We start from the raw sequence: 144179 nt of genomic DNA, 5'->3' as shown, positions 1-144179 counted from the left end.
TACACCTCGGAAAACCACATTTAAACGCAGATTCCCCTAAGGTGTAAGTAAAACAAAGTCAACAGAGGAAACCTCTACAAACTTTCTGTCTAAAGCGTTGCGGGAAGAACCGCAATGTGTTGCTGCTGCGGCTTTTCCTGTAGTGCTTTTTTGCTGCGGGATGTTTGCTTCAACACTCCATTGTCGCAACATGGGACTTCAACTTATTATTATGTAGTTATTATTATTATAATATAGCGTTCCATCACATGGATATAAGTAATGAATACAACTAGTATACCAGATTCACCTACATAAGCTCCAACTACACCCAGTCTTGACTTTAAGGCTGTGGGCCCCATGTGATTTAAGCTCACTGTGGCAAAAACTGCAACGTTTCTCAAACAAATTCTATCCACACATTGCAGAAAGATACACACAGCAGAAACATTGCCGTTTTGGAAATTGTAGCATGTCAATTATTCCTACAGAAACACTGGTGGTTTCCCTATAGGCATAATGGAAGCAGAAAGTCCACAGAGGACGGTTGGGAGCACTGCAAGTGAAACCACAATGCGTGGGGCCTTAGCCTAAGATGAGGGAATCTTTCCTTCAGTACTGTTCTTAGTCACATGCCTCTTGTGCCCAAACAAAAATCTAGCCCAAATTGGACAGATGTTCTATCAATACATTAATTTAATGTACAGAACAGTTTAAAAAATTTATACATAGTATAGAAATTGAAAATAATGTAAAAAATTCCAAAAACTGAAGAATCGTTATCATTTAAATTATTGTCATTTCTTAATGTAATGTGGTTAAAAGTATTTAGTGTAAAATAATGAAACATAAACCTGAGCAGAAGATTTTTTCAATATGTGCCAGAAGCGTAGATTGTTAGAGTCGATCCCACGGGCAGTCACACAATGCATATTTAACCCCGAATTTTTCTAGGATGCTAAATGTTTAGCTGGAACTGTCAAGTCAGATAAGATTTTGAGGAAGCCCCTGGTCTGGCAGCTATAGAGGAATCCCTTTCTGACTGACGCTAAGCTTACATCCATGAAGTGATAAGGTTACTTTAATTAACTCTGACACAATATATTAAACCTTCATGTCTCCAAGGCTAGAAATCTGCCTTTACATTTTGCAAAAATGCCTCCACTTTTAAGCTTGACAAAGTGGGAAGACAACTATGTAAATGAAGTTCAAAGACAAATATGAAACTCTTTTATGGCCTACATTCCAATAAATTAACAATATGATAAAATGAATCATTTCATTCCTGCTGGAAGAGATAAGATCTGTTCTCTCAATTCTTCATCTCAAATAAAACCAGTTAGACATCTAGTCCTGGTTGATGCATTTCAGGCTTTTAAGGTCACTACATATTTACTTTTTATCTTTATATTCTTTATGTGTAAGACATGGAACCACAAAATTGTTTCATTTCCTTATATTTTGAGTATTGATTTGTCAATATGGGCATGAGTCTGTATCTCTATTTGTCTACCCTTAACTGCTCTAAGACCATCTGATCTTTTTTTGAAGACCATGGCACCTTGGATCATATGCTGTACTACGGAGATATTCTGTCATGTAACAGTTGATGCCAAGATAGAATACGTTGCTTCATGGAAACAGTACATGCAGTGGCGTAACTAGGAATGGCGGGACCCCGTGGCGAACTTTAGACATGGGCTCCCCCAACCGACGACCTCGACCGACCCCCTCCTCCGCACTCTATTATGTCTCTTAGTAAGCCCTGCACACAGTATTTTGTCCCTTAGTTGTCCCTGCACACAGTATTATCCCCCATAGTGTCCCCTGCACACAGTATTATCCCCCATAGTGACCCCAGAGTATAATAATCAGAGACCCGGGGGAATAAAAACATAAAAAAATTACTGTTTCTTACCTGTCCCCAGGCTCCTACGCTGTCTTCTCGGCTGCCGTCGATGTCACATGACCCGGGAAGCAGGCCGGGTTCATGTGACGTCAGACAACTAGGAAGGAGGCCTGGCAGGATCACGGAGAGGTAAGTAACAGTGTTTTTTTTACGTTCCCTTACCTCTCCCCGTCCGCCGATCATTATACTCGGGGGTCTGCAAAGACCCCCGAGTATAATGATAGTATTTGTGGGGCCCGCAGTATCACTTACCAATCCCGGCCCAGCCAGGATCGGCAAGTAAATAGGGCCCCTAACGGCCTATTAAACGGCCTATTAAAAAAAAAAAAAAAAAAAACCCACACACAGTGGTAGCGGCTGTCACCGGGCCCCCTAATGGTATGGAGTACATGGTATGTAATAGTCATGTAATCACAAGCTACTGTACACAGTACACAGTACACCGTGCTGGATGCATTGCTATATACATGAGGCTTGACCCTTAGGTAGAACACAAAAACGTATTAATAATGGTTATGTTACGTACAACTTCTTGATTTGAACGCTAGGTTCATACTTATGTCTGGTATCCGTCCACTTGCAAACTGTTTAAAAAAAAAACAAAAAAACAGTTTGATACAAAACGGTCTGTTTGTGTTCGTTTTTGACCAATCCATTTTTTTTTTGTCTTTTTTTTCGGTTTTCCCCTTTCTTCATTCTGAGCATGAGGGATAAACAGATTGCAAAATGGACACAAACGGATTACTATCCATTAACAAGCAGTATAGATAGAATCATTGTTATGATGCCACCTCTTTAAATTAGCCATCGCCCCCCTAAACCGCTTCAACGCCCCCCAATCTTCTCTGTGCCCTTTACTGCCCCCCTATAGGCCTCCAGCGCCCACAAGGGGGCGTTATCGCCCACTTTGAGAAAGACTGCTCTATACGTTATAACACACAAATGCACCAAATTTAAATCAGTTACTAATTGTGGATGATATATTGAGCACATTATGAGATCATCTAAGTTTACACCACCTATGAGTTGGCCTAAATTTCTGACAAAAAAAGTGGCAACATTTTGGTGCATGGTCTTGCCTCTTAAATCACACCCAATTCCAGACAATACATGCTGCTTTACTTGTCAAAGAAAGTTCAAAAACTGTCAGAAAGTGTTTAAGGCTAAGGTCCCATGTAGCGGGCCACAGCAAAAAAGCGCTGCAGGAAAATCCGAGGTAGTAACGCATTGCTGTTTTTCCTGCAGTGCTTTTCACTTGCAGGTGTGCTAACCTGCAGCCATGAATAAATGGCATGTGTGGCGCTAGGCAACACACGGATGTCACCCGTGTGCCGCCCGTGCACCGGCCGTGCACCAGTCGTTCTTCCAAGTCGTGCATTCAATGAATAGGAGTCGCGGAAGCAGGGTCATGTGTACGGGCCCATAGAAATGAATGGGTCAGTATGTTATCTAGGAAAAACCAAAATAGCATACTAACCAGTCATACAGTCCTCTGCAAGTGGACTTACTCAGTGTCCTAAGTGCAGACAGGAGAGTTGGACTGTCATGTCACCTCCACCTCAAAAACATCTCCAGAATACGCCCTTTCCTTACCAGAGATACACTAAAGACACTTATTGTCTCTCTGATTCATTCTCGCCTTGACTACTGTAATTCCTTACTAATCGGTCTTCCCCTCACTAAACTCTCCCCTCTACAATCTATTCTGAATGCAGCGGCCAGGCTCATCTATCAGGCTAGACGCTACAGCGATGCCTCCGGTCTGTGCCAGTCACTACATTGGCTGCCTATTCATTATAGAATAAAATATAAAGTTATTACTCTCATCCACAAGGCTCTCCATAATGCCGCACCTCCCTACATTTCTTCCCTCATCTCTGTCTACCGCCCAACCCGTGTTCTCCGCTCACTCAATGACCTAATACTTACATCCTCTATTATCAGAACCTCCCACGCTCGTAAACAAGACTTCTCCCGAGCTGCACCACTTCTCTGGAATGCTCTACCCCGGACAATAAGATTAACTCCCAACTTCTACAGTTTCAAACGCAAACTAAAGACGCATCTTTTCAGACAAGCCTATCACAATTCCTAATGCACAAAATTGTCTGAACACTGTATAAGCAATGCCGCCCCTGCTACCTCTTGTGTCACCCCCTCTACCTCATAGATTGTAAGCTCTTTTGAGCAGGGCCCTCAGTCCCATTGTGTGAAATGACGTTCTTTGTTATGTATGTCTGTATCTGAACCCTATAAATTGTACAGCGCTGCGGAATATGTTGGCGCTATATAAATAAAATGTATTATTACCGTAGGTCACAAAACACAGATAAAGATCAGAAGAGAGCAGAGCCCTATTTACATCCTGAGAAAGACATTTGCATATTCTTCCCATAATCCCCCACAGTGGAGCGAAAATGGCTTTATAAGACTCCACACACCTACATGGTGGTCTCTCCCTAAGGAGTGACAATATACCCATAATCTGATCTAGAAGTCTCTCACCTCTGCCAAGTCAGTTCTCCCTAGACTGTGTTGATGAGATCCAATCAGATTCAAATGGCGCTGTCCACAGTTGGGATGATACTAATTTGGCAAAATCCCGCATCATTGCAATAAAGGCTTGTTGGAAAGTCGAGGATGATGTTCAAGGGAGCTGCTTCCAATAGAGGGCAGCATACAGAGACAGTGTTCCCCTATTTACATCCTGGGAAACACATTTGCATATTCTTCCCATAATTAGACACTGGTAACGCTGGGTTCACACTAGCGCCTGGACTCCGTTTTCTGGTTTCTGTCTTCTGCATGCATACTCTATGTAGCCTGCAATAGAAGCCCCAGTGTTTCACAATGCATTGCAGTGCATTAGCATTGTAATGCATTGCATTAGTGATCAGACCCCCTGGGGTTCAAGACCCCCTAGGGGCTCTAATAAATGCATTATATATTAAAAATTCAAATCACCCTCCCTTCCCTAGAACACATATAAAAGTACTGGAATACTGTGAAACACATACATGTTAGGTATCCCTGTGTCTGACAACTCCAGTTCTACAAATCTATAAAAATATTTTTCACGTACGGTAAACGTCATAGCGGGAAAAAAATTAAAAGTGCCAAACTGTCGTTTTTTTCACTGTTTTGTCTCTGATAAAAATTTGAACAAACAGTCATCAAAGCAAAAGCAATTCCCCAAATTGGTATAACTGAAAAGTACACCCGGCCCCACAAAAAAAACCCCTATGTATCCCCGTAAACAGAAGTATAAAAAAGTTACGGGTGTCAGATTATGACAACTTTTAGAAGAAACATTTTTTGGCACAGTTTTGAATTTTTGTTAAGGGATTAAATTAAAATAGAAATAAAACCATATAGGTACCATTAGGTATCCCTAGAATCATATCGAAACATAGAATACAGGGAACATGTCATTTTGGCTGTACAGTGAAAGCCGTAAAAACGAAGCCCATAAGAAAATCGCACAACTGCACTTTTTCTTCAAATTCACCCCATTCTGAATTTTTTTCCAGCTTCCCAGTACATTGTACAGAATAATTAATGGTGGCATCATGAAGAAAATTTTGTCTAGCAAACATTAAGACCTCATATGGCTCTGGGAGCGGAGAAATAAAAAAATTATAGGGTTTGAAAGGGAGGGGGGAGGGTCAAAAATTAAAATAAAAAAATGCCATCGGTGGGAAGGGGTTAAAGGGATTGTCCAGGCTATAAATTTATTTTTTAATTAGGCTAGGGGAGGTGAAATTTTTTTTTTAAAAAAACAACAAAACACCTGTCTCTGGTACTCCAGTGTCTCCCATAATGGTCTCCCATAACGGTCTGGTCCAGCAGCTCCGCTGTTGCCTGCCAGAGGAAGTCCCTGCTACATGTGACAACTGAGGCTAATCAGCATCCTGAGGGAAAGGGACCCAGGATGTCACAGCTGAGGAATTCCAATGCAAGAACACAGCCAAGCAGCAGGACTGGAACATGCTGGGAGGACCCCAGAGCACCGAGGACAGGTTTGTATGTTTTACGTTTTTTGGGGGGATTTAATGTTTTAGCCTGGACAACCTCTTTAAGGTGCTATTACATGAGTGTTACCAGTAACACTTGTGATGTACCATAAACTGCGGGGCTGCACCTGGACTTGACATAGAAAATGACAATTCAGTTTTAGATGTGTAAAGAGACTGATAGCAAACACCGTCCAAAACGAAACCATTTACTTGTCCATTTAAATGCAGGTGGTGTTCTGCCTCGGTGACTCCACCCCAATGTCAACTTTAAATAACACATCAATAAAGAGTGGCAGTAATATTGGTCTTTTGTTGCCATAATTACCCTCAGAGGTCACTCAAGTGCTTGTTAAGTCCCAGTAGTAAGGTCATTTTAACATGACACATTTTGTTTTCATTGTGCATGAGTCTAGGGGTCTATTTTTGGTGCTGTCATCCTCACATGTCACACAAGGTTCAAATACCTTCAATAAAAGCACTTACAGATTTATTTTGCGCAACAGATAATTACAGTTTGTTGCGTTGATGTGTAATCATCTCAGTAGGACTTCATGCCTCAAGAAGTTTTTCCATTTCTATCACTACAAAAAGGATAAAAAGTTATTTTATTTTGCAAGTCTGTCAGCAGAATTCCAGATCTTTACACAGTGTGTACTTATTTTTGTGATTCTTGTATTAAAGGGGTTTTCCTGGACTACATGTTAATGTAATGCTCAGAGCGTTTGCTGATGTGACTTCTTATGAATGGAAGATCGTTGCCCTGTCTGGGGCAGTGGTCATATGACTGGAGTTAATGTCCCCACTTCCAACGATATACCAATGGTACTCCATTCCCTGATCTAGTCTTAATTTCCTTTAAAGCAGACATCAGTTATATCACTGCTTCAGGGGGCTGACCAGAGTCCTCTCGTTTGGAGGCTCCATGACATGAGGCTAGATGGGAGAAAACGAAGCAGAACATGGAGCGAAACTAAACGGGAAGGCAGGTTTTAGATATTTACTTTTAAGCCAGTACAAGTAAACATGGGAAATGTAGTCAAAGGATCCAGGACATGTCGAAGTGATCACCCCAAGGGATTAAGTGGCTTAAATTTTCTTTCAAGGGGACATAAGTACGGGAGTCTGTAAAACCCCTTTAATAACTGTATGACCACAAAAGATTTGTACGTTCTCATATAACTACGCCATATGCAATGTCACATTTCTTTTAGCTGCCACATTTCTTTTAATTTTCAAGCAGTTGATGCAAATCTTAGATTGCTGAGCATGAGATACAGTATAGTGGTGTGAAGGATGTTGACACTGTACTCTGCAGAAGGGGAAATGAGTGATAAATCATATTTCCTTATCTGACAGACTGATGGACAAGTCTGGGTTTAGGAAATTCATGGAAAATGTTGTCTACCTGGCTGCACTTTGCCAACTGTAAAATTTGATGGATGAGGACAGAGCTATGAGTTTGTTTTTCTAGTGTTGCCTAGACCCATTGGTTCTAGTAATAGAAAATCTTAAGTCTTCAACATACCAAGATATTCTGGACAAATGTATTCTTCCAACTTTATGGAAACAGTTAAGGGAAGGCCCTGTTCTGTAGGCCATGAAGCTTTCCCTGAGTAATGATCTAACTAAATCCATCTTCAGCATATGCTAAATAAGGTAAACATTACAAGCTACGTCTCAGCCTGCCTGTCCTTTACCTGATGCTGGTAGATAAAGTTATATAACCAGTGCCAGCGTTGGGGAGGGGGCAGATTGGGCAACTTCCCAGGACCTCCACACCCATAAGGACCCAAGCTTCCCCTACTACTTGGAATAATGATGGGGAGAAGAGGAAACCATTGGCAGCTGCATTGTCTGCCGTGGGCTGTTTGTTAGGATATGTTCACATAGTGGAAAATTAATATGAAAATAAAAGTAATATCAAGCAATAAACAAGCCAAGTGTCACAAATCCAACCAGGCATATCAGAGCAGAATCAGGCGGCAAATAGGGTATCCAAGGAGCAAGCCAAAAGTCAATCAGCAAACACATACACAAAATGGAGAGCCAAATTAGGAATAGAAAACTCATTAATCAGCACTTGTGTCAAGAGGGCGGGGTCTTATATAGACCTTCTCAGCTGCAGGTACTGCTCCGGAGGCCACAAGTAGGGAAAGAGGCTTTAACCTCAGGACACAGCAGGGAGAGTTGGAAGGTGAGTAAAAGGTTTATTATTTTTCTGAAAAATTAAAGGGGTTTATTACTAATAAAGAGGGCACATATTTACTAACAGGGATTAGTTTTAATACTTTCAGAGCAATTTATAAGGAGAGGGGGCTAGTTATCAGAGGATTTATTGTTAATAACACTTGGGGAAATATAATATAAGGATGGGGGGGGGGGGTAGTTCCCCCAGTTTTATTAACAATAGATTATCCTTCTAATCCTCCTTTTAATTATTATAAATAGCTCATATATATGTATATATAGAGACTATGTGTATGTAGAGACTATTATTAATAAGTCTAGAAGGGTTATATATAAAAAGGAACTATTCATAATAAATCCAGCAGGGGGAGGGAATTATAAATATATACAGATATATACTCGAGTATAAGCCGACCCGAATATAAGCCGAGGCCCCTAATTTTGCTACAAAAAACTGGGAAAACGTATTGACTCGAGTATAAGCCTAGGGGGGGGGGGGGGGATGCAGCAGCTACTTGAAAATTTGCCTTTGACACAGTTTGCCTTTGACACAGTTGACCACTCCCTTCTGTTAGAAATTGTCTCATCCCTTGGTATCTCAGACCTGGCCCATTCCTGGATCTCCTCATACCTCACCGACCGCACATTCAGCGTCTCCCACTCGCACACCACCTCCTCACCTCACCCTCTCTCTGTAGGTGTCCCCCAGGGCTCCGTCCTAGGACCCCTCCTGTTCTCCATCTACACCCTTGGCCTGGGCCAACTCATAGAATCTCATGGCTTTCAGTACCACAAATCTACATCTCTGGACCAGACATTACCTCCCTGCTGGCCAGAATTCCAGATTGTTTAGCGGCCGTAGCCTCCTTCCTCTCCTCCCGCTTTCTCAAACTCAACATGGAGAAAACAGAGTTTATCATCGTCAGCCCATCCTGTATGGCCCCTCCACCTGACCCATCTATCAAAGTTAATGGAACCACAATTACCCCTGTCCCACAGGCCCGATGCCTTGGGGTAACCCTGGACTCTGACCTATCCTTCAAGCCACATATTCAAGTCCTCAACACCTCCTGCCGCCTCCAGCTCAAGAACATCCACCAAATTTGCCCCTTCCTCACCCAGGAAACTACCAAGATGCTCGTCCAGGCCCTCATAATCTCCCGCCTAGACTACTGCAACACCCTTCTCCATGGACTCCCAGCTAACACCCTCGCCCCCCTCCAGTCCACCTTAAACTGCGCTGCTCGCTTAATCCACCTCACCCCCCGATCTTCATCGGCTGGTCCCCTCTGCCAGTCCCTCCACTGGCTACCTATAGCCCAGCGAATTGAGTTCAAGCTACTAACGCTAACATACAAGGCCATCCACAACCTGTCCCCTCCATATATCTCTGAGCTAATCTCCGGCTACCTGCCCACACGTAACCTCAGATACTCCAATGACCTCCTACTCTGCTCTGCTCTCATCTGCTCCTCACACAACCGTCTCCAAGATTTCTCCTGTGCATCCCCCATACTTTGGAACTCCTTACCAAGACACATAAGACTGACCCCCACAATCACAGGCTTCAAGAAGGCCCTGAAGACTCACCTATTCAGGAAGGCCTACAACCTCCAATAACACTATCACCGCACTGCCATCTGTACAGTCTCCCCCTCTCCTTCTGTCTCTACTCCCCTTCCCTCATAGATTGTAAGCCCTCGCGGGCAGGTCCCTCTACCCCACTGTGCCAGTCAGTCATTGTTAGTATTATATCTACCTGTATATTCTATGTATTGTATGTAACCCCCAAATTGTATGTAACCCCCAAATGTAAAGCACCATGGAATTAATGGTGCTATATAAAGAAATAATAATAATAATAATTAATAATAATAAATATTAATAAAAAATAAATTGGTCGGAGTTTTTGGGTGCAGTAGATGCTGGGTGCTGGGAAAGGGGAGGGGGTGTTTTGGTTGTCTGTCTGCCCCTTCCCTGAGCAGGAGAACTGTTATTTTTTCCCCCACTTGGAATTCAGCCTGGCTGAATATAGGGTATCTGCAGTGCTCCTATTAACCCCTCCCCGACGGAAGCTTCTTCTTTTTTCACTATCTTATGGGAGATTCCATACATTACTATTGCAGCTGGTCATAGATAATTTTTATTTTATTTTTTTCTGCTTGACTTGAGTATAAGCCGAGGGGGGCTTTTTCAACACAAACACTGTGCTGAAAAACTCGGCTTATACGTGAGTATATACAATATATATGAGAGAGTGAGATAGAGAGGAACTATTATTAATAAAGGGGCTATTTATAAGGAGGGTCTATTATTAATAAAACTATTACCGCCCCTCCCTTATTAATAATAGTTCCCCAGCCATATTAATAGGTACTCCCTATAAATAGCTCCCATTTTATATATATAAAACATTTACATTTATAAGGAGAATCTATTATTAATAATATGTTTGTTTGTTTTTTTCAAGGAACTATTATTAATAAAGGGGTCTTATATTAGTAAGGTTTTTGGAACTATTATTTATTAGGGGTAACTATTAATAATAAAGCCAGAGGGGATGATTAATTATTATAGGGAGATATATAAAAGGAGAGACTATTATTAATAAGGCTAGGGGAACTATTATATATATATATAAGGAACGGGGAGTATTTATAAGGAGGCACTATTAATAATTAGAGGTGAGAAAACAGTGAAATATTCAATATTCGTTTTGAATATCCCCTCAATATTCGACTAGTTGAACGAATATCGAATCCCATTATAGTCTATGGGGAAAAAATGCTCATTTCAGGGGAAACCACCATTCGACTCAGGAGGGTCACTAAGTCCACTATGACACCTCAGCAAATAATGACAACACCTCTGCAATGCAACTGGGACAGCAGGGGAAGCATGTCTGGGGGCATCTAACACGCCCAAGTCACAGTTTTACCCCACTATCACAGCCTATCAACTACACACTTTCCACACTCAAAAAAACCTCTATGAAAGTGGAAAAATACCTGGATACTTTCTTTCCTCCACAATTGTATGGACAGAAACCCAAATTTTAAGCTAAAGAAACATTACCAAGCACCCCTTTAAATCACGTTGCCCATGACAACCACAGATGGAATAGACAATGGGAAATCCAACAGCCCCCACCCTGAACTGTCATTGTGTATGTGTGTGATGTGGTAAGACCTTCAAAAATTCACTTTTCTGGCCCTTAACATGAGCCCTTCCAAATTAAGTTAGAGTCCCTTAAAGAGGACCTTTCACCATTTTGCCCACAGGCAGTTCTATATACTGCCGGAAAGCTGACAGTGCGCTGAGTTCAGCGCATTGTCGGCTTTCCCGATCTGGGCCCGGTGTGAAGAGCTTACGGTCCGGTACCGTAGCTCTTCTATGGTCAGAAGGGCGTTTCTGACAGTCAGTCAGAGACGTCCTTCATCACAGCACAGCCAATTGCGCTGTGCTGTGAGAGCCGGGAGGAACGCCCCCTCCCTCTGCTCACACAGCTTGTCCATAGACGAGCATTATCAGAGAGGGAGGGGGGAGTTCCTCCCGGCTCTCACAGCACAGCGCGATTGGCTGTGCTGTGATGAACAGTGCCGCACCTCCCATGAGGCGACCTGAAGCGAGCGCTTCAGGCGGCATTATGCCAAAGCCTCAGGGAGGGCGGCATTTTTGCTAGCCTAAGCCAGTCCAGGACAAGCTGTCCTGGACTGGCTTAGCACGGAGCGGTGGTTTGGGGAGGCCGCTGGAGCAGCGCTGCTCCAGCAGCCTCCCCTCATGCTCAGGCAGTCTCCGGGCCTGCTCTCTGCCGGCGAACGACACTAAGCCCCGCCCCTTTCGAGTCGTCACGCCCCTCCGCTAAGCCACGCCCCCACTCCGCCGGCTTTCTGTACTTCGCCTCGGGCGGCGAAAGGAGCAGGTTCACCCCTGGTGATGAAGGACGTCTCTGACTGAGTGTAAGAAACGCCCTTCTGACCATAGAAGAGCTACGGTACCGGACTGTAAGCTCTTCACACCGGGCCCAGATCGGGAAAGCCGACAATGCGCTGAACTCAGCACACTGTCAGCTTTCCGGCAGTATATAGAACTGCCTGTGGGCAAAATGGTGAAAGGTCCTCTTTAAACTGAGCTACCAACAGAGATTGAGGCGCTTGAGGTGACTTCAGCCTTTTACCAGCAGAGTTTTAGGCCCTTTAAGTTAGTTCTGCCTTGCACCAGCAGTGTTTTACTTTTTGGCCCTTGGGGTGAGTAGAGCCTTGCAACAGCAGCGTTTTACTTTTTGGCTCCTGGAGTGAGTAGAGCCTTTCAACAGCAGTGTTTTACTTTTTCACCCTTGGAGTGAGTAGGGCCTTGCACCAGCAGTGTTTTACTTTTTGGCCCTTGGGGTGAGTAGAGCCTTGCAACAGCAGTGTTTTACTTTTTGGCCCTTGGAGTGAGTAGAGCCTTGCACAAGCAGTGTTTTACTTTTTGGCCCTTGGAGCGAGTTGAGCCTTGCACCAGCGGTGTTTTATTTTTTGGCCCTTGGGATGAGTAGAGCCTTGCAACAGCAATGTTTTACTTTTGTCCCTTGGAGTGAGTAGAGCCTTGCACCAGCAGTGTTTTACTTTTTGGCCCTTGGGGTGAGTAGAGCCTTGCAACAGCAGTGTTTTACTTTTTGGCCCCTGGAGTGAGTAGGGCCTTTCAACAGCAGTGTTTTACTTTTTGACCCTTGGAGTGAGTAGAGCCTTGCACCAGCAGTGTTTTACTTTTTGGCCCTTGGAGTGAGTAGAGCCTTGCACAAGCAGTGTTTTACTTTTTGGCCCTTGGAGCGAGTTGAGCCTTGCACCAGCGTTGTTTTACTTTTTGGCCCTTCGAGTGAGTTGAGCCTTGCACCAGCAGTGTTTTATTTTTTGGCCCTTGGGATGAGTAAAGCCTTGCATCAGCAGCGTTTTATTTTTTGGCCCTTGGGATGAGTAGAGCCTTGCAACAGCAATGTTTTACTTTTTGTCCCTTGGAGTGAGAAGAGCCTTGCACCAGCAGTGTTTTACTTTTTGGCCCTTGGAATCAGTAAAGCCTTGCACCAGCAGTGTTTTACTTTTTGGCCCTTGGGGTGAGTAGAGCCTTGCAACAGCAGCATTTTACTTTTTGGCCCTTGGAGTGAGTAGAGCCTTGCTCCAGCAGTGTTTTACTTTTTGGTCCTTGGGGTGAGTAGAGCCTTGCACAAGCAGAGTTTTACTTTTTGGCCCTTGGAGCGAGTTGAGCCTTGCACCAGTGGTGTTTTACTTTTTGGTCCTTTGAGCGAGTTGAGCCTTGCACCAGCGGTGTTTTACTTTTTGGCCCTTGGGATCAGTAAAGCCTTGCACCAGCAGTGTTTTACTTTTTGGCCCTTGGGGTGAGTAGAGCCTTGCAACAGCAGCATTTTACTTTTTGGCCCTTGGGGTGAGTAGAGCCTTGCAACAGCAGCATTTTACTTTTTGGCCCTTGGAGTGAGTAGAGCCTTGCACAAGCAGAGTTTTACTTTTTGGCTCTTGGAGCGAGTTGAGCCTTGCACCAGTGGTGTTTTACTTTTTGGCCCTTCGAGTGAGTTGAGCCTTGCACCAGCGGTGTTTTATTTTTTGGCCCTTGGGATGAGTAAAGCCTTGCATCAGCAGCGTTTTATTTTTTGGCCCTTGGGATGAGTAGAGCCTTGCAACAGCAATGTTTTACTTTTTGTCCCTTGGAGTGAGTAGAGCCTTGCAACAGCAGTGTTTTACTTTTTGCCGTTGGGGTGAGTTGAGCCTTGTACCAACATTGTTTTACTTTTTGGTCCTTGGGGTGAGTAGAGCCTTGCACCAGCAGTGTTTTACTTTTTGGCCCTTGGGGTGAGTAGATCCTTGCACCAGCAAAATGGTAGGCCCTTATGGTGAATTGAGCCTTGTAGCAGCAGAGTGTTCGGCCCTTTGGGTGACCCCTAAAACATTGAATTGCAGGTCCTTGTGGGGGGCCCTAAAACACTGAATTGTAGGCCCTTGTGGGGGAGCCTAAAACATTGAATTGCAGGCCCTTGTGGGGGAGCCCTAAAACATTAAATTGCAGGCCCTTGTGGGGAAGCCCTAAAACACTGAATTGCAGGCCCTTGGGGGGCCCTAAAACATTGAATTGCAGGCCCTTGGGGGAGCCCTAAAAAATTGTATTGCAGGCCCTTGGGGGGGATCCCTAAAAAATTGTATTGCAGACCCTTGGGGGGAGCCCTAAAAAATTAATGAGGTAACCTCAGTGAGATTGTTACATTAGGGTGAAGGGGCTAGGGTTGGAGAAGGAGGATGATGATGAGTGAAGTGAGTGCTGGAAGCCCCTCTCCAGTACCTGGACTGTGGACTGGATACCCAGCTGGATATCCGCGTCCACGTCCTCGTCCCCTTCTGCTACTGACGAGGGCACTGCTGGCAGCCCCTCTCCAGTACCTGGACTGTGGACTGGATAACAAGAATTTTTTCCTGCCTAAACAATGCTAAAATCAGTATATCGCCCTGAAACCAAGCTCTCCCTATCTCTCCAAAACTAAAATGAGACGAACATGGCCGACAATATTCTTATGAATCAGAGGTCACCTGATTTAGGCAGCCAATGGCTATTTCCATTTTTTTTTTCAATGCTTACGTTGTTGTAGTTCCTGTCCCACCTCCCCTGTACAGTTATTGGTGAAAAAAGCGCCAGGGAAGGTGGGAGGGGATACGAATTTTTACTGCATTTGCGCGTGGAATTCGATTGGAATCGTACACCTCGAGCAGCCTCCCATTGATTTCAATGTGTAGCGCGTGTAAGCCAGCACCCATCAATGGGATCTGTTTTGAAGCACCTCGCTCTGACAGGTGTTTACGTGTCTAAATGAGCGGCGCGTTACTCCGTGGGAACGGAGCCTTTTTAATGCCGGTAGTCACAGTGTGGAGGTCGTGTCCTATCTGGGCCTTGTATAGAGGTGGTGTTGGTCTATACATGATGTGTATTGTTTGGTAATTGTCTGTATAGTAGTAATAATTCTCCCCAGTATAGCAGTACACACATAGCAGTTTCACAACTATATATATCTTTACAATTTTGTTTGTATTCCTTATCTTTTGAGACTATATCAATGCTGCTGAAAGTACTGCCCTGACTTCTGACATGACTGAATATGATGGTGTTGGTATGTGAGGATATGGGGGGCCCGCTTTTAGTTTTGCCCAGGGCCAGACTTTGTCTAAAACCACTGCCCTGGGTATGGGCAATATTAAAAAAAAAATATATATATATATATATATATATATATATATATATATATATATACACATATATCACACCTGAAACCAGATAAAAAGCAGAGAAGTTTACTCAAGTTGACTTCCTCATCCTCCACAGGTTTCCTCTGCAGAATTTCCGCTTCAATTATACCTATACAGAAAACCCCCATAGGTATAATTGACATGCTGTGATTTACAAAAACGCAATGGTTTTTTGAAATCGCAGCATGTCTGTTGCGGATATTTTTCTGCAATGTGAGGATGGGATTATCCAGAATCCCATCCACTTTGCAGGGACTAAAATACGCTGTGGCTTTTGCCGCAGTGTTTCTGCTACGTGTGGCCCAGGCCTCAATCACATTGTGAAGCGGTAACCCTTGGTTGCCTGAAGATAGTCGCTATCCCAGGGTTATGTGATGCCGGGTATGCCAGGAAAAATGCTGGCTTTCAGCATTTAGCTCTTTTTTTAATTTAAGCAGTTTAGCCCAAATCACTTGAGTGTAGCCAAGCTGGAATCCCAGACATAACCCATGGACACATGCTGTTTTTAGAAAGAAGCATCCATTTATTATCTGTTGTAACTGCTGGATATATTGTTGTGTTTTATGTTGTTTTAGGTTTTAACTCTTCCTTACCATTTTTAGGGTGTTTTAATAATAACTTTCATTACATAAATACAAAGTCATTGTTTAAATCAGTATTGGGAGGTTTTTTTTCAGACTATGTACTCGCAGTTATTATAAAATCTTTATGATGATAACCATGTACAATTTCACAAAATCCAGGAGAACCCTTGGAGTCACAGAACACAAGAGCTTAGAGGATGTTTGCCTTTGTATTTTCCAGCTAATCTGATGCAGTTTAGCCATGTGAAAATCGGAGTCTTCAGACAGCTGCACCATAGTGATAGGCTCCCTCCTTGAGCAAATCTTCTCCAGCTGGAAAAAATGACAAATTATGTTTCAGAGAGGGCAACTGCGTCAGTAAAGCTATAGAATGAATGTGTTTATTTCAATCACCCTGACAGTTCACTGATCCACTATAATTTAGTTCTGATTTATAACAGTGAACCAAAGAACACTTCAAAGGTAATTTCAGTTTTCTCCATTTATCACGTTCTTCATTTGTATTCAGTATAACGGGAAGTTGATTCTTCATGTCAAGCAAAGGTCTGACCTCCATTTACTCGAATTCATTGCACCTTATTGCGAATGTTGTACAGTGGACTTGGGGCATTTGCATTGCTGTAGAAGAAGCAGAGACATACAACCTGTATGGACAGCAGACTTCCATACACTATATTAAACACATCTCCACGGGAGACATTTTCATATAAAGTGAACGAGAGGCTTTATTATCAGCACTTGGACGAACAGTGGGAGCTTACAAGAGAACATTAAATTACAGGTTAACATGGGAAAAAATCAGACATCCATGTATACGACAGTGCTGCCTTCCCCTACATTTGTAGAGACCCTGGTAAATAATAAAATGAGAACCTGACATCTTTCTCTGAGCATCACTTACTCTTCGCAGATCACAATGTAGAATAATAGGTGATCACTTAAGACATTTCCAAGTTTTTAACACATTCAGTGTAATGGTATTCTGGCTGTCAGATGAGTAGTGTCATAAAGGTGATTTCACAGCGCTAGAAATTACTTCTTGCATCTACAGGAGCTTCTCGTTCAATAGCGCTAATGTAATATAAAGCTGTTAGTAAAACTGAACTTTAGGTGTGGGCGTCTTCCAATAACATAGGAAAGAAGCTGTGAAATCTATAGTAAATGTCGCTTGCTTCCTAAACATGGATGAATGGAAGTGAAGCTATTACGCTAAAACTGTGAACTTTGATCTGGCTTCTGCACACCAGGAAGGTTTGTAAGTGAAAGCAGACAACAGCAGATCATACAGACTACAAACCAAAGCACCCTGGTCTGTAAGTACTGCATGTCTGCAATATTCTAACGTCTGATGAATAAATAGAAAGAAATTAGGTTTGAGCTGGAAATCTTGTTATTTATGAGTGCTAGGATATGCTCCATTATATCCCAAACACAACTATAGGTCATGTTTGACTAGGGTTTAAGGCTGGGTTCAGACAGGCTTTTTTTGTACCGGATTGTGACGCAAAATCTGCCTCAGAATACGGTAAAAAAAAACGCCTCCCATTGACTTCAATGGGAGCCATTCCCTTTTTTTTTTTCCGCTAGAGGTTTTGTGACGCTTGTGGAAAAAAGAAGTGACCTGCCCTTTCGTGACGTGGATTCCGCTGCAGAATCCTCTGCAGCGTCTGCAGTGCGACACCTCCCTCCATTCATTTGGGCCTAATCCGAAGTGGAATGCCGTGCTTCTGCACCGGCATCCAGTGGTGGCAAGCCGTTTTTTGGATCAGATTCTGAGGCGGCCTCCATGTCAAAATTCGGTCCAAAAATCACCTTGTGAACCCAGCCTTAGGCTAAGACCCCACGGGCCGTAATTGCAGCGCTAATGCGCTGCGGAGAGAACCGCTGCATGATCTCATTGCAGTTCTTTCCGCAACGCTTTGAGGAGAAAATTCACAGAGTTTTCCTCTGCGGACTTTCTCTTCCCATTATATCTACGGGAAAGCCGCCGGCGTTTCCGTAGATATAATTGACATGCTGCCATTTGCAAAGCCGCACTGCATTTTTTTCTGCAAGTGGGCATGGGATTCGCATGAATCGTCTCTGCTGCGGACAAATCGCGGCGTTTACGTCCCGTGGGGCCCCGGCCTTAGGCTTACATTGCAGAAAAGCTGCTTTTTTGTTGCAGATTTTGCTCTGGTTTTTTTGAGGCAAGTAGTGCTTCAAAAAGAATGGAAAATATATAGGAAACACATACTTTTTCCTTCTGATAAATCCACTCCCGGCTTTGGCTCAAAAAATAAAACAGAGCAATATCTGCAACAAAAGAGCAGCTTTTCTGCAACTTGAGGCCTCAGCCTTAAACCCTAGTGAATGACTTCATGCATCTTTCCTGGAACATGTGGCCTCAGCCTCAAGGGGTTTCTCTTCACACAACCTCATTTACATATAAAGAAACATATTTTGTGAATATGGTTAATTATCTCCTCATGCAGGAACATAGAAACAATCAAGGATATTACATGCAAGGAAGTTATGGCAAGTGGCAGCAGTCCCTCTGTACACCTAGAGAAGCAAGGGAAAGAATAAAGAAGTGCAGGATTTCACAAAAAGATGCCGTAATGTCCTAGAGATCCATAGCAAAGTATAGAACTGGCCCCTAACAAGGGCCTGCTCAGTAAAAGAAATTTTAGTAATACAAATAGCAACATAACTACTTCTAGTTAACCCCATAGAGACACAGCCCAAAAGTGACTTAAGGACCAGGCCTCTTTTTTCAAAACTGACATGTGTCACTTTAAATGTCAATAACTTTGAGACGCTTTAACTTATACAAGTGATTCTGAGATTGTTTTTTCGTAACACATTGTACTTCATGTCAGTAGTAAATTTTCGACAATATGTTTTGTCTTTAATTATGAAAAAATAGGAAATTTGGTGAAAATTTTGAAAAAAATGCAGTTTTCAAACTTTGAAATTGCAAGCCTTTCAAATAGAAAGTCATACTACCCAAATTTTTTCATAAATATAATTAACTATGTCTCATATTTATGTGGCAATCAAATTTTAAGCACCCTTTCATTTTTTTCAGAAATTATAAGGCTTACAAGTCAAGCAGTAATTTTCCAAATTTTCAAGAAAATTTCCAAAACACATTTTTCAAGGGACTAGTTCAGTTCTGAAGGGAAATTGAAAGGCCTCTCTAATAAAACCCCCCAAAAGTCACCCCATTCTAAAAACTGCACTCCTGAAAGAATCCAAAACAGCAGTTAGAAAGTTTCTTAACCCTTTCAGCATTTCACAGCAATTACAACAAAATGGAGGTCAAATTTACATTTTTCAATTTCTGTCACTAATATATTCATTTAGCCCTAGAATTTACACATTTACTAAGGGTTAAAGGAGAAACTGCACCCCACATTTTGTTACACAATTTCTCCCGAACACGACAATACCCCATATGTGCTGGTACCCTAATGTACGGGCACACAATCGCTCTCAGAACGGATGGAGCGCTAATTGGATTTTGTAGGCCAGATTTTGCTAGAATACTTTTCAGGCACCATGTCCCATTTGCAGCGCCCCCAAGGTGCCAAAACAGGGGAAACCCCCAAAATGTCACCCCATTTTGGAAACTAGACCCCTCAAGGAATTTATCAAGGGGTATAGTGAGCCCTTTGACCCTACAGGTGTTTCACAGATTTTTTTACCGTTGAGATGTGAAAATGAAAAATTACTCTTTTTATAATAAAATGTCACTGTAGCCCCAAATTTTTCATCTTCACAAGGGGTTAAAGGAAAAATTGCTCCCCAAATTTTGTTACACAGTTTCTCCCGAACACGACAATACCACATATGTTCTGTTACCCTAATGTACGGGCACACGGTCGCTCTCAGAGCGGATGGAGCGCTAATTGGATTTTGTAGGCCAGATTTTGCTAGAATACTTTTCAGGCACCATGTCCTGTTTGCAGAGCCCCCAAGGTGCCAAAACAGTGGAAACCCCCAAAATGTCACCCCATTTTGGAAACTAGACCCCTCAAGGAATTTACCAAGGGGTATAGTGAGCACTTGGACCCTACAGGAGTGTAACAGAATTGGCCCAACAAAAGGAAAAGTGACATTTTTTGCTATAAAATGTTGCTTTAACCTCAAATTTTGCATTTCCACAAGGGGTTAAAAGAGAAAATGTACCCCAAAAATTGTCAAGCATTTTCTCCCAACTACAGAAATGCCTCATATGTGGATGTAAAGTGATGTATGGGCACACTGTAGGGTCCAGAGCTGAAGGATCTCTATTGGGATTTTGGAGGGCAAATTTAGCTGAAATCTGTTTCAGGCACCATGTTGCATTTGGAGAGCCCCTGAAGTGCTAGAACAGTAGAAACCCCCCCAAAATGACCCCATTTTGAAAACTAGACCCCTCAAGGAATTTATAAAGGGGTTTAGTGAGCACTTGGACCCTACAGGTGTTTCACAGATTTTTTTTTACCATTGAGATGTGAAAATGAAAAATTACTTTTTTTCCAATAAATCGTCCATTTAGCGCCATATTTTTAATTTTTGCAAGTAGTTAGAGAATTAAAAGCCCCCCCAGTTTGTTACACAATTTCTCCTGAACATGGCAATACCCCATATGTGGCCATAATCTGCTGTATGGGTAAATGGTGGGGCTCAGAATGGAAAGATGGCTATTTGGCTTTTGAGGGCAGTTTTCAGGTGCCATGTCGCATTTGCTGAGCCCCTAAAGTACCAATACAATGGAAACCCCTCAAAAGTTACCCCATTTTAGAAACTACACCCGTCAAGGAATGAATCAAGGGGTATTATCATTTTGAGCCTAAAAAATGCTTCCCAAAAATTAATGTACAAAATGAAAATTTTAATTTTTAAAGAAATATGTCATTTCGGTGCCCAATACGTTGCACCCACTTTGTATTGTCAGAGACCTGCACTCCTAAAACTATTAAGTGGGCGATCCCGAGGGGCAAAAAATTATATATGTGGGTGTAAACTGCTGCTTGGGCATACAGCAGGGCTCAGAAGGGAAGGAGCACTGCGCTTTTTAGCTTTTGGGGTACAGATTTAGAGGGACTTTCTGGGTGCCATGTTGTTTTTGCAGAGCCCTGGAGGTGCCAGTGAACTGGAATTCCCCAAGAAGTGACCCCATTTTGTAAGGGCAATTTTAGGGTCTCTGCAAAAGTGTCATGGCATCCAAAAAAAAAACCCAAACCGTCTAAGTCTGTGCTACAAAAACCAAATAACCCTTCTTCCCTTCTGTGTCTGGCTGTGCCCTAATATCAGTTTATTCCCACATATGACATTACGTGCATTATCCTGGGTACACCAGTGTCATACATGTGTCATACATGTGGCATAAACTGCAGTTTGGGCACACAGCAGGGCGCAGAAGGGAAGGAGCGCGATGAGGCTTTTGGAGTACAGATTCAGATGTTTGGTATCTGGACGCAATGTCATGTTTGTAGAGTCTGTAAGGTACCGGAAAAGTGGATTCCACAAAGGAGTGACCCCAGTTTGAAAACTGCACCCCTCAAAGAATTTATCAGGGGGTGTAGTGAGTATTAGTATCCGGACGTGACTGCACAGCGGATGGCGAAGAGGGAATATATAAGCAGTGCGGAGAACATTGCAAACACCAAATTGCCTACTATGTCCCAGTAGCTCCTATGATTGGGGGAGTCACTCTGGGGGGTCACTTTGGGGTCACTTCTGGTGTCTTTTCGTTCATAAGCTGTAAATCTGGGGTGTCCCCTGATATACGCTCGCACAGCTTATATATTCTCTACCTGATGCAGCCAGTCGTGTTCTAATAATTTGGCGGTTTTTGCGGGCTTTTGTTCTTGCATTACTAGATGCTGTATTTTCTTTATTTTTCTGGTGACGCGGCCATATAAGGGCTTGTTGTTTGCGGCATGCGATGCATTTTGTAATGACACCATTTTTGAGTGCCTACAACTTACCGAATACAATTTATTAACTCTTTTTTTGCTGGATTAAAAAAAAAAAAAAATCAATTCCGGTATTGCGTTTTACCTTTTAAATTTTTCGCCATGCAGCGTACAGTATAACTAACATTATCTTTATTCTGCGGGTCGGTACGGTAACGGCGATACCTCATTTATATTATTTTTTTATGCAATACTAATTCTGCAGAATAAAAACACATTTGGAGACATAAATCAATGTTTTTTGCATCGCCATATTTTGAGAGGCGTAACATTTTTATTTTTTCTTTGACAGTGTTGGTTGAGGGCTTATTTTTTGCGGGACAATGTGTGCTTTTTATTGGCACTGTTGTGAGGTGCATTTGACTTTTTGATCACTTTTTATAGCACATTCTGTAAGGTGAGATGGCGAAAAATCACTACTTTTTTTTTTTCTGTGGTTCACCGTGTACATTAAATATTGTTTCAGTTTTATTGTACAGATTGTTACGGACGCGGTGATACCAAATATGTATTGTTTTTATTAATTTTTAGGGTTTTTTTTTCTATATAATTCATTTTCTATAGAGAAAAAGGGTTTTTGGGCTTTATAACTTTATTAATTGTTTCAAAACACTTTTATTTTTTTTTTCCACTTTTTTTTTAACTTTTTCATGTGTCCCTATGGGACACTTAGAGCAGTGATGATTGCATCACTGATTCTCTAGTTTAGAGTGAGACACAGGCTGCAGTGACAGCCTGTGTGTTATCACTCTAGAAACAGGAAGTGAGTCGTACGGACGGCACAGACTCACTTCCAGAAGACGCCGGCCAGGATACAAAGGTGAGTGGGACTCAGGGCTGGCTGGGGTCACTAAACAGACCCCTGGCCACTTAGTAGGGATACCAGCACCCCCCGATCTCGCAGCGGGGGGTGCTGGGGACCCCTACACGATCGGGCAACCCGTTGTTTGCCGTGATCATGTTTGATCACGGCAATCAACGGGTTAAAACCCAAAATCGGCACTCATGTCCGATGGAGGGTGATGGAGCAGGGTGTTAGGTGTCAGATACAACTAACACCCGCTCCTAGAACGCCCGCACTGCGCTGCGGGGATTGTTTACATCCATGTGGTACTTAGCGTTGCACAAAAAATATAGGGCAATACTGGGTAGTACTATTAAATAAACCACATTTGGCCAGCAGGCCAAACTACCACATACAAGACAGAATAGTTATAAAAATATATAAATTTTATTTAGAAAAGTACATAAATAATAATAATGGATTGGAGGTAAACAATGCATCAGCTATGGATGCAATGACATACAACTAGGCTTTCATAAGGGAATATGCTTTACATTTATAGTCAATACAATATTCAGTGAAAAGAGTTCCTCACCACATAAGAATGGGCATCATTAGCTATATACAGATGGATGAAGATCCAAATCATTAGCACTTCTTACTAGAGGGCCAATACATTTATATTTGATATTGTAGACAAAAGAAGACATATGAGCAACATTGAACTTTTACCTGAAAGTATGTCATGCATCAGAACGCGCCCCGTTCTGATGCATGACATACTTTCAGGTAAAAGTTCAATGTTGCTCATATGTCTTCTTTTGTCTACAATATCAAATATAAATGTATTGGCCCTCTAGTAAGAAGTGCTAATGATTTGGATCTTCATCCATCTGTATATAGCTAATGATGCCCATTCTTATGTGGTGAGGAACTCTTTTCACGGAATATTGTATTGACTATAAATGTAAAGCATATTCCCTTATGAAAGCCTAGTTGTATGTCATTGCATCCATAGCTGATGCATTGTTTACCTCCAATCCATTATTATTATTTATGTACTTTTCTAAATAAAATTTATATATTTTTATAACTATTCTGTCTTGTATGTGGTAGTTTGGCCTGCTGGCCAAATGTGGTTTATCCATGTGGTACTATTACCACATCGGTCGTGAAGCACTAGACATCCATGTGGTAATAGTACCACATGGGTCGGGAAGGGGCCCATCAAGAGTGCTATCAAGAGTGGCCTAGTAGTGCCATATGGCAGATGGGAGAATCTATATATCGATCCTAGTGGAAAGAATCTTTCTCTTTCAATTTCTTCTTGACTTTATTGTAAGATATCAAAATACCTTGTCTTAGTAGGTATAAGACAGTCAAGACAGGTGGACTACACACCTGTGCATAATGCTATGAGGGTTCACACGGGGTTTTTTGCACTGGATTTTGAATCGGAGGCCGCCTCAGAATCCGGTCCGAAAAACGGCAGTGCATATGATGCACCAGTATCTAGACGCGCCATTCTGCTCTGGATTAGGCCCAAATGAATGGGCCTAGTCAGGAGGGAGTGTTGCGCCGCGGACATCCGCCTGAAAAAAATGTCACTTCTTTTTTCCACAAGCAGCAACAAACCGCTCTCAGAAAAAGGAACCCATTGAATTCAATGGGAGGTGGGGGTTTTTTAGCTAAATTTTGATGCAGATTCCGTGTCAAAATCCTGACCAAAAAACCCTGTTTGAACCTGGCTTAGGATGGACCAGATTTCAACCTCATTGGTGAAATAAAGCAGTAGGTATTCTGATCAAAATGTGCCTGAATTCTGGTGTAATTTCAACAAATAATCATGCGGATATGAAAGTAGATTGTGAAGTACTTTCCTGTCCGCATGTTTCCTGCGGAGATCTCGCGGCAAGCACACGGACCCCATTATAGTCTATGGGTATCCCTGTGCTTTCACGGCACACCACTTGCAAATGCGTTTGGTATTCCATTCGGGGGGGGGACTGCCTCAGGTTCCGGTCCAAAATATGGGTAGCCACGACTGAATGCTGGTGCATCCAGCGGCATCCAGTTGCGCAGTCCGCTCTGGATTAGGCCCAATGAATGGGCCTAGTCAGGAGGAGGGAGTGTCTTCAGGCCGAATCGCGAGGTGAAACGGCCTGAAGAATGAGCATCTCGCTTCTTTTTCCGGGAGCCGGAACAAACCGTCTCCCATTGTTTCAATGGAAGCCGTCTTTTTGGTCAGGATTTTGAGGCGGATACGGCCTCAATATCCTGACCAAAATACTCCGTCTGAACTTACCCTCTGTATGGTTTTGGGTTTGTTTGGTTTTTTTTTATAGCTCCCTGGCCTCCACACTCATTGTTCCAATTCCTGGAAACCCCTTTTAACACCATACATAGCAACAAGCAACAGAAGGGGTAAGTATGACATCTGGTATACGTATACTATGACACAAATACACATAGCATAATGATTAAAAATTCACAAATTTTTATTAAATCGCAATATACAACAAGAAATTGGACAATGTCAAAGACAGAATATACAGATACAAAAAGCTGGGTATGCTGAGATGCCAGCTGAAATACAGTCCCTGAGGGTACTGCTAAGTTACTACAATACAAAAGCACATATAGGTATAATATAATCTCACATTATGATGTTAGTGAGGCTCTATAAATATGTGAAAGATCCATATGTATGGTACCATAGCATGTCCACTAAGGGCTGGGGCACGTGCTAAGGATAATGTAAACTCCTGTCATGTATTACAAACAATCCTATGGATAAGTATCTATTGACCACACATATGGTACCACAACGTATCTACTGAAATCAAGGACTAGTGCATACATTCATAACGGACACAGCCATGTAGATGTTACACAAATAAGAGCTTACCCATAGTAAGGATACAGAGCAGACCACCAGGGACAGGCACTCACCACCCAGGACCCGACGCGCGTTTTGGCGCAATGCCTCCTGACAAAGAGGCATTTATTAAGCAACAAAAAAATGCAAAAAGAGGAACACTCAACAAATGTAGTAAAAACTTCCAGACTAATTCCAATGTAGTAAAATTCAACCATCAGATGCAGAGAGATGCCAGCAGCTCACAGGTGACTGCTTTCTTGTGCACTGATGTGCTTTGTGTGGCCCTGCACTTATTTATTAAACCCCATATTCCAAAATTCTGGAGTAAAAAAGTTGATAATAGGATTTTCTTATTTCTGGCCTTATTTGTGTCATGTCATATTTTTATGCCGCTGAGTACACTTCTGAAAAGTGGATGGTAAAGTGGGTAATGTGAACTTTTAAAAGTTGCAAAAACTGCCAAAATCTCACTGTAAGAAGATGAGACAGAAAGTTGAGTAACATTTCAAGGTCGGGGTCCCACAGGCCAGAAACGCATTGATTTGCCCGCGGTGGAAACGCAGAGGGAAAAAAAATCGCAGTGTTATACAGTAACCGCAAAATTGTTGGGATTCTTGCGAATTCCACTCCCACTTCACAGCGTGTCCGCCCTGTGAGTTTTAATTGCAATTTCCATAACCAGTTTTGAAAATCGCAGCATGTCAATTATATCTAAGGAAACACTGGCAGCCTTCCCATAGATATAACTGTAACAGAATATCCACGGAGGAAAACTCCATGAACTTTTTGTTTAAAGTGCTGTGAGAAGAACCGCGATGCGTTGATCATACCATAGAGCCTTAGCCTAAGACAGAATTGTTAGGCTTATCAAACATCACACAACAATTAATAATTCTGCCAAAATTTTGGAATTAACTTTAAAACTGTTAACTGTTGTTTTTATAAGCATGTATAAACCTATTTCTAATCAACAAATTGAAGGTCATTACTAAGCTTACATTTATAACACATCAGTGAAAATACTAATAGACTTCTGCTGAACTTGGTTATTACCTTGACATGCTCATACATTACGTGTTTTGGTTTTTTAATTCCCATTGGTATAGTAATAAATTTCATATTGTTGTTCTCAGAAAAACAATTCCTTAATTCCATATCATAAACCTAAAAAGGAAGCGATCTAATGGTAAAAACTCACTGCTGCCATCAGGTGGTGGATCCCAGATTACACAGAAAAGTGGATGACAAGTTACCTATAAATAAAGAGAATAATTTAGAGCTTTCAAGTATGGTATTGTATGTTGAAAACATCCCACATTAGTAAAAATTTAAAATGCTGAACATGTATTAACAAAATAAAATAAAAAAATATTGAAAATTTACAGACGTAATTAATGATCAATTCAATTCCTTACTTCATTGAGCTGACAGTTGACTACAAAAAAGAAAAAAAAAAAAAAAAAAAAAAAAGAGAGGCGGGCACCACCAATTATATCCCCCAAAATCAGATGTGGTGTGCCAGATATTGATACTGATGACGTAACTGATCATATGCAGTCCCAGAATATACACTTATGATCATACACGATGTCGGAGGTTCCAAAAAATTGGGAATTTCTGTTAAAAGGCTTTGTCAGAGATTCTTTCTAAAATCATAGATAAAAGATAAATATAACAAAATGAAGGACATTACAATAGATACCCAACATACATCATTATACACAATATGGTCTATGTGCAACTCTCCCCATAGAGATTTCTGATTCCCTGTTCCGATAACAGAATCTCTGATAAAGATTTAAGCACAGCCTAATACTACTATGCTATTTATACCAACAATATTGCCTGCCCCACGTGCCTCCATTGTTATAACTAGAGAGAAGTCAAATTCCCACAAATCTGATACTTCAGCTATACAATATATGATGGGGATAGCTAAATACTAAGAGGTACCCTGGAAAAACAGAAAAGATAACTGTATAAGTGCAAACACTTGCAAAATGACTGACATACTCCTAAGGAAGCTGCAGTAGCAGTACAGGCGGGGATCCTGCAGACACTGACTTACAGGCTTACTGTATATTGGTTTGTTATTTATGTTCTTTGACATTATTTTAAGACTTCTTCTAGGAATTTTTGGCATTCTGTTATCTAGACATCCCTGTGTGATTTACAATATGTACTTTTGTACAGCGTAGAGCACTTTGCCTTATCATGAACATATTATTGCTTTTTTGAAGTCACATTATTTTGTTAGGCAGGTTATACATTTTACAGTATTTAGTAAAATCATGTTTCTGTGTTGTTTTAAGCTCAACAACAGATCTGCAGTCTACACTGGACTTTATTTTACTTGCTGCTCCTTGTATCACTGGTATTTACATACAGTGAATCGGTGGACATACTACATTTCCCATGATTCATCTGCCTGCTTTTGCTGTCTGTGTACCCCTCCCTTATCCACTCTCCCCTGCAATTAATTCACAGGTAAATCACTGAGTTCACATTCTGCTATGATGTTTAATTTGCAAGCTCATTCCCTCCTATGAGCAGAAAACTCAGAAGAGTGAGAGCAGGCAGATAAATCATGGGAAATGTAGTTTGTCCACAGATTCATTGCACGTAAATAACAAGAATACAGAGAGCAGCAAGTAAAATAAAGCCAAGCAAAGGCTGCACAAAGGAAAAGTTAGTACTTAGCACTACTGTGGATGTGATAATTGTCCTTTTACTCCATACAAATCTACTCTCTATCCTCAATGTACACTATACCTCCTCACCTACACACAGCATATCCTATTTATCTCCTCCTATTTATAAAGGTACATTCATCACCTCCAACAAGTTCATTTCTCTGCATCACTTAATAGGCACTGCTCTACAGATTCCAGCACAGTTGGATTTTTTTCTTTAGTGCCCACTGTTCACGAACAAACAATGCTGTTCGTTTTAGTGCCTGATTTGCTAGCTACACTAAGGTTCACACTTGCATTCGAGTTTTTGTTTGGGGGTCCACCAGATTTCTGCATAGTCCTCACCCCAAAAGGGCAAAAAAATGCTGAAAGAAAAGTCCTGCTTACAGGACTTTTCTCTGCATTTTTAAAGCTGAATGGGGAACGGAATCCCCAGTTGAAGACCGGGGCGCAGGTATGAACCTAGGCTTAGGCTCTGTACTGTCAGGAACACAGTGTCAGGCAGGAGCAGGGAAGGGGTGTGATTCTTAGCTCTGACACTGTATGCTTCTGATTGGAGCCCTGAATCACACCCCTGCCTGACACCACCCTTCTGACATTACAGAGATTAGCACATCAGCCATCAAAAATAACTGTGCTTGTTGATTGAGAATGGTTGAGACTAGAGAAAAAAATCCAACTGGGCTGGCATCAGTGGAGCAGCGCCTATTAACAGATACTAAAAACTTGAAATAGTGAAGAAGAAGAAAGGCCACATATTTACTCTTCTACACTAAATAAAAAAGAATGGACTTATCTGTCTCCCATCTCTGTAACACTTTTAATTTAATATATTAATAAAAAGAAAGATATAAAAAAGTGAAATGCAAGAGATGAATGCCAGTAAAAGGGTCGTCTTACAAAGAATACCTGTAGGTGATAAATGTTTGTTTGTGAGGATCACATAGCTCACTAGAACAGGGTCCTAAGTCCCTTGTTCCTGCTCACTGCATGATTGGAAAAAGGAGGTGTCTGAATAGGGAGGTATTCACAAGTGTCCCTTCTACTGCATTCAGTCTCTAGAGGGGCAGAAATAAAACGCCATGCACTTGTAGCTGTTTCCACAATAAAGGATCAAGTCAAATGTTACATTGGAACCCCAGTAAAAGCAGCCATCTTTATTAAAATCTCAAGGAACAGAAAAAGCTTATACATTTTGTAAGTGATCCTTACTCATAGCCTGCTGTTTCCATCAGTTTCACAGACACTGAGAAGAGCAGCACTGTACATGTGCGACTGGTTCATTTAAATGGAAAAAAACATAATATCTCAACAATAGAGGCAATGATCAGGAAGCAGAAAAGAGTTTTTTATTCATGGTAACCCTGGCTAACGGATTGTGCTTATAATTCAATGATAATAGTTAGAAGTTCTAGAGACGGGCTCCCTCTTCCACACTGTAGTTGGCCAGTAGGAAGGAACAAAAGTCTTCGGATTGTTTTTCTAGAAATTGGTGAGCCCCAACCAATCAGGCATGTATCATCTATACTGTATCCAGCCTCCTAAATGCAGCCATATGGGTAGGTTCTCATAATAGTATGTTGAAGACTAGTACAAGTGCCACCACTAGTACATAAACTCCAATGTGTGAGACGTCTTCTAACATACAGATGGAGGGAATACAATTAATTGAATTTACTGTAGTCAAGATTCTCAGAGAAAATAAATGAGCATTAAGGATGTAAATAAGGAGGCAGAGCTGCTGCATTGTTTACGGTGATACATAATAAAAGTGTTACAATTCCATGTCACACAATCACACTGTGACAATTAATGTAGTCTTAACTTCTGTGGCTTCCAGCCAAATCCTAGAAAAGCATTCACAATGACATATAACAGTCTAGTATACCTACAATATGAAGTGTCACCAGCAGGCACACATACAACTGTTCTTAAATATGCCTCATTCAATACAGTATAGTGATATGACTATTGCAAATGCAAGAACATTTCTCATCTTATTTAAAGGGTCACCTTTGTTTCAACAACTTGTACACAAATCAATAGAATAAGTGAATAGAAGAAACTATGCAATGTATTTTAGCAGATAAACATGTTGTTTTCTCCCCATATCTATACCCTTTATAGTAAATTGACTTTAACACCAAAGGAAGCAATTTAGCGAAAACCTTTCCATTGCTGCGTCACAGTCTACTCTTCTTTAAAGTATATTGCACTGATATTCCTGCAGTTCACCATCCTTAGCTCTGCCTACAACATGGCTTTTGAGTCCTGGCTGAATTGTACAGCTGGGACCCATGACTAGCTACCAGAGTCAAATTCCCCTCAGGTCTCCTGCAGTGAACTTGCAAGATTGGAGGGGTTGCCATGGCAGTCTCCTGGCTGTTTTTCCTTATTACCCTATGGAGACTATGTAGCATGTGCTACAAAAGAAATAAATAACAAATATATATAAAAAAATTCTTTCCTATTCCAAAAATAAATACTGTCAACAAAAACTAATCAGCCATATCTAGTATCGCTGTGTGTCTGCACTATCCAAAAAAAGCATGTTATTTATAATAATAATATAATAATAATAAATTTTATTTATATAGCTCCAACATATTCCGCAGCGCTGTACAATTTGTATTTATCCTGTATTGCGAAAAAGACGTCAGAACGCGATGCCCCCAGGCAAATAATTTATTTCTGTTTTACTCAGTAATAGTTGTAAAACATAATGAAACCAATATAAATATGATTTCTCTGTAATCGGAATGACCAGTCGAAAATTTACCGTGATATTTTTAATGCAGAGTGAACGCCATAAAAACAAAAAAAAATTCAGGATTTGTATGTTTTTTTACACATAGACTCCATGAAAACATTAAATGTACCTCAAAATGGTGCAAACTGAAAGCACAACTCGTTGCGCAAAGAATAAACCCTCGTATGACAGAAAAATACAGAAGTTGTTAATTTTGGTAGGCAAAGATGGTGAATATAAATAATGACACCAAGCCTTAATGCCTAAACTAGCCGGCATGCTTAAATCCATCTATAAGTACCCTGGTGTATAGAAGAGCTACTGCTAAACATCAAGACTTACAGCTCGGCAAGATATTTTATCTGCTCTGTCGAGATTCTGGAAGGTCTTCAGGAGACACAAATGAAGTTAATGGGAAATTCTAATATTTTTATTAGTTAGAGGAGTCCCCGCAAAGATCTATCTCCTGCTACAGCATATCATAATACATAACTGCTGCTACATTATACACAGCTCAAGTGCTGCAGAACCTCATAATACACACCTCTGATCATGATGATGCTACTGAGCCTGATTTTACACATCTCAGTTGCTGCAGAAAATAATAATGCACAGCTCAGCAGCTACAAAACATCACAATATACAGCTCTGATGCTACAGAACATGATAATACAAATCTCATCTGCTGCTACAGAACCTCATTATACGCTCCTCTGCTACAGAACCTCATTATACGCTCCTCTGCTGCTACAGAACCTCATTATACGCTCCTCTGCTGCTACAGAACCTCATTATATACTCCTCTGCTACAGAACCTCATTATACTCTCCTCTGCTGCAGAACCTCATTATGCACACCACTACTAAGGAACCTCATTATATACTCCTCTGCTGCAGAACCTCATTATACTCTCCTCTGCTGCAGAACCTCATTATACTCTCCTCTGCTGCAGAACCTCATTATACACACCACTACTAAGGAACCTTATTATATACTCCTCTGCTACAGAACCTCATTATACGCTCCTCTGCTGCAGAACCTCATTATACACACCTCTGCTAAGGAACCTAATTATACGCTCCTCTGCTGCTACAGAAACTCATTATATGCATATCTGCTACAGAACCTCATTATACAATCCTCTGCTGCTATAGAACCTCATTTTACTCTCCTCTGCTGCAGAACCTCATTATACACACCACTGCTAAAGAACCTCATTATATACTCCTCTGCTACAGAACCTCTTAATACACACCTCTAATACTACGAGAAGCTTTTGATACACCCCTTGGGAGGCCGCCTCAGGTTCCAGTCCAAAAGACAGGTAGCCACAACTGAAAGCCAGTACACTGCACCGGAATCCAGCCGCGCACTCTCCTCCGGATTAGGCCCAATGAATGGGCCTAGTCCGGAGGAGGGAGTGTCTTCAGGCCGAGTGACGAGGCGAAACGACCTGAAGAATGAGCACCTCGCTTCTTTTTCTGGAGCCAGAACAAACCGGCTACCGGAAAAAATTTCTGAGCGGCTCCCATTGATTTCAATGGGAGCCGTCTTTTTGGTCAGGATTTTGAGGCTGATACGGCCTCAAAATCCTGACCAAAAAAACTCTGAACTTAAGGGTCCATTCACACGGAGGAAAGGAATTTGGTGTGGCATTTCAGCGCTGAAAAAAAAAAGCCTCCAATTGACTTCAATGGGTTCCTTTTTCTGCTAGTTTTCTGCTAGCCTCCCATTGACTTCAATGGGAGGCGTTCACTTCTTTTTTCCGCTAGCAGTGTTTTGCCGAAAAAAGAAGCGAGCTGCCCTTTCTTGCTGGAAATGGATTTTAAATGCAAACCGCCGGTGTCCACCTCTCTCTGTGCCTGGAAACCTTTTTTTTTTTTTGACCAGACATAAGTTCCTGCATGTACAACTTTGTGTCTGGTATAAAAAAAAAACCCGGTTTCCCCGCGGAAAGGCTGCAGGCAGACACTGGAGGTTACCTTTACAATCCCATTCAAATGAACAGATTTTAAAGTCGACCACCGGGAAGACATCCCCTGTCCAGTTTTCCAGGGGCTTAGGATGGAACCCTGGCGGACCGACACAGGGCGCAAGTGCGAACACCCCATTATAGTGTGTGACAGGATGGTATGAATGCAAGTTTGGGTTTTGGTTATTTTTGGATCAATTACCCAGCCCTAAAACAAGTATGAGTTTAGATATAGGCTGACTATACATGTCCGATCTCGCACAGCTGTTCTGCAGCCATCTGACTGATGATGGTTTGGGTAGTACAGACGCTTGCACCATCAACATGGACAACTAAACTGTGCAATCAGTGGGGCAGATTAATGGTTAAAAACAAAGAAAAACCTGTAATTCACACAATGGTGTTTATGGTCAATAACAGGAATAAAATATCCAGCATAGCCAATCTGTTTTTGAAGTCAGTCAGCCTTGAACTAACAGGGCTGATTCATAAAAATTGTATTGAACTGTAATGTGTATGGTCAGCATCATATATCCATGAACTAGTTATATCGCTCATATAATCCAGTATGCCAGCTCTTGATGATCTCTAGCAAACACCACAGGGACACATATGGTGTATATTACATGTTTGACATACAGTATTTGTTGGTAACTGGATCTACCCTTTATAGTAATGCAAGGCCAATGACTGAATAATGGGATGACTGCAGTGCCTATATATGGTAGTAGAGTATACAACACTATAATGGGAGGTTTCTCCTGTATCTGCAGCCTCAGCCAGGACTCCAGCAGACATCTCCAGCATGTTGTCATTGTGCAGCACAGGAGCCACGAGCACCTCTGTGCAGCCAATAGGAGGCTAGGACACAACAACCAATAAGCGTGCGCCGTGAGGACACCAATGGTAGGGCTCCTTGTATATGCGGCATACGGAGAGTGTGACGTGCCGAGGCAGGAGCCGCCGTACAATAGGTGTGCTGTGCCTTCCTGTTGTGTGGTGGGTGGCATTAGCAGCCCTTCCTTTCCTTGTGATGGCAGCACAGGACCAGGCACCCAGGACCAAGGAACAGCAGGAGGAGGATGATGCCACAAAGACAGCAGCACTAGTACAGTAACAATACAGCAGCCTCTAGTGAGTGTCTTACACGGCGCATAGACCACTGCACACACAGCTCTGCTGTGCCGCTGCTTATAGTGGGCATGGCAGGAGGTTCAGCATCGCCCCCTGCAGCTCTGCCACCATTATGCCCAGGTGACAACAATGCAGAGCTCAGCATTCATGGTCGTGTCCATATGTATTATGTGTCTGTATAGAGCTGGGATCACTGTATGGGCTGTGTGAGAAGTATACATTTGTAATAAACCTTATTCAAGATGTACAGGTTACACTCCCATAGGTTTGTATGGACCACCAAAGTCCCTGCTGGAAGGTTTACAGGAGGAAAGCAAAAATCCATACACTACGGTGCAGCTGCATGTATATGTGTTTGTTATATTTTCTTCTCATGGATATTTTTGTGATGGGCATTGTGGTCCATCAGAGGATCAGAACAATACACATTAAAGGTGCTGGGATGACTGATACAACAAAACACTTTGTATCTGTCTACCTAAACAGCAGTTAAAAAAATAGACTTGGCTTTGTTCAGGTTTTTTACATAAAGAAAGGACAATGTGCTGTGTTTTTTTCCCCTTTGTCAAAACACCCCCCAAAAAAACAAACAAACAAACAAACTGAAGACTGATATCTTTAACATTGTTGTTTTATTTATATCACTCAGTCTGGGGCACTTTTAATATTCTTTGTATTGAAGAACTAAATACATTAATGTGAAACTATCCCGAGCTAGATCCAGCAAATGAAAGCCCCCAATAAATACATATATACACAATATTTGTGGCATGCTACTACACAATGGATGAATGTGTGGATACAACCTTTCACTTGCTACGAATTTAAGGGATAGTCCATCTCAGCCAGACATGGGCATGATTGGTATACAAGGCTGTTCTTACTGTTTCTGTCATTGCCATAGGTAAGTAGGAATTATTTAAACTGTAACACTTAAGGGTGATGGGAATTTCCATGACTCTATCTAATTTTATCTCTATGAAAGTTATGGAAACAGCATAGGACAGTTCTGATCACCTCAGGGAGACAAAGACAGGGCTATTCTCATCTCTGTTCTATTGGGAGGCTTTTTTCGGAGGCTGATTTTGAGGCAGATTCAGCATCAAAATCGGTGCCAAAAAACTCTGTGCACTGACCCATGTTGTGGAAACGCAGCAGAAAAAAATGCTGTGTTTTACTGTACCTGCGAAGTGAATAAGATTTTGATTAACCTCATCTTAAACTTAATTTTTAAAAATACAGCCTATCAATTTTAGCTGCGGAAACTCAAGCAATTTCCTATAAATGTAATAAGGGAAGAAAAAAATTCATAGAAAAGTGCAATGAAAAACGTGTTTCACTACGTTTTTATTTTCTGCATAATTTCTTTAGCTGTGGTTCGCTACATGGGGCCTTAGACTGCCTGCACACATTAAGGCTGAGGCCCCACGTTGTGGAAACGCAGCTTTTTTGTTGTTGCAAATTGTGTAAAAATAAGTATAAGAGCTTCCTCTATATATCCCATTCCTTTTGTAGCCATTCTTGGTTTTGGGTCAAAAAATTGCAACAAAATCTGCAACCAAAGAAGCTGCAATGTGGAGCTTCAGCCTGAGAGAGATTTTTCACGAGAGTAGTTTTTAAAGTTAGCTTTGCTGGAGTCTGCATTGCTCTGTCCTGAGATGATGAACCACTTTCTACGCCCGTTTTTTAAAATTTGCATTTGATAATTCTGGTGTACAGCTTCACAGGGTTTTGTATATGCTGTATGGTGCCACTTTTCAAACTTGGATGGAGATGGAAAAAGGTGTGTGGCTTTTTTTTTTTTTTTTTTTTTTTTTTCGTAATTTTGAAGTAAAAGTGCTCAAACGTTGATACAGATACAGACCTTGATACATTTTCCTGGCTATGCATTTTTTTTTTCCGTCTGCAAAAGACGGAAACCTGATAACAGAGACCCAAACGCTGGTGTGAACCCAGCGTCACAAATGTGATGTTTGCTTTTATCTGTGCAAAGAACATTTCATGGCTCTTTAATAGTTATTTGTCACTTTCTAGGTTTGTGACAGTACAGAATGCTGAAGTGCACAGTTTGGTATGAACATACACCATGGCTGCAGCAGATGGTTTGGACCAAGATATTCCATTGTTTTACCTTTCTAAATTCTGGGCTAAGTGTCTAGTTGGTCTTCTGTCATTGGTATGCTTTGCAAATAGCTACAGTGGCAATTTTGTGTTTGATGATTCAGAAGCAATTATTAACAATAAGGTAAGTGCCAGAAGGGGTTAAAGTCATTCCAATAAATAATTTATGATACAGGATCTGTTATTGATATGTTATCAGTGTGAATTGAGCCATTGGGACGTTGATGAATTATAAAAATGAAGACCCTGCCCAGCATTTCCCACTTACTGAGGCATACCTAGGCCTTGTTTACACATTTTTTTCACAGAAACTTTCCCATAGACTTTTATTGGTGTGATGCATTACTGAAAAAAGGGGTTCTGTTGGTTTTTTTTAGCAGATCTATGGTCCATGTTTAAAGATATTGAAACAAATGAATACTCATGCCTACTGCGAAAAATGCAGAACAGTTATGTGCATGTGTGAATAAGGCTTTACTAAGGGCGCAGTGTTTGCTGTCTAGGGTAGGGCTTAAAGGGGTTATCCCATCTCAAGGATTCTATCTATACAGGTAGCTTATATGGATTTAAGACTTTTCCTAAATACACTGCTTCAGCAAAACTGTTTTGTTTGGCTACTATCTGAGATTATTCATTCATTGTTTAGACTGTGTTTCCATAACCACGGACCTGGGGATGATCTTATCTCTCCGCCCAGGACAAGTGACGTAGCTCCCTGCTCTCAGGGAGGGGAGGGGGAGCTGACTGTTGGGTGCTTTCCTCAGCTTGTACATCCAGACATCTCCCCCTTCGGCTAACTGGTGTAGTTGACCACAGCAAATTGCTTTATGGCACCCTTTAAACCCTGCTTTAAGTAGGTTAAACTTCTCCCTTGCAGTGTATGGTGTCTCTGTGTTCTAACTGATTGTTATGCACTGAGGGCCAGGAGCATACTGCAGAGTAATCTACAATGCCTCACAGTGAGTTCTATAAGGGAAGTCCTCTACAGTTTCTTGCTGGCAGACTGGTTACACACCACTTGGTCTCTCTATTCTATGTTGTTAAGCTCCATGGAAAACATAGTCTGAGCACGGATGCCATTTCTGTGCCATCCATTCCATTTTCTGTGGACCCTCATACTACTGCATGTGCTTGAAGCCTAAGGCCCCGTTGCCACGGAGTAACGCGCCGCTCATTTAGACACGTGTCAGCGTGAGGTGCTTCAAAACAGATCCCGTTGACTTCAATGGGTGCTGGCTTACGCAGGCTACACATTGAAATCAACGGGTTATAAACCCTCCCATTGAGTTCAATGGGTAGCGTGCGTAAGCCGGCACCCATTGAAGTCAACGGGATCTGTTTTGAAGCGCCTCGCTCTGACACGTGTTTGCGTGTCTAAATGAGCGGCGAGTTACTCCGTGGGAACGGGGCCTAAGACTGAGATGGAGGAAGGAGATCCACAGAATAGTTATGTTATCTTATGTTACATTAGAGAGAAGAGAGATAGCCATGTTCAGTGTTTGGGATGTTGCACAATGAGGTTGTAACCATGCTTCTGGTGTTTGTCATAGCATGTGAAATTGGTTTACAAAGCCATCTGACACAGATGTTACATTGGTGACAATATATAAATGTTTTTAAAGGGGCTCTATCATTGGGAAAAGTCATTTTTAGCTAAGCACACACTTGCATAGTCTTTAGAACGGCTATTTCACATGTACCTTTTGTATGTAAATCGCCTCAGTAGTTTTTGGATATGTCTGTTTTTATTTATATGCTAATTAGGACGGGTTCCCATCTGCACCCATGAGCACTTTAAGCAATCCTGCTGGGTTTCCGTCATCCTATTATAGCCGGATGAAAAATACTACAAGTCTGACTTTTTCAACTGGCAATTTTAGATTAAAAGAATAGACACCCAAAGGATCCCATTATAGGCAGTGGGTGTGTGAGACACTGTTAGTGTCTGCTGTTTTAGTGGTCTGTGTCTCCAACAGACACCGCAGCACAGATATGTACATAGTTTTACCTTTAATAGGTTGAGTTGGGACATACATTTAGAGAATGTGAAAATATTAATGCAAACTAATAGCCTCAGAATAAACCAGAAAACTTAGAATTTGTGCCATTTCTCATGTTACAGAAGAGTAAGAAAACTTTTGATCTATAAAAGGAATTAAAAACTTTGGATTCAGTTTATGCATTAAGGAAAAAACTTTCTAATACTGAGCTATTGTATTCATTGTATTTTGCATGCCATCTGGATATTATTGTTTCTGTTCATTTCCATCCATGGTAATGCTTGTACATTTTTGTGAATGTCATACTTCACGGACATAAATTACTCATGTGTTGTTGTTTACGCAAAACAAGTTCATGTTTTGTAAGCCAGCTGGAAAATTTTTGGCACCCGCTCTAGCACTGTCAATTCGGTCTACAAATTATGTGGGTTGTTCAAGCAAACAGCATCATTGAGATAAATACATAGAATTCTCACAGATTTTCACTTATGTATTTCATTTTTCGTAACTTTTAAATAACATTAGCTGCTATAAAATATATAGCCAAATATATTATATTTATAGAAGTGGTCCAGCGAACACGTTTTTTCCCATCACTGCCCCCTCACCTGACTGTCACATTCAACATTTTTTATGTATATTTTCTCTCCTTTCCCTCCAGCTCACCATCTTGTCTTTCTGATCAGATTCTATCTTGAATTTTAGATTACTCTGTGCTGTACTGTCACATGGGCAGTGCAGACTATGCAGTGTAACAATGTTCTTATCCTTTTCTTTATATTTAAAAAAAAAAAAAATCTAAAAAACTAAATATACAGTTAAAGAGGACCTTTCATGGTTTGGGGCACAGGCAGTTCTATATACTGCTGGAAAGCCGACAGTGCCCTGAATTCAGCGCACTGTTGGCTTTCCCGATCTGTGCCCTGGGTAAAGAGCTTTCGGTCCTGGTACCGTAGCTCTTTACAGTCAGAAGGGCGTTTCTGACAGTCAGGTATGTCCTTCTCCACAGCAGCACCTATAGCGCTGTACAGTGTGAGTGGGGAGGAACGCCCCCTCCTTTCCTGATTAATACTCGTCTATGGACGAGCACTGTTAGCAGAGGGAGGGGGCGTTCCTCCCCGCTCACACTGTACAGCGCGATAGGCGCTGCTGTGGAGAAGGACGTACGTGACAGACTGTCAGGAACGCCCTTCTGACTGTAAAGAGCTACGGTACCAGGACCGATAGCGCTTTACCCGGGGCACAGATCGGGAAAGCCAACAGTGCGCTGAATTCACTGTCGGCTTTCCAGCAGTATATAGTATATAGAACTGCCTGTGCCCCAAACCATGAAAGGTCCTCTTTAACTGTATATTTAGTTTTTAGATTTTTTTTAAAAAAAAAAAAAGCTGAATTCAGCGCACTGTCAGCTTTCCAGCAGTATATAGAACTGCCTGTGCCCAAATCGGTGAAAGATCCTCTTTTAGGAGGCCGTACTGTCATAGTCTACAATATAACTGTGTGACTAGAACCTGTCTAATTATCAGCAGTAACTTTAATTAGAGGTTTTTTTTTTTTTCCTCCCTCTCATATAGAACCAAGGTAGAACAGTCAATGCAGTTTGAAGAGGACCTTTCTTGTCCTCAAAAACATGCAGTTTTATATACTGTTAGAAAGCTGACAGTGTGCTGAATTCATTGCACTGTGCAGTTGGTTGAAATCATGCTGAATTCAGTACACTGTCTGCTTTCCCGTTATATGTTCCAGGGCTGGAGATATCAGTGCCATTAGCGATTTCTGCTAACTGTCAGAAAGTCGTTCCTGACAGTTTAGCTGGGCTGGGCTCCCCCTTACAATACTCGTCCATAGCCCTGTACTTTCATAGAGGGCATTCCTTACCACCCAGCGATGATGCTAAGCTGTAAAGAACCCCCTCCCTCCAATATAAGGCTATGGATGAGTACAGTCGGGGAAGGAAGGGGGGCCTTCCTCACAGCTGAGAGTCATCGCTGGGCAGTAAGGAATGCCCGCTATGACAGTACAGAACTAGGAAGTGTACTGTCAGGTGGGGGCACTCTTCAGAGCCCAGCTAGACTGTCAGGAACGCCCTACTGATAGTGGGCAGAGGTCAGTGTTGTTATAATGGCGCTTGCATCTCTTCCCCCGGGGCACATAATGAATGAATTAAGCGCGCTGTCAGCTTTCTAGTGGTATATAAATCTACATGTGTTTGAGGATGTGAAAGGTCTTCTTTAAAGGGATTCTATCATTACAAAATAATGATTTGAAGTAATGGCATGTTGGTTGAAATCATGTAACAGACCACCGCAAAGTAGCTGACGGAGCATGCGCTGTCGGCTCTGCCCGAACCTGAAGTGGCAGAGCCAACTGCACATACTTGGGATTTCAACCATATATAGCGCAGCGTTGGATGCCTACGCAAGGCTGAAGACGAAGAGAAGATGCAGGGGGAGAGAACAGGAGGCACTAAGGGGCGGTGAGCAGTTGATGACACTGCTGTGCTCGGAGCACAGGGGGAACAATCCTTGCTGCTCCCTGACCATAATTTGCATATCAGAAGAAAAGCTTTTTTACAGAAACGGCGGGGAGCTTGCGAATGAGAGGTAGGAGTAGAATAGCCTTTTCCAACATGCCATGACTTCGAAATGTTATTTTCTTTTAAGGTGTATGACCATCTTTTGAAGTAAAGTAGTCTCATGGTCAGAGGTTGCAAATCATTTTTACACCTTGAAAAATGTCTTGTGTATTATTATGCATGAGACTTTTCCTTACATTTGACAACCTAGCACTTTAAATATCCACCAACTGGGAAACGCAATGGGCACCATAACCTCAAGACCTGTTGCAAATACCCATGATCAGATTCCTCTCTCCGATCACGGGCATTTAGTACAGTTCTAGTAATAGTTTCCCTTCTTAAATAGCAACATCTTAGCATTATTATGCCTGCATCATTTATTTCCATTACTGTGAAATTTGTACTTCTTATTAGTGAAAAATACTCCTCTGTGGCTAAAAATACTCTTCCAAAAATAAGAGCAGTATTTTTACTTTTCTGGGAAAATGCAGTGTGACCTCTGATCATGGTGCTGTCATTGACTGGCTGAGATTGGGCTGAATCTAGACTGATAACCAGCCTTGCCAGCATGATTGCAGGTTTTATGGTTACATGTGGCTGACATATCACAGAGAAGCACTAGCTTGCAGGTGTCTATGATTCCTTGCATTCTCTTATAAACATATAGCTGATAATAGTGATCAAATAGCCAATATCCATTAGATCATTATTATACTTCTAGAGGCGACAGGAACAGAACAAGTCATGTTTTCCCTTGAACTCCAAGCCAAACATAAGGAAAAATTAAAAGTTGCACACTGAAAATGTATTTTCCCTTACATAGTGTGTGCTCGGTTTAACAGGGTTGTCTAGATTTCTGCTACCTTTCTAGGTACCGAGAGACTTTTTCTTATTGTTGAGGGGAAATGGAGTGTTCTTGACAGAATGTTACCTGTAGGCACTTATATTAGTAAAAGGCCAGAATTGAACTTAATTATTTTTACTTCATCAATAGGACCTCCGAGAAGAAACTCCAATCAGCGATCTGTGGCTGCATGATTTTTGGGGCACTAAACTCAGTAGTAATGCAAGTCATAAATCCTACAGACCACTTACAGTCTTAACATTCAGGTAAGTTGTGTTAGAAATCACTGTCAAGCATGGCATTCACTGTTCTCCTATTTGTAACACATACATGTCTTCACTAGAGATGAGCGAACGGTGTTCGATCGAATTGGTATTCAATCGAATATCAGGCTGCTCGAGATATTCGATTTCCAATCGAATGCCACACGGCAAACGAATGCCCTTTGATTTCTCAGCACTGCATATGAAGCCTGTCTTGTTTCCACCATTTATTTTTTTTTATTGGAAATTTATTATGCTGCTTTTTATTTTTTTGTTAAAAAGTTTCCTTTGTAATATTTTGCAGGATCAGTTATGCACTTGCGGGAGGTTTGCATCCAGTTGGGTTTCATATTATCAACATTATATTACATTGCACAGTGTCTATCCTGATGGTTGATGTCTTTTCACTACTGTTCAGTGGAGGAACATGTGATAAAGGAAAAAAAATAATATATGCCCCTAAGGCAGCGTTACTTAGTGCTTTGTTGTTCGCAGTACATCCAGTACATACAGAATGTGTAAGTATAATGTCTTTCTTTCTAGTAAAACAGTATTAGGCAACATACCACAACACCTATAAACCTTTTTTCTTTGCTCCCCCCTTCAAGGCTATTTCTTGCTTTTAATAACATTTCTCTCTGATACCATTGTGCATCAATGATAATTGCAGAATCTGCTTTGTGGAAGTGGTAGAGCACATTTATATGCAGTCACGTGTGGTTTACCATCTGCACTGCATTTTAATGCTGATATTTTATACTGAGTTTTTAATCCTAGAAAGGAAGACCACAAAATACAGTATCCATGACAGATCCCTCCCTGTCCCATGCCTCTCAATTCTTGTATGTTAGGGGAGGTGATATGCAGATTGTGGGAGTCCGAACTAGGATTGGACGTTTAATTGAACATTTTACCTCAATTATGATTAAAGGGGTTGACCGCTATCAGACTAATATTGAGAGACCAATGTTATTGTTGGTATAATGAAAAGTTATACAATTTTCCAATATACGTTCTGTATCCGTTCCTCATCATCAGTTTCCTAAATCTCTGCTTGTTGTCATTCAATCTTCTTACTCCCAGTGGATAAAATTCAGTCCATCAATCCACCCCTCCCCCAGTCTCTGCTTTTTTGCATTATTCAGAAGCCTTCCCACCTGTATACCCAGTAAAGAACGGTATGTGGATTTCAGCTCTCAATAGATAACAAAGAGAAAGGAAGCACAAGATTCCAGATAAAAGCAGACTTAACACTTGTTAATAAAGTATACTACAACATTTATTAATGACACAAATTCTGTCAGGAAATCAAACGTTCCAAAATTTAGTTACTCTTTAAGTGTAAAACTGGTGTAGAGTAATTGCAGTGGCCCAAATACAGATTTTATTGTGATAATAAGTTCAGCCATCACGTCTATAGATACTGCAAAATAATGACCAAATTTAGATTTATTTTTTATTTATTTATTTTTGTATCCTTCTCCTTGGTCTCCTCCTTTCAGCTTCCTTGGCATCAGATGATAAATGAGACTACTAAGACACTGACAGATCCCTGATTTATGGTGCCATATGGAACTATTGTGGATTCCAGTCACCATTCACATCCACATACACCAGTTGACTCAAGTTTTGTTGTTCAACTTGCATCATCCAACAAACAACATTTCGCAGAGTTCTGTTGACTTGGGGGAGAGGGGGTTGGAGTGATTGACAATAAAAATGGCTATGGCCTCCATGTAGCAGACCGCAGCAAAGAGTTTTCCCCTGCAGACTTCCTGCTTCCATTATACCTACAGGGAAACGTTCAGTGTTTCCTTAGGGATAATTGATGCAACGGTATTGTAAATTGCAGCATTTCCCCTACGTGTATTTTTCTGCAATGTGAATCCCATTCCCTTTGCAGTGACTGTAAAACGTTGCTTTTTTTTTTTTTTTTTGCTTGGGGGGGGGGGGGGGGGGGCTTGAACCAAACACTAGGTTGGGTAGAAGGGCGAAATATAAGTACTTACTATATAATTACCATTCCTATTGTAACTACTTCTGGCTTTGGCTGAAAAAAAAATGCTCCAAAATATGCTACAATAAAACAATTTGTTTCTGCAACTTGGGGCTTCAGTCTTTAAAGAAACTTCTGTTGCCCCAGCTACCAAATTAGCTGTGTTCTTTATACATTTCTTCTGGTAAGACTTCTAATGTTCATTAAATAATTTTAGGGTTTCTTTTTTTTTTAAATGCCTTCTGGTAGATCTCCTCCAAGTACAGCACCGTTGTCCACACAGACTATTTTATCATTTACTTAATAAAAGCCTTTCTTTGTGTTTCATGTTTTGTTAATCTGTACAACTTCTTGAATGTATTACTTTTTTTTTTCTTCCTATTTATAGGTTGCAGGAATTGTTGGCAGGGCAGATCTGCTCTGTGCACTATTTGTTGTTTTATCTTTTCTTGGATATAGCAAAGCCCAAATAAAAAGTGAGTATTCAGAATTTTCTTGTAAAAACACTAATGTTATAAATTATTAATGATGCAATTGCTAAGTGAACCGTCAGATGCTGAACTTTTACCTGCAAAGTTCAGGATAAGCCTTCAGCGTCCACCTGTTGCCGCCTTCTGGCACATTGGATGTGTATTGGCTGACCTTACAGTACACATTTAATGTATATGGGAGACCACCCACTCCCCATCAAAAGCAGATGTTGGGGCAGATTAGGATAAGACAGTTGGAATTCCGCTGTTTGTTACTTTTTCTCTCCATATTCAGTACACATGCATATCTTGGCCAAGCTAAGCATGTATGCGTATGGAGAGCTCAAGATCGCTGTAAACGAACAATCGACTGCTCTCTCAAGTGTTCAGGCTGCTTAATTTACAAACTTCGGATAGGAGAGGTGGTAAATAATAACTATACTGCAGCGAAGGGCTACATGGTGAATTTGGTCACATAACATAAAGTTAATATAGCACAAATTTACATCAAATAGTCATGGGGTGGGAGCAGCTTCATCTGGTCCTGCAGTCATTGTACTTAATTATACCCTGTGACGTCATGCTGCATAGGGTGTGATCTACTGCAATGACTAAATAAAGCTGCTCTCTGCCTCCCGTGACTAGCTAAAGTTTTAAAAGCTAAGGCATAAAACCTAATCCGCATTAAAAAGAAAAAAGCAGTTACCTTGGGAAACCCATAGACTATAATGAGGTCCGCATGGTTTCCGTTCAGTTTCTGCCCTAAAAGGGCGAAAAATGTGGAGAGAATAGTGCTACTTGCAGTGCATTTTTCATGCGGAGAGCCAAACGAAATGCCCGTACGGAGGTCGGGCGCAGATGTGAACCGAGCTTTATAACTTAATTTTATAGAAACAGAAATCTTCATGAAAGGTCATTACTTGCTTTTGCATGCGCTGGGGTCAGTTAACAGTGGTAAAAACACAGGACAGGTTTCCTATAAATTTTTCCCGATATTTGCTGCAATATTATGACAGATGTTGAATCTTTAGTTATGGCTGTCACTCAGCTCCTGTTATGTAGGGGAGTTCTTTTGGCAATGTCAGCTCTGATCGGGAGCATTAAACCTACTGCTGGCTCAGTCAAACATCACTAAGGCACTCTTTTTCCTGGCAGGGTATGACCGTTACCTAAGCAACTGTATCTCTAATACAGGCTGTCCAAGGCAGCCTGTAATAGAAGTTTATGGATTTTATGGTTGCCCAAACTTTAGAACTTCTGAAAATATCTTTACAATATGGTGACTGGTGTAGTGTGTGTGTGTGTGTGGGGGAATTAAGAGCCTTTATTTATCCCTTTATACACAAACATAAAAAAAATTTCTGGTGTCAGAATATGGGAACTCCAAAAAATATCTACAAAGTTTTTTTTCTTCTTCAAAGTTTTGGATTATTTTTAAGGTGTTAAAGCATAACCAAAACTATATAAATTTGGGGTTGATTTAGTTCCAGCTTTCTAGTACATTGTAAGGAATATTAAATTGTACCATTACAAAGTACAATTTGTCCTGCACAAAATAAGCCCTCACACAGACTGGTGATTGGAAAAATAAAAAAAAATTATGGCTTTTGGAAGGAGGGGAGTAAAAAACAAAAAAAAAAAAAAAAAATGACTCCAGCAGTAAGGGGTTAAGGACATCTGAGAACTTGAGGATGTAGTGTGGCTGTGATTGAGAATTTGCAAGATTAGACACTGGAAAAAATGTTGACAGTAAGTTGTAATCACTTATGTTGTGATGACAAAGTCGCAAGTGATTTATAATCTTTGACCAAAAATCCTGCAGGCTTAGACTTTTTGTGAATGCTGTATCATTCTCTCTGTCTTTGTCTCGCACTCTTTTTCTTTGTCTCATTCTCTCACTCTCTGCTATACACTTGGCACAATGAAGTGAGGCATGTCATGGCATTTGCTAAGCACAGACTGCCAGATAGAGTAGTGTGATTTTTTTTTTCACTTCAGAGAACGCTTTTCCATTGCTGCAAAGTACTTTTCCTGAACATGCAACAATAGACTTAAAAATATTGGGGTAATTTGTTTTTTTAAGAGCCTAAGTCAAGCCAAGACCACAATGGCATAAACTTAAATCTGGAGCCTTGTTAGACTGTCAAGTCTATCCCCAAGCATCAGTCAATGTTACAAATCTGGCACATTTTTAAAATGTCCAGTCTTAAATTTTTACTGTTTAAGGCCCCACATTACAGAAAAGTTGCTCCTCCCTAAGCTTAATGAAAGCAGGGATCCCCTTGTGCCCAAGATTTTCGATCAGAATCCCCACAATGGCATATTTAGTCCTGTTTAAAAATAAATATATACTAGCCTCTGCCCACGACTTCGTCTGTGGGTTGTTGGCGTCGATGATCTGCCTATATTCAGCAAATTGCTATCGACAATGGTTTGCCTGCTCTGGCATTTCGGCAGCTGTCAAGCTGTCCTGCTGCTGACCTTGTTCCTCACACCTTGCCTGTGATTGTTCCAGCATCTCAGCAGCTCGCTGGGACACCATATAATGAGTGTGTTTTTGGTGTTGATGATCCCCCACAGTTCCTCTTGAAGAGAACTCTGTGACTTCTGGCTACCTTCACAGGTAGCAGTATTGTTTCTACATAGAGGGAAAAAAGCATGGAGGTAGTACAGCTAGCCGTTTGTGTGTGGAGGGGGCGGTGGGAATGGAGAATGTAAACGTAGCACACCTGTGTGTCTGTAACAGTCATGTGTGAAGGAAAAATACACAGAACAGAAGCAGTATATAGGTGAAAAGCATAACAGAAGTTGAATGAAAAAAAATATATATATATATTATATTATACTACTATTATAAATGTGAAAGTTTGTGTGTTTGTTCCTCAATCACGCAAAAACGGTTGAATGGATTTGAATGAAATTTGTAACCTTGATTAAAAAATAGGCTACTTTTTATCCTGGTAAATGACATGGCTTCACGACTGTTATGAATTTATGTTCACATATTATATTACACTGCTCTTATCTCAGCTTCTGAGAAAGCCAGGGCTGTTATCTCTCTAACCCTCTAAGTGGGTTGTGTACACGTATTTGCATATTATATGATCCAGCTCCAGACAACATGCTGACAAACTGCCATGGGCAAACGTCTCTAATCCATTGGCAGTTTTCCAATTTTCAACATGCCTGGAAAAAGAAAATCTAATTTGTCACAAACAACGAGAGCTATGAAGGTAGCCAGAAGTCACAGAGTTCTCTTCAAGCGGAGCTGAGGGGGATCATAAACACCAACATCACACTCATTATATGGCGTCCCAGCGAGCTGCTAATATGCCAGAACAATCACGGGCACAGTGCAAGAAACAAGTTCAGTGGCAGGCCAGCTTAAGAGCTGCCAAAACGCCAGAGCATGCGGATCATCGACGCTAACAACACGCTCATTATATGGCGTCCCAGAGAGCTGCTGAGATGCCGGAACAGGCACGGTGTGAGGAATAAGGTAAGCAGCAGGTCAGCTTGAAAGCTGCCGAAATGCCGGAGCAGGCAAATAATCGATAGCAGCGATTTGCTGAATATAGGCGGATCATCGACGCCAACAACACGAAGTCGCGGGCAGAGGCTAGTATTCCATAAAGCTTCCCCTACAGCTTTGAAAACTTTCAGTGAGTATATATTTAGTACAGTATGTCAAACTTTTTTTTTATTCTAACCAAATGAAAAGTAAGTTTTACATAAGATACCTTAAGTGCACGCCAACTACTTATTGAAAGAAAGAGCATCATCCTGACCTTTTTAAATTTCATCATAAAATCCCTGCTGTTACACGAGAAGAAAGATTCATCAGCACCTCTGATAAAAGCCTGAAGGCATCCTAAATACACGCTGCCATTCTTCCAGAAAGCCTGATGAGAAAATAAGAGTGTTTATAAAGAATAGATGTGTTTCAGCTAAATGTTATAAGCTGAATATTCTGATGTCTCCTGCTGGAAATTTCATTTAAAAAGACTTTTTGTAAGCTGGGGGAAAATCTCGGAATGAACTTTTTAAAGTCTGATCGCTAATATGTGATTAGTCATTAAATTGTGGATTCTAAATAATACATTTTATTTTATAGCGCCAACATATTCCACAGCACTTTGCATATCATAGGGTTCATGGACAGACAAAGCAAGACAGTGTAATAAATCAATTAACAAAATAGGAATAAGGGCCTATACTCTGAGGTAGAAGGGTGGACACGAGATAGATGTGCTCATACAGAGGTTCAGCTATTTTTAATATTTAAGGTTTTGTTTTTAGTATTTAGATCTTTTTCTACATCTAATTTATTGGATATATTAGAGTGATACATTCAGATAGTACATAAAATGTAGATCTGTATGGACCAGATGTATGTGAAAAACTGATCTGTGGAGTTGGTAAGCCAAACTTTTGACTTTTGTCAATTTTTCCATACTCCTGACTGTAGCTCCAGCTCCGCTCATTCATAAATTGCTGACAGTTTTTTGACAAATGGCGGCCTTAAAGTGACAGAAAATAACACTCTTATTTAAAATGTCTAAACTTTCCTAAATCCCTATAAAAGTAAATGTGCTTTTTCTGCTTCTGTTTAAACTTTCTGCCTAATGATGTGAAATAGAAAGTAATAAGCCATGTGTTCAATAAATTTGTTATACAAGAATAATAATATTTAACATGATTATTTTGAAGCTAGAGTTGGAGTCAATACATTATTACATTCTCCGGCTCCATGCCTCCACAGCTCTTTGCATTTGGCATACCTTTGACTAGTAAACAACTGAACCCATCTGAAGTATAGAATAATGTAAGCTGCTCTGCTATGTAATACCATTCCAAAAAATGTAACAGTAATTTTATAAAATTATGTACTGTAGCCATATTAGACAAATGCAACATTGTCATTGTTTGTTTGATTTTTCAAGAGCACAAAAAAAGGAAATTCCTCTGTAAGATGCTATGACAAAAAGAACCCAAAATCGGGCGGTTTTGGCTACGGCTCACCAGCAGGTTGCTCTACAGATGCTGCAACTACATTGCAAATGTTTAAAGTCACTGGAGAAAAACCCACTGCAATTATTAAAATGCTGGCTGAAAATGCACAGTGCAAGTCGCTTCGCAGTGTGCGTTTTAGTTGGAGTTTGTGGATGGTATATTCTGCTGCAGTTGTGATTGTGTGGCCTTTGTTTAATATTTACCTGAATGTTGTGTACCTAAATGGGATGTAGGCATCACGGTGGCTCAGTGGTTAGGGCTGCATCCTTTCAGCGCTGGAGTCTTGGGTTTGAATCCTGCCAAGGACAACATCTGCAAGGAGTTTATATGTTCTCCCCGTATTTGTGTGGGTTTTGTCCCACACTCAAAAGACATACTGATAGGGGGAAGGAAGAAAAAAGGGATGTTAAAGGAGCATTAAGCTCACGTTTTCTTCAAAGCAACCAGTCTTCAACATTAACCATTTGCCATAGCATGAAAGTGTGGGGACTATTCCCACAAATAAACACCATAAGTATGGCGCATTGGAAACAACATGCCCGCTGTCCTTCTGGGATCAAATTGGGGTATCTGTTTGTCCACAACCCTCTCATGTTGCATATCTGTGTATTAAAATAGGGAAAACATTAGATAACACGTTTAAGTTAAACTACTCGCCCATCTTTGCATAGATATGGATGTATCTTAGGCAACATTTGTCCATCTCTTTGCTGGGATATTGCCACTTCATTAAAGTAATAGGCTTTCCTTGTCTATTATATCTACTCCAAACAGTCCCTATCCTGCACACAGACATTAAGTACTTAAACTCTGCATGTAGCAGGGTTGTATGGGCAGGGAAGAAACCTGATATAGCATTAAATATGTTGATGCTTGGTAAACTTGAGTGCATTTCCCACATCTGAGAGGCTGTAACTTGGCATGTGCGTTCCTGCATGTGATTGATTTGCTGAATAACTTGGAGTATCACCTACTGGCCCATAGAAGCATGCCAGGAGAACTGTCTTATACTTTCATCTTTTTGAGCATTTATGAATTCCTTTCTTTGATTATGGAACATTCTTCCTATTCTTGATCTGTTTAGTTATTTTGCATCTTTATTTTTGATGGAGAGCAGAATGTAATACTACTTATAGCTTTATTACTTAAGAGCTACCTATATGGTTATGGATGTTACTGATTTTATTCTCCCAGTGAATGTTTTTGCTTGAAAACGTTACTTTTTTAACGGGGGGAAAAAATGGCGCTGCCTCAGCAGGAGCTGTACCACACTGTTTGTGGGTGTTTAATCCCTCAGATGCCACCTTCAGTAATAACTATGGCATCTTTGTGCCCACCCCACCTCTCAACATTGGCACTCCTGTTGTGCAGTCATACGGTGTCGATGTGTTGTCATAGTTACACGGGGGGCGAGCTACTTAACTACCCATGTCACTATGAAACCTATGAAATTCTGCCAGAATATTATAGATTTCAGTTTGCTATACTTCAGTATATTTTACATATAGATGTATTGCAGCAATATCTCCACATAGTGTTCATGTCCCACTATAGGACTGTGTACAAATTCTGAAAAATACTATTAGAATGCTGTAAATTATTAGATAAAATAAAACTGCATAATGGCCATTTTTAGTATTGTGTCCCTAACAACAATCCATACTATAAAAAAGAACATTTATCCCATTGTATGAATGCAGATAAAACTAAAAATGTAAAATAACCTCAAAACTTCAGTTTGTTTTTTTTGTACCATTGCCTTAAAAAAATTAGCAAAAAGCCACATATAACTCAGTGGTACCATTAGAAACAACCGCTGATACCACAGAAAGTAAGACCTAACACAGCTTCAAGGATGGAAAACTTAAAACGTTTTGGCTCTCAGCATATGGAGACGCTATAATAAACTGTGATTGTGTAAGTAGTACAACATTAAAAACAAAAAAACTATATAAATTGGTGTAGCTGTGATTATAGCGTCCCTCAGAATAAAAGTAACATTATTTATAGTGGGCAGTGCGCCACAAAAAATTTAGAACGTAAAAAACTATGGCTAAACAGGTTTTTGCTATGCTTCAAAAAGAAAGTTAATACCATTTATTCAATAGTCCCCTGACGAAGCCTGCGGTGAGGCGGGCGAAACGCGCGTCGGGCGCTTTGTGTGATTAGGTAGGTGTGGGTAGCAGTCTATGGCATTCTTTATTTATTTTTAGTATGATGGGTGTTTCTTACTCTGGATATGTAATGCTTACTCCCTGGGAGAACGTATGTCTCCAGTAGGTGTGGCTCTGAAGTATTTGATTATATTAACCCCATGTACTGATCTTTCCTTATGCCTGAACATTGTGTTACCCTACCACCTCACACTATAACTGGTCTCCAGTACTAATGGAGTATTGTATCCCCCAATATCTCATTGTGATTATTGTATTGTTATTTTGTTTATGCTTTTAATAAGTATTTAATAAAATTTAATATTTTAGTATTAATTGAGTGTGTAGGAGTATTTTTCGGGTAAATTTCAGTTTTTCTATACACATGCTAGTATAATTACCTCTGTTGGTGTGATTAACATTTATTCAATAGGTTAAATGTTTCCCTAACATGTACAATAGACAAGTGCAACCTGTGCAAAAACAAAGCTCTATGGCTATACTGACAGTAACGTGAAAAACCTATGACTTTTGTAATGCGACAATGAAAAAAAAAACAAAAAAATTATTGCATGCTTAAGGTGTTAGTGATATTCCTTTAGTAGAGGAAGTACAATGTGGAAATCAGTGAATTGCTAATGTAGAGACGATGCAAGGCCATTTACACCTGGGTTATCTTCACTAGCTCTTCTAACCACCAGATCAGTGGGGATTTTCCAGTTAAATAAAAACAAAAAAACAACCCATATATATTCTTACTATAGCAGGATATCTGTATGTGTAATTGGCTATATCCAACAACTTTTCCGATAATTTGTATCCCCTTTTTACATAACTGAACCTTGTAGCTTTGAAGAACAAAGCCTTTTTTAGAGTCAAGATGTCGCGTTTCTTGCTCCTTTTTTTTTTTTTTCTCCTCCCGTTGTCTCCTCCTATCTGCTGGTTTATTGATCTGTTATAGCATAAGGCAGTCTGATTCTGCGAATTAGTGTTTGAGATCTTTGCCGCTTACTTCCAAAACATTTCACTTAACAGCATGTTTTGCCTGTTTTTGATGTGATTCATTCTTCATACAGGTGTACATCAAAGATGTATGTAGTCACACGTGTAATTTACAGCGTCTTGCTGAGAACATGTGAGTGTAATGCCGCTCTCTAATGTAAGACTACAAAGAGAGACAGCCTGTCATGGTAACATTTGCTAGATTTTTCTGGAATTACTGATGCGTATTTATTATTATTGCAGATATTAATTTTAGACTAATGACGGTCTGTTCTTTTTACAGCTAATAAAGAAGACCATACCTCTGTGCTCTGGGTGCTGCTTAGCATTGCGCTTGCTGCAGTTGCCATGTTATGTAAAGAACAAGGAATAACTGTTTTGGTAAGAAAATGAACATTGGAGGAAATAAGGGCCCAAAACCGTAATGTACGTCACAGAGGTGAAATTATTTATGTACAACACTTTCCTTCTTTACTCAAGAAAAAAAAAAAAACCTAATTCCTTCTGAAGAGCAATAAAACCACGCTCACTGTGCATCTTTATACAATCACAATAACGCCAAAAATTGTTTGATTTATTAATGTCGAATTTAAATATTTCAGATTCTTTATTTTTCCATTCAGGCTGATAGTCTCTGGATGTAACAAAGGATTATTGTCTTTCCTAGGGTCTGAATGCTGTTTTTGATGTCTTTGTAATCTGCAAGTTAAACATGCTGGAATGTATCCAGAAGGTACGGCACAGGGACAAAACCCCAGAGGTGAGTGTATTCAATTTCCCTTTCCCTATTCAGAACAGATTCTGGGCTCCTCAGTTACTGCACAGTGTGATCTCATGTCTGTCGCTCAGTTGCATTCTTGAAAGAAGTCCTTTTATTGTAGAAAAAAAAATCCCTTCTACCCTTTGATTTTGATGTTACTGTGGGAATACATAGTCAATCTCATTTTGCTAGAAAGTAGCAAAAGCCATATTTGCAAGGTGTGGTTGGGAAGTTACTTGGGATAAAGCACCATTCTTATTTGTGCACAACACAGAAATAACCATATTTCAATATCAGAAGGGAAACTAGTTCAGGGATAAAAGGGGCCCAGTATATGTACACATGTAAAGAGCCAGCTGCTGGTTATGATGTGTCTTAGGTATCCTCTGTAGAAGAATAGCAATAAGGCTTTTAGGTTGATTCCGAGTTAACATACCATGAATACTGATATGCTCTGTATTTTTTTTTCCCCCTTCTTTGTAACAGAATTTTTCATTTGTAAAAAAAGGTTTGCTTTCACGAATTAGTCTTCTGGCTGCTGGAGGTACATTTATGCTATATGTACGATGGAATATCATGGGCACAGGACCGCCAGCGTTTACTGATGTTGATAATCCAGCATCATTTGCTGAAAACCTACTTGTGAGAGTAAGTAGTAAACATGATTTATTTTGTCCATCTGAAATGGTCTGACTATCCAGTAGGTTTGTGATGGAAGAGCTGACACCTGATATAAAGTAAAAGGCATACATTGGGGCGCATATCTTTGTTTGTATACGCTGGTTTCCATCTGCGGCCCACTGGTGTCAAAGGGCCTCTTTATAAGAGCCTTTTTACTCACAATAGATAGACATTCTATATATTTTAGTCAATTGAGATCTGTCCCGTTAATACGCTAACAGATGTGTTTGTGCACTTGGTAATGTTGCAGCAATACATCTTGTTTGACTTGCTTTTACTGCACGGTTATTGTGGTGGAACATCCCACTAGTCACATGGCACACTTGTGCGTGGCAATTGTTTGGTAGACACTACTATATATAATATTGACTATCTCTATCTGAGCATTCAATCAACTACCATGTACAGTGATGAAATGTTAGCCAGAAGCATGCAGGTTTGACATCTAATATGTTTCTAAAGAGAAGTAAACCTGATATGTCTGGTTTCCAGTTTTGCATTATTATATATTGTATTATATAAGGCATAAATGTCTTACTTTGTAGGATCTTGTAATAGTTTATTATATTTATTAGTCTTGATAAACTAAAATGATCAGGATTAAGAAATTGCATTTTTTTTTTATACTTCATACCGTTGTGTTGATTTTATTTTGAGAAATAAAAAGTAGTATAGTGATTATTTTTTTTCCTCCGTGCATGTATATATGTGCCCATATGCAGCAAAGTGCACCTGTACTGATAATTCTGTTAACACTGTATATGAGACATGGACTGATTTTTCTCTTAATGACAGGTAATAAACTATAATTACTATTATTCCTTAAATGGATGGCTACTGCTGTGCCCATGGTGGCTCTGCTTTGATTGGTCAATGGGCTGCATACCTCTTATTAAATCTCTCAGTGATTCTCGGATAATGGCACCAGCAGCACTTTGGTTCTGCTTGTTTGGCTTAATGTACCAGGCATTATTCTCCAGTAATGGCCAAACGAGAAGGTGAGTTTTCCGTATATTTCAAATAATGGAAGCATGGCTTTTTTTGATCAGTGGGGAACCAGTAACTCCTGAAACCCACATAGATACAGCTAATAAATGATGGCATAATTTTATTGCTTTATATTACAAAGTATCCTGTAGTCTGGTTCATCCATTGCTTGCACAAGTGAACTGTGTACCGTATTATGGTATAATGGTGTGATGTTGCGATCTTCTTTACTTCGAAGATGATTCCAAAACTGGCATAATTATAATGTGCTACAAAATATAAGCATCGGTTATGCTTTGGGAAGAGTAATGGATGAACAGACACAGATATTTATCCAGTACATTTAAAACCCTGGTAGTATGGCCCAGCATCGTAACTAAAAGCTGTAAACAGAAAACATGGCATGTCTTAGTTGGAGCTGACACATACATTGTGTATAGTGTAGGATTATGTTGTGCCTTTAATATAAATGGAACGTACGAGCAGATACTTCCCATATTCCATCCCAAGTGTATGACAGTAACCCTGAGTGTTTAACATTGAATGGTTGATCTCAGAAAGCAAGCCTAAAGACCCCAGCTTTATTTTTTTTATACTGTTATGATTACTATTATTATTATTATTATTATTATTATTATTATATGTCCTTGTCTTCTTTTTGTCATAACAGAATCTTAACTATGGGCTTGGGATTCCTCATAATACCATTCCTTCCTGCAAGTAACTTATTCTTCCGTGTTGGATTTGTTATTGCTGAAAGGGTCCTCTACCTGCCTAGTGTAGGATATTGTATATTACTCACTTTTGGCTACAGTAAAATCTGTAAGCAATTGAACAAAACGGTAAGCTACTAAAAGTGGTTATTGTTCTACTTACATTTTATATTCCATATGTGCTGTAGTGAAATATGAAACTTCATATTAGGAAGCACAATAAATGTAAAGACCATATCATTTTTATCAATTTTTTTAATAATACATTTTACCAGTGTGACGCTCATTTATTACCACTAGCCAAAGTATTTGGCCAGTAATATGCTAAACACATATGTACCGTATATACTCAAGTACTGTATAAGCCAAGTTTTTTAGCACAGTTTTTGTGCTGAAAAAGCTCCCCTCGGCTTATACTCAAGTCAAGCAAAAAAAAAAAAAAAAAAAAATATATATATATTTTTTTTTTTTTGGGGGGGGGTCTATGACCAGCCACAATAGTATTGTATAGAATCTCCTATAAAATAGTGGGGGGAAAAAAGAAGCTTTAACCCCTTAGCGACCTTTGACGTACTATTACGTCATGGACGCGAGGTACTTCGCGCACCATGAAGTAATAATACGTCATGGTTATAAACAGCCTCCGTGTCTCAAGACACGGAAACTGTAAGAAGGTTGCTGCTGTCCATGACAGCAGACAACTTTCTTTACATGAATCGGAAGATTTAACCCCCTCCCTGCCACGTGGATCGCTGCAATTGGACGATTGCTTCGCAATGCTTGTACAGATCGGTACAAAAGTGACAGTGATTGGAGCTACACCTTGCACCAATCCCTGTCGAGTGTTTGGGGGGCGTACAGTGGTGCGACCCCCTCCAGATGTTTTAATTGGTCAATCTGCCAGCATCATGGCAGATTGACCAATCAATGGCGTGCAGGGCAGTGTAAACTTCGGGCACTGCTCTGCTTACATCACTCCCTCTGGGAATTGCGAGCAGAGCAGAACCCGTGCTGCCCTGTGAGCCCTGTGCGTGAGATTGCTGCGTTACCGCTGCGTCATACCTCGATCAGATTCTGCCAGACGTCCTAGGTCCTCTCCCAGCCAGCCCTCTACTGCCCATCTCTCCCCTCTGCCGTCTCCCGTCCCCCCTCCCATCTCCTCTCCACCCTTTCCTGACCGAGGCATCTGAGACTGTCTGGCTCCTCCAGCTTCTGGGTCCTAAACTCTGCATTCTGTGCAGAAAAGAGACTCACTTCCCTCCCCTTTTTGAGAAAGCCCTTTTTGGCATTTCTCCAAATTTTATTATTTTTTTTTGTTAGGTTTTTTTGCATTTTTGCATTTTTTTTTCCTTTTCTTTTTTTTTGTTTGTGCACAAGCTTTTTTTTTTTTGTAAAACTCGCCACCGCAAATTGACCAGTAATAAAATATACGTTATTGGTCACATTTGTGATTTTTGGCTCAGTTTTTTTTCAATCTATATATAGCTCCATTTTTGATAGAAGGGAAGGTTTTTTTTTTGTTTTTTTTTACATAAAATACACGTGTTAAAGCACAACACACACCCCACACTGAAAAAGTTTCAAAGAAATAAAGTTTCAAAGAAATAAAGTTTCAAGAAATAAAGTTTCAAGAAATAAAGTTTTATATACTCAAGTAAAACACCACACACACACAAAAATGTCCCAATCATCCCAAAGAAGGTTTTCAGTAGAAGAGGCGTACGCCATACTGGCCTCTGACACTGATACCGCCAGCGAGGGAGAAGAGGAAAATGCCCCATTCCTTTATTTTTCCTCTTCTTCCTCCTCCTCCTCCTCCTCCTCCTCCAGTGATGAGCAACCCCAAAGGAGGCGCCCCAGAACAATTGCTGAGTTAGTTGCCCCACCCCCAGAAAATTATGAGCCTCAGCTTCCTGACTTTGTTGCCCGGTCAGGAATACAAATTGAGACTGAGGGCTTCAGAGAAAATGACTTTTTCAAAATCTTTTTCTCTGATGAGTTTGTAGATCTTATGGTGGCCCAAACGAATTTGTACGCTGAACAATTTTTGGAACAAAATGCCACCTCTTCCTATGCCAGGCCACAGAACTGGACCCCAGTAAATGCAGCAGAAATGAAGATTTTCTGGGGTCTTATTCTGCATATGGGCATAGTGAAAAAACCTAAAATTCGTCAGTATTGGAGTACAGACGTCTTGCACAACACTCCAATCTATCGAATGGCTATGTCCAGGAAGCGGTTTGAAAGTATCCTAAAGTTCATTCATTATAATGATAATTCCTAGTGCCCGCCCCAAGATGCCCCAAATTTTGACCGCTTATACAAAGTTAGGCCAGTCATTGACCACTTTAGTTCCAAATTTGCAGAGTCCTACATCCCTGATCAGAACATTGCAATTGATGAGTCTCTGATCAGTTTCAAAGGGAGGCTAAAATTCCGCCAATACTTGCCCAGTAAGCGGGCACGGTATGGCATTAAAATGTATAAGCTATGTGAGAGCAGTTCAGGATACACTTATAAATTTAGGGTGTATGAAGGAAGGGACACAAGGATTGAGCCCCCAGACTGCCCCCCAATCCTAGGAGTTAGTGGGAAAATTGTGTGGGATTTTTTTAATAATACATTTTACCAGTGTGACGCTCATTTATTACCACTAGCCAAAGTATTTGGCCAGTAATATGCTAAACACATATGTACCGTATATACTCAAGTACTGTATAAGCCAAGTTTTTTAGCACAGTTTTTGTGCTGAAAAAGCTCCCCTCGGCTTATACTCAAGTCAAGCAAAAAAAAAAAAAAAAATATATATATATATTTTTTTTTTTTTGGGGGGGGGGGGTCTATGACCAGCCACAATAGTATTGTATAGAATCTCCTATAAAATAGTGGGGGGAAAAAAGAAGCTTTAACCCCTTAGCGACCTTTGACGTACTATTACGTCATGGACGCGAGGTACTTCGCGCACCATGAAGTAATAATACGTCATGGTTATAAACAGCCTCCGTGTCTCAAGACACGGAAACTGTAAGAAGGTTGCTGCTGTCCATGACAGCAGACAACTTTCTTTACATGAATCGGAAGATTTAACCCCCTCCCTGCCACGTGGATCGCTGCAATTGGACGATTGCTTCGCAATGCTTGTACAGATCGGTACAAAAGTGACAGTGATTGGAGCTACACCTTGCACCAATCCCTGTCGAGTGTTTGGGGGGCGTACAGTGGTGCGACCCCCTCCAGATGTTTTAATTGGTCAATCTGCCAGCATCATGGCAGATTGACCAATCAATGGCGTGCAGGGCAGTGTAAACTTCGGGCACTGCTCTGCTTACATCACTCCCTCTGGGAATTGCGAGCAGAGCAGAACCCGTGCTGCCCTGTGAGCCCTGTGCGTGAGATTGCTGCGTTACCGCTGCGTCATACCTCGATCAGATTCTGCCAGACGTCCTAGGTCCTCTCCCAGCCAGCCCTCTACTGCCCATCTCTCCCCTCTGCCGTCTCCCGTCCCCCCCCCATCTCCTCTCCACCCTTTCCTGACCGAGGCATCTGAGACTGTCTGGCTCCTCCAGCTTCTGGGTCCTAAACTCTGCATTCTGTGCATTCGGTATGGCATTAAAATGTATAAGCTATGTGAGAGCAGTTCAGGATACACTTATAAATTTAGGGTGTATGAAGGAAGGGACACAAGGATTGAGCCCCCAGACTGCCCCCCAATCCTAGGAGTTAGTGGGAAAATTGTGTGGGATTTGATGCACCCACTGCTGGACAAGGGTTATCACCTCTATGTGGATAACTTTTACACCAGCATCCCACTCTTTAGGTCCCTGAGTTCTAGAGGAACTGCAGCTTGTGGGACTGTGCGCAGAAATCAAAGAGGCCTCCCTAGGGCACATATTGAGCAGCGCCTCAGAAAGGGTGAGAGTAGTGCCGTCTGCAATGAGAATATGCTGCTGGTCAAGTATAGGGACAAGAGGGATGTCCTTGTACTGACCACAGCTAATGGCAGCGGCAGCACCTCTGTCCCTCTGCGTGGCACCAGTACCACTGTCTCCTAGCCAGACTGCATCCTGGCATACAATAAGTACATGGGAGGGGTTGATCTATCTGATCAAGTCCTAAAGCCCTACAGTGCCATGCGAAAAACAAGAGTGTGGTACAAAAAGCTGGTCGTGCACATGGTTCAGATGGCATTGTATAACTCTTACGTGCTATCACGATGTGCAGGCCACACAGGAACTTTCCTTGAGTTTCAGGAGGCAATTATCAAGTCCCTGATATTTGGGGACCTAGAAGTGCCAGGCCCCAGTACTTCTGAAACTCAAGGTTCCCGTATTGTACCAGGGCAACATTTTCCCGGTGAAGTCCCCCAAACTGCTAAAAAAGGGAAAACTCAGAAAAGATGCAGAGTGTGTTACAAAAGAGGAATAAGGAGAGACACCATTTATCAGTGTGACACCTGCCCTGATAAACCTGGCCTGTGCATGAAGGAGTGCTTTAGATTGTACCACACTTCCATGGAATATTAATTTTAGAATTTATTTTCCATGGAATATCGCCTCCTTATACCATCACGTACTCTGCACACAATTACTTTCATCCGGTTATGCAGTAATTTCTGGATAATAAATTATTGCCATACAAGCTGCATCCAAATGTTTGCTATACTTCTTGGTAAATTTTTTAAGAGGTGTAATTTAACACTAACGTCACTGAAGTCAAGGGGTCTAGTTTCCAAAATGGGGTCACATTTTGGGGGTTTCCACTGTTTTGGCACTTCAAGGCCTCTACAAATGTGACATGGTAACTAAAACCAATTTCAGCCAAATCTACCCTCCAACTATTGTTCTATCCCACTGTGTGACCATACATCACTTTACGTCCACATGTGGGGCATTTCTGTAGTTGGGAGAAAATGCTTGACAATTTGTGGGGTGCATTTTCTCTTTTAACCCCTTGTGGAAATGCATAATTTGGGGTTAAAGCTACATTTTATAGCAAAAAATGTCACTTTTCCTTTTGTTGGGCCAATTCTGTTACACTCCTGTAGGGTCAAAGTGCTCACTATATCCCTTGATAAATTCCTTGAGGGGTCTAGTTTCCAAAATGGGGTCACATTTTGGGGGTTTCCACTGTTTTGGCACCTTGGGGGCTCTGCAAAAGGAACATGGTGCCTGCAATCTATTTTAGCAAAATCTGGCCTACAAAATCCAATTAGCGCTCCATCCGTTCTGAGAGCGACCGTGTGCCCGTACATTAGGGTACCAGCACATATGGGGTATTGCCGTGTTCGGGAGAAATTGCGTAACAAAATGTGGGGTACAATTTCTCCTTTAACCCTTAGTAAATGTGTAAATTCTAGGGCTAAATGAATATATTAGTGATAGAAATTGAAAAATGTAAATTTGACCTCCATTTTGTTTTAATTGCTGTGAAATGCTGAAAGGGTTAAGAAACTTTCTAACTGCTGTTTTGGATTCTTTCAGGAGTGCAGTTTTGAGAATGGGGTGACTTATGGGGGTTTTTACAAGAGAGGCCTCTCAAGTTCCCTTCAAAACTGAACTGGTCCCTTGAAAAATGTGTTTTGGAAATTTTCTTGAAAATTTGGAAAATCACTGCTTGACTTGTAAGCCTTATAATATCTGAAAAAAATGAAAGGGTGATTAAAATTTGACTTCTACATAAATCAGAGACATGGTTAATTATATTTATCAAAAAATTTGGGTAGTATGGCTTTCCATTTGAAAGGCTTGTAATTTCAAAGTTTGAAAACTGCACTTTTTTCAAAATTTTCATCAAATTTCCTATTTTTTCATAATCAAAGGCAAAAAATATCGACAAAAATTTTCTACTGACATGAAGTACAATATGTCACAAAAAAACAATCTCAGAATCACTTGTGTAAGTTAAAGCGTCTCAAAGCTATTGCCATTTAAAGTGACATGTCAGTTTTGAAAAAAGAGGCCTGGTCCTTAAGTCACTTTTGGGCTGTGTCTCTAAGGGGTTAAATAAAAGTTCTAAATCCCTCCTTTCCCTAGAATACATATAAAAGTAGAAAATGACTGTGAAACACATACACATTAGGTGTCCCTGTGTCTGAAAGTGCCCGGTCTACTGAATATAGGGTATCTGCAGTGCTCCTGTTCCGTCGGGAAGGGGTTAATAGGAGCACTGCAGATACCCTATATTCAGCCAGGCTGAATTCCAAGTGGGGGAATAAAAAATCCAGTCCTCAAGCTCCGGGAAGGGGCAAACAAGACAACCAAAACATCCCCTTCCCCAGCACCCAGCAACTACTGCACCCCAAAACTCCGACCATTTTAATTTTTTTAATTTTCCAGTAGCTGCTGCATTATCTCAATGGTATACAAAACACAGTTCAAGAAACCTTTGAATAAAAGTATAAAATTCCAGTGCTAAGATGCATTATATCTGTGTTTTCTGGGTAACTTTCTATTTCAGTATTGAAACCCTTTTTATTTTAAATAGTTTGTGACTAAAGTTGTCCTCGGGCTGCTGATCCTCTATCCGATACGCTGCATATATCGAAGTAACCAATGGAAATCGGAGGAGCTGCTTTTTCAAAGTGCACTTGATGTGTGTCCTCTAAATGCCAAAGTAAGTCAGGACAGCTCCTCTGCTCTTGTTTGCAACATTTTCACCAAAACGGGTAGACCAAATCCATTTTGGGCAGGAATGGACAACGAGTTTCTCTGAAAGCCTGCATAACAAAAAGTACATACGTTCACGTGGATTTTGCTGTGACATGCCTTTTGGGATCCGTCGCAAGTCTCCCACAGCTTTCAACCTATGAAAGTCATGGGTGTGAAACCTGCATAATAGTAGACGTACTATGGGATTAAATCCCTCGGCTCAGATCACTTTGCAGGGGTTAGCACAAACCCAATATAGGTAAAGCTGCATTTTTCCTTTAGTCTATTTAGGCTAAGGATGAAAAAAATTAAGAAAGACACAACAAAATCACACTCAGTACAATACAATTAATAGACACCATAATCCCATGTGTTAACCTAAATTGTCTAAGATACTTCATTTCTATTGTGAGTCACATTAACGAGAAAGTTCTGCCCATACACATCATCTTTGGTAGACTCGACCAATCTGATGTAAATGGGGGCTTCACTGCAACTCCAGGCATGGGGAAATTAAAATTCAATATACCCAGCAAATTCACATCAATGAATTGTGATGACTTCTGATTTTGGTTATTTTTCATGTAATTGCCCCACACTTTCCCGAATCCAAATAACCTTGGTAAAACAATATTTATATACTGGAAATCCACTAGGGAAGAAACTGTGTGACACTGTACTTTTACATGGTAAATGTGAAGCTCGAAAATATTTCCATATTTTGCTACAGATGAAGAAATATTGACGTAGGTGCACACATTTATGGGCACAGGGACAGCGTAGCAGTCTCCACATAATGGGACTCTTTTATTAAAAGTTTAGTGCTTGTGTTTTGAACAGACTGAAAGTCTCAAGGTTACAGGGTTACTTGTGCAGTGCTTGTTAGTTATATTTTCCTGCAAAATTATTCTTTTATGTACACAAAGAACTTGGCTTTGTAATCATTACTTATCAGTTACACTTTTTTATTTATTATTATTATTATTATTATTACTATTATTATTATTAATCCACAGGTGCACTATAATATAGGTAAAAATTTAGCAGATCGAGGCCTTCAGACTGATGCCATTAAATACTACAGAGAGGCTATAAGGTAATTATTTTGATCTAATACACATTAATTTAACATGCAAATCCATTTTCAAACAATACGAATAGTGAACCCCAAAAGATGCTTTCCCAGAGTTGTAGAACCAAGACGTCTAATTACTTATCTAAACAAACCCCCACTGAACACAAAATGGTGGTCCTGTGCACCCTGTTTTAAATGATGTAAGGCCACTTATGTGCTGTAAAGACCATAGGGCTGAAGAGATTAATAGCCATCTTCATAAGTCCCATGGACATTGAATGAAACGGACGCATATATGTTTGTCACGTGGCAACCGTTCCTATAGTGGAGGGGCAGAGGTCAGTTATCAGGGCAGCATGGTGGCTCCATGATTAGCACTGGGGTTCTTGGTTGAAGTCTAACCAAGAGCAACATCTACTTGGGATTTGTATGTTCTCCCAGTGTTTGTGTAGGTTTCCTTCAGATACTACAGTTTCCTCCTACATGCCAAAAATATTCCATGAGCACTTGTTTGGTAGCTACCGACTTCCCTACTACATCACTCTTTCTGTCCTTTGAGGCCCTTGTGTGAGAAAAGGATATTATAAATATTTGCCATCACTTCTTCTGGGGTTAATTGTTATTCTAATTGTTATTACACTTTGTCAGCATGTGAGCTACTTTATAACATGACCAAGTTGAAAGATCTACCGTATTTTCCGGACTATAAGGCGCACATAAAAACCTACGATTTCCTCAGAAATCGTAAGTGCGGCTTATAGTCCGGTGCGCCTTATATATGGATGGAAGCGGCGGCAAAGTCTGCGTGCCGCTTCCATACATACATAAAAGGCACCGTAAGGGTGCATTCACACTACCGAACGCCGGCGTGTATCACAGCCGTACACGCCGGCGTTACAGCAGGGCTGCCGGACACTTTCTATTCATTTCTATGGGAGCCGGCATGCGAGCGCTCCCCATAGAAATGAATGGACAGACACTTCCCATTCATTTCTATGGGAGCCGGCATGCGAGCGCTCCCCATAGAAATGAATGGACAGACACTTCCCATTCATTTCTATGGGGAGCGCTCGCATGCCGGCTCCCATAGAAATGAATGGGAAGTGTCCGGCAGCCCTGCTGTCACGCCGGCCTGAAACAGAATGTGAAACTTACCGAGCGGTGCAGGGCGGGCGGGCATTCAGGCCTCCTCTTCCTCCGATGTTCCGTCCTTCTCCTCCGGCGCTCGCGAACTAATGGCCTGGGCGCATGCGCAATATCATAAGGCTTCTACTACTGCGCATGCGCCCAGGCCATTCTCAGCGAGCGGCGGAGGAGGAGGACGGAACATCGGAGGAAGAGGAGGCCTGAATGCCCGCCCACCCTGCACCGCTCGTTAAGTTTCACATTCTTGGGGGGGTAGTTTAATCTAACTTTTACGGTTGGGCTCTATCAGCATGATTTTGCTGATAGAGCCCCTCCTCGCCTGCCGAGCGCTTCCAATAGAAACGGCTGGCACGCGGGGGGTTAAGCGGCCGCTGGCAAAGTCTCCCTGCCGCCGCTTTCAATAACATATAATGCGCACCGGACTGCGGCTTATAGTCCGGTGCGCCTTATATATGAACAGAGACGGACTATAAGGCGCTCAAGGGCAATGCGGCTTATAGTCCAGTGCGCCTTATAGTCCGTAAAATACGGTACTACCCACTTCTAGCGTGGCCAGTCGGAGCGTGAAAGCAGGAGACAGCGGCGTTCTGTGGCCACCCAGGGATCCCCGCTGTCTGCTTGTTCACAGCGCAGGCTGAGAGTTATCTCTGGATACTGGCAGGCTGGGGCTGCGGCAACCCCGCCTGCCAGTGTCCATAGATGACTCTCAGCCTGCGCTGTGAACAAGCAGCACCCTGGCCCCCTCCATCCCTAAGAGCAGCCTGCAAGTGTCGGGAGTGCCTGTTCACAGCGCAGGCTGAGAGTCGACTCTCAGCCTGCACTGTGAACAAGCAGACACCGGGGATCCCTGGCTGCATCCCGCGATTGACCCATACATCCATTGCGATCGATGTATTGGGCACCCCTGTTATAGAACGTTTTAACATGGATGTTTGTTCACCAGGGTTCTTTTATTTTCTACTGCAAGAATACCGCCGTATATTGTGCTGTATAATGCATAAAAAATATTGAAGAGGCCAACAAAACCCCTGGGGGTCTCCATACTATTTTAAGTTTGCCACTTTGTATATTTGGACGTACCTTGGTGAAACGGCTATTGTTACCAGTTTTTACTTTTTCCCACTTTTTAAAATTAATTTCTATCATTTTTTTCCTTGTTTAACCCCTTCCCGACATGCGCCGTAATAGTACGGCGCGTGTCGGGTCTGTAACTATGGCTTTAAGCAGTAGACAACCGGCTCTAATGGCTCCGATCGGTCCCCGGACCGATCGGAGGCATTAACCCCTCCGGCGCTGCTGTCAAAGGCGCCGGAGGCGCCATTTTCCCGGCGGCGCATGGGCGACACCATTTTGGCAGGGATCGCCGGCTCCTGGAGCATGCTCCAGGGCCGACCCCCCGTTGCCATGACAGCCGGGAGCCTTGTTAAAGGCTCCCAGCCGGTCTGCAAATTCTCTCTTTTGCAGGCTGGTGTATACAGCCTGCAAAAGAGATGATGATTTTTTGCAATGCATTGCAATGCATTAGCATTGTAATGCATTGCATTAGTGATCAGACCCCCTGGGGTTCAACACCCCTAGGGGGTCTAATAAATGCAAAAAAAAAATAAAAAAAAAAATATAAAAAGTATTAAAAGTTCAAATCACCCCCCTTTCCCTAGAACAAATATAAAAGTAGTTAAAAACTGTGAAACACATACATGTTAGGTATCCCCGCGTCCGAAATCGCCCGCTCTACAAATCTATAAAAATATTTTTCCTGTTCGGTAAACGCCGTAGCAGGAAAAATAGTCAAAAGTGCCAAACTGCCGTTTTTTCACTGTTTTAATTCTGATAAAAATTTGAATAAAAAGTGATCAAAGCAATAACATTTCCCGAAAATGGTAGAACTAAAAAGTACACCCGGCCCCGCAAAAAAAGACGCCCTATGCATCCCCGTACACCTATGTATAAAAAAGTTACGGCCGTCGGAATATGGCGACTTTTAGAAAAAAAAATTTTTAACACCGTTTTGGAATTTTTTTTAGGGGTCAAAATGTAAATAAAACCATATAAATTTGGTATCCCTGGAACCGTACCGAAACACAGAATACAGGGGACATGTCATTTTGGCTGCACAGTGAACGCCGTAAAACCAAAGCCCGTAAGAAAGTCGCAGAAATGCATTTTTTCTTCAAATCCACCCCATTCTGAATTTTTTTCCTGCTTCCCAGTACATTATATAGAATAACTAATGGTGGCATCATGAAGAAAAAATTGTCCCGCAAAAATTAAGACCTCATATGACTCTGGGAGCGGAGAAATACAAAAGTTATGGGGTTTAGAAGGAGGGGAGTCAAAAACGAAAATCAAAAAATGCCATCGGCGGGAAGGGGTTAATGAAGTCCATATTAATATGGTTTATGTTCTTGGCCATTAAGCCTCAATTTATTATATGAACTGCATCTACATTTGATATATGCACATATTTATTGTATTGTAGCATATGACATTTATCTAGTAAATTATTACTAGATTCATTATTACTAGAGATGAGCGAACACTAAAATGTTCGAGGTTCGAAATTCGATTCGAACAGCCGCTCACTGTTCGAGTGTTCGAATGGGTTTCGAACCCCATTATAGTCTATGGGGAACATAAACTCGTTAAGGGGGAAACCCAAATTCGTGTCTGGAGGGTCACCAAGTCCACTATGACACCCCAGGAAATGATACCAACACCCTGGAATGACACTGGGACAGCAGGGGAAGCATGTCTGGGGGCATAAAAGTCACTTTATTTCATGGAAATCCCTGTCAGTTTGCGATTTTCGCAAGCTAACTTTTCCCCATAGAAATGCATTGGCCAGTGCTGATTGGCCAGAGTACAGAACTCGACCAATCAGCGCTGGCTCTGCTGGAGGAGGCGGAGTCTAAGATCGCTCCACACCAGTCTCCATTCAGGTCCGACCTTAGACTCCGCCTCCTCCGGCAGAGCCAGCGCTGATTGGCCGAAGGCTGGCCAATGCATTCCTATGCGAATGCAGACTTAGCAGTGCTGAGTCAGTTTTGCTCAACTAAACATCTGATGCACACTCGGCACTGCTACATCAGATGTAGCAATCTGATGTAGCAGAGCCGAGGGTGCACTAGAACCCCTGTGCAAACTCAGTTCACGCTAATAGAATGCATTGGCCAGCGCTGATTGGCCAATGCATTCTATTAGCCCGATGAAGTAGAGCTGAATGTGTGTGCTAAGCACACACATTCAGCACTGCTTCATCAAGCCAATACAATGCATTAGCCAGTGCTGATTGGCCAGAGTACGGAATTCGGCCAATCAGCGCTGGCCAATGCATTCTATTAGCCCGATGAAGTAGAGCTGAATGTGTGTGCTAAGCACACACATTCAGCACTGCTTCATCAAGCCAATACAATGCATTAGCCAGTGCTGATTGGCCAGAGTACGGAATTCGGCCAATCAGCGCTGGCTCTGCTGGAGGAGGCGGAGTCTAAGATCGCTCCACACCAGTCTCCATTCAGGTCCGACCTTAGACTCCGCCTCCTCCGGCAGAGCCAGCGCTGATTGGCCGAAGGCTGGCCAATGCATTCCTATGCGAATGCAGACTTAGCAGTGCTGAGTCAGTTTTGCTCAACTACACATCTGATGCACACTCGGCACTGCTACATCAGATGTAGCAATCTGATGTAGCAGAGCCGAGGGTGCACTAGAACCCCTGTGCAAACTCAGTTCACGCTAATAGAATGCATTGGCCAGCGCTGATTGGCCAATGCATTCTATTAGCCCGATGAAGTAGAGCTGAATGTGTGTGCTAAGCACACACATTCAGCACTGCTTCATCAAGCCAATACAATGCATTAGCCAGTGCTGATTGGCCAGAGTACGGAATTCGGCCAATCAGCGCTGGCCAATGCATTCTATTAGCCCGATGAAGTAGAGCTGAATGTGTGTGCTAAGCACACACATTCAGCACTGCTTCATCAAGCCAATACAATGCATTAGCCAGTGCTGATTGGCCAGAGTACGGAATTCGGCCAATCAGCGCTGGCTCTGCTGGAGGAGGCGGAGTCTAAGATCGCTCCACACCAGTCTCCATTCAGGTCCGACCTTAGACTCTGCCTCCTCCGGCAGAGCCAGCGCTGATTGGCCGAAGGCTGGCCAATGCATTCCTATGCGAATGCAGACTTAGCAGTGCTGAGTCAGTTTTGCTCAACTACACATCTGATGCACACTCGGCACTGCTACATCAGATGTAGCAATCTGATGTAGCAGAGCCGAGGGTGCACTAGAACCCCTGTGCAAACTCAGTTCACGCTAATAGAATGCATTGGCCAGCGCTGATTGGCCAATGCATTCTATTAGCCCGATGAAGTAGAGCTGAATGTGTGTGCTAAGCACACACATTCAGCACTGCTTCATCAAGCCAATACAATGCATTAGCCAGTGCTGATTGGCCAGAGTACGGAATTCGGCCAATCAGCGCTGGCTCTGCTGGAGGAGGCGGAGTCTAAGGTCGGACCTGAATGGAGACTGGTGTGGAGCGATCTTAGACTCCGCCTCCTCCAGCAGAGCCAGCGCTGATTGGCCGAATTCCGTACTCTGGCCAATCAGCACTGGCTAATGCATTGTATTGGCGTGATGAAGCAGTGCTGAATGTGTGTGCTTAGCACACACATTCAGCTCTACTTCATCGGGCTAATAGAATGCATTGGCCAATCAGCGCTGGCCAATGCATTCTATTAGCGTGAACTGAGTTTGCACAGGGGTTCTAGTGCACCCTCGGCTCTGCTACATCAGATTGCTACATCTGATGTAGCAGTGCCGAGTGTGCATCAGATGTGTAGTTGAGCAAAACTGACTCAGCACTGCTAAGTCTCTGAATTCGCATAGGAATGCATTGGCCAGCCTTCGGCCAATCAGCGCTGGCTCTGCCGGAGGAGGCGGAGTCTAAGGTCGGACCTGAATGGAGACTGGTGTGGAGCGATCTTAGACTCCGCCTCCTCCAGCAGAGCCAGCGCTGATTGGTCGAGTTCCGTACTCTGGCCAATCAGCGCTGGCCAATGCATTCTATTAGCCCGATGAAGTAGAGCTGAATGTGTGTGCTTAGCACACACATTCAGCTCTACTTCATCAGGCTAATAGAATACATTGGCCAATCAGCGCTGGCCAATGCATTCTATTAGCTTGATGAAGCAGAGTGTGCACAAGGGTTCAAGCGCACCCTCGGCTCTGATGTAGCAGAGCTGAGGGTGCACAAGGGTTCAAGTGCACCCTCGGCTCTCCTACATCAGAGCCGAGGGTGCGCTTGAACCCTTGTGCAGCCTCGGCTCTGCTACATCAGAGCCGAGGGTGCGCTTGAACCCTTGTGCACACTCTGCTTCATCAAGCTAATAGAATGCATTGGCCAGCACTGATTGGCCAGAGTACGGAATTCGGCCAATCAGCGCTGGCCAATGCATCCCTATGGGAAAAAGTTTATCTCACAAAAATCACAATTACACACCCGATAGAGCCCCAAAAAGTTATTTTTAATAACATTCCCCCCTAAATAAAGGTTATCCCTAGCTATCCCTGCCTGTACAGCTATCCCTGTCTCATAGTCACAAAGTTCACATTCTCATATGACCCGGATTTGAAATCCACTATTCGTCTAAAATGGAGGTCACCTGATTTCGGCAGCCAATGACTTTTTCCAATTTTTTTCAATGCCCCCAGTGTCGTAGTTCCTGTCCCACCTCCCCTGCGCTGTTATTGGTGCAAAAAAGGCGCCAGGGAAGGTGGGAGGGGAATCGAATTTTGGCGCACTTTACCACGTGGTGTTCGATTCGATTCGAACATGGCGAACACCCTGATATCCGATCGAACATGTGTTCGATAGAACACTGTTCGCTCATCTCTAATTATTACTCCACATGACACTTTAAGAGCTGGCGTGAATATACCTTTTACCTGGTGAAATGTGAATTGAGCCACTTAAGATTCTCAGACTCCCTCTGCACTATTACAGTGCCAAGTACCCAGCATCTTCATATGTACAGTACAGTCCAATTATATAGTGTGGTGGGCTGACAGTTTCACCTTGTAACATTAAAGGAGCAGGTCAAGAATTTTGTAATTTAAGGCTTATCTTTCCGATAGGCCATAAATATCTTATCTGTGAAGGGCCAACAGGCAGCCGCCACACGGATCAACTGTATGGGGCCACTGCCCACACCTGTACTATTCACTGGACAGAACTGGAAGCAGACAGTGCCAGGAAGGAAAGACATCAGCAGTGATTTTAGAGAAACCATTGTTGGATTGCTTCCATCAATCTGTAAAGGGTTATAAGGGCATATCCAAACAATTTGAATTTCTTCCTTCTACATTGAGAGGTTCATAATTGGAAAATAGATTTTAACATCTTCTCAGGAGTGGACATCCAGCAAATTCAACCCAAGTGTAGACCATGCAGTACTCCGAGACATTCAAAAAACCAAGAGCTACATTTAAGACTCTACAGTCCTCAGTATGCTAAATGGTCGTGTTCATGACAATACAGTTTAGACAAGGTCTGAACAGAAGTGGCTTGTCTGGAATGGTTACCAGCAGAAATGGTAGTATTGCTTAAAAAGGACCTGTCGCCAAGTACAAAATACTAAATTACATATAATATTTCATGCTCTCTGCACCCTGAACAATTTGGTGGTGGTGGGTTTTTATTTAGTTTTTTTTTTTTTTTTAAATCCATTCATCTGTTCAAAAAATATAGCCCCTAGAAAATTCTATGTGAATTAGCTCTGATTCTCGAAGTGGATAGTAACCTTTCACATTTTTTTTAAGACCATAAGAGGTTATTGAAGAATCAGACCTGATTTGTGTAGAAAATTCCCAGGGCAATATCTTTCAACTGGGTGGATGGTGTTTAAAACAACTGGCACCAAATTGTTCAGAGGCAAAGCCAGAATGAAATGAGGTATGTGATTTAGCATTTTGTAATTGGTGACGGGTCCTCTTTAATACATGCTGCCATTTTCTTTTGAAAAAGAGGCTTTCTCCTGGTAACCCTTCCAAACAAGCCATTCCTGTTCAGTATTTGTCTAATTGTACTGTCATGAACACGACCATTCAGCGTCACAAGGAACAACAGAAAGAAATGCCAGGAAACTTAGCACTAGGTTTGAGCAGCAAGTAATTTCTTACAGGTAGAGGTTCCGATTAGGATCCTGTAACTATAATAGTAAGTGAGTTACCCTCTGCTGCCCATTAGGACTGTGAGAACCTGAGCACAGATCCCATAAAATTTCTTGATCATGCTCCTAAAATAGTTAGAGCCCGTGCACACGGAGTTTACGTGCGCGCATTTTAGCATAATACATGTGTATAGAATACACATGTAAAAATAGCAGTCCCATTGACTTCAATGGAATTTTTTTACACGTGTATTCTGTACACGTGTATTATGCTAAAATGCACGCACGTAAACTCCGTGTGCACGGGCCCTTAGGGTGTTATCTCCACAATACAGATTCCATATGGTTTCATGGCTGCTGTGGATACAATTAAATTAAACAGGTCGAAAAGAAAACCAACCCATGTTCATGTTCAGTAAATATGCAAACTGTCTATGCAGAACTGATACTTATAAGATTTCTATTACAGTCTTTCTCATTTCAGAGTTTTCATCCACATCTCTAAGGCCGGGGCCCCATGGGCCGTATCCACAGCACTAAAGCGCTGTGGGAAGAACCGCTGCGTGAACGCATTGCGGTTCTTTCCACAGCGCTTTTAAGAGAAATTTCACAGAGTTTGCCTCTGCAGACTTTCTCTTAACATTATATCTATGGGAATGCCCACGTTGTTTCCGTAAGTATAATTGACATGCTGCGATTTGCATGAATCCCATCCCATTTGCTTGCACTGTAAAACGCCGCAATTTTTCTCGCAGCATTTTCACCGCTGGCAAATCGTGGCGTTTACGTCCCTTGGGGCCCCGGCCTAAAAAGTCTAATAGGGATGCAGGTGGTCATCTTTCAGATGCCCCATCCTGTCTGATATTGACTATTTTTTAACTTTTTTTTTAACTGTAATATTGCGCGTTATATAGCAAGTTTGCATGAAATATACTGTATGTGAAGTCTGACTTGTGCCATTCTATGTAATTAATTTTTTTCAGGCTAAATCCAAAATATGTGCATGCAATGAATAATCTTGGCAATATACTTAAGGAAAAAGAACAACTCCACGAGGCTGAAAATCTGTTGTCTCGAGCAGTTTCAATCCAGTAAGTTAAATAGGGTAAACCGGTGTTACTATAATTTCTCTGTATACTGCTCATGAGCTCTTTTATTTACTTGTATTTCCACATTTCTGTGTTAGATCGGATTTTTCTGCTGCATGGATGAACTTGGGTATTGTACAGAACAGCCTTAAACAGTTTGAAGAAGCAGAAAAGAGCTATTTAACTGCTATCAAATATAGAAAAAAATATCCAGACTGTTACTACAACCTGGGGCGACTGGTAAGTCTCTCAATGTTTACTACATGTTTGTGATTGATTCAGCAATATTACCAATAGTTTTGATTATCCTAATTATTTGTGCAAGGAATCCATAGCAGTCCCTGAAATGGCACATCTATAGCATCTGTCTATAATCATTACACATATATAACAATACACATGTTGCTCCAAGAAGAATATAGACAAGTTTATTTTATGTCTCAAACAACAATTTCCAAAAAATAAAAAAAAATTGATAGCAGAAAAAATCTGATTGTGTACATGAGGCCTAAGAGTAAGGGACCACTCTAAAACTGTGAAATGTAAATGGCTGCTTTATTCATTTAGTATACAGTGGTTCGGCTCCTTTAGAGCTTTCTCAAGCTTAAAACAATCATTTTGCAGGCCTAAGAAGTCACATTAAGTTTTATTTCCCGCTTCCCCTTTAGGCTAAGGCCCTATGCCAACACTTCTGGCTTCAGCTAAATTCATTCCTAGCTTTGGCTTTAAAAAAAAAAAATGCAGCAAATCTGCAACATAAAAAAGCAGCTCCTTCACAAAGTGGGCCTTAGCTTTACTGTCCCAGTCACGTACAATGGGTACCACACTGTGCACTGGAGTTTTTGGAATGGGACTTGTCTGGCACCAGTGCTACTTGATCTAGCTTATAACTCCTACAAAACACTGTTACCTGTTATCTTTACTGCAGGTGTGAATTAATCCAAAACTTTATAACTTGTTACGTCATCTGTTTACTTCTTCATTGTTAAAGTTTTAATACTAATAATCTGTATTTCTATAGTATGCCCTTTCCTTAAGTCATCATTTCTTCTGTATAATCTGTGTACAATGCTACTTAGTTGAGTATGATAAATCTCCTTTCAAGTAATGAAATCCAGAGCCTACATTTGACGTTGACAGTGTTAGGGTGAGTTCACACTGAGTATACGCCAGCTTATTCTGAACGTAAAACACGTTCAGAATCAGCGGCGTATAAAGCAGTTCCCATTCATTTCTATGGGAGCTGGCATACGAGCGCTCCCCATAGAAATGAATGGGCTGCTTTTTTCACTACGAGCAGTCCCATTGAAGTGAATAGGATGTGCTGGCGTGTACGGCAGGCTCTGCTCATTCCGAGCCGTACGTGCAAACACTTCCCATTCACTTCAATGGGACCGCACGTAGTGAAAAAAGCAGCCCATTCATTTCTATGGGGAGCGCTAGTATGCCGGCTCCCATAGAAATGAATGGGAACTGCTTTATACGCCGCTGATTCTGAACGTGTTTTACGTTCAGAATAAGCTGGCGTATACTCAGTGTGAACTCACCCTTACAGTGAGAAGAAGAAGTTTGGATAGAAAAGGATTAATTCTTCTTCGGACACATGCCTGTAGTGGGTTAATTTTTATTCAGGGAGATTGAACACTTGAGACTGGTCTAAAGTTCACTGTCCAGTACAATAGGTTATCGTTTAATCTCAGTAGTAAAAGTTCTGCTAGAACAGCAATAGTAATGGGTGAAAGTACAAAACGTAATAGTTGTTTGGTTTTTTTAGTTTTATGTTTCCAGTTATAGTTGTAACACGTTAACTATCTGTGGTAAATTGAATAGAAAAGATGCATATAAGGACATTGCATTTAAAAATGCTAAAACATATGACTATATTCACACTACCTTTGGAAATGTGCAGTTTATATCCAGACTATATATCCTTGTATATCTATGTACGCCATACAGTTGCATATGTCTTGTTTTCCAACATAAATGATACGTCTTTTGGGATATGCCCAGTCCTTAGAAATCTGTTATAAATCCAGCATGTGTACTGGTTACACATGTCCAACATGGTGTGAGCAGAACCAACCCACAGACCCATACACTTTTAATGACTGTGCCTGGTATCTGCAGCTTACTCTCATTGAATGGAAAATAATTTCAGTAACCAGGCACAGCCACTACACAGTGTTTGGCATTGTGCTTTAGGCTGCTACATTGTATAGCTAATTCCAGTGCATGGTGGCCCTGTAATCATCTGATTGGTGGGGGTGCTGGGTGTTGGACCCCACAATCTGCTACTAATGACCTAACCTGACAGTCTGAGCTTTCCTGCAGAGAATACACAGGAGGCTACCCCACTAATATATCTCTGTTAACAAAAACTGATGTGAACTGAGAAAATGACACCAAGACACAATACTCTGACATGCAGGAATTCTAGTGAGAGTGATGGTAGAGAAGGCAGAGTTCATTTTACAATGATAGACCAACTCCAACAGAGGGCTGCTGCAGGGTGCTGGGTGTTAGACTCAAAAACCCTGGGCAGCAAACTGTAATGGATAACTAGACACACAGGGCAGCAGGTAGAGGATGGCAATGGAGAGAAGGAGGCCGTGAGATAACAGTGTGACATACAGGGGGAATAACTTTCCGATCTCTGAAAATTGTCAATGCTCCAGGAGGTCCCATACACCAGAATTTAAATCTAGTCCAGTAACACCATAGATTTCAGCTATAAATCTAGTTTCCTGGAGCAAGTCATAATAAGGGTCCATTCACACGGAGGAAAATGGTGAGGAATTTGGTGTGAAATGTCAGTGCTGAAAAAAGCCTCCCCACCAAACTCCTCACCATTTTCCTCCGTGTGAAGGGACCCTTTATCTGGCAAACTAATATATAATAAATAAATTTTATATATATATAGTGTGTGTGTGTGTCAGAAAATGGACAAAGTGGTGCAATTTTTTTCGCGCGCAAAAGACCTGATAATTTCAATAAGTTTCCGTAATGTGTTTAGCTTCACTGATGGACGTCCGTTTCATGTTCCCTGACACTTTTACAAGGTGTAATACTATATAACAAGCACATGACCAAACAAGCTTCTCATTCACTGATATAAGGAAAAGACCTGGAAAATATTGAACCTAAAACTCAGTCAGAATATGATAAGGTATACAACTTTCTTAAATACCAATGAATACGCTTTAATACATCAAAAGTAGTAACTTAGCAGAAGACTACGAAGTACAGACCCTAAAAGTGGCTGCTCAGACAAACCGAGAGGGATTTTCAACATGGTTACCTTATAAAATATCCGTCTGTGTTTTTTCTTCTTATTTGATTTCAGTATGCAGATCTAAACAGACATATGGATGCCCTGAATGCCTGGAGAAATGCCACATTTCTAAAGCCACAGCACAGTTTGGCTTGGAATAACATGATCATACTACTTGATAATACAGGTAAGTCTTTTCAGTATTGCTAAGATTATCCAACAGCTAGTAACCCATCATGTCCAGACTGTAATGAGTAATAATACAAATACTGTAGGTTTACAAACACTTCCATACGCCTTCAACTGATCTGAAGGTTTTTGATGTGCATTTTACCATTACAAATTTTATTCTGTGTGTTTGTATGATGCAGTGAGTAAAGCTAACCATTATGTTGTATAGATTTTTCTAGTTTAGTGAAAATATGAAAACAAACTGTGTACTGTTGACATTGTGCAGGAAAATAGCACTAGGTGCCACAAATAATCTTGTGTATCACTAGTTCTAATGCCTAAGTAGTCAACCATATACATTGTATGGATTATCAGTCAAACCTGTTGATTTCGAGGGGACCAACTGACCATATAATGTGTATGGGGGGCTGCTAATTTCGAGGGGACCAACTGACCATATAATGTGTGGGGGGCTCCCAACTCTCCCCAATGGCAGATATGAGGGAAGTAATGAACGGGCAGTTGGATTTCAAATGTCCTGCTGTTGTCAGGGAGGTTGACAACCCTAAAGGTATGGGGTAGGGGCTTCCTCTCCCATTCCATGCAAAAAAAGTACCTGTGAGAAGAATTCGGAGAGAGAAGTGCATGTGTATAAGGGGATCAGAAGAAATCCCTTTTGACCAATACTTTGGCCAGCACTGCTCCTATATGCAAGGCCATGCTCAATACAAGCGTGGAACAAAGAATAGACGTTCTAGTAACTTGTACACTGTGGTTTAAATTCGTAGATGTAATCTTGCTCTATACATATTGTATTTACAGTTATACCTCACCTTGGATTTACATTGTCAATAAATGTGAAATACAGAATGTCTGTTGTATTTTTATTTTGTGTATTGTATACTGTGACCTATATAATTGAAGTGACCTGTAGGGGTACTGATGTATTGAGAAGCCAATGAAACCTAGAGCCTTATCACTACAGAACATGACAAGAATAACAGATCTGTGAGTAGCAGGTTCCGTCCATCAGCTCTGCACAAGGCTGAATAATAAAACCATGCGTGGACCATTTAGGCAAAGTTGCTCACAGTTGGCCAATATAAAACTAGACCACTTCAAATGTAATGTAAACGCCACTGTATAGGACACGGCAAGGGACAGCAACACATGCATAGTGTTATTCAGTGCAGGCTTCTGATGGATAGGACCCTCTATCAGTGGCCATGCTGGGAATGGAGCGCCACACAAAGACTGTAGAAGAGTCTTCTAAGCAAGGAGACAGTCCTCGTGTCTAACATTGTTCTGGAGAAATTTTGGTCCACATTTCTTTTCAAAGTTCCTTCAGTTCATTGAAGTTTACTGGCAATCATTTGCACAGCTCTCTCTCTGCAACAGAGCCATCAATTCACAAGGGGAAAACACAGTTCGATTCAGGTCACCCTAACCTATCTGTGGGGTTGGGTTCTGCTGACAGACTCCCTTTAAGGTCACACCGCTGTATTTCAGATGGGTTGAAGTCTGGATTTTGGGCCACTTGAACCCCTGGATTCTTTTCTTTTTCAGCTTGGGATCATTGTCTTGTTACATGACCAAGTTTTAGGCAAACTTTAGCTGTTGGATAAATGTTCTCACATTTGACTCTAGAATAGTTTGGTGTATAATGGAGTTCATGGTTGGCTCAATAACTGGAAGGTGTCCAAGTCCTGCAGATGTAAAAGTAGCCTAAATCATCCCCCCTCCATCACTGTGCTTGACAGTTGGAATGTTTGTGCTAATATATTGTGATGGGTTTTCACCAAATGTGGCAATGTGCATTGCCATACATCTTTACTATGGTCTTGCTTCCTACACCTAGGCAAATATGGCCTGAAAAATTCAGACCGTATTTTGCCTGCATTTCACAGACTGTGGTCTGTAGACTCTAGTCACTGCATCAAGCTGACCTATGATACCAAAAGTCCCTGCCACCTTGAGGCTCTATTGTTCCATACTATACACTGTCTACCAATAAGTATTTGGACACCCATGCAAACGAAGATATCTGCGGTCGTGATGTACTGGAAACTGCATTGGCATTAGTGCATTGGCATTAGTCGCATGCAAGATGCCACGAAGTGCAGAGTTGTCCAATTTCAAGAAAGGGGTAATTGTGGGGTACCACAGAAATGGTCAATCCTTAAGGGACATAGCAAGCGAACTGAATTGCCCAAAATCGACAGTGGCCTATGTGATTACGAAGTGGAAGGTGAACAGTGATTGTAGGAATGTGCCCCGAGTCAGCAGACCCCCGAAACTGGGAGATAGAGACCGACAAGTGCTGGCCAGAGAAACCGCACTCAACCGATGGCTCACATACACCAGGAGTTTCACCAGGCATCCAGGAGTATTGTGTCGCTCAATACCATCCTTAACCCCTTAGCGACCCTTGACGTAACTGTATGTCATGGGTCGCATGGGGATGTATGGAGCGAGCTCACACGCTGAGATCGCTCCATACACGGCAGATGCCGGCTGTATCATACAGCCAGGACCTGCCAATAACAGCAGCGGTCGGTGCCCGAGCCGATCGCTGCTGTTAACCCTTTACACACTGCGGTCAAACGTGACCGCAGTGTGTAAACGGCGCCGGCGGCATGGGCGCCGCCATGTTTCGCCGATCGCCGCCCTCCTGAACGTCACATGAGGGCGGTGATCGGTTGCTATGACAGCCGGAAGCCTATTGAAGGCTTCCAGGCTTGTCTCTGCCCGAGATCTATTAGACGATGCCAGAGGCAGCCTCTAATAGAAGTGCTGGGATTCTGCTATTCACTGCAGTACTGTAGTATTGCAGTGAATAGTATGAGCGATCAGACCCCCTAGGTTTCAAGGTACCTAAGGGGTCTGATCATAAATGTAACAGAAGAAAAAAAAAAGTTTTTAAAAGTATTAAAAAAATAAAAAAAATATAAAAGTTCAAATCACCCCCCTTTCCCTAGATTAGCTATAAAAGTAATTAAAGAACATTAAACATAAACATATTAGGTATCCCCGCGCTCCAAAATGCCCGAACTATTAGAATATTAAAACATTTATCCCGTACTGCGAACGGCGTAGCGGCAAAAAAAATAAAAACCGCCAAAAAGCGTTTTTTTCAACACTTTGCCTCCTATAAAAAATTGAATAAAAAGTGATCAAACCATCAGATCTTTCCCCAAATGGTATCAATAGAAACGTCATCTTGTCCCGCATAAAAAGACACCACAACCAGCTCCATACATGGAAATATGAAAAAGTTACAGGTGTTAGAACATGATGACACAAATTTTTTTTTCTATTTTGCAAAGTTTATCATTTTTTTAAAAGTATCAAAACATTTCAAATACTATATAAATTTGGTATCACCGCGTTCGTACTGACACGTAGAACACAGGTAACATGTCATTTGTACCAAACAGTGAATGCTGTAAAAATTAAACCCATAAGAAAATGGCGCAAATGCATTTTTTCTCCAATTGCACCTCATTCTGATTTTTTTTCCAGCTTCCCAGTACATTGCACAGCATATTGAATGATGCCATTACAAAGTACAATTTGTCCCGCAAACAATAAGCCATCATGTGACTCTGTGAACTGAAAAATGAAAAAGTTATGGCTCTTGAAATGTGAGGAGGGAAAAACGAAAATGCGAAACCAAAAAATGGCCGGGTCCTTAAGGGGTTAAGGAACTATCTGCTGGGGTCTACCAACTATTGTATATGAATAAATGTTGTTTTTCTATTCTACCACAGGTGTCCAAATACTTATTGGTAGACTGTGTGTACGGGACCGTAGAGCTGCGCATAGGCAGGGAATTCTAGCATCATAGATCACCATGATACAAGGAGTCCCAGTCTCTGGATCACATTTAGTACATAAGTGGTACATATGATACTTATGATGACAGGCAGATAAAATAAACCATTAATACTAGTATTTGGTATATAAAGCAGTTAATTGTAGACACTAGTCAGCATGTTATGATATTAGATTAATTGACTACAGCTTAAGAAGGCTTATGTCAGATTGTGGGTCCTACTTGTTGTCACTATATTGATGATCAAGGACTATTTAGAGTTGCCCATGACATAATGAAGGCACGAACATTGAAGGAGAACTTCAGGGAAAGTCATGCAGAAGAGGATGGTTCTTGGCCAAGTTGGCTATCTTGGCTGAACCCAGCCAATTGGTTTAAAGGTTTAGGAGGATGGATTTCAGGTGTTCTTTATTTTGTATTACAAGTATGTCTTCTTTTGTTAATCCTGTGTATTCTAATTAAGTTAATCATATTAATCTGTAACATTGCACTAAAATCTACCTGGTCGGTCCTAGGGTAAGATAACTGACAACTCTGACAGCTTACTTTTGAAATATATTTGTCAGGTTACAGCTGATAGTACTAAAATGTTTTTAATAGAAATCAATGGAAAACAGGGCCAAGTCCATGGGTATATATTTGCATACACATTTACAATATGCACTTGGAGCCTACTGAAGTTTAAAAATTGATGCAAAATATTTTTTATTATATCAGATCAGAGTAGAACAGAAAAATGTAATGAAAGCAAATGAGAGGCTGGTTAATGGAGCCATAGTAAAGTTCAGCAGTAATAAAGGACTACTGTTTCATGCATGTGACCGTGAAAAACCGAAGTGTGATGGATACTTTTGTAACGACTGTTACAACACATTGGGAGAGATTTATAAAGACTGGTGTATTCAATGCCGGTCTCCACATCCCCTGGAGAGGCAGCAGATGCGCCTTGTTTATGAGCAGGTGCGTGCTTCTTCATAAATAAGGTGCAATCTGTGCCGGACCGTGTGCCTGCAGACTTACATTTACACCAGCCTGTGGTAAAAACAGCGTGAATAATAAGAAATGTGGCGTGCATCTCAAGATACACCCAGTCCATGAAAGTGGTATGTGCAATACAAAACAGAAAAAAGTTTCAAGTTTTTATGCACAAAAAACTTGTTTTAAGCCATGTATGCCAGCTAATGGGCGCACGAGGCGCAATAAATTTACCCCATTGATTTCAATTGGACTATTCATATAATTGCTTTTTCTTTTTTTTTCTTGAAGATCCATTTTAAAGAATAGTCAAAAAATAGAACCTGTTCTATTTTGTCTGTTTTCATGGATTGGTCAGTGCACTGAAGTCTATGTGTGATCAGTGAAAATGGATCCATTAATGCAACAGCTATGAAAAACAGCCATGGTATCCAGTTTTCACGGCCTTATTTTTAATTGTTCAGTGTTTGTGTGACTGAAGCCTAGCTCTGTATTCATAAGATCTAATCTCCACACATATCTTGCATGGAGAATTCGCTCATTGCTGTCATTATTACTCAATGGCCTTCAATCCTGTCTTACCACAAGTGTTCATATTCTCTGCTTTTCTCCTATTATTAGGCAATCTGGCTCAAGCTGAAGTTATCGGAAGGGAAGCCTTAAGGTTGTTACCACATGATCATTCCATTATATTTTCACTGGCCAATGTGCTGGGGAAGGCGCAGAAATACAAGGTTTGTCTTAGATATTATGTCCTGAGTGTTCATGACTACTGATGTAAGGCTTCACACTGATGTGTTCTTGTCCTATAATGTAATATAGAAACACAACTTTACTCCTGGTTCCTTTAGTGAGCTTATTCAGTTGTGACGGTCTATGTTATGCCAGTATTTTTTTTATGAAACGCACTGTAAAGATTTCTTTTTAATCTTTGACATTTTGGCCACTTGAGGGCAGTGTTCTTTTGTTATCTGTTGGGTAAGGTTTTATTGTTCGCCTCCACATCCGTGCTCACACAACATAGTGTACTTTATCTTCACTTGGGATGATTATTAATCCTAAATGATGATTGTTTATAATAACCTAGAAGTAGATCTCTATTATATGAAGTGAAACTTTTTAAGGCTCGTATGTTGAAATAATTTTTTTTATTTTTTGCCAGACTGACAAACTGTACATGTTTTCTATTGTTTTATTCCAGGAGTCTGAAGGTTTGTTCCTTCGAGCCATTGAGGCTAACCCCTCATCTGCAAGTTATCACGGCAATTTGGGTAAGAGCCTTTCTGAGTCGGTCATTTACATTTTAAAACAGAATAAACTGTCACACTGTCGACACGTATACTGTGAGATATTTTCCTATTGATGGAGTGGAAAATTAATTATCAAACAATGTCAAGAATGAAACGTCAAAAGGCATATGTTTAACAGTCCATTCTCACTGTGTAGTAATTGAAAAGGGTAAAATCAATTTCAATCAAAAATACGTGTGCACAAAAGGCCCACCTATCAGAGTGAAGCCTTTCCATTATGAGGAGATGACTGCTAGCACTGTAAAGGCCTCCTTGTGCAGACTCTTTGTTTAGGAACGGCATGAATAGAATTAAAAAATGTAAAGAGCCCCTTTGAGGCCTGTGCTTTCTTACAGCACAATTCTGTCAAAGTTTTCAGGGCACGCTGAGTTAAAATGCTCATGAAAGGCAGCGGCATTGTGGAGCAAGTGGACATGGCTAAACACAGATGCTCCTTAGGTCAATCAAATGATTTTCTGAGCTGTTGATGAGATGATTAGCTCCGCTTATGACATATTTCATGTATTTGGCCTCCGCATCTATGGCAGGCTATGCACATGCTGTATTACTCAAGGTGCAGACGGAATTATTACATCAATTTTTGTTCTAGGCATTTATGGCCATTTTCTAGGTAATTATATGTCGCACTATTTGCTGTCATAGTTATGTCTGTTAGCTAATAATTGGCGTTTCCTTTATAAGTGCTGATAACTTAGGACAGACAGAAATCATCCATCATGGAATTTGATAGGATTAGAGAGACTGATATATCCAGATAAATAAGGAGATTGCTCATCTAAAGTCCTTTCTTAGTGGTGAGCATTTTCTTACAAAGTTGCAGTATGGAATAGATAGTGTATATAGTGTAATTATTCCTAAATGCAGGAAATCTATGTAGCCCCGTGTTAGATCCAGGTAGAATGAGAGGAAATGTGTGTTGTGTCTTACAATGTAACCTAGAGGAGGAGAGGATGTGACTACATGTGAGCGGTGCAGCTGTGTTTGAATAGCGCTCTTAATTGAAGCTGTTTCGCACAGCAGTCCATGTAGTACATCTCATTAGACTACATACACACCGCGCCGCTCAGCGCCCATCATAGCTTGACTTTAACATTGTACTAGCTTGATGAATATACATCATGCTACCAAAAGTAAAATGACACCAAAACTCTTCAAAAAGAAAACTTCCTCTATACAGGATTCACACAGTTTTATGGATGCTATTTTCTCTCTATTTTTTTTTTTAATTAACATTATGTATATATTTTATATCAATTTTTTTTGTACCGTTTTATTAAAATGTCAATACCTCCAGTCTCTCAACAGACTCTTTTTGAACCATGGTTCTGATTTTCATGGCTCATACATTAGTTTTCTGGCGCACTCACCATGATAAATCAGCTCCTATGTGTTTATTACTGCTATGGTGATGCACTGGTGCTATTTTATCCCAACTCCACTACTCCTCCTAGACACAATTGTATATCTTGAGGTTGGTTATATTCTTGCGATAGGTGGAAGCTATATCCAGTGAATAGGTAATACATTCTTAAGGATGGAATATCCCTACAAAAAGTTGACTTGTGCTATGTGATCCTAGTCTTGCATTAATTCATTCCTCAACATTGAAGATTGTAACTTGTATATATTTCAGCTGTTCTTTACCATCGCTGGGGGCGTTTTGACTTGGCCAAGAAATACTATGAAATTTCCATGAAGTTAGATCCTTCTGCCTCTGGGACCAAGGAGAACTACAATCTGCTGAAACGAAAGCTCGATCAGCAACCAAAAAAGAGGCAAATGTGACTAACCTGACAGAAACAATATAATGTGATCAGCCTATGGACTGTTACCAGAACTTATCCCCATTGAAATGGGATGCACTGCTGCCTTTTATGCAGAATATATGATCTACTTGCCAGGGAATAAGTAAAAGGATTTCTCATCGTAGGTGGGATCACTTTTAACATCCATTATATGAATTCGCCAGGGCAGGGTAGCAGCAGAGGTTAGGGTCTTGTTCTGGTGCATTTTCTGTACGATGTGCACATCTTTGCCTCTTTTTTTACTATGATGTTTTTCAGGACTGTTAGTTGCTACACTCTGGTAGCTGTAGAACACAACCGAATGGATTTCATATTGTATTATTTATTTCCTCTGTATTATGCTGCATGTGCCTTTTGTGGCTTTTTTGTTTCCCTTTGAAACACTTTTTCAGGAGAATCTTAAAGAGATTCTACCATTAAAACTTTTTTTTTTTTTTTTTTTTTTTGTGGATAAGCCGTCGGAATAGCCTTTAGAAAGGCTATTCATCTCTTACCTTTAGACGTGGTCTCCGCTGCGCTGTTCCTTAGAAATACCGGTTTTTACTGGTATGCCAATTAGTTCTCTCGCAGTGATGGGAGCGGGCCGCTTGCACAGTATTGTTAGCTGCCATTTCCTCGTGGCCTGTGCACCTGCGCAGTCTGCTCTGCTCAAGGCCTGACGCCTAGAAGTTACGAGCCTGCGCCGGAAGAAGACATTGAAGATGACGCTGCGGACGAAGAAGGAGGCGGCGCTGGAGACAATTCTCTGGCAGCTGTGGGGACGCCCCCATCGCTGCGAGAGAACTCATTTGCATACCGGTAAAAACCGGTATTTCTAAGGAACGGTTGCAGCGAAGACCACGTCTAAAGGTAAGAGACGAATAGCCTTTCTAAAGGCTATTCCGACGTCTTATGCACAGAAAAAAAAAAAAAAAAAGGTTTAAATGGTAGAATCCCTTTTAAATAAGCTTTAATTTATGTGTGAAGAATAGTCATTGTCTATATGTCACCTGCGTCCAGCCTTAAAATGTGTGATGTTCTAGTGATTCATGTATTTATTTAGGTTATGAGATGATTTGGGGTGAGTTTAATGGGTTTTTATTTTTTTTCATGTGTAAAAGTTTCACATGAAAAATACTAGAATTGCTGCAGTTCTTAGGAGCTTTGCATCTAAACCTGGACATGTGAAGTCCTGTAAACCTTGCATTGTTGTGCTATAACAGAGTGTAGAGATCCTAATAGTCTTTCAGGCTAAGGCCCCACGTAGCTGGTCGCGGCCAAAAAGCAGTGTGGGAAATGCAGTGGATCGCGGATTTTCACTGAAAGTCCGTTGAAGTTGCCTCTGCAGACTTTCTGTTTCCATTATAGTTATAGGGAAATTGCCAGCATTTCCATAGGTATAATTGACATGCTACAATTTCAAAAACCGCAACAAATTTGGAAATCGTGGCATTTCTACTTTGCGAATTTCTGCAATGTGTGGATAGGATTTGCTAGAATCCCATCCACTTTGCAGTGACTGTAAAACACTGTGGGTTCTCTCAGAAACATTTACGCCACATGGGGCCCCAGAGACTGTGATTAAAGATATTGGGGAAATTCATTTAGACTACCATTTCTGCTTAACCAATGGGGGTCTTCCTTCCAGTTAACCCTAATTACATTTTTTAAAAGTGGTACACGTTTCAGTCCAAACATTTTCAGCACCAACATTTTCAACTTGCATGAAAAATTCTCTCCTTTCTATACTATTCACTAAACAGCAGTACATATATATTCAAGCCATTGCTTAGAAACACATGGCAAGAACTTGTCTTTTTGTTAGAGGGCCATACAGAGACTTGTCTTCATGTAAAATCTTTTTAATGTGAAATGTGTTCGTTTTGTCCTGTCATCAAATACATAACCCTAGATTTGTAGCTGATCATTAATTCCTTAGCTAGTCCAACAAGGGTCAGGAAACTTATTCTGCATCATTTGTGTGGATTACTGTTACTTTATAATTGCACCACAAACCTTTACATTTGTGGGATAAACTGTAGCTCAGTACAACCCCATATGGATCCCTTTAAATACATTATGTGAACCTGTGGTTTGTCATTTTCCTATTGCTGTCTGCTCTATTGTTTGTCATTATTTTCTTACTATTTTCCATTTGTAGTTGTACATTTTCAAAAAAATAAAATATTGAATTGTTTTAGCATTTTTGTTGTCCTAAAAATGTTTCTGGGAACTAGAAAACCGCACTCCACCTAGAACTATAAATGTAATGGCCTACAGTGTACTGGGATTGTATTCTTATCAGTACCTACTTCTCATTTATCATCTTATGAAAGCTCTTACATTATCATATTTCCTTCCTTCATTTCTAAAAACCGCTATTAAGCCATAAATGTAGGTGGAGCGAGTAAATAACAGTAATCATGCTTTTACACTTTATATACAGACCAAATTTTCTGAATAAATAAAATAATACAACCATATGAGTTTAGGATTGCTAAATCTAAAACAGACATTGGCACACATTTACTAATGTGTGAAACAGACACAAAGTTCTTTGTGGAGTAAAACGATAAAAAATGTATTTGGGGGGTTGCCTTTTTTTTTTTTTTTGTTTAACGGGTTTTGCTTTTACTAAAAATTACTTGCTACCTTTTATTTTATGGATCAGTACAAATACAGCGATGCCCTATTTGTTAATATTGTTTATTTAGCGCCATTCATATTCCACAGCGCTTTTTCACTTGTCCAAAGTAGGGCTCACAATTAAAATTGTCTACATTGCTAACAAGACTCCAGATAGTCAAAAACAGATGAACAAATGGGGGCCAGAAAACCCCACAGGAATATACAGCCAGATGCTGAGGAACATGTCACAAAAATCATCTGTCTCTTACCAATCTCTAGAGCGATTAATGTATGCATATAATTTTAGGAGCTGTATGGATTGGGTCACCATGATCTAGTGGCTGCACACAATCCTAAATATGTGTTTTTTGGGGTTTCTTTTTGCACTGATACCAATGCTCCTCCCATTCAGCACAGATGTTTTTAATTAACAGCAGACTGTATAAGAAATCCATCTACTAGTTTCTCTGACTGAGACCACATGGTAAGATGAACAATTGAGATCCATACATATGGCATGGTGCCAGAAGGGTGGTATGGCCCGGAGCCTGGGCACTCGGCCTGATAGCAGAGGTGTAGCTGTACTGTTGAGTCGCTCCAACTGAGGGTGCTATGTTGTGGAGGTGGCAGTTGTCATACAGAGTAGGGATCCATTATATAGAGGTTGTCGTGAAATGGCTAGTGGCAATAAATACCTTTATCGATATGTATATTTTTGTGTTCTATGTCTTTTTCTCTAAAATGTTGGTACAAACCTAAATTATCATTTGCATTATGTGTGAAAATTTACTAGAAGCATATTCTGAGGGATTACATATTTCTTCCTGTCCATGTGTATAGTGCCATCCGTATACTCTTGACTGGGGTGGTTCTCCTGGTTTTGGCTAGTGTCCTTAGGCCATAGTAAAATCTACAGCATAATATAATTCTGGAAGACAAAAGATACTAATTCCATATTTAAAAACTGACTGACGTACTGAGACTTCACTTGACAGCCTATGGTGTTTTGTCAAGATTGGTATATATAATATATATATATATATATATATATATATATATATATATATATATTTTATTTTTTTTAACTACTCGGGAAATTTTGGAGGGAAACTTGCCATATAGTCATAGAAAATTAAACTTAAAGGGGTATTCCCTTATACATAATTATTTTTAAATTTGTAGATAATTAAAAGTTGAACATTTTTGCAAATATAAGTAATTAAACATTTTGCAGAGTTTTAAAGATTTTCTCTAAATATCTTGTGGTCACAGTCTGTTGTCTTGATCGGTTGCCAAAGGTTAGAAAATCAGCCAATATTTCCTTATTGTGGCCGGGATATCTTCTGATACATGTAGTGTCCCTGCCTGATAACCCAGTTACAATAAGAAAATCATAGTTGGGTTCCTGACAGGTCCCAGACCATAGAAAGTTTCTGCATTTGTGGTCATATCCGTTGGCAACCGATCAAGACAACAGACTGTCACCACTAAGATAGTCAGAGAAAATCTTTTAAAACTTTGAAGAATTTTTAATTACTTATAGTTGCAAAAATGTTTAACTTTTATTTATCTACAAATATAGATCTGATTATGTACATGGGAATACCCCTTTAATAGGGAAAAAATTAATTATGAAGGAACGATACATGCTGTGGAGGAAAACTCTGCGAACGTTCTATCTAAAGCAATGTGAGAAGAACTGTGATACATTGTCGCTGCAGTTTTTCCTGCAGTGCTTTTTTGCTGTGGGACATCCCGTGGGGCCTTAGCCTCAATAACGAACAGGGCGCTTATTTTATTTCCCACTAGCTGAAAAAAAAAAAAAAAAAAAATCAACTGCTGCCTTGCATTGAAAGGATTGGGAGGTGGATTTTAGGTGGATTTCACCTCAATTTCCTACATGTGAACACCCCCTTATACCAATTGTAGGGTCTGAGGGGGGCACAGCAAGACAAACAGAATCAAGAACGCCAAAGAGCAAATCCCTACCTATTTTCTTTTTTTATTAAAGGTAAAGAATACATTCCCTTCTTTTTCTCTCTCCTTTAACCACCCCTCACCTTGTTGTTTTTTGCCTCTTCTTCTCCCCCTTTTATTCTTTATTCTTCCCTCCTCCTCTTTCCCATCTTCTTTATTCTGTTCCTGGGGTTGTCTACTCTTTTCTTAATGACCTTCGCTGCCATTTTGGGATTTTTATTCCCCCGGTGGCCTCCATATTGCACTGTTTGCTACAGGTTTTCTTTGTACTTTTTGAAAAAAAAAATTAATAAAAACTTTTGATTTGGAAGAAGAAAAAAAAAAAAGATACAATTAAGATCTCACTAGTGAAATAGAAGAATTTGCTCATAGTTTCTTTGAAAACCAGGCATTAATCTATAGGGAGCTACCTTTCCATAGGTGGCACTAGGTGCAAATTCCTCTTTCACCAATGAGGTTTTATTTTTATTCTTCACCAAGAATTCTTAGCAGGGCATGCATGGTGTAATATATCCCTGTACTAGTCTCTCCCTAACGTAAAACAAATAGTTAATGCTACAGTGAACTGTGCCCTAGTGTAAATGGTGCAAACTATTAGCTGATTTGCATTTCACAGTAGTAGGAGAAGGACGCCCAGATTGCATAAGGTGCAATTAAATAAGGCGGAGGAGATCCGGACAGGTTGTGCACAGACAGATCAGTTCCCAGTACTGAGGAGTAACCAAAGGACCATGTCAGGTGAGTGACCATAAGCATAGTATTAGTAGTGCTTCTACCATATTGTTTGCTTTAATATCATTACCACATATATTACCATGTGTACTTGCTGAATCCATGTAATAGCAATTATTCTGCCACAGATTTCTATTGGATTAAGCTTTACACTGTCCTTTTACATTAGCATAAGCCAGCGTGGCCAACATGTCTATCATGAGATCTGCTAAGAGGTGTTACATAAGCTCAGCTGTCACTCCCCACATTACAGTCACATCCACTAAGCAAGCTCTGATCACACTGCCTAGACACTGAGTATACAAAGTACTCTGACATTTTTCTTAATATGTAAGGGCCCGTTCACACGAAATAAACACGTGTGCATTTTGGCAAAATACACGTGTAAAAATGAGACTCCCATTGACTTCAATGACATTTTTTTACACGTGTAAAAATACACGGCAAAATACACATGTAAAATGTCATTGAAGTCAATGGGTGTCTTATTTTTACACGTGTATTTTTTTTTTTTACATGTGTATTTTGCCAAAATACATGCGCGTTAACTCCATGTGAACGGGCCCTAAGGGCCCGTGCACACAGAGTTTACGTGCGTGCATTTTAGCATAATACACATGTATAGAATACACGCAGTCCCATTGACTCCAATGGAATTTTTTACACGTGTAAAAAAGCGCCAAAAAACAACGCGTTTTTTACACGTGTAAAAAATTCCATTGAAGTCAACGGGACTGCTATTTTTACACATGTATTCTATACATGTGTATTATGCTAAAATTGCGCGCACGTAAACTCCGTGTGCACGGGCCCTAATACTGTTTCGATGGTGAAACTTGCACAGAAACGCACAAATCTCCATTACTTATGAGAAGCATGCCAAGCAAATGGTGGAACGTAATTTTCATTAACCCCTTGAGAACTTGCTAAGTAAAGAAAACTTGCAGTAAATCTTGATTTTTTTTCACCGCCGTTTAGAGCCATACCTTTTTATCATCTAGGAATAAAATGAACAAAAATTACATCATAAGTGAGTCAAGTGAACAAATATCATACATAAACGTCTCCATCAGAAAATGAGTACAAAACCTGGAGAGCGTCCATCCACTAGTCAAGCTAATATCTGCCAGTCAGCCGCAGTAACCACATTAGATCACTACAAAACCAAGAGCTATATGGGGTGTCCTTTATGTGGGGCTACTACTAATTTTAATAGCACCAATTTGGCTTGCATGTAACTTAAAGAGGTTGTCCAGGCAAATTGATAATTTTTATGTCAATTGGAGGGAGGTGCAAAAAAAAAAAAAAAAAAAAAAAATCATACTCGCCTGTCCTTGGTGCACCTCTGTCCCTCCCAGCACAATCCGATCCTGCTGATCTGGCATCTTCTCAAAGTGAAACTGCTTGCTGTCTGTGACATCACGGATCCCTTCTGCTGAAGCAGCTTATTGGCCTCAGGTAGTGACATCTCAGGCCCTTCGCTGAGGCCACTGATTGGCCTCAGTGGTCACGTGTGGCTGGGACTTCCACCAAATGTCAAACCTGGACCAAGAAGATCGGACTGTGCACTATATATATATATATATATATATATATATATATATATAATTTTTTTTTTTTTTCACTGCCCCCGCCTGATTTAAAACTTAAATGGATTGTCTATATTTGCTTGAACAACCCCTTTAAGGTGGTTTCCGGGAGTCAAATATTGATCAGCAATCCTTAGAATAGGTCATCAATATCAGATCAGCGAGAGTACGGATCCATTCACACGGAGGAAAATGGCGAGGAATTTGAAGTGGAATTTCAGCGCTGGAAAAAAAAAAAGCCTCCCATTGACTTCAATGGGTTCCTTTTTCTGCTAGCACCAAATTTCCACACCATTTTCCTCCGTGTGAACTAACCCTAAGAATCCTGAGACCCCTACCGATCAGCTGTTTTGAAGAGACAATTGCATTCAGGCGAGTGCTCGTTTTTTCACAGCATATTAAAGAGGTTATCAAAACCTGGGACCCCCAAAGAACATCTCTTTGGGGACAACGCAGCTCTCAGTAATGTCAGAAGCTGCGCTGCTCATTCGTCATACAATTTGTAGCAGCGTTTTTTGGTACTGCAGCATTACCCCACAGACATTACTTGGAGCCGCACTGTCCTGGATCAGCAGATCTAAATGAATCCCAGGATGTCAGACATTTCTATTTCTATTTGTAATGGCCTCTCCTAAGGATGGGCCATCAATATAGGAAACTGGATAATCCATTTAAACACAGAGCCCTACATTGTATTGGGGGTGGAAATGGGACAATATGCTATTTTTCACTACTGCAAAGCTCAAAGGGGGCAATGTATAAAAAGGAATTGCTCTTTGGTTCTGTGTGTCATGCTCTGTGCCTTCAGGGCCTGCACTTTGCATAGCACGGTGTGTGTGTATTATGTGTGTGTATATATATATATATATCTCATGTAGTTTACCTTCATAACTGTTTTATTCCTATTAAATCTATTCTTTCTATGACTGTACGGAAAGTTTCCCTTCAAGATTTCCCCTACAGGAGGAATGGCCATAATACAAAATAATAGTAGAACTACACTGCCCATTACATAAAGGCAATGTGTCCTTTAATGATAATTTCCTTTTAAGTATTTCCTGCGGTGTTCTGCGCAATTGTTCAGCAACTTCCATTTCATGGTGTTTAAGAAGAAACATTTTAAAGGGATTACACTTTTAAGAAAACTCTTTTCATTTATGCGTTAAAAATACCATCAAAAGAGTAATTTTGTAGAAGCCTACAAGCAATTTACTCTGTGATGCTCTTGTTTGTTTTTACAGACTAGAGTTCATAGTTTCTGAGAGAGCCACTGCTGAGAAGGGACCTGAACCCTTCGATTTCAAAGCAAGACCTCATTCCTTGGCTGAGACTTGGAAAGGTGGCTTGCCATTAACTTTTGAGAGACCCAGTAAGGTTTTGTAAGGGTCATCCAAAGCAGGAAACTCTTGTCTGTAACATAAAAAACTGTACATACAAAACAAAAAACTTTAAAGGACCAACAGGATATCATTCCAAGAGTGTGTTTTTGCACGTTGACTAGTGTTAACTCTTCCCACTCCTGAAGGCTCTGGTTGTACATTACATAATAATACAGGAGGCCTGGGTTGGCTGCACATGGTTAAACGTGCTCAAGGAACGAGCGGCCCTAGAAATAACTTCATTCAGACAGGCAGCACTTCAGTTTAAAGTTCAGCATTCTTGTTTTTTCACCTGCTTCCTTATAAGAGACTTCTAAAGAATGAATATGTAAGTACTGTACATGTGGTCACCGAGCCAAAACTAAACATTTTTTTTTGTCTCTAGAGAAAATTCAAGTCTTGGAAAGAAGAAAAAAAAAAGTGTCTTACAGTCCTATGAAAAAGTTTGGGCACCCCTATTAATCTTAATCATTTTTAGTTCTAAATATTTTGGTATTTCCAACAGCCATTTCAGTTTGATATATCTAATAACTGATGGACACAGTAATATTTCAGGATTGAAATGAGGTTTATTGTACTAACAGAAAATGTGCAATATGCATTAAACCAAAATTTGACCGGTGCAAAAGTATGGGCACCTCTACAGAAAAGTGACATTAATATTTAGTACATCCTCCTTTTGCAAAGATAACAGCCTCTAGTCGCTTCCTGTAGCTTTTAATCAGTTCCTGGATAAAGGTATTTTGGACAAACAATTCAAGTTCAGTTAAGTTAGATGGTCAAACCACATTTGGCCAGCAGGCCAAACTACCACATACACGACAGAATAGTTATAAAAATATATAAATTTTATTTAGAAAAGTACATAAATAATAATAATAGATTGGAGGTAAACAATGCATCAGCTATGGATGCAATGACATACAACTAGGCTTTCATAAGGAAATATGCTTTGCATTTATAGTCAATACAATATTCAGTGAAAAGAGTTCCTCACCACATAAGAATGGGCATCATTAGCTATATACAGATGGATGAAGATCCAAATCATTAGCACTTCTTACTAGAGGGCCAATACATTTATATTTGATATTGTAGACAAAAGAAAACATATGAGCAACATTGAGCTTTTACCTGTAAGTATGTCATGCATCAGAACGCGCCCCGACGCGCGTTTCACCACGCATCATAGCTACTTCCCCCTGACGAAGCCACTTGCGTGGTGAAACGCGCGTCGGGGCGCGTTCTGATGCATGACATACTTACAGGTAAAAGCTCAATGTTGCTCATATGTTTTCTTTTGTCTACAATATCAAATATAAATGTATTGGCCCTCTAGTAAGAAGTGCTAATGATTTGGATCTTCATCCATCTGTATATAGCTAATGATGCCCATTCTTATGTGGTGAGGAACTCTTTTCACTGAATATTGTATTGACTATAAATGCAAAGCATATTTCCTTATGAAAGCCTAGTTGTATGTCATTGCATCCATAGCTGATGCATTGTTTACCTCCAATCTATTATTATTATTTATGTACTTTTCTAAATAAAATTTATATATTTTTATAACTATTCTGTCGTGTATGTGGTAGTTTGGCCTGCTGGCCAAATGTGGTTTATTCAATAGTACTACCCAGCATTGCCCTATATTTTTTGTGCTACGTTAAGTTAGATGGTCGCCGAGCATGGACAGCCCGCTTCAAATCATCCCACAGATGTTCAATGATATTCAGGTCTGGGGACTGGGGTGGCCATTCCAGAACATTGTAATTGTTCCTCTGCATGAATGCCTGAGGATTTGGAGCGGTGTTTTGGATCATTGTCTTGCTGAAATATCCATCCCCGGCGTAACTTCAACTTCGTCACTGATTCTTGAACATTATTCTCAAGAATCTGCTGATACTGAGTGGAATCCATGCGACCCTCAACTTTAACAAGATTCCCAATGCCGGCATTGGCCACACAGCCTCAAAGCATGATGGAACCTCCACCAAATTTTACAGTGGGTAGCATGTGTTTTTCTTGGAATGCTGTTTCTTTTTGGACGCCATGCATAACGCCTTTTTTTTTATAACCAAACAACCCAATTTTTGTTTCCAAAATGAAGCTGCCTTGTCCAAATGTGCTTTTTCATACCTCAGGCAACTCTATTTGTGGCGTACGTGCAGAAACGGCTTCTTTCTCATCACTCTCCCATACAGCTTCTATTTGTGCAAAGTGCGCTGTATAGTTGACCGATGCACAGTGACACCATCTGCAGCAAGATGATGCTGCAGCTCTTTGGAGGTGGTCTGTGGATTGTCCTTGACTGTTCTCACCATTCTTCTCTGTCTTTCTGATATTTTTCTTGGCCTGCCACTTCTGGGCTTAACAAGAACTGTCCCTGTGCTCTTCCATTTCCTTACTATGTTCCTCACAGTGGAAACTGACAGGTTAAATCTCTGAGACAACTTTTTGTATCCTTCCCCTGAACAACTATGTTGAACAATCTTTGTTTTCAGATCATTTGAGAGTTGTTTTGAGTAGCCCATGATGCCACTCTTCAGAGGAGATTCAAATAGGAGATCAACTTGCAATTGGCCACCTTAAATACCTTTTCTTATGATTGGATACACCTGGCTATGAAGTTCAAAGCTCACTGAGGTTACAAAACCAATTTTGTGCTTCAGTAAGTCAGTAAAAAGTAGTTAGGGGAATTCAAATCAATAAAATGATAAGGGTGCCCATACTTTTGCACCGGTCAAATTTTGGTTTAATGCATATTGCACATTTTCTGTTAGTACAATAAACCTCATTTCAATCCTGAAATATTACTGTGTCCATCAGTTATTAGATATATCAAACTGAAATGGCTGTTGCAAACACCAAAATATTTAGAACAAAAAATGATTAAGATTAATAGGGGTGCCCAAACTTTTTCATAGGACTGTATGTTTAAATGACCATTCACTTACCCTCAATCATAATGAAGGATAGGAAGGGAAATAGATATTTTACAAAAAAAAAAAAAATTGTAAGAAAGGTATTTGAGCCTTGAACCCCTTCCTGCCGGTGACATTTCTCGATTTTTGGTTTTGTCTCCCTGCCTTCCAAACCCCATCATTTTTTTATTTATCTGTTCACAGAGTCATAGGTGGGCCTAATGTTTGCGGGACAAATTGTTCTTCATGATGGTGCTATTTATTATTCAGTAGAATTTACTGAGAACCTGAAAAAAAATTCAGAACTGGGTGGAATTGGAGAAAAAGTATTTTCTTACGGGCTTCATTTTTACGGCATTCATTGTGCAGGCAGAATAACACGTCACCTGTATTCTATGTTTTGGTACAATTCCAGGGATAGCAAATTTATATAGCTTTATTTACATTTTAACCCCTTAACGAAATTTTTAAACTTTTCAAGTTTTTTCTTTAAGTCACCATATTCTGACACCAGTATCTTTTTTTTATACTTGCATGTACAGGGATGCATGGGGCGTCTTTTTTTGCAGGGCCAGTTGTACTTTTTTAGTTATACCTTTTTGGGAAATGTCTATTGCGTTGATAATTTTTTTTTATTCAAATATATATCAGATTTTTTTCCTGCTTCAGCATTCACCATATTGGAAAAATATTTTTATAAGTTTGTAGAGTAGGCATTTTCGGACACAGGGATACGTAATGTGTATGTGTTTCATAGTAAGTTTTATATGTATTCTAGGGAAAGGGGGGGGGGTGATTTGAACTTTTAGTACTGTTTTTTTTTTTTATTGCATTTATTAGGGCTAGTTCACACATGGGCAAAAGGGAGTTTTTTGACAGCGGATTTCGCTTCAAAATCAGCCCCTTTACAATGGATCCCTATGTGAACAGCTAGCTTTTTTTTCTGCTAGCTTTTTTTTTCCGCTAGCTTTTTTTCAGCTAGCAGAAAAAAGAAGCGACATGACCTTTCTTCAGGCGTTTTCCGCCTGAAGAAAGCAATAGACGTGAATGGGATGCAAAAACCGCACGTTTTTTTTCCGCGCGTTTTTTTGCAAAAAACCGCGTGGAAAAAAACCGCTAGCGGTTTTTTCAGCCCATTCACTTTATGGGAGGGGAAAACAGCCTGGCTTTTTTTTTTGGAAGCGGTTTTTACAAAAAAAAAAAGCTCCAAAAAAGGTTGGCAAGGTAAAAAAAAAAGCTTCCTAATTAGGAAGCGGTTTTTTTCAGGACCAAAATAAGCCAGGAGGTTTTTACGTGTGAACTAGCCCTTAGACTTCCTAGGGGTCTTGAACCCCAAAGGGTCTGATCACTAATACAATGCATTACAATAAATTGGCATTTGTATTACAGGCTATTGTATTACCATATTTTTTTTAATTTAATTTTTCACATTGCGAAAAATACCGTATATACTCGAGTATAAGCCGAATTTTTCAGCCCAGTTTTTGTGGAAGATTTAAAAATAAATAAATAAAAGTTCTAAAACACTCCTTTCCCTAGAATACATACAAAAGTAGAAAATGACTGTGAAACACATACACATTAGGTATCCCTGTGTCTGAAAGTGCCCGGTCTACTGAATATAGGGTATCTGCAGTGCTCCTGTTCCATTGGGTAGGGGTTAATAGGAGCACTTCAGAATACCCTATATTCAGCCAGACTGAGTTCCAAGTGTGTGTGTGTGTGTGTGTGTGTGTGTGTGGGGGAAGTCCTCAAGCTTAGGGAAGGGGCAGACAGACAACCAAAACACCCCCTCCGCTTCCCCAGAGTCTACGGCACCCAAAAACTCCGGCCATTTTCATTTTTGAAATTTTCCAGTCGCTGCTGCTTTTCCCCCCTCGGCTTATACTCGAGTCAATAAGTTTTCCCCGTTTTTTGTGGTAAAATTAGGGGGGTCGGCTTATATTCGGGTCGGCATATACTCGAGTATATACGGTAGTACCTGCAAAGTGGATGGGATTTTGGCTAAAAAAAAAAAAATTTTTTATAAAAATCATTAAAACTTGCAGAAACATTGGCATTTTACGTATAGGTATAATTGGGGCAGAAAGTCCGCTGATTAAAACTCTATGGACTTTCTGTGAAAAACTCTGCAGGGGGGTGCTGAGATAACAATTAGTACCAGGCCCTCGAGCCTGAAAGGGCCCAGAGACCATTCTACATTATAAGATGGCACTGGTACTATAAACAGCACATGGTAGGGTCCTTTACTACTAAAAGAGAGTCTATCATTAGAACATCACCTTTTGAACCAATGGCACGTTGGAATAGCCTTTAAAAAGGCTACTCTATGCCTACCTTCCATTGGCTTCTCCCTGCTGCTCCTGTAAAAATCTCTTTATTGTAATATACAAATTACGCCCAGGGAGCGTTCCCGTGTGTACCCAACACACCAGCGTCATAACCTCTTGCCACCCCTTAGTTAATTCCGTTCACGCCCTGCTTCATCTTCTGCCTTACATTGACATCTGATGCTGCACTATATGGAGAATGAGATCTTGCGCATGCGCAGTCGGCTCTGCCACTTTGGGTTGAGGCAGAACCGACTGCGCATGCTTGGTTTGCCATTTTGGAGTGTGGCAAGAGGTTATGACGCAGGTGTGTTGGGTGCACATGGGAACGTCCCCTGTGCGTTACAGAACCGGCGGGGAGAAGAAGAGAATGGAAGGCAGGCGTAGAATGGCCTTTCTAAAGACTATTCCAACATGCCATTAGTTCAAAAGGTGATTTTCTAATGATAGACTCCCTTTAACCCCTTCTATACAGTAGACACCCAGTGCTAATGCCCCCGGTCGGTGCCCGCACCGATCAGGGGCATTAACCACTCCAGCACCTCGGTGGTTTCAAACTTCTAGGCCTCAGGCAGCCGACTGCGCATGCCTGCCGGCCACAGGAAAATGGCCGCTTACAATACTGTGTAAGCGGCCATTTTTCTTGTGGCCATGGGCATGCGCAGTCGGCTTTGCCCTAGGCCTAGAAGTTTGAAGCCAACCCTTGGAAGAAAACCCATTCCTGAAGAAGATAGAGAGGCGGCGCTGGAGAGTTCTCTGGCAGCATTGGAGACGCCCCCAGTGCTGCGAGAGAACTCATTTGCATACCGATGAAAACTGGATTATATACTGAACGGCGGGGCAGAGAAGACATCTAAAGGTAGGAGAAGAATAGTTTTTCTTAAGGCTATTCCTACGTGTTACGCAGAATAAAATGAGCTTTAATGATAGGATCCCTTTAATGGTAGCATGTAGAACAATTTGTCCCGCAAACATTAAGACCTCATATGGCTCTGAGAGTGGAAAAATGAAAAAGTTATGGGGTTTGGAAGGAGGGGCGTCAAAAACGAAAATCCAAAAAATGCTGTCGGCAGGAAGGGGTTAAGTACTGGGATCTAAACCTTCAAGCCATGTCTCTGTACACACTGCTGCAGAATTGTGTCCTTCATTTTTATATCCTGATTTACCCTTTGCCCATGACACAGGGATAGAGCGGCAATGTCTGAGGCATCGGTTATACAACATGGCACCCGAATTCAGACATCAGAGGAGATACTAGTCTGTGTATAGCCGTGTAGTATTCGGCTATAGGGAGATCATGGTGACTGGAACACAGCGCCACCCCCGCCCGCTCGCATGTGGTAGTCGGTACGTCAGGAATCCGGCCTCCCCCCTCCCTTCCGAGGACACACGGTGACACGTGCACACATACGTCACTAAGCCCAGCAGAGCCCTGCCGCCACCCCCGCCGGCACAGGTAGGAAGTAGCAGCCGGAGTCCGCTGTCCTGTCAGGAGATACCGGTAACTGCTCAGTGTGTCCTGTCAGAACTCATGGATACTCAGCAATGGACACAAGTCCCCATGCACTGCCTGTCACACACAGAGCGCATATACCAGCGCTGGGACTGCCACAGTTACACAGGGAACTGCCAGCACCAGACCCCCGGGTGCGGCTGAGGAGATCTGTACATTACTGCACTGGTGCTGGGTGTGTTGTAGTGCTATTACTTCCTGACTCCTCTAGAACGGGGGGAGGGGGGAGGAGGATAGTGTCCAGAGCATGGTCATGGAGAAGCTAAGAGAGAAGGAATACTTTCCCATGATCTCCTTTGCACAGGGATGAGTTTTCTGGGTTCTTTATTTATGAAGGGGGGGGGACGACTTTTTAAAATACATGATAAAAATTCTGCACCTTGACCTGTATTTTAGGTGCGTCTCTAGAGCCTTTAAAGGGGTTGTCGGGGATAACTAGAAATCCCTTCACTGGTCTAAACACCCTCCCCCTAATACTTTATAAATACCATCATTTGTCAAAAATGGATAGTTAATAACTATTCATTGTATAACTAGTCACCGCCCCAGGGACATTATCCCGTGACTATCCATTTCCAGAAACTGATCATTACTACTATTCCCCCTCCCCCCATCCACCCCATTAAACGTACCATCCAGGGTTCTTCCGGTGACACGGCTCCTCCCTCTGTAAGCAGTCCATCTGTGCGTGCTGTCACCGGTAATTCGCTACTGTCCCTGCTACTGTGCATGTGACGCAGTGGATTATAGCTGAAGAGAAGGAGGAGTGCAGGAGATGCTGTCTCACAGGAAGAAGCGTAGAGGATAAGTATATAATATGGGTCAGTGGTTGGGATGAATAGGGAAGGGCAAGATAGCTAGAGAAACAGGGAGGGGGTGTATGGGCGGGGAGTAAGGAAGGAGTGGTGGGAGGTGTTATTAAGGAAGTTACGTAGCAGGAAGCTGACGAGTGTAATCAAATGTAGGAGGTACCAGGTGCTCCCAGAAATTACTGAAAACACAGCTAAGGGCGGGTTCACGCCAGCGCCCGATCTCCTCTTTGCAGGAGAAACTGGATAGAAGACGGAAACTGGCAGGCAGTTTTCAAACCCATTCAAACTTGGAGCCGACTGTAACTTCAGCCGGAACTCCCAGAGAGAAGGCAGGGAAGGGTTTATTATTCCTCCTGCAACTGGGGCTAAATCTACCATCCCCAGTTACAGGAGAACTCCGCCTCCAACACAAAAGAAACAGTGATCAGACGTCCCCAAAGGTCTATTATGACCTTATGGGGACACAATGTAAAAAAAAAAAATAATAATAGAGAAGATAAAAAATGTAAATAAATAATTAAAAAAAGGAATAAAATACGCCAAAAAAATGCCCATAATACAGTTTCTAGCCCCACCCCTGATGACATTATACAAAATAAAAACTTCCGTAACAGAGAAGAAAAAACAACTTATAAATTTTTTAGAAGCACTTTGTGTTATTAAATTAAAAAAAAAAAAAAAAAGATTTCCCTCCTATTTTGTTTATATTTTCCTGGATATAAAAAAAAATTAAAACACATGCAAAAATAAAAACAGAATAAAAATAAAGCCAAACTGCTGTGTATTCGCAACGTGGGCCCCTGGCCTTAGGCTGCTTTCACAGTATCAGTGTTTTGTATTAGTGATTGTGAAATAAATTAGGAATGAGATGAAGACGCAGATCTTTACATTATAAAATGTGTATGTGTATTCTCCACTCCAAGTTTTGTCTGACAATCGCTGATGAAAATCACTAACCAAACATAAAATATGTGAGAACAGCCTAAGGCTGTGATGGCGAACCTATGGCACACGTGACATACAGGGCACGCAGAGCCCCCTCTGCTGGCACCCACGCCGTCCCCATGATCCCTCACTAAGTTCACACTGAGTAAACACTAGCTTATTTTGTAGAGTACGGTAAAATTACTCTTGTAAATTTTGCTATCCCATTGACTTCAATGATATTTTTTACACGTGTAAAAATACGCCTGTAAAATGTCATTGAAGTCAATGGGAGTCTTATTTTTACACTTTTATTTTTACACGTGCATTTTGCAAAAATACACGTGTGTTCCTCGTTAGTGAGCAATCGCTGCTTTCAGCTGTATGTGCAAATGCACATACAGCTGAAAGCTGTCAGAGCAGGCCGCAGTCCGTGCAACCGTGCCCTACACTGACTGCGGAGTGTGACCTCTGCCCTGACACAGGCGCAATGACATAAGTCATCAGCGCCCGCACTGAAAAGGAGGACGTCCAGCGGCTCTTCATTGGACTTCAGGTAAGTATACTGTGTGTGGGGAGGGGGGCTACTGTGGAGCATTTAATATTGTGTGGGGAGGGGGCTACTGTGGAGCATTTAATACTGTGTGGGAAGTGGGGCTACTGTGGAGCATTTAATAGTGTATGAGGGGGCTACTGTATAGCATATAATACTGTCTGTGGGCCCAAAGTGGAACATATGATACTGTGTGGGGACCACTGTGGATCAGATTGTACTGTGTGGGGTCCCTTCACTATTTATATCACACAGTATGTTTTATAGCAGACGTGATATTAGTACAGGCTGTAATAACATTGCACGGTGACTGTAAAACAGATCCTGTGCGATGTAAATAGTGAACACTAGTAGAGATGAGCGAACACTCTTCGGATCAGCCGATCCGCACAGCACGCACCCATAGAAATGAATGGAAGCACCTGTGACGCCAGCCGGCCGCCGAAAAAGTCAGCGTCACAGGTGCTTCCATTCATTTCTATGGGTGCGTGCTGTTCGGATCGGCTGATCCGAACAGTGTTCGCTCATCTCTAAACACTAGTTGTTCAAAAGTACCAAACGCAGAGACCTTTACCTTTCAGTACAAGCTCTGTAAAGCCCTATTCACACAACTTTATTTTGTGGGTCCGTAACTGCCCACAATTGTGGATCTGCAGAGTATTAAGGTTAAATTGCCATGTTGGCAATTTACGATAATTTTGGTCGGTTTTGGGTTGCAGTTTGGGCACTCGGTTTGAAAAAGGTTTGCCATCACTGGGCTAAGGCTATATGCACATGATGGTAAAGGTTAAACATCATGGACGGTACATGAATCATATCAGCATGCCTTCATGGACCCAATGATTTCCTTCTAGGAGCCCAGGCCAAATAATGGACATGTTTTGAGTTTTTCTCCGAGCTCATGATAATACACAGGCATGTTTCTGAGGCCTAGAAAATAATGGGTCAGTGTTCTAGCAATAAAAAACCAGGCCAGAACACTGACGCAGCATGCTTGACCTTTCATGTCCACTATAGTGCAGTGTTGCATAACATTGCAAAGCTTTATTCAGCACACTGTCAGTTTTGCCTATAAATGCCCTGGTGTCAGAGATATCGGCAAATTGGTGAAGAGGCTCTGTGCCAAATGCTGCTGGAAATTTTGGATTCTGGCATGAAAGGACTATTCCAATTCATTTTTTTTTTATTGATGATCAAAAATATCTCAAAATGACCTTTGTCAGGCTGGGAAATGCACATTCCTGCAGATGGCCCTTAGGAGTCTGTGCCAGAGATAGAAAGATATCTCAGCTGCCTTATAAATATGGTAGATGTCACCTAGAACACAATGTTTAAAAGGGTATTCCCTTATACATAATTATTTTTAAATTTGTAGATAATTAAAAGTTGAACATTTTTGCAAATATAAGTAATTAAATATTTTGCAGAGTTTTAAATATTTTCTTTAAATATCCTGTGGTCACAGTCTGTTGTCTTGATCGGTTCTCAGTGGATACGACCATGAATGCAGGAACTTTCTAAGGTCAGAAAATCAGCTATGATTTCCTTATTGTGGCCAAGATCTCTTTGGATACATGTAGTAGTGAAAACCATGGCTGGGTTCCTGACAAGTCCCAGACCAGAGAAAGTTTCTGCATTTGTGGTCATATCCGTTGGCAACCGATCAAGACAACAGACTGTCACCACTAAGAAAGTTATAGAAAATCTTTAAAACTTTGCAGAATTTTTAATTACTTATATTTGCAAAAATGTTTAACTTTTAATTATCTACGAATATATATATATATATATATATATATATATATATGATTATGTACATGGGAATACCCTTTGAGGGCCCCTTCACACGGCGTAAGCGCTCGGCTCATTCCGAGCCGTACACGCGAGCGCTTCTAAACACTTCCCATTCACTTCAATGGGAGTGCGCATAAAGCCAGCTTTATGAGCGCTCCCATTGAAGTGAATGGGAAGTGTTTAGAAGCGCTCGCGTGTACGGCTCGGAATGAGCCGAGCGCTTACATTGTGTGAAGGGGCCCTAAGGCTGTATGACGAGTTTTGGTCACAGTAATTTGGCATTTTCTTGTAACCATAATGATTTCTCATGGAGCCAAGAGACACAGATTGTGAGAATGTCAGTCCTGGTGTTTCCTTGTAAGACCTGATGCTCTAACTTTTCTGCATTGTATAACAAATGCCCTGTCACATTCATCTCAGCTGTCAGTGACTGTGTGACATCTACGATTGCTGTGCAACTTTCTCACTCATAGAAAAACATTATGACCAAATGTCACCAGGAAGTTCTTGCCTATTTCAGGATTCTGATATTTTTGAGCTGTAACATAGATAGATATGCCGCGTTGTTCTTGTGGATGGTCTGTCTGTAAGCGCAGGAGCTACAGCGAGTGAGTTGTACTCTGTGTCATTGGGCTGTTACGTCTCTTAATTGGATACATTTATGTCCGTCAGATGTAATGCCTTTATTGCGCTTTCTCGCACTTCATTTTTTTATGTTCTTGCTTCCTACATTTCATATGTATTAGTTTTGACATCTAAACTCTTGGATTTGAACCATTTTATTCACAATTCATTTTTCTGATTCAGAGTGAACATGAGTGCCTTAATCCTCTTACAAGAATTAATTGCATGTTTTAGTGCTCACCTTTGACCCCTGTGCGGTCCCTTCTGGGGCAAGTTTCTTCCTAAAGCAGTCCTTGTTGGTTACTGAAAACATGACTATAAAGGCAACAATTCCTTTAATAAAGGAGAAGACGCAGTTCTTTGTTATCAAAATAATGGACCTTATAGCTGCTAGATTTAAAGGTACAGGCTCCGGATATTATAATGAAACACTTAAAGTAATGGAATAAATTCTTTTATGGCTATTATGCAGCAGCCATTTACTAAGGATGGATAAATATCTGTAAGTAATGGCCTAACCAATCTTAAGTCGCCATAAAAATTAATGTGGTGATTTCTTTCAGGATGCTGTACTGCCGCTTTCCTCATTGTATATGATGCGTTCTATAATGTACTGAGCGAGTATTTCACTACAACACACTATTACAGAGCAAAACAAAGTCTGGAATCCAAGATATAGCATCACAATCTCTTTGGTAAGGGTTCTGTATTTGGAGTCCCCACCAAGAGCATATTCATGGGCCACCAATATGAACTCGAGGATAACCCCTTTAAAATAATAATACATTTTATTTTATATTGGACAATGGAGTTTCTGCTTTGCACTTCATAGCTTAAAGGGATTGTCCAGGATAAAATCAAAATTACCCCCTTAACTAAACCTCCTCCTCCTGCCTAACTTCTAATTTACTTTGTTTAAAAAAAAAAAAAAAAAAAAAAAATCTATAATTTCCCATTGCCCTGGGGAAGTCATGTCATCCCAGGCACACTTTCTGATAAACCGCCTGTGGCCTCTCCACGGGGAAACCGTTTTTTTCGGGGTGTCCTGCATATCCAACTTTGTGTCCAGCCGAAAAAAACGGTTTCCCCACAGAGAGGACGCAGGTGGACCGGTCTAGTTTCTCGGGACTGAAACCCAGCGGTGAGGCACAGGGCGGACATTGGGTGCAAGTGTGAACTCCCCCTTACTGTCATTCATTCTGCTTACTCCTGGTGGATAAAAATCTGTCCCTGGAGATGTAGTATACAGTTCACGGTCATGTGATATACAGTCCAGGGTCATGTGGTGAACACACAGGTGCACCTGTGTGTCCATCACATGACCATGGACCATAAATCACATGATCCTGGACTGTATATCACATTAAAAACATGACCATGGACTGATTTTTATCTACTAGAAGTAAACAGAGTGAATGACATCAAGCAGAGATCTAGAAAACTGCAAAGAAATTACACAAAGTATATTTAAATTTGTACAACTTCTCATTATTCAAACAACCCCTTTAAGGACTTATTAAAGATGGCCAATTGTACCAGTGTTTAAGATTAAAATCTAAACAGGAGGGAACATTTTCAGATTTTTGATGACTACTTCTAGAATTGATATTTTTCTATGTTTCATTACTCAGTTAAGGTTGACACTCTTGTAACTTGTGAAATTTTCCTTAATTTAAAGAAAAGAAAATGCACAATATCTTTGTATACGGAACCCTTAAGAATGGACAACCAAACTATCACCGCATGACAGATCCAAAGAATGGAAAAGCAATATTTAAAGGAACGGGAAGAACAATGGAGAAGTATCCACTGGTGATAGCTCAGAAAGAAAACATACCATTTCTCATGAACATCCCAGGAACTGGCCACCATATTGCCGGTGAGATATATTCAGTGGATGAACAGATGCTGCAATTCCTGGATGAATTTGAAGGCTGTCCAGACATGTACCAACGCACTATTAAGAGGATTGAAATATTGGAGTGGGGAGGTAAAGATAATTCACCTGAAGGGAGAGCAGCTGCTAACACCATAGAGTGTTTTGTCTACAGCACTACAAGCTACCAGCCGGAGTGGCTCAATCTACCTTACCTGAACTCTTATGATTCCTATGGGACACATGGCCTTTGTTATATTGATCGTGAGGACAGATAATAATTGTGTAGTTATCTTTAATATAACCATACTACCTCTGATTGGTAATTACAATATTCCACTTTACATTATATATATGAATTTTTGCAAGTTAAATTTACTTCCTTCAAATAAACGTAGGTTTTTTCAAGATTTTAGTAACATGAATAATACATAATATTTGATTTATATGGTGTGTCATTTTACCGAGGCAAATGGGAATCACGGTGAGCCCTAGCATGCTGGTATTTAGCCTATATGTCCATTTGTAACTGTAAAATAGTTTATCAGGGATATTTATGGAAATACATCCAAATGTTTGGAAAAGCAAAGGCCTATTATATACTTCAAAATGCTCGGGACGCTACACATACGAAATTCTTTTTTTTTTTAAACAATCCCAGGAAAAAAGGAGCCACACTCAAGTGTTTGTTTGCCCAATAGGATTATGATGTTCCTTCTAAAAGAGCTAGTAGGCACTTTACAGGGCACCATATTACCATACAGCAGAACGAAACGACGCATTTCGGGCTTCAATTAACTGAAAAGTATGTATAAAAAGATAATAAATACATAAATAAATAAAAAGACGCATCCAACTCATAGAAATATACACAAGCTCTTTCCATTACGACTGTTATTACTCAATATGCAGTTGTCTACAAACACTTTTGAATCTTTTATTTGTGTCTGTAATAACACACTTATTGTTATCAACGATATATATGTTAATTGTTAAAAATTCAATAAAACATTATTTACAAAAAAGAAATATACACAAGTTCATAAAAAGTAAATAATGATAGTTATGAATAACAAAAAATATAAACATGAACAAATCTTCAATATAATTCAACATCTGACTCAAGCCCTTATCCAAGTATGAAAGGTCATAAGTGCAGGGCCCCACTAAAACTGGGAATTACTAGGCCCCCTCACAGCTTCTGGAGTTTGTAAGGGTGCAGGCTAATACTGAGGCACTCCTAGAAGCTGCGGCATTCCCTAATGGGAATTGGTGCCTTAATATTCCTAAACACTGATTATTTATTTCTCATAGGTTTTGTTTTTCCCTCAGCATGGCAAATGAGTTACCCCTCTACTCTTATTCCTTTCAGCTGCCCATTTGATGGGAATTTTCACAGAAAACACCATTTCACAATTACACATCAAGACAAGTATAGGATGACTCTTATTTTACAAGATATTGTCCTTATGTCCTTATCTAAGCTAAAAATAATATCCTAGAAGGAGCAGTGAATATGAGCAATACAATTAGTTATTTTGCACATGGGCGTCATCTCCGCTCCAACACACCTTCCTAAAAACAAAGATATTCTGATGCTAGAACTGTTACTGGATACTTTTCTTTTAAGTCAAGCTCAATGATCTCTTGACTCCACGAAAAAGTGTATTTCCATTGGAGTAATACAATGGGGAAATTGTTATCCACCTTCACCATACCGTTTGAAGTTGTCCACCCTCAAACCCTGTTCTGACATATCAGACTCTTTTCACACTTACATCCTAGACATTCAAAACCCCTTCAAACAATATTATACTACCCTTTACCAAGCAATGCCGCATGACTCCCAAAGTCATCGCTGAGCAAATCAAATCCACCCAAACTAAACACAGCACTGAAAGAATTTCTGTCGGCCCCAATCATGGAAACAGAAGCTGAGTCAGTTATAACTCGACTTCCCTCTCATTAGACACAAGGCTTGGATGGTCTACTGGGAGGCTATTACAAAATATTAAAACCACACAACATCCAGTCACTGAAATCCCTTCATAAATGATATTGTACAATTGTATATAAACCCTTCCCCTTAACACAATCCTAACTTGGCTTTGTGGGTAACAGACATTCTACCTACAGCAGCCACAGTGATGGCACAAATGTGCAATGGACCCAATCAATGCTCCACAGCAAAGATGCTAAGAAAGCATTTCAAAATGCATCATGGAGTTTTTCCTCAATATGTTCCTCTGGAATTTTGATCATTCATTCCTGCAATTCCTTATTTATTTATTTTTTATAGAAACAGACGATATTAAAAGAAATCTTATTTTACCTCCTCTAAATAAGAGCTGGCAATTGGCGAGGTGTAGGATGGGGCTTGACCCACCATGTTGTTCTTCTATTACCTTTTGTAAGTAACTAAGACTTCAAAATGGAGCGCCCTCACATATATTCACTCACTGTGGGAAAAATAGGTACATGAAAAAAATGTACAAGGCTTATTAGGACCCAAACCTTACATAGGCCCTATTCTTTACTGAATCTCAGACTAAATATTACATTGTATTCACAACATTTCTAATGGTATATTAGATATGCCAATAAAATCACTCATCTGACCAAACCCAAGGAAAATTTAGATCTGTTGAATATGTTAAAGTTGCAAACCAGGGGCAGAAATATATATTTTTTTAAATACTTTTTTTTTCATTTTTAAACAACAATAGAAGGGAACAATAAGAAAATAGGCAAACAAATTGTATGGAGGCCCGCAAGTCACTCAAACAAGAGGTGAACGTAAAATGCCACTAGAACAGAAAGAGTCGCCCGCCAAATGTATGAAAGACTAAGGGGGCATTCACACAATGTAACCCGGCTTTGATTCTGACACGTAAACTCGTGTCAGAATCAGTGCTGCAAGGAGCCACACGGTGGCTCAGTGGTTAGCACTGCAGCCTTGCAGCGCTGGAGTCCTGGTGTTCAAATCCCGCCAAAGGCAAAAAAAACATCTGCAAGGAGTTTGTATGTTCTCCCCGTGTTTGCATGGATTTCCATCCCATATTCCAAAAAAGACATACTGATAGGGAAAAATGTACATTGTGAGCTCTATATGGGGCTCACAATCTACATTTAAAAAAAAAAAAAAGAATCAGTGCTGCACAACAGAATCCCATTGACTTCATTGGGTTACGTTTAGTGCGCGTAACACATTGAAATCAATGGGTTAAAAAGACTGTGTTACTGCACAAAACGGAACCCATTGAAGTCAATGGCATTCTGTTTTGCAGCATTGATTCTGACACGAGTTTACGTGTCAGAATCAACACCGTGTTACATTGTGTGAATGCCCCCTAAGACGAGAAGGACAACAACACCGAAAAGATGAGGAAGGGCACAAACTAAGGATGAAGTAAATGTTCCAAAATGAAGGCCCAATATCATTGATCTAAAAATAATCAAAATTTAACTCAATCTATATGAACTAGCTGACATTGATTAATTCATTTAGTTTGCATCCACGTCATCCAGTCTCACAATGTCAGTGACTAAAGGATATTCGCTAACTGTGCGCTTTCCATGTAGCATTGCTGATGTGCCACTAACTGAAATAAAAAATCAATAGCATGGCTTGGCATATAAATAGGGAGCGTGGCATGTAAAAAGGAAATTGTCCTAAAATAATCGTACACTAATCGGAATTGAGGTAAAATTAATTGTGATCTTGATTTAGGTCATATTGATGACACAGTACCAAGAAATCCAAAAACAGCAATGGGAAGAAAAATCCATTTTCCAGGATTGGCACTCCACACAACTCCCCACCATGCGTCTATTCATACAAAACTTACATCTTTTCTCCCTGGCTTACTAGAGGAGATGAGGGTTAAAAGGTTTTTCATGACATGGGAATCCTCTATGCAAATAATGCCCAAATGAAAGAAGGGCTGCTTCTGATACCACTTGGCATATTATAAAGAGCCCTGATGCAGGACTCTCCTATTTGGAGCATAATTTGTGCATTGTCACTGGATAGTCCTTGTGGTTGTAACGTGGCCTGAGGAGCCCACCAACCTTTTTTTTCCCTCTTTCTCCCTTCCTTTACTTCTCAGCCCAGATCACCACTATAATCCTTACCTTTCCATTACCCCTCCATCTAATAAAAGGGATTCTAATTATTAATATATATACTGGAAATATATAACTGTATATTATGATTGTAACAGTTCTCTATTCCAGTTCATTTAGACTGTACTTGTTCAGCATTTACAAGGATGTTCCTTAGATACTCAGAAACAGAACAATAATAGTGTGCCATTTACTGTGCCAACTATACCTTGCCGTCCTGCTCCTCATCTCCCCTTTGCATCCTCTTCCCTCCTCCATACCTCACCTCTAGCCTCTTATAATGAATAATGCATGTTTTAAAAAAATAAAAACTCACTAATACAGAATACTAAGTCATCAGTTTAGAAATGTAATATTGTTGGAGACGAGCGAACACTATTTGAAACAGCTGTTTCGAATAGCACGCGCCCATAGAAATGAATGGACGTAGCCGGCACGCGGGGGGTTAAGCGGCCGGCCGCTGGCAAAGTCAGCCGGCGGCTGCTTCCATTCATTTCTATGGGAGCGTGCTATTCGAAACGGCTGTTTCAAATAGTGTTCATTCATCTCTAATTATTGTATATTGGAAACAAGAGTTATGCAATATGGCCCATTTTGAGCTGTTTATAGGGTTATTGGATATTAAAATGTTTCTGTTGTGTTTACAGCGGTGTAAAAATTTTACTGTGCAAAATGTGTTTTTCCTTCCTACGACCTTCCCACCATTTACTGTTCGTTATTGATTGGTTGGCATAATTTCAATTGTAAAAAAAAAAAAAAAAAAAAAATCTCATTGGACAATACATTGGACAATCACCACGACATAAACTTCCAACAGAAGGCTCTTGACAGATGTGAACAGAGCCTAATTGTGGAGCTTATGTTTGGCCCTTTCTAAATTATCCACCGGAGACCACAAAGGAGCTTCTATAATTTGTTTTTGTCTTCCCAGCAATATTATCAGTTCAGAGTTATAAGTATTAATTTCTCCAGTCTTTTATGTTCCAGGAGTTGTATTCAATAATGAGGCTCTAATACTTCAATATATCCTTTCATCTTGAAGGAAACACAAAATATACCCTTAATCAAGCACATGATAATTAACCAAGCATGTTCTTGTGAGACTGAACCCCAAATAAACCCTTGATCCGGTTTACCAGATTTACGTATTGACAGATGTACTGCATGCGTAATGATCCTGCATACACTGTAACTGATGCTACTGTAGTCTATTACATAAAGGATCCCACTCGGAATAAGTAGATTTTTCTTTGTAATTGCGTTGATTTACAGAAAAGTGTATAATGCTTGGTGCAAAATGATGCTACTGTAGGTGCAATATCAAATAATATAAGGGCTGTTACATGGAAACCAAAATCAAAGCATCTAGAGTCAATTTTCCAAGGATCAGTTTGTAATGATTTCTGGAATCTTATAAATACCAGTTCTCATGAAACAATAACTTTAACTCTAAAATGCAAAAATATCATATGTCCATTTTTATTGCAGTAAATGGAAAAGCCACATGACAACTGTATTTGACACACAAAAAAAAAACTAAACTACCAAACATCCTTCAATGCTTCAGGATACTGAAAAACACGGACTAGTTTGAAACTTAAATCTTCCCACTGGAGGAATTTTTTGATTTTCGTTTTGGATACCCCCCCCCCCCCCCCCCCCTTCTAAACCCCATCACTTTTTATTTCTCTGCTCTCAGAGCCATATGAGGGCTTACTGTTTGCAGGACAAATTTTTCTTCATGATGCCACCATTAATTATTCTGAATAATGTACTGGGAAGCTGGAAGAAAATTCAGAATGGGGTGGATTTGAAAAAAAAAAGTGCATTTCTGTGACTTTCTTATGGGCTTCGTTTTTACAGCGTTCACTGTGCAGCCAAAAATGACATGTCCCCTGTATTCTATGTTTTGGTACGATTCCGGGGATACCAAATTTGTATGGCTTTATTTATATTTTAACTCCATAACAAAAAGCTACAACTCTACAAAAAAGTTTTTTTTCTAAAAGTCGCCATAGTCTAACAACTGTAACTTTTTAATATTTCCATGTACAGAGATACATAGGGCGTCTTTTTTGTGGGGTTAGGTGTACTTTTTAGTTCTACCATTTTGGGGAAATGTCTATTGCTTTGATCATTTTTTATTCAATTTTTTTATCAGTGACTAGAGATGAGCGAACAGTGTTCTATCGAACTCATGTTCGATCGGATATTAGGCTGTTCGGCATGTTCGAATCGAATCGAACACCGCGTGGTAAAGTGCGCCATTACTCGATTCCCCTCCCACCTTCCCTGGCGCCTTTTTTGCTCCAATAACAGCGCAGGGTAGGTGGGACAGGAACTACGACACCGGTGACGTTGAAAAAAGTAGGCAAAACCCATTGGCTGCCGAAAACATGTGACCTCTAATTTAAAAGAACAGCGCCGCCCAGGTTCGCGTCATTCTGAGCTTGCAATTCACCGAGGACGGAGGTTTCCGTCCAGCTAGCTAGGGCTTAGATTCTGGGTAGGCAGGGACAGGCTAGGATAGGAAGGAGAAGACAACCAACAGCTCTTGTAAGAGCTAAATTCCAGGGAGAAGCTTGTCAGTGTAACGTGGCACTGACGGGCTCAATCGCCGCAACCCAGCTTTCCCAGGATCCTGAATGGAATACACTGTCAGTGTATTCCCGTATACCCGATATATACCCCGATACCCGTTCCAACGGTGTGCCCCCCCACTTCACCCCAGAAATACCCTGCAAGTCCCCTAGCAATAGAATTGGGGCTATATACACCCACAATTTTTACTACTGGTATACAGTGCCATTGTCTGACTGGGAATTCAAAGAATATATTGGGAATACAAATACCCTCATTTCTTGCTACTGCCATATAGTGCCAGTTTCTGACTGGTAATTCAAAGAATATATTGGGGTTACGTGCACCCACAATTTTTACTACTGGTATACAGTGCCATTGTCTGACTGGGAATTCAAAGAATATATTGGGAATACAAATACCCTCATTTCTTGCTACTGCCATATAGTGCCAGTGTCTGACTGGGAATTCAAAGAATATATTGGGGTTACGTGCACCCACAATTTTTACTACTGGTATACAGTGCCATTGTCTGACTGGGAATTCAAAGAATATATTGGGAATACAAATACCCTCATTTCTTGCTACTGCCATATAGTGCCAGTGTCTGACTGGGAATTCAAAGAATATATTGGGGTTACGTGTACCCACAATTTTTACTACTGGTATACAGTGCCATTGTCTGACTGGGAATTCAAAGAATATATTGGGAATACAAATACCCTCATTTCTTGCTACTGCCATATAGTGCCAGTGTCTGACTGGTAATTCAAAGAATATATTGGGGTTACGTGCACCCACAATTTTTACTACTGGTATACAGTGCCATTGTCTGACTGGGAATTCAAAGAATATATTGGGAATACAAATACCCTCATTTCTTGCTACTGCCATATAGTGCCAGTGTCTGACTGGGAATTCAAAGAATATATTGGGGTTACGTGCACCCACAATTTTTACTACTGGTATACAGTGCCATTGTCTGACTGGGAATTCAAAGAATATATTGGGGTTATAAATACCCTCATTTCTTGCTACTGCCATATAGTGCCAGTTTCTGACTGGTAATTCAAAGAATATATTGGGGTTACGTGCACCCACAATTTTTACTACTGGTATACAGTGCCATTGTCTGACTGGGAATTCAAAGAATATATTGGGGTTATAAATACCCTCATTTCTTGCTACTGCCATATAGTGCCAGTTTCTGACTGGTAATTCAAAGAATATATTGGGGTTACGTGCACCCACAATTTTTACTACTGGTATACAGTGCCATTGTTTGACTGGGAATTCAAAGAGTATATTGGGAATACAAATACCCTCATTTCTTGCTACTGCCATATAGTGCCAGTTTCTGACTGGGAATTCAAAGAATATATTGGGGTTACGTGCACCCACAATTTTTACTACTGGTATACAGTGCCATTGTCTGACTGGGAATTCAAAGAATATATTGGGAATACAAATACCCTCATTTCTTGCTACTGCCATATAGTGCCAGTTTCTGACTGGTAATTCAAAGAATATATTGGGGTTACGTGCACCCACAATTTTTACTACTGGTATACAGTGCCATTGTCTGACTGGGAATTCAAAGAGTATATTGGGAATACAAATACCCTCATTTCTTGCTACTGCCATATAGTGCCAGTTTCTGACTGGGAATTCAAAGAATATATTGGGGTTACGTGCACCCACAATTTTTACTACTGGTATACAGTGCCATTGTCTGACTGGGAATTCAAAGAATATATTGGGGTTATAAATACCCTCATTTCTTGCTACTGCCATATAGTGCCAGTTTCTGACTGGTAATTCAAAGAATATATTGGGGTTACGTGCACCCACAATTTTTACTACTGGTATACAGTGCCATTGTCTGACTGGGAATTCAAAGAGTATATTGGGAATACAAATACCCTCATTTCTTGCTACTGCCATATAGTGCCAGTTTCTGACTGGGAATTCAAAGAATATATTGGGGTTACGTGCACCCACAATTTTTACTACTGGTATACAGTGCCATTGTCTGACTGGGAATTCAAAGAATATATTGGGGTTATAAATACCCTCATTTCTTGCTACTGCCATATAGTGCCAGTTTCTGACTGGTAATTCAAAGAATATATTGGGGTTACGTGCACCCACAATTTTTACTACTGGTATACAGTGCCATTGTCTGACTGGGAATTCAAAGAATATATTGGGGTTATAAATACCCTCATTTCTTGCTACTGCCATATAGTGCCAGTTTCTGACTGGTAATTCAAAGAATATATTGGGGTTACGTGCACCCACAATTTTTACTACTGGTATACAGTGCCATTGTCTGACTGGGAATTCAAAGAATATATTGGGGTTATAAATACCCTCATTTCTTGCTACTGCCATATAGTGCCAGTTTCTGACTGGTAATTCAAAGAATATATTGGGGTTACGTGCACCCACAATTTTTACTACTGGTATACAGTGCCATTGTCTGACTGGGAATTCAAAGAATATATTGGGGTTATAAATACCCTCATTTCTTGCTACTGCCATATAGTGCCAGTTTCTGACTGGTAATTCAAAGAATATATTGGGGTTACGTGCACCCACAATTTTTACTACTGGTATACAGTGCCATTGTCTGACTGGGAATTCAAAGAATATATTGGGGTTATAAATACCCTCATTTCTTGCTACTGCCATATAGTGCCAGTTTCTGACTGGTAATTCAAAGAATATATTGGGGTTACGTGCACCCACAATTTTTACTACTGGTATACAGTGCCATTGTCTGACTGGGAATTCAAAGAATATATTGGGGTTATAAATACCCTCATTTCTTGCTACTGCCATATAGTGCCAGTTTCTGACTGGTAATTCAAAGAATATATTGGGGTTACGTGCACCCACAATTTTTACTACTGGTATACAGTGCCATTGTCTGACTGGGAATTCAAAGAGTATATTGGGAATACAAATACCCTCATTTCTTGCTACTGCCATATAGTGCCAGTTTCTGACTGGGAATTCAAAGAATATATTGGGGTTACGTGCACCCACAATTTTTACTACTGGTATACAGTGCCATTGTCTGACTGGGAATTCAAAGAATATATTGGGGTTATAAATACCCTCATTTCTTGCTACTGCCATATAGTGCCAGTTTCTGACTGGTAATTCAAAGAATATATTGGGGTTACGTGCACCCACAATTTTTACTACTGGTATACAGTGCCATTGTCTGACTGGGAATTCAAAGAGTATATTGGGAATACAAATACCCTCATTTCTTGCTACTGCCATATAGTGCCAGTTTCTGACTGGGAATTCAAAGAATATATTGGGGTTACGTGCACCCACAATTTTTACTACTGGTATATAGTGCCATTGTCTGACTGGGAATTCAAAGAATATATTGGGGTTATAAATACCCTCATTTCTTGCTACTGCCATATAGTGCCAGTTTCTGACTGGTAATTCAAAGAATATATTGGGGTTACGTGCACCCACAATTTTTACTACTGGTATACAGTGCCATTGTCTGACTGGGAATTCAAAGAGTATATTGGGAATACAAATACCCTCATTTCTTGCTACTGCCATATAGTGCCAGTTTCTGACTGGGAATTCAAAGAATATATTGGGGTTACGTGCACCCACAATTTTTACTACTGGTATACAGTGCCATTGTCTGACTGGGAATTCAAAGAATATATTGGGGTTATAAATACCCTCATTTCTTGCTACTGCCATATAGTGCCAGTTTCTGACTGGTAATTCAAAGAATATATTGGGGTTACGTGCACCCACAATTTTTACTACTGGTATACAGTGCCATTGTCTGACTGGGAATTCAAAGAGTATATTGGGAATACAAATACCCTCATTTCTTGCTACTGCCATATAGTGCCAGTTTCTGACTGGGAATTCAAAGAATATATTGGGGTTACGTGCACCCACAATTTTTACTACTGGTATACAGTGCCATTGTCTGACTGGGAATTCAAAGAGTATATTGGGAATACAAATACCCTCATTTCTTGCTACTGCCATATAGTGCCAGTGTCTGACTGGGAATTCAAAGAATATATTGGGGTTACGTGCACCCACAATTTTTACTACTGGTATACAGTGCCAATTTCTAACTAGGAATTCAAAATGCGCAAGGCTCCTGGAAAGGGACGTGGACGAGGCCGTGGGCGAGGTCGGGGGAATGGTTCTGGGGAGCAAGGTAGCAGTGAAGCCACAGGGCGTCCCGTGCCTACTCCTGTGGGGCAGCAAGCATTGCGCCACTCCACAGTGCCAGGGTTGCTTGCCACATTAACTAAACTGCAGGGTACAAACCTTAGTAGGCCCGAGAACCAGGAACAGGTCTTGCAATGGCTGTCAGAGAACGCTTACAGCACATTGTCCAGCAGCCAGTCAGACTCTGCCTCCTCTCCTCCTATTACCCAACAGTCTTGTCTTCCTTCCTCCCAAAATTCCGAAGCTTTACAGAACAATAACCCAAACTGTCCCTGCTCCCCAGAGCTGTTCTCCGCTCCTTTCATTGTCCCTCAACCTGCCTCTCCACGTCACGATTCCACGAACCTAACAGAGGAGCATCTGTGTCCAGATGCTCAAACACTAGAGTCTCCTCCATCTCCGTTCGATTTGGTGGTGGATGACCAGCAACCCACCCTCATCGACGATGATGTGACGCAGTTGCCGTCAGGGCATCCAGTTGACCGGCGCATTGTGCGGGAGGAGGAGATGAGACAGGAGTTGGAAGAGGAAGTGGTGGATGATGAGGACACTGACCCGACCTGGACAGGGGGGATGTCAAGCGGGGAAAGTAGTGTGGATGTTGAGGCAGGTGCAGCACCAAAAAGGGTAGCTAGAGGCAGAGGCAGAGGTCAGCAGCTTAGGCGAAGCCAGGCCACACCCGGAATCTCCCAAGATGTTCCAGTTCGTACCCAGCCCCGAAAAACTCCCACCTCGAGGGCACGTTTCTCGAAGGTGTGGAGTTTTTTCAAGGAATGCGCCGAGGACAGATATAGTGTTGTCTGCACAATTTGCCTCTCGAAATTGATTAGGGGCTCTGAGAAGAGCAACCTGTCCACCACTTCAATGCGCCGTCATTTGGAATCCAAGCACTGGAATCAGTGGCAGGCAGCAACGGCAGGACAAAGGCCGCCTGCCGTTCACGCCACTGCCACTGCCTCTGCCACTGCCTCTGCCTCTGCCACTGCCACTGCTGACTGTGCTGGCGATGCACTCCAGAGGACGAGCCAGGACACCACTTCATCTGCCTCCGCCACTTTGTTGACTTCTACCTCATCCTCCCCTGGTCCTGTCTTATCTCCTTCTCCTGCACCATCAAAGGCACCATCAGGCGTTTCTTTACAACAACCCACCATCTCTCAGACATTGGAGCGGCGGCAGAAATACACTGCTAACCACCCACACGCGCAAGCCTTGAACGCCAACATCGCTAAACTGCTGGCCCAGGAGATGTTGGCGTTCCGGCTTGTTGAAACTCCCGCCTTCCTGGACCTGATGGCAACTGCGGCACCTCGCTATGCCGTCCCTAGCCGTCACTACTTCTCCCGGTGTGCCGTCCCCGCCTTGCACCAGCACGTGTCACTCAACATCAGGCGGGCCCTTAGTTCCGCGCTTTGCACAAAGGTCCACTTGACCACCGACGCGTGGACAAGTGCATGCGGACAGGGACGCTACATTTCACTGACGGCACACTGGGTGAATGTAGTTGAGGCTGGGACTGCTTCCCAAACTGGCCCGGTGTACCTCGTCTCCCCGCCTAACATTCCTGGCAGGGACACGAGAAGAACACCCCCCTCCTCCTCCTCCTCTACCGCCTCCTCCTCCGCCACCGCCTCCTCCTCCGCCACCGCCTCCTCCTCCGCTGTTAGATTGACCCCAGCTACGAGTTGGAAACGTTGCAGCACTGGCGTTGGTAGACGTCAGCAGGCTGTGCTGAAGCTGATCAGCTTGGGGGACAGACAGCACACTGCCTCCGAGGTGAGGGATGCCCTCCTCGATGAGACGGCAATATGGTTTGAGCCGCTGCACCTGGGCCCAGGCATGGTCGTTTGTGATAACGGCCGGAACCTGGTAGCAGCTCTGGAGCTTGCCGGACTCCAACATGTTCCATGCCTGGCCCACGTCTTCAACCTAGTGGTGCAACGTTTCCTAAAGAGCTACCCCAATGTTCCAGAGCTACTGGTGAAAGTGCGGCGCATGTGCGCCCACTTTCGCAAGTCGACAGTAGCCGCTGCTAGCTTAAAATCTCTCCAGCAACGCCTGCATGTGCCACAACACCGGCTTTTGTGCGACGTCCCCACACGCTGGAACTCAACGTTTCAGATGTTGAATAGAGTGGTTGAGCAGCAGAGACCTTTGATGGAATACCAGCTACAAAACCCTAGGGTGCCACAAAGTCAGCTGCCTCAGTTTCACATCCATGAGTGGCCATGGATGAGAGACCTTTGTGACATCCTACGGGTCTTTGAGGAGTCCACAAGGAGGGTGAGCTCTGAGGATGCGATGGTGAGCCTTACAATCCCGCTCTTGTGTGTTCTGAGAGAATCCCTGATTGACATCAGGGATAACTCAGATCACACAGAGGAGTTAGGGATAGCATCCGATCCGTCACAGCTGGAGAGTAGGTCCACACATCTGTCCGCTTCACTGCGTTTAATGGAGGAGGAGGAGGAGGAGGAGGAGGAAGAAGAGTTGTCCGATGATGTGATGGTGATACAGGAGGCTTCCGGGCAACTTTGAATCGTCCCATTGTTGCAGCGCGGATGGGTAGACATGGAGGATGAGGAGGAAATGGAGATTGAACTTTCCGGTGGGGCCAGAGGAGTCATGCCAACTAACACTGTGGCAGACATGGCTGAGTTCATGTTGGGGTGCTTTACAACCGACAAGCGTATTGTCAAAATCATGGAGGACAACCAGTACTGGATCTTTGCTATCCTTGACCCCCGGTATAAAAACAAGATCTCGTCTTTTATTCCGGTAGAGGGGAGGGCCAATCGCATCAATGCTTGCCACAGGCAATTGGTGCAGAATATGATGGAGATGTTTCCAGCATGTGACGTTGGCGGCAGGGAGGGCAGTTCCTCCAGTAGGCAACCAAGTTCTCACCGGTCCACACAAACGAGGGGCACACTGTCTAAGGTCTGGGACACCTTGATGGCACCCCCTCGCCAAAGTGCCGCCACGGAGGGTCCTAGTGTCACCAGGCGTGAGAAGTATAGGCGCATGTTGCGGGAATACCTTTCCGACCACAGCCCTGTCCTCTCCGACCCCTCTGCGCCCTACACGTATTGGGTGTCGAAGTTGGACCTGTGGCTTGAACTTGCCCTATATGCCTTGGAGGTGCTGTCCTGTCCTGCCGCCAGCGTCCTATCTGAGAGGGTGTTCAGTGCAGCCGGTGGCATCATCACTGACAAGCGCACCCGTCTGTCAGCTGAGAGTGCCGACCGGCTCACTTTGATAAAAATGAACCACCACTGGATAGAGCCTTCATTTTTGTGCCCACCTGTGTAAAGCACCCCAACATGAAACTCCATGTCTGTACTCAACCTCTCCAATTCCTCCGCATCCTCATACTCATCCACCATAAGCGTTGCACAATTCTGCTAATACTAGGCTCCCTCCAACATGATTTCCCCCAACTCTGCTGGTTAGAGGCTCCCTCCACCCTGATTTCCACCAACTCTGCTGGTTAGAGGCTCCCTCCACCCTGCTTTCCCACAACTCTGCTGGTTAGAGGCTCCTTCCACCATGAATTTGCCCAAACTGGGCTGTTTAGAGGCTCCCTCCACCATGAATTGGTCCAAACTGGGCTGGTTAGAGGCTCCCTCCACCATTAATTGGTCCAAACTGGGCTGGTTAGAGGCTCCCTCCACCATGAATTTGCCCAAACTGGGCTGTTTAGAGGCTCCCTCCACCATGAATTTGCCCAAACTGGGCTGTTTAGAGGCTCCCTCCACCATGAATTGGTCCAAACTGGGTTTTTTAGAGGCTCCCTCCACCATGAATTGGTCCAAACTGGGCTGGTTAGAGGCTCCCTCCACCATGAATTGGTCCAAACTGGGGTGGTTAGAGGCTCCCTCCACCATTAATTGGTCCAAACTGGGCTGGTTAGAGGCTCCCTCCACCATTAATTGGTCCAAACTGGGCTGGTTAGAGGCTCCCTCCACCATGAATTTGCCCAAACTGGGCTGTTTAGAGGCTCCCTCCACCATGAATTGGTCCAAACTGGGTTTTTTAGAGGCTCCCTCCACCATGAATTGGTCCAAACTGGGCTGGTTAGAGGCTCCCTCCACCATGAATTGGTCCAAACTGGGGTGGTTAGAGGCTCCCTCCACCATGAATTGGTCCAAACTGGGGTTTTTAGAGGCTCCCTCCACCATGAATTGGTCCAAACTTGGCTGTTTAGAGGCTCCCTCCACCATGAATTGGTCCAAACTGGGGTGGTTAGAGGCTCCCTCCACCATTAATTGGTCCAAACTGGGCTGGTTAGAGGCTCCCTCCACCATTAATTGGTCCAAACTGGGCTGGTTAGAGGCTCCCTCCACCATGAATTGGTCCAAACTGGGTTTTTTAGAGGCTCCCTCCACCATGAATTTGCCCAAACTGGGCTGTTTAGAGGCTCCCTCCACCATGAATTGGTCCAAACTGGGCTGGTTAGAGGCTCCCTCCACCATGAATTTCCCAAAACTTGGCTGTTTAGAGGCTCCCTCCACCATTAATTGGTCCAAACTGGGCTGGTTAGAGGCTCCCTCCACCATGAATTGGTCCAAACTGGGGTTTTTAGAGGCTCCCTCCACCATGAATTGGTCCAAACTTGGCTGTTTAGAGGCTCCCTCCACCATGAATTGGTCCAAACTGGGGTGGTTAGAGGCTCCCTCCACCATTAATTGGTCCAAACTGGGCTGGTTAGAGGCTCCCTCCACCATTAATTGGTCCAAACTGGGCTGGTTAGAGGCTCCCTCCACCATGAATTTGCCCAAACTGGGCTGTTTAGAGGCTCCCTCCACCATGAATTTGCCCAAACTGGGCTGGTTAGAGGCTCCCTCCACCATGAATTGGTCCAAACGGGTTTTTAGAGGCTCCCTTCACCATGAATTGGTCCAAACTTGGCTGTTTAGAGGCTCCCTCCACCATGAATTGGTCCAAACTGGGGTGGTTAGAGGCTCCCTCCACCATTAATTGGTCCAAACTGGGCTGGTTAGAGGCTCCCTCCACCATTAATTGGTCCAAACTGGGCTGGTTAGAGGCTCCCTCCACCATGAATTGGTCCAAACTGGGGTTTTTAGAGGCTCCCTCCACCATGAATTGGTCCAAACTTGGCTGTTTAGAGGCTCCCTCCACCATTAATTGGTCCAAACTGGGCTGGTTAGAGGCTCCCTCCACCATGAATTGGTCCAAACTGGGTTTTTTAGAGGCTCCCTCCACCATGAATTTGCCCAAACTGGGCTGTTTAGAGGCTCCCTCCACCATGAATTGGTCCAAACTGGGTTTTTTAGAGGCTCCCTCCACCATGAATTGGTCCAAACTGGGCTGGTTAGAGGCTCCCTCCACCATGAATTGGTCCAAACTGGGGTGGTTAGAGGCTCCCTCCACCATTAATTGGTCCAAACTGGGCTGGTTAGAGGCTCCCTCCACCATTAATTGGTCCAAACTGGGCTGGTTAGAGGCTCCCTCCACCATTAATTGGTCCAAACTGGGCTGGTTAGAGGCTCCCTCCACCATGAATTTGCCCAAACTGGGCTGTTTAGAGGCTCCCTCCACCATGAATTTGCCCAAACTGGGCTGGTTAGAGGCTCCCTCCACCATGAATTGGTCCAAACGGGTTTTTAGAGGCTCCCTCCACCATGAATTGGTCCAAACTGGGCTGGTTAGAGGCTCCCTCCACCATGAATTTCCCAAAACTTGGCTGTTTAGAGGCTCCCTCCACCATTAATTGGTCCAAACTGGGCTGGTTAGAGGCTCCCTCCACCATGAATTGGTCCAAACTGGGGTTTTTAGAGGCTCCCTCCACCATGAATTGGTCCAAACTTGGCTGTTTAGAGGCTCCCTCCACCATGAATTGGTCCAAACTGGGGTGGTTAGAGGCTCCCTCCACCATTAATTGGTCCAAACTGGGCTGGTTAGAGGCTCCCTCCACCATTAATTGGTCCAAACTGGGCTGGTTAGAGGCTCCCTCCACCATGAATTTGCCCAAACTGGGCTGTTTAGAGGCTCCCTCCACCATGAATTTGCCCAAACTGGGCTGGTTAGAGGCTCCCTCCACCATGAATTGGTCCAAACGGGTTTTTAGAGGCTCCCTTCACCATGAATTGGTCCAAACTTGGCTGTTTAGAGGCTCCCTCCACCATGAATTGGTCCAAACTGGGGTGGTTAGAGGCTCCCTCCACCATTAATTGGTCCAAACTGGGCTGGTTAGAGGCTCCCTCCACCATTAATTGGTCCAAACTGGGCTGGTTAGAGGCTCCCTCCACCATGAATTGGTCCAAACTGGGGTTTTTAGAGGCTCCCTCCACCATGAATTGGTCCAAACTTGGCTGTTTAGAGGCTCCCTCCACCATTAATTGGTCCAAACTGGGCTGGTTAGAGGCTCCCTCCACCATGAATTGGTCCAAACTGGGTTTTTTAGAGGCTCCCTCCACCATGAATTTGCCCAAACTGGGCTGTTTAGAGGCTCCCTCCACCATGAATTGGTCCAAACTGGGTTTTTTAGAGGCTCCCTCCACCATGAATTGGTCCAAACTGGGCTGGTTAGAGGCTCCCTCCACCATGAATTGGTCCAAACTGGGGTGGTTAGAGGCTCCCTCCACCATTAATTGGTCCAAACTGGGCTGGTTAGAGGCTCCCTCCACCATTAATTGGTCCAAACTGGGCTGGTTAGAGGCTCCCTCCACCATTAATTGGTCCAAACTGGGCTGGTTAGAGGCTCCCTCCACCATGAATTTGCCCAAACTGGGCTGTTTAGAGGCTCCCTCCACCATGAATTTGCCCAAACTGGGCTGGTTAGAGGCTCCCTCCACCATGAATTGGTCCAAACTGGGGTTTTTAGAGGCTCCCTCCACCATGAATTGGTCCAAACTTGGCTGTTTAGAGGCTCCCTCCACCATTAATTGGTCCAAACTGGGCTGGTTAGAGGCTCCCTCCACCATGAATTGGTCCAAACTGGGTTTTTTAGAGGCTCCCTCCACCATGAATTTGCCCAAACTGGGCTGTTTAGAGGCTCCCTCCACCATGAATTGGTCCAAACTGGGGTGGTTAGAGGCTCCCTCCACCATTAATTGGTCCAAACTGGGCTGGTTAGAGGCTCCCTCCACCATTAATTGGTCCAAACTGGGCTGGTTAGAGGCTCCCTCCACCATGAATTTGCCCAAACTGGGCTGGTTAGAGGCTCCCTCCACCATGAATTGGTCCAAACTGGGGTTTTTAGAGGCTCCCTCCACCATGAATTTGCCCAAACTCTGCTGGTTAGAGGCTCAATCCACCCTGATTTTCAAAACAAATGTTGGTGCCAACCTCAACTTACTACAAGGGCCAAATTCACTGCTGGTGACAAGCTCTCCTCACTGCAAGTGCCAAATACACATGTTTCAAGGTGTTTTCCTACTGTCAGAGAGGTGGTATTGAGTGTGTAAAGTGTGTAGTTGTTAGGCTGTGATGTTGGGGTAATAGAGGGTCTTTGGTGTGTTAGATGCCCCCAGACATGCTTCCCCTGCTGTCCCAGTGTCATTCCAGAGGTGTTGGCATCATTTCCTGGGGTGTCATAGTGGACTTGGTGACCCTCCAGACACGGATTTGGGTTTCCCCCTTAACGAGTATCTGTTCCCCATAGACTATAATGGGGTTCGAAACCCTTTCGAACACACGAACATTGAGCGGCTGTTCGAATCGAATTTCGAACCTCGAACATTTTAGTGTTCGCTCATCTCTATCAGTGACAAAAACAGAGGTTTTTGTAGACTGCTCGTTTTCGGACACAGGGATACCTAATGTATATGTGTTTCTCAGTATGTAAGTACTTTTATGTGTGTCCTATTTTTGTTGCATTTATTAGACCCCCTAGGTGTCTTGAACCCCAGGGGGTCTAATCACTAATACATTACAATGCTAAAGCATAAAATACCAGCTCTTCTGCTCTATGCAGCCTGCAATAGAAACTAATGAGAGGCAGGCCTGGGAGCCTTTACAAGGCTTAATCAGACACTGGCCTCGCAGATCGCTCTGGGCACCGGCGATACCTAGCAAAATGGCGGCGCATAGTGCACGCACTGATGGGATGGGTCCTGAATATTAGAAGGCACAAACACTAGTGTAATATGCTGCAGTACATTCATACTGCAGTGCATTATACTATGCAAAAGCTCATGTCTCTAGGAGAATCTAACAGAATAACATCATAACAGATGCCCCATGTCACAATAACAGCACATCAGCCCCCACATTATCGTGAGGGGCTCAAACTGTTGACTGTAGCATCGAAGGGGGTTAGGTGTAATCAATTCTGATTGAATTTTCATAAGAGAACAGCATAAGTGCACAATACAGAATGCAAACCATGGTGGCAACATCATAGTAACACTTGTGCAAATGGACGCATAAGTCCAAAACAGGTAAATGAAGAGTAGGACAGAGGCAAAAGGAAGAGAAGAGGGGGAAGGAGAGACACCAAAGGGGAAAACAAGAAAAAAAGGAGGTGGAGCAGGGAGAGTCATGAAAATAAGTTGGAGAATTCAGATGACTCCCGGCCGCCAGAGGGTCTCAAACTTGGAGGAGGTAGGGGAATCCTCCGCAACCAGAGCCTCCATCCGCCTAATGAGGAGAAACCCCTGGAGCCACTCCTTCAGAGAGGGGGTTACTAAACTACGTCAATGGCATGGGATAACCGTCCTGGTGACTGTGAGAAAGTGACGGAGGAAGCATCGGTTACACAGTCATTAAAGCTGACACCCGCCATAATGCTGTGTTTTTACACAATTTCAAGTGAACAGCTCCCCATCTATGACAAAACAATATGCAATCAAGTGAAAGTGGTTGAAGAGGATCTGTCATGTCTCCTGATGCCTATAGTAGTATATACTTGTATTCTCCATAATATAACAAACCTGAAGCAGGTGTTTTTTGTTTTTTTTTTGTTTGAGCCATGGTTTTTTTGAGAATTGAAAAAAAGTCAAATCATTGATCATTTTACACAAAACTCCAAAAATGGGCCGGACAAAAGTATTGGCACCCTCAGCCTAATACTTGGTAGCACAACCTTTAGACAAAATAACTGCGAACAACTGCTTCCGGTAACTATCAATGAGTTTCTTACAATGCTCTGCTGGAACATTAGACTTTAGTTTAGCAAACTGCTCCAGGTCCCTGAGATTTGAAGGGTGCCTTGAGATCTCTCCACAGGTGTTCTATGGGATTCAGGGCTGGACTCATTGCTGACCACTTTAGAAGTCTCCAGTGCTTTCTCTCAAACCATTTTCTAGTGCTTTTTGAAGTGTGTTTTGTGTCATTGTCCTACTGGAAGACCCATGACCTCTGAGGGAGACCCAGCTTTCTCACACTGGGCCCTACATTATGCTGGAAAATTTGTTGGTAGTCTTCAGACTTCATAATTCCATGCATACGGTCAAGCAGTCCAATGCCAGAGGCAGCAAAGCAACCCCAAAACATCAGGGAACCTCCGCCATGTTTGACTGTAGGGACCATGTTCTTTTCTTTGAAGGCCTCTTTTTTTTCCCTGTAAACTCTATGTTGATGCCTTTTCCCAAAAAGCTCTACTTTTGTCTCATCTGACCAGAGAACATTCTTCCAAAATATTTTTGGCTTTCTCAGGTAAGTTTTGGCAAACTCCAGCCTGGCTTTTTTATGTGTCTGGGTAAGAAGTGGGGTCTTCCTGGGTATCCTACCATACAGTCCCTTTTCATTCAGACGCCGATAGATAGTACGGGTTGACACTGTTGCACCCTCGGACTGCAGGGCAGCTAGAACTTGTTTGGATGTTGTCAAGAAAGAAAAAAATACCAATGTGTCAGCTCTTTCACTCACGTGTCCCCGATGTGTGGTCAAATACAAAGTCCACTGAAAATTATCCCACGTTGTGATCCTCTAGGCTGTTATGTGTTTGCACGGAAGTCAGCCTCTCAGCTCGAGGTAAATGCAAAAAGCTCAACGATGAATCCAGCAACACCTTCTTAGTATAAAACTTAGCCTTTAATGTATAACATCCAAAATAAAAACAAACATCGGTACCGGTATATTAGGGTTTGTCCATGATGGCGGATGGAAAAATAAGCGTCTGGCTGACGCGTTTCGAAGCCCTACACTGGCTTCTTACTCATAGCCTGACGTTGGTAATACAAACACTGCTATATATAATGAAACCCAATAATAAGGCAGCTGTGTTGAACTGGAAATGTTATAAATAAAACAGAGAACAAAACAAAACAAAAGTAAATAATAAACAACAGACATAAACATAATATGATAAAATATGATGTAACAAAGGACACTTAAACATGAAACAAAAACATGAAAAGTTTAATTACCTAAGGAAATACTCAACCTTCTCGGAGGAGATAAATCAATTTATTATGGATGTGGTGGAGTATCTACTCCACCACAATTTCTTTATGTTCCACGAGACCTTTTACCTACAGGTGCGGGGTGTGCCAATGGGGGCGAGGTCCTCGCCCTCATTGGCAAACCTCGTTATGGCATGGTGGGAGGAGAGGGTTATTTTTCATGTAAACAATAATTTCAGGCATAACATCAAAAGGTACAGCAGGTACATTGATGATTTGCTTATTGTCTGGAAGGGTGAAACATCTAGAATTCCGGATTTTATTGAGTTTATCAACAGTAATTATTTCAATATAAGATTCACATATGAATTCAATCCTAAAAAAATTAACTTTTTGGACATCACTCTCGTTGGCAATGAGGTGGAAGGCTGTGTGGAGACTGGCCTTTTCAGAAAAAAGGAGGCAGGCAATACGTTATTACATTCTGGTAGTTCCCATCCAAAACACACAAAGCGTTCCCTTCCAGTGGGTGAGTTAATAAGACTAAAGAGAGCGTGTAGCTCCAATGACTCCTATGTGACACAAAGAGATGACATGCGCAGACGTTTCATAGAACGTGGATATTCGAGTTGGTCATTGAATAGAGCCCAAAATATTGTAGACAAAATTGATAGAAAATCTTTATTGGCTCCCAGAAAACAGCAAAAGGACACAAAATCAAATAAGGGAGCTTTACATTTTTCAACTAGATACAGTTCGGACTACAATAGTATTGTTAACATCATCAAAAACAATATAGGTATCTTAAACCAAGATGACACTCTCAGTTCTCTAATTTCAAAAGGGGTTAATTACATTTCTAAAAAGGGGAAAACCCTAGCTAACCATCTTTCTCCAAGTCTCCTTTCAGATGGTCACACCATCTCGGAGACTTGGCTATATGTTAAGGGTTTTCATAGATGCGGCACCGCAAGATGTCAGGTTTGCAGATATGCCGAGAAAACCTCAAATTTCACTGATGTTTCACAGAACCGAGTTTACAACATAAACAAATACATGAACTGCGGGACAGACCATGTGATTTACATGGTCACTTGCAGTTCATGTAACTTACAATATATAGGAAGTACAATCAGACCTCTGAAATCAAGGAATTCTGAACATATTCATTCAATCTCTAATGAAAAATCTCTGAAAATAACTGGTGTAACTAAGCACTTTAGAAATATTCATGGAGGTAGTCTATCCTCTTTCTCCTTTAAAGGTATAGAGAAAGTTTTAAAACCCAAGAGAAATGGGGACTGGGAACAACAAGTCCGAATAAGGGAAGCCTTCTGGATTCTAAATTTGAATACTCGGGATCCTAAAGGCTTAAATTCTAAACATGATTTATCATATGTTTATAAAATTTAAATGTAGTGTGTCATTTGGTTCTTGATATATATTTTTTTAAAAAACGATCGGAAGAATCTCTTCCAATATAATTCTTAGAGGAGCGCCATACTTTCTATGGAGTACTATACATCTATTTAGCGTGTCATCTTTCAGGGATATCTGTTTAGTAGATCTTTGGGTGTACTTAGTCTAGGCGAATCTTATTCCAGGAGTTGTTCTTTTGGCAACTTTTAGGATGCTGTTTACACAGGTCCTTATATACATATAGGATTTTACTTGGAATGGGATCTGTTTCAGTAGGTAGTTGCATCTTTCTATAGACTTACCTGTCAATGTCAGGATTTTCTTTTCCTTTTCCTTTTTTTCCCTTTTTTTCTTCCTTTTTTTTCCTCTTTTTCTTGTTGTCGAGTTTGTTTTTCTTCTTACTTGGAGAATATTGTTATATTTCGTTCATGTGACCTTTCAGGTCATATGATCGGAGGTCACATGATCGGAGGTTTAGTCTTTGAGCATGCGCATCAGAGATTTTTTCAGCCATCTTTGTTAAGGGCAAATACTCACCAAGATCTATGTATGCGGCTTATTTGCCATTCTTCCATAACGGTGAATCAGAAGGTCAGATCTGGTAATTAAAACTTTTCATGTTTTTGTTTTTGTTTCATGTTTAAGTGTCCTTTGTTACATCATATTTTATCATATTATGTTTATGTCTGTTGTTTATTATTTACTTTTGTTTTGTTTTGTTCTCTGTTTTACTTATAACATTTCCGGTTCAACACAGCTGCCTTATTATTGGGTTTCATTATATATATAGCAGTGTTTGTATTACCAACGTCAGGCTATGAGTAAGAAGCCAGTGTAGGGCTTCGAAACGCGTCAGCCAGACACTTATTTTTCCATCCGCCATCATGGACAAACCCTAATATACCGGTACCGATGTTTGTTTTTATTTTGGATGTTATACATTAAAGGCTAAGTTTTATACTAAGAAGGTGTTGCTGGATTCATCGTTGAGCTTTTTGTTTGGATGTTAGTCGAGGTTCTTTATCCACCATCCGCACAATCTTGCGTTGAAATCTCTCATCAATTTTTCTTTTTCGTCCACATCTAGGGAGGTTAGCCACAGTGTCATGGGCTTTAAACTTCTTGATGACACTGCTCACGGTAGACACAGGAACATTCAGGTCTTTGGAGATGGACTTGTAGCCTTGAGATTGCTCATGTTTCCTCACAATTTTGCTTCTCAAGTCCTCAGACAATTCTTTGGTCTTCTTTCTTTTCTCCATGCTCAATGTGGTACACACAAGGACACAGGACAGAGGTTGAGTCAACTTTAATCCATTTCAACTGGCTGCAAGTGTGATTTAGTTATTGCCACCACCTGTTAGGTGCCTCAGGTAAGTAACAGGTGCTGTTAATTACACAAATTAGAGAAGCATCACATAATTTTTCAAACAGTGCCAATACTTTTGTCCACCCCCTTTTTTTATGTTTGGTGTGGAATTATATCCAATTTGGTTTTTGACAATTCTTTTTGTGGTTTTCCATTGAAGACAAATTAAATGAAGATAATAATACCAAAGAATTTGCGATTGCAATCTTCTGGAAGAAAATGAGTATTATCAGAATTGCAGGGATGCCAACACTGTATGTATAAAAACCGGGAACTGACAGAGCACTAATGGCAGCAAAATCTGTAATAAACTTGAAAATAAAAATAATGGTGTGCAAGGTTAAGATGAATTGGTTCTGTTTTATTGCTCCAAGGACATGAACAACAGCTTAAAATGTCTACGTGTTTCGATACCGGGCGGGTGTCTTCTTCAGGTTACTTTTCGTGACAATCGCAGACATACGTTTTTCCCAGGATCCCCACAAATCCACAACTCATACCACCAGCTCTGCAGTCCCATACATTTTTTAGCATAGCAAGCGACAAACTCCCTATTGCCCTCTCAGGCCTAGCTCCTAACCCCAGGCAGGGGAGGAGGCCGAGGCCGGGGTTGCTAGGGTGGGTGCAAAGGGGGAGGGGGGTTGGAAAGGGGACGCAATGACACCTAGACGGGCGAACGGATTTGGCTGAAATTGCGCACATACATACCTTGGGTCCCAGATTGAACAATAGGTTACATGGAATTCCCATACACCACCACAATTCACTCCCGTGACCGGTGCTTTTCACTTTTGAATTCGCTGCAGGACCTGGGACGCTGTAGGACCTGGGATGACGTCATCCCAGCCCCATCAGCAGCTCACCTGGATGGGTGCCGCTTCTCTATGTGGCCGGCGTCCACAAGAACATGGCGGCTCTCAGAGGTCCAGAGCGTCCTGAACCAGTGCCCGTACTCTGGGGCAGCAAGAAGTGCGTACGCTGCCCCGCCCGTGTGGGCTTACCACAGGACCGCAGTGCTCTGCCGCGACCGGACAGGGGGTCGCCTGCGCCGCAGTCTGGAACGCCGGTTCGGCCTGATGTCCCGTGGCGGCTGCAGCCTCTGGACTCTGCATGTCTGTCGAGGATGTCGCCGATGTCTGCTTAGGGCTATCTACAGTGTCATTCGGCCGTGGGAGAAGGGTTGTGAAGACAGGCGAGATAGGGGACTTTGAGAAGGGAGAGGGGTGGGGTGTTGGGAGTGAGGAGATTGCCGGTCCAGTGGGGGACGCGGGAATGGGGGGGGCCCTGGAAGGGGGATGGGGACAGGGCCGCCACAGCGCCCACAGATGGAATGGGGGCACATGGCTTGCCGCGGGAGGGGGCCCTCATAGGCACCCCTGTAACATCGGTGCACGGGGAGCCCAGGGTTTGGTGAGGCCATGGGCACAGGTTGGTGGGCGGAAAGGTGACACAGAGTAGTGCGCAGCGCTACAGGTGGGTCGCGCAGGAAGTCAGGGTTCCGCAGACGAAGTCGCGGGTACTGCTAATATATATATATATATATATATATATATATATATATAAGAATATTGCATTATAATCATTTATTAAATGGGCTCTATCATTGGCAAAAGTAATTTTTAACTAATCACATCTTTACATACCCTTTAGAAAGGCTAATCCACACATACCTTCTGTATGTAAATTGCCTCAGTAGTGTTTGAATAAGTCCGTTTTTATTCATATGCTAATTAGCTTCTCGGTGCACAGGAAGTTGTCAGCCAGCTCTCCTCTCTATGCTGTGTATGAGAGCAGGGAGGAGTCAGCAGCAGCAGCCTGTGCTGTATACACAGGAGACAGTGCACGAAGAGACTTCCGGAGTGCACGGAGAAGGCTCATTAGTATATGAATAAAAACGGACTTATTCAAAATCTACTGAGGCAATTCACATACAAAAGGTACGCGTGGAATAGCCTTTCTAGAAAACCCAGGCGCAGTCAGCAATGAACATGGCGAGCGCTTCCAACAGCAGGCCATTTCGGTGATGGAGTCACACTATCAGGGTCGGTGGAGTGCAGCGATGTTGGCAGACTACTGTTGGACGCTTCAGCGTGATTTGTCAACTCATCAGTATAAGCTGAAGTCCACAGCCAAGAAATTTAAACCATGAACATGTTTAACAAATTTTTGCACATTTTACATATATTAGACTTCAAACTGAATTTTTGTTTATCATATAATTATGTATGCTATATATAATTTAATATATAAAGTTTTTGTGCAAAAATTACATTTCTTATGTTTTGAAGTAATTCATTGAAATATAAAATTTAAGATCATGTATATTTCAAGTATGGAGGGTGATACAGAAAAACGGTTTGCATATTTGAAATCAGCATGTTCAAATTGACCAAGATCGATTATTGTATACCAAGATATCCACGAAAAGGTTTTTTTTTTTGTTTAGTGTTATCAGCTGATGTTTTCAGCATGGACTTACATAGTCTAAGGTTTTATTCAGTCAGTGATTGTGAGCCAAAACCAGGAGTGGATCTCAATACACAGAACAGATGTAAATCTTTCCAATACACCTTATCTTTATACAGTTTCCATTCCTGGTTTTGGCCCACAATAACTGATGTAAATCACTGACCGATACACTGACAAGTGAATAAGGCATAACACTGTTTGGTTACAGTAAGGCTAAGTTCACACTGAGTTTTTTGGTCAGGGTTTTGGCAGAAATCCGCCTCCAGACCCTGAACCAAAAACGCCTCACCATTCAAATTATACAAAACGCTAGCCGCTAGTGGTTTTATCCACTAGCGGCAAAAACGAAGCGAGATGTTCTCTCTTTTCTGAAGCCTGAGCGTTTTCCAGCTCACGGCTTCAATGCAAGTCAATGTGAGCCAGTTTTTGGTCAGAAACCTGATCAGGAAACGCAAGGCGGTTTTTAAAAATATAATTCATGACCACATCCCAAGAGGAAATGGATCAGGAAGCTCCTCGAAAAACGCCTCAGGAAACGCTTCAAATGGCAAACACCTCAGGAAACTCTCACGCATTTTCCGATCCGGTTTTGACAATGCCAAAACCCTGACCAAAAAACTCCTTGTGAACTTAGCCTAACAGTTGAGTCAGTGTTGGCATGGTTGGCCTGTATGAAAATACACATTTTTGACAAAGGGAATGTTAAAACTCAGTTGCCAATTTATTCATATACAGTCCTATGAAAAAGTTTGGGCACCCCTATTAATCTTAATCATTTTTAGTTCTAAATATTTTGGTATTTGCAACAGCCATTTCAGTTTGATATATCTAATAACTGATGGACACAGTAATATTTCAGGATTGAAATGAGGTTTATTGTACTAACAGAAAATGCGCAATATGCATTAAACCAAAATTTGACCGGTGCAAAAGTATGGGCACCTCAACAGAAAAGTGACATTAATATTTAGTACATCCTCCTTTTGCAAAGATAACAGCCTCTAGTCGCTTCCTGTAGCTTTTAATCAGTTCCTGGATCCTGGATAAAGGTATTTTGGACAAACAATTCAAGTTCAGTTAAGTTAGATGGTCGCCGAGCATGGACAGCCCGCTTCAAATCATCCCACAGATGTTCAATGATATTCAGGTCTGGGGACTGAGATGGCCATTCCAGAACATTGTAATTGTTCCTCTGCATGAATGCCTGAGGATTTGGAGCGGTGTTTTGGATCATTGTCTTGCTGAAATATCCATCCCCGGTGTAACTTCAACTTCGTCACTGATTCTTGAACATTATTCTCAAGAATCTGCTGATACTGAGTGGAATCCATGCGACCCTCAACTTTAACAAGATTCCCGATTCCGGCATTGGCCACACAGCCCCAAAGCATGATGGAACCTCCACCAAATTTTACAGTGGGTAGCATGTGTTTTTCTTGGAATGCTCTTTCTTTTTGGACGCCATGCATAACGCCTTTTTTTATAACCAAACAACTCAATTTTTGTTTCCAAAATGAAGCTGCCTTGTCCAAATGTGCTTTTTCATACCTCAGGCAACTCTATTTGTGGCGTACGTGCAGAAACGGCTTCTTTCTCATCACTCTCCCATACAGCTTCTATTTGTGCAAAGTGCGCTGTATAGTTGACCGATGCACAGTGACACCATCTGCAGCAAGATGATGCTGCAGCTCTTTGGAGGTGGTCTGTGGATTGTCCTTGACTGTTCTCACCATTCTTCTTCTCTGCCTTTCTGATATTTTTCTTGGCCTGCCACTTCTGGGCTTAACAAGAACTGTCCCTGTGGTCTTCCATTTCCTTACTATGTTCCTCACAGTGGAAACTGACAGGTTAAATCTCTGAGACAGCTTTTTGTATCCTTCCGCTGAACAACTATGTTGAACAATCTTTGTTTTCAGATCATTTGAGAGTTGTTTTGAGTAGCCCATGATGCCACTCTTCAGAGGAGATTCAAATAGTAGAACAACTTGCAATTGGCCACCTTAAATACCTTTTCTCATGATTGGATACACCTGGCTATGAAGTTCAAAGCTCACTGAGGTTACAAAACCAATTTTGTGCTTCAGTAAGTCAGTAAAAAGTAGTTAGGAGTATTCAAATCAATAAAATGATAAGGGTGCCCATACTTTTGCACCGGTCAAATTTTGGTTTAATGCATATTGCGCATTTTCTGTTAGTACAATAAACCTCATTTCAATCCTGAAATATTACTGTGTCCATCAGTTATTAGATATATCAAACTGAAATGGCTGTTGCAAACACCAAAATATTTAGAACTAAAAATGATTAAGATTAATAGGGGTGCCCAAACTTTTTCATAGGACTGTAATTCTAGGAGCAATAACAGAGGAATGGCAGAACGTATAGTTTTGAGATTTTTTTTTAAATTGATGAAGTATTTCCTAAAACAGACAAGTCCTTAAATTTCACGAGACTTCTTTAAGGGAAAATTTCTAAGTTGTACAACTTTTAAATTAAAAAATTATTTTATACTATTTGTACTAATTTGTACTAATATTTTTGTACGGTGAACGCTGTAGCCAGAAAAAAAAAAAATCTAAAAGTGACAAACCACCAATTTTTTCACAGTTTGGTGTCTGACAAAAATTTTTTAACAAAAGGTGATTAAGACAATAGATATTCCGAAAAATGGTATACTGTAACTTGAAAGTATACCTGACCCTGCAAAAAGACACCCTATGCATCCCCTACCACCAAAGTATTTAAAAAAAAAAAAAAAAGTTACAGGTGTCAGAATATGGTGGATAAAATTTTTAATTTTTTGAAAAGTTTTGGATTTTTGATAAGGGGTTAAATTGTTAATAAAACTATAGAAATTTGGTATTGGAATCGTACTGAAACAGAATACAAGTGACATGTCATTTTGGCAACACAGTGAACGCCATAAAAACAAAGCCCATAGGAAAGTCGCACAAATGCACTTTTTCTCCAATTCCAATTTTTCCCTCCAACATTAAGCCCTCATATGGCTCTCAGAATGAAAACAAAATTAAGGGGTTTGGAAGAGGGGTGGTGGAGTCAAAATCAAAAAATGCCTCCACCAGGACTTTTCTGGACTGCCCATAGACTATATACTTCCGGGCGGCCTCTCTCTTGTTCTGCAAGGACATATCAGTGCATCCTTGTAGTTTTCAAAAGTTGCATGAGATCAGAAGCTGAAATGGGGAGTTGACTGCAACTACTATGGGCCTGCCGTAATAGCCAAGTACTTATCTCGTGTGGAAAGGGAATAAAGTGCCTTTCATATTATAATAATATACTGTATAAGGTAATACACTGCTCAGCAAAATAAACTGAACACTTAAAGGGGCTCTATCAGCAAAATCATGCTGATAGAGCCCCACATATGCGTGAATAGCCTTTAAAAAGGCTATTCAGGCACCGTAAATGTTATATTAAACTACCTCCCCATTTTAAAATAAAACCCTAAAACAGAATGCGATAAACTTACCGAACGTGCACGCTGGGTGGGCATTCAGGGTGCGCCGTCTTCTTCATCCACGCCTCCTCTTCCTCCGATGTCCTCGGGTCCCGTCAGTTCGTGAGCGCCGGAGGAGGACGGGACCGGAGGACATCGGAGGAAGAAGAGGCGTGGATGAAGAAGACGGCGCACCCTGAATGCCCGCCCAGCGTGCACGTTCGGTAAGTTTATCGCATTCTGTTTTAGGGTTTTATTTTAAAACGGGGGGAGGGTAGTTTAATATAACTTTTACGGTGCCTGAATTGCCTTTTTAAAGGCTATTCACGCATATGTGGGGCTCTATCAGCATGATTTTGCTGATAGAGCCCCTTTAAACAACACAATGTAACTCCAAGTCAATGACACTTATGACAAGTGAAATCCATGTGTTTTATGAAGAAACACTGAATGTGAGTCAATCTCCTGCTGCTGTGCAAACTGAACAGACAACAGGTAGAAATGATAGGCAAGTAGCAAGACCACCCCTATAAAGGAGGGTTCTGCAGTTGGTGACCACAGACCATTTCTCTGTTCTCATCCCTTTTGGCTGTTTTTTTGGTCACTTTTGCATTTTATCATTGCTCTAACCCAGGGGTAGGGAACCTTCGGCTCTCCTGCTGCTGTGAAAGTACAATTCCCATCATGCTCCATTCACTTCCATGGGAGTTCCAAGAAAAGCAGAGCAAGTATGCATGCTGGGAGTTGTAGTTTTGCAACATCTGGAGAGCCGTACGTTCCCTACCCCTGCTCTAACCTAAAGGTAGTATGAGGCAGTGTCTGCAACCCACAGAAGTTGCTCAGGTAATGCAGCCCATCCAGGATAGCACATCAATGCGAGCTGTGGCAAGAAGGCTAGCTGTGTCTGTCAGCGTAGCGTCCAGTGCATGGAGCAGATACTAGGAGATAGGCCAGTACACCAGGAGAGGTGGAGTGGGCCGTAGCATGGCAACAACCAAGCAATAGGACTGTTAGATCCTCCTTCGTCCTTTGTGTGAGGAGCAGTGCCAGAGCTCTGCAACATGACCTACAGCAGGCTGCTAACATCCATGTATCTGCTCAAACTGTCAGAAACAGACTCCATGAGGGTGGTATGAGGGCCTGACATCCACAAATGGCTGTTGTGATTATAGCCTAATACCGTGCAGGACGATGGGCATTTACCAGAGAACACCAATATTGGCAGATTCGACATTGGCGCCCTTTGCTTTTTACAGATGAGAGCAGGTTCACAATGAGCACAAGACTCTGGAGATGCAGTGGAGAACGTTCTGTTGCCTGCAACATCCTCCAGCAGGACTGGTTTGGCAGTGGGTCAATAATGGTGTGGGGAGGCATTTCCAGACTGAGATCCTTAGACCCATTATGGGATCATATGCTGGTGCGGTTGGCCCTGGGTTCCCTCTGATGCATGACAATGCTAGACCTCATGTGCAGGGGCGAACCTGCCCCTTTCGCCGCCCGAGGCGAACTACAGAAAGTCACCCCCCCCCCTGCCGGGAGGAGGGGGCGGAGCGGAGGGGTGTGGTGGAGCGGAGGGGGCGTGGCAAAGTACAGGGGGTGGGGCTTAGTGCAGTTCGCCGGCAGAGAGCAGGCCTGGAGACAACCTGCTCTCTGCCCGAGCGTGAAAGGAGGCTGCTGAAGCAGTGCTGCTCCAATGGCCTCCCCAAACCACCGCTCGGTGCTAAGCCAGTCCAGGACAGCTTGTCCTGGACTGGCTTAGGTAACCAAAAATGCCACCCTCCCTGAGGCCCTGGCATAGCGCCACCTGAAGCGCTCGCTTCAGGTCGCCTCATGGGAGGTGTGGCGCTGCTCATGTGGCTGGAGTGTGTCAGCAGATCCTGCATGATGAAGGCATTGATGCTATGGACTGGCCTGCCCGCTCTGCAGACCTGAATCCAATAGAACACATCTGGGACAATCCTGTCTCATTCCTTCCACCAACGCCACGTGGCAACACTGACTGTTCAGGAGTTGGCAGATGCTTTAGTCCAGGTCTGGGAGGAGATCAGAAGCATACCCAGGCGTTGTCAGGAGGTCATACAGGCATGTGGAGGCCACTAAGTTGGATCTACTTGTAATTTTATTTTCCTCTTAGATACTGAGTATAAAATTCCAAATCCAGACCTCCATGGTATAATCATTTAGATTTATAATGATCATTTTTATGTTTTATTATTCTCAACACATTACACTATGTAATGAATAAAGATTTGCAACTGGAATATTTAATTAATTGATATCTAGGATGTGATATTGTAGTGTTCCCTTTATTTTTTTTAGCAGTGTATATTTTGAAATAGGATAATAAATGAAAAGAATAGCAAAAACTCAGGGGTCATGTCCCCACCAATAACGTTGTTTTACATAACTCATCAAAAGTGAAAATATAAGAAAAAAAATTCCAGTTCCAAAAACCACTGTGAAACACCAGATCTTGCAAATACCATATTCTCTTGTGGGTATGTCTCTCACAGTCACATAGAAGATACTGTATGTGAGTTCTATGACTCCAGGATGCTACAGGCCCCCCTTGCGCAGATTTGTTCCTGTATTACATTTTGCTTCTGACACCGGCCCTGTATGATATATATATTTTTTTCCCTCTTGGATTCTGGCATACATGATCTCTACACTCTGATACACCCTCAAAATCAGTGCCAGTATCAGAGTGTGAACATACCCTTTACAATGTGTACCATACGATATTTAAACAGACAAGAAACATTTTGTAACCATTGGTTTTTATTCCACTTATACTTGTGATAAATATAACTGTATAAAATCTGTTTTGTAGGAATGTCACGTCAAAACATTTGTATGACTTGGTTCATCAGAAATCATCTATAAAGTGTCAAGTGGAGTCATGTAGTGAATGGGATTTATTCAAGCTGTACCAGGAGATCCCCCTCTCCCACGGTTTCGCCAGGACTGCAGTGCACAGATGTCACCTGTAAATGACAAAGTCAGAGTCAAAAATCTTCTGGATACATTAAAATGGAAGAAATGAGAAAAAAGAAAAATATGAACCAGATGGCGGCTTTACCTGTAACCGTAAGTACTACAAACTCTTATTTTATAGAGCTGAGCTATGGGAAATTCTAACGTCACGCTGCTAATATATACATCAGGAGCAATCTTTAGTCAGCAAAGGGTAGCAACAGGAATAGCAATAAATCTGATGAAAAGTATCTGCATGGCATTAGAGAGGACCTGTCGCCAAGTACAAATTGCTAAATGCCACACTCATTTCATTGCCACTGTGCCTCCAAATAATATGGCTTTTTTTTTTCTTTCAATTTCATCTCCAAAACATATGGCCCCAATAGGTTATATGTAGATTAGCTCTTATTTTCCAAGTGGGTGGCAACCTATTCTCGAGAACAAAAGGTCATTGCCCACTTGTAAAATAAGAGCTAATTGACACACAACACATAACCTTCCAGGGGCCAAATTTTTTGAATGGGGTGTATGGAATAAAAAAAAAAACCCAAAAAACAAAAACCAATCGCCAAGTTGTTCAGGGGCACAGTGGCAATGAAATGAGGTATGCTTATTAGCATTTTATACTTGGGGATAGGCGAAAGGCTCCTCTATGGCAGGGCCTTTAGTTCAGTTTTGTTTGTTTTTTTTCATATATATTTTCAATCAATTATTATTAAGACTGTTTATTTTTTTTCTCTTGTAAATTATGTTTATATATTAACTCTATAAACCCCGGTGGTCCACTCTTAAACCTGCAAGGATGTACTAGCTGTGCTTTGAATCCCTTGGTGAGAAAAGCACATTACAATTGTTTGTCATTTATAACGTATAAGGGGGCATTCACACGGAGTAACGCCGGGCGTGTATCACAGCCGTACACGCCGGCGTTACGGCAGACTGCCGAACACTTCCCATTCACTTCAATGGGAGCACTCGTAACAGCGGCGTTTACGAGCGCTCCCATTGAAGTGAATGGGAAGTGTTCGGCAGTCTGCCGTAGCACCGGAGTGTATGGCTGTGATACACGCCCGGCGTTACTCCGTGTGAATGCCCCCTTATACTTTATAAATGACAAACAATTGTAATGTGCTTTTCTCACCAAGGGATTCAAAGCACAGCTAGTTTTGTAGGGTAGGGGAGTCAGTGGTTGCCATAGATGCGCTCATCCCAAACACCCACAAGAGTCAACTGGTTTTTACATGAAGCCAATTTACCTATTATATTATATATATATATATTTTATATAATATATTATTAGCACGTGGGGGGAAACCATAAGATATAACAATTCTATCATACTAGTGACTACATGTAAACCAGTTATACCATGGAATTATTTACTAGAAGAATTCCTCATGGAAGGAAAGGGCTGGTGTGGGATTCTGAATATTAATATACTATGACAAGCCCTGAAAGACCGGCACTATATGTGCAATGACATTTTCCAACTCATCACAAATAAGTAGTTTATAAAATTATATTTTTTAAATAATATATTGTTATTAAGGCAATGACATACCTGCTGCATATACTGAGCAGACGTATGTAACGATTTTTGCTATAGTATATTCTGTAGCTGCTTTTAGCTAGAATCTATAAATCTTCTACTTCACATTGTGAAATCTAAAGCACTACTTTCCTTCACGTACGTAATGATGGGATATATATCTATAGAGAACCTCATTCTTTGTTGTCCCCTTCATTTTCATACATGTTCTACATTGCTCACCATCCTCCGGGAACCAATGAAGGGAATTCATCTGACCACAGAAAACCATTTATGGATACAGTTTATATAATCCCCTTCAAGACATTATTACCATCTAGTTAAGGTCATGTGTAACATCTGAATATATTTTATTATATGCTGATCTTGGTTATCGACATACATTCTGCAGCCATACGGACATGAATGAAGAAAGAATCCCAGTACCTTAGCAGTTTTAGCTGCAGTCATGCTGTTCTGCATCTTCATTGCCTCGATTACGCAGATCTCTTGTCCCTCAGAAACCTATTACAATACAAGTATTTATGAGGGATAAGTAACATTAATAGACATACACAGAACACATTAAAAAACAGGTACAAACCAAGGTACAACAGGATAATGACATGATGAAAAGGAATTGAGCAGGTTACTACTACAGTGTGCTTTCTAAAAGGAAGGGGTTCTGGATTTTTGTACAGTGAGTGTAGTATATACTATGTTCTGTAGATGTGGATATGGCATTTATTATATTAGCTAAGCTCTACCCGTCCATAAGTACACTAATATTAAGACAATAGTTTACACAAACCATGTATAACTAAGGGAAAATAGATGAAGAGAACGGAGGAAGGATGGGAGCCAAGAAGGAGCGACACATTGAAGAGTTTATGAAAATGTCTGGGGACGAGGCTTTAATTAGCATTTCCTGGGTGTTTGTGATGGAAATGTGAGATATCATGCTGTCCTGAAAGATGGGACTTAGTGAACATACGTTGGAGGTGTTGTTTGTCCACACTGCTCTGATCCAAATCTGCTACAGTCACAACCTATGATGTCCCTCACAGTAAAGATGACAGATGCTGTTAACTTAAACCTTGCACAGAAAGTACATTGTCACACAAGAGCTTGCAATCTATATTCTCCAATTGTTTTTAATAACCATTCTTGTAACAGATCTGTGCCAGTCACATGGGAAAAATAATTCTTCACTATACTTTGATCTGTTGTGTCTTTTGATAACGGTTCTATGTCCTCAGGACTACACATATATTATTATCTGAACCCACATCCTATAGGATTTTAATGAAAAGGCCACTGACATTATTTCGAGAGTAAAGCTGTAGCGAGTAAAGCAAGCCACCTGTCTTTACTTTAAGAACAGATTTGTTTGAGCCATATTCTATAAAGAAACATAGATCATTGGACACAACCCAAATTAATGTGACAGGCTGCTTTCACTGCTAGTCCTGCTAAATAGTCACAAGCCCTACAAGTCTCTCTGATAAACTCAATCTGCCCTGATGTACTTGTATACTCCTTGTCTAATTGGAGTAAAGTTTGCAGCCCTCCATCCTGTATCTTTCATCCAACTTGCAGAGTTCTTTCCTTTGACATGGAAGGGTCAGAGGTCACATTCACATCCGATTATCAAAGTAACACTCATTAAGCAGCAGTTTGCCGGCACCTAAATGAGTTCGTATGAAGGAGCAGTCAGTACATATACTGAGCCGTTTTTTGCATTCTAAGGAAGTGTGGATGTGACACGGCATCACCACATTCTGAAGTTTCAGACGTCTCCAGCTGATGATTAATTATGGGTGGTGGGAAATAAAATCCAGTAAAGCCAGCTGCTTGCCATGGTCGGCAAAATTACTATAATGGATATAGGCTGCCAATTTTCCATTTTATTGGCAAGCCTTCCAAATGCAATTAGGGGAGTTATAAATGATATGGAAATCTATCAAGTCCCTTTCATTTTCGGAGACACTCTCCCCTAGAGGATTGTCTTCAAGCTCATCATTGACTTTGTTGTGCTAATGATGTAAACTTCTTTTTATTTCTAATTAAAGCACCTGTCAACTTTGGGAAAAGATTTCCAGATCCAGAACACTAAAGAAAGTAATGATACTTCTTGAGGAACTTCTCATTGACTCTACTGAGTCCCAGCATCCATAGGCATATCAGAGATGTCACACTGCAAGGCACAGAAAAGGAACAGAAGAGGACGGCGGACACTTATCAAGAACTCTGTTGCTCACCCAGTGCCATTTGCTTTGGAATAAAAGCATGAAAATGAAATGCAAAGGCTAAAATTGCAGACGTGAAGGATGACTGCACAGTGCTCCATTTCTCAATTTCATCCTTCAGAGCCACAAAATGGGGTGATACAGTTACTGGATGAGATTTACAGTAACAGCTGTGGTCTTCCCACACAGGGGAGGGACTTCTAATGTGCTAAGGTCTGGCCGAAGCAGACGGAAAGCAACAAAGCATGATGCTGTTCAGGAATAGCTACTATACATCTATTATCCCACACATATTTGGTACTGCCTAGTTAGTAATAAAACAAAAAATAACAGGGATTTCTTAAAACTCCATGCAAGTATATTTGTATGAGCAGGAAAGGTAGGCAACTAAAAGAAAGTTACCATAATTTTATTTCCTTTCTAATCTGTTCTGCTGCAAGAAACGCACAGGAATCCGTGCCAGTGGCATATGGCTCTCTACTGTGCTAAACATTCGCACTAAAGACAGGTTCATCAGTCATTAGAGTATCTGGGTAAAAAATTAGCTCCTGATGGATGGTATTTAGAGCTTACCTGCTGATAATACATTACCAAAGAAACACAAGTTTCCAAACCCACATGACATTAGAAACTGCAGACCATGAAATAAAATCATGTACGCCAGGTTATACAATATAATAAATAAGTGATTTCAACTCTGCCTAAGATTGGGCCCGCTGCAAGGGACCTTGGGTCAGGCCTGCACAGGCCAATTAATGCACAGCACCTGCTGGATAGAAGCAGCACACGAAGCACTTCCGAATCATTTTAGCAATTAAAACAAAACTGTTTCCTGCCTATTTCAACAGTAACTGTTTCAATGCAGGAGAAGGCCGCTCACCATTATGAAACAAGTAGGTGAAAAAAAAGCAGTTTTGGGTAAAAAGAAGGGAGGGTTGGGATAAAGCTTCACTATGGAATAAGACCAGCCTTTTGTTCCCTTACTCTCTGAACCTTCTGCCTAATTTGGCAGAAAAACAGAGGGCGTATGGGGGCCTTCCACAGTATCACCTTCTGCTGCACTCTGGCCCCCTAAAAAGATGGATCAATATCATCCCTGCTGATTTTCCTTCATAAGTGGAAATCCTTCAATTACAGATTTTTTGGGGTGGACACAGGTGTGAGAGTTTAATATGCATCTTGGGCTCTGAATAAAAGCCCGCTCTCAAGCCTGATTTCCAGTTAACTTTCACATTTTCACACAAGCGGGTTGCATTAAATTTAATTGTGTACAAAGTGATCTATTTCCGGAATTAACATACCTATGTTTTGGTTCACACTGGACAGAATGTAATCCATTTTTTTCAGGAATGTTAATAGACTGATACTTTCAGAAATAAATAAATAAATAGTGAATTACGTTAAAAGTTTAGAACTCACTGATGGCTCTTTTATTTCCCAATCTGTGAATTTACCGAGCTATTTTTTTTTTCTCTCCTAGAGGTCTGACCCCAACTGCCTGTCTAGATCAAAGGATTAAAGATGAACCACTATATATAATTGGTTTGTTCAGCGCAGGGTCATAGACTCACATCATTAGGCCACAATTCAGTCCACCATCAACGCCTCATGTAGTAAAGATGTAATTCA

At 41.5% G+C, this 144179-nt stretch overlaps 2 protein-coding genes across 4 annotated transcripts in view; one reads left to right on the top strand and one right to left on the bottom strand.

Moving 5' to 3' along the window:
* The first annotated feature begins 33940 nt into the window (after positions 1-33940).
* On the top strand, positions 33941-106147 carry TMTC4 (transmembrane O-mannosyltransferase targeting cadherins 4). Of its 3 annotated transcripts, none has more exons than XM_075265335.1 (18): positions 33941-34119; positions 36154-36364; positions 41813-41928; positions 42230-42443; positions 44310-44397; positions 52843-52940; positions 53227-53319; positions 53806-53967; positions 54796-54998; positions 55658-55829; positions 62184-62312; positions 63364-63443; positions 72721-72828; positions 72924-73065; positions 76169-76283; positions 81699-81811; positions 82279-82348; positions 105629-106147. In XM_075265335.1, exons 2-18 carry the CDS (start codon positions 36206-36208, stop codon positions 106102-106104), a joined length of 2538 nt encoding a protein of 845 aa, XP_075121436.1. In that variant the 5' UTR covers positions 33941-34119; positions 36154-36205; the 3' UTR covers positions 106105-106147. The 3 variants fall into 3 exon arrangements, with proteins under 3 accessions (XP_075121436.1, XP_075121434.1, XP_075121435.1); XM_075265333.1 differs by lacking the exon at positions 105629-106147 and adding an exon at positions 84021-84590; XM_075265334.1 differs by lacking the exons at positions 33941-34119; positions 36154-36364; positions 41813-41928; ... (12 more) ...; positions 81699-81811; positions 82279-82348 and adding an exon at positions 99190-99231.
* Positions 106148-138580: 32433 nt separating this feature from the next.
* PCCA (propionyl-CoA carboxylase subunit alpha) overlaps positions 138581-144179 on the bottom strand; it is a 360616-nt gene continuing 355017 nt past the window's right edge. The window contains exons 23-24 of the mRNA XM_075265336.1: positions 140749-140826; positions 138581-138781 (exon numbers count right to left, since the gene is read on the bottom strand). Of these exons, the coding sequence (XP_075121437.1) occupies positions 138713-138781; positions 140749-140826 (147 nt within the window). The 3' untranslated portion in view covers positions 138581-138712. The remainder of the gene's footprint in view (positions 138782-140748; positions 140827-144179) is intronic.

The sequence above is a fragment of the Leptodactylus fuscus genome, chromosome 2 (genome assembly GCF_031893055.1).
Source record: "Leptodactylus fuscus isolate aLepFus1 chromosome 2, aLepFus1.hap2, whole genome shotgun sequence".
Lineage (NCBI taxonomy): Eukaryota > Metazoa > Chordata > Amphibia > Anura > Leptodactylidae > Leptodactylus > Leptodactylus fuscus.
The sequence above is the reverse complement of the archived record's forward strand: the minus strand, read 5'-3'. Positions and strand labels throughout refer to the sequence as shown.

Coding starts and splice junctions, on each gene's coding strand:
- TMTC4 (XM_075265335.1), top strand. CDS start 36,206: ATGGCTGCAGCAGATGGTTTGGACCAAGATATTCCATTGTTTTACCTT. Junction 36,365..41,812: donor AAGCAATTATTAACAATAAG/GTAAGTGCCAGA, acceptor CTTCATCAATAG/GACCTCCGAGAAGAAACTCC. Junction 63,444..72,720: donor TACTACAGAGAGGCTATAAG/GTAATTATTTTG, acceptor AATTTTTTTCAG/GCTAAATCCAAAATATGTGC.